At 32.4% G+C, this 141,070-nt stretch overlaps 21 protein-coding genes and 1 long non-coding RNA gene across 24 annotated transcripts in view; 10 read left to right on the forward strand and 12 right to left on the reverse strand.

Annotated features, from left to right (window-relative positions):
• The first annotated feature begins 2,871 nt into the window (after positions 1-2,871).
• Positions 2,872-4,654, forward strand: LOC123907355 (protein TIFY 10A-like). Its single transcript, XM_045957573.1, has 5 exons — positions 2,872-3,182; positions 3,402-3,495; positions 3,567-3,766; positions 3,861-3,918; positions 4,365-4,654. The coding sequence occupies exons 1-5, from the start codon at positions 3,014-3,016 to the stop codon at positions 4,417-4,419; spliced, it is 576 nt and encodes a 191-aa protein (XP_045813529.1). The 5' UTR covers positions 2,872-3,013; the 3' UTR covers positions 4,420-4,654.
• A 2,441-nt stretch (positions 4,655-7,095) lies between these two features.
• On the forward strand, positions 7,096-11,641 carry LOC123907354 (oligouridylate-binding protein 1-like). The gene is made up of 12 exons (XM_045957572.1): positions 7,096-7,493; positions 7,829-7,890; positions 8,160-8,262; positions 8,447-8,523; positions 8,596-8,657; positions 8,752-8,839; positions 9,021-9,096; positions 9,204-9,234; positions 9,798-9,917; positions 10,390-10,475; positions 10,739-10,912; positions 11,203-11,641. The coding sequence occupies exons 1-12, from the start codon at positions 7,413-7,415 to the stop codon at positions 11,482-11,484; spliced, it is 1,242 nt and encodes a 413-aa protein (XP_045813528.1). The 5' UTR covers positions 7,096-7,412; the 3' UTR covers positions 11,485-11,641.
• A 2,768-nt stretch (positions 11,642-14,409) lies between these two features.
• On the reverse strand, positions 14,410-15,868 carry LOC123907356 (FCS-Like Zinc finger 14). Its single transcript, XM_045957574.1, has 2 exons — positions 14,962-15,868; positions 14,410-14,805 (listed from the first exon to the last, which is right to left on the reverse strand). Exons 1-2 carry the CDS (start codon positions 15,549-15,551, stop codon positions 14,658-14,660), a joined length of 738 nt encoding a protein of 245 aa, XP_045813530.1. The 5' UTR covers positions 15,552-15,868; the 3' UTR covers positions 14,410-14,657.
• Positions 15,869-22,397: 6,529 nt separating this feature from the next.
• On the forward strand, positions 22,398-25,191 carry LOC123908776 (stress-response A/B barrel domain-containing protein HS1-like). Of its 2 annotated transcripts, none has more exons than XM_045959505.1 (3): positions 22,398-22,506; positions 23,595-23,772; positions 24,884-25,191. In XM_045959505.1, the coding sequence occupies exons 2-3, from the start codon at positions 23,639-23,641 to the stop codon at positions 25,071-25,073; spliced, it is 324 nt and encodes a 107-aa protein (XP_045815461.1). In that variant the 5' UTR covers positions 22,398-22,506; positions 23,595-23,638; the 3' UTR covers positions 25,074-25,191. The 2 variants fall into 2 exon arrangements, with proteins under 2 accessions (XP_045815461.1, XP_045815460.1); XM_045959504.1 differs by lacking the exon at positions 22,398-22,506 and adding an exon at positions 22,590-22,661 and having other exon boundaries at positions 23,573-23,772.
• Positions 25,192-26,517: 1,326 nt separating this feature from the next.
• On the forward strand, positions 26,518-27,724 carry LOC123909661 (stress-response A/B barrel domain-containing protein HS1-like). Its single transcript, XM_045960535.1, has 2 exons — positions 26,518-26,787; positions 27,431-27,724. The coding sequence occupies exons 1-2, from the start codon at positions 26,648-26,650 to the stop codon at positions 27,618-27,620; spliced, it is 330 nt and encodes a 109-aa protein (XP_045816491.1). The 5' UTR covers positions 26,518-26,647; the 3' UTR covers positions 27,621-27,724.
• A 143-nt stretch (positions 27,725-27,867) lies between these two features.
• LOC123909662 (stress-response A/B barrel domain-containing protein HS1-like) lies at positions 27,868-29,693 on the forward strand. The gene is made up of 2 exons (XM_045960536.1): positions 27,868-29,263; positions 29,352-29,693. Exons 1-2 carry the CDS (start codon positions 29,061-29,063, stop codon positions 29,539-29,541), a joined length of 393 nt encoding a protein of 130 aa, XP_045816492.1. The 5' UTR covers positions 27,868-29,060; the 3' UTR covers positions 29,542-29,693.
• A 1,486-nt stretch (positions 29,694-31,179) lies between these two features.
• On the forward strand, positions 31,180-33,868 carry LOC123910312 (20 kDa chaperonin, chloroplastic-like). The gene is made up of 6 exons (XM_045961410.1): positions 31,180-31,322; positions 31,492-31,690; positions 32,670-32,849; positions 32,933-33,088; positions 33,250-33,327; positions 33,561-33,868. Exons 2-6 carry the CDS (start codon positions 31,514-31,516, stop codon positions 33,732-33,734), a joined length of 765 nt encoding a protein of 254 aa, XP_045817366.1. The 5' UTR covers positions 31,180-31,322; positions 31,492-31,513; the 3' UTR covers positions 33,735-33,868.
• Positions 33,869-34,642: 774 nt separating this feature from the next.
• Positions 34,643-41,810, reverse strand: LOC123907923 (auxin response factor 19-like). The gene is made up of 14 exons (XM_045958383.1): positions 41,400-41,810; positions 40,883-41,307; positions 39,769-39,881; positions 39,568-39,663; positions 39,318-39,374; positions 39,031-39,186; positions 38,837-38,921; positions 38,606-38,696; positions 38,359-38,523; positions 38,064-38,259; positions 37,830-37,968; positions 35,615-37,527; positions 35,298-35,488; positions 34,643-35,204 (listed from the first exon to the last, which is right to left on the reverse strand). Exons 2-14 carry the CDS (start codon positions 40,923-40,925, stop codon positions 35,021-35,023), a joined length of 3,429 nt encoding a protein of 1,142 aa, XP_045814339.1. The 5' UTR covers positions 40,926-41,307; positions 41,400-41,810; the 3' UTR covers positions 34,643-35,020.
• A 14,598-nt stretch (positions 41,811-56,408) lies between these two features.
• Positions 56,409-59,882, reverse strand: LOC123910084. Of its 2 annotated transcripts, none has more exons than XR_006810124.1 (6): positions 59,557-59,882; positions 59,359-59,460; positions 59,210-59,282; positions 58,398-58,497; positions 58,119-58,256; positions 56,409-57,210 (listed from the first exon to the last, which is right to left on the reverse strand). It is a non-coding gene; the product is annotated as an uncharacterized LOC123910084 (long non-coding RNA). The 2 variants fall into 2 exon arrangements; XR_006810123.1 differs by having other exon boundaries at positions 58,352-58,497; positions 59,557-59,864.
• Positions 59,883-65,190: 5,308 nt separating this feature from the next.
• LOC123910302 lies at positions 65,191-66,632 on the reverse strand. The gene is made up of 4 exons (XM_045961400.1): positions 66,341-66,632; positions 66,031-66,105; positions 65,690-65,924; positions 65,191-65,424 (listed from the first exon to the last, which is right to left on the reverse strand). Exons 1-3 carry the CDS (start codon positions 66,392-66,394, stop codon positions 65,745-65,747), a joined length of 309 nt encoding a protein of 102 aa, XP_045817356.1. The 5' UTR covers positions 66,395-66,632; the 3' UTR covers positions 65,191-65,424; positions 65,690-65,744.
• A 9,738-nt stretch (positions 66,633-76,370) lies between these two features.
• LOC123905963 (3-oxoacyl-[acyl-carrier-protein] synthase II, chloroplastic-like) lies at positions 76,371-82,773 on the forward strand. The gene is made up of 14 exons (XM_045955769.1): positions 76,371-77,065; positions 78,259-78,464; positions 78,547-78,750; positions 78,885-78,995; positions 79,121-79,216; positions 79,395-79,440; positions 79,528-79,607; positions 79,951-80,019; positions 80,259-80,343; positions 81,538-81,692; positions 81,804-81,884; positions 81,971-82,030; positions 82,147-82,309; positions 82,395-82,773. Exons 1-13 carry the CDS (start codon positions 76,873-76,875, stop codon positions 82,261-82,263), a joined length of 1,503 nt encoding a protein of 500 aa, XP_045811725.1. The 5' UTR covers positions 76,371-76,872; the 3' UTR covers positions 82,264-82,309; positions 82,395-82,773.
• Positions 82,774-92,331: 9,558 nt separating this feature from the next.
• On the reverse strand, positions 92,332-93,361 carry LOC123908854 (pectinesterase inhibitor 3-like). The gene has a single exon (XM_045959580.1). The coding sequence runs from the start codon at positions 93,255-93,257 to the stop codon at positions 92,631-92,633; it is 627 nt and encodes a 208-aa protein (XP_045815536.1). The 5' UTR covers positions 93,258-93,361; the 3' UTR covers positions 92,332-92,630.
• Positions 93,362-96,962: 3,601 nt separating this feature from the next.
• LOC123911464 lies at positions 96,963-98,043 on the reverse strand. Its single transcript, XM_045962879.1, has 2 exons — positions 97,953-98,043; positions 96,963-97,851 (listed from the first exon to the last, which is right to left on the reverse strand). Exons 1-2 carry the CDS (start codon positions 97,977-97,979, stop codon positions 97,099-97,101), a joined length of 780 nt encoding a protein of 259 aa, XP_045818835.1. The 5' UTR covers positions 97,980-98,043; the 3' UTR covers positions 96,963-97,098.
• Positions 98,044-98,055: 12 nt separating this feature from the next.
• On the reverse strand, positions 98,056-99,257 carry LOC123904667. Its single transcript, XM_045954302.1, has 3 exons — positions 98,775-99,257; positions 98,169-98,669; positions 98,056-98,124 (listed from the first exon to the last, which is right to left on the reverse strand). Exons 1-3 carry the CDS (start codon positions 99,255-99,257, stop codon positions 98,056-98,058), a joined length of 1,053 nt encoding a protein of 350 aa, XP_045810258.1.
• Positions 99,258-101,012: 1,755 nt separating this feature from the next.
• On the reverse strand, positions 101,013-103,022 carry LOC123909893. Its single transcript, XM_045960822.1, has one exon. The coding sequence runs from the start codon at positions 102,541-102,543 to the stop codon at positions 102,049-102,051; it is 495 nt and encodes a 164-aa protein (XP_045816778.1). The 5' UTR covers positions 102,544-103,022; the 3' UTR covers positions 101,013-102,048.
• A 3,440-nt stretch (positions 103,023-106,462) lies between these two features.
• LOC123909894 (protein MNN4-like) lies at positions 106,463-107,105 on the reverse strand. Its single transcript, XM_045960823.1, has one exon. The coding sequence runs from the start codon at positions 107,075-107,077 to the stop codon at positions 106,466-106,468; it is 612 nt and encodes a 203-aa protein (XP_045816779.1). The 5' UTR covers positions 107,078-107,105; the 3' UTR covers positions 106,463-106,465.
• An 842-nt stretch (positions 107,106-107,947) lies between these two features.
• Positions 107,948-112,083, reverse strand: LOC123904668 (kinesin-like protein NACK2; the record flags this gene model as incomplete). The annotated part of the gene is made up of 8 exons (XM_045954303.1): positions 107,948-108,077; positions 108,233-108,537; positions 108,744-109,616; positions 109,687-109,776; positions 110,155-110,292; positions 111,290-111,390; positions 111,496-111,585; positions 111,846-112,083. Coding segments are annotated over 8 exons (1,953 nt in total), but the record flags the coding sequence as incomplete, so codon positions are not given.
• A 10,156-nt stretch (positions 112,084-122,239) lies between these two features.
• Positions 122,240-127,437, forward strand: LOC123909921 (probable flavin-containing monooxygenase 1). The gene is made up of 5 exons (XM_045960853.1): positions 122,240-122,783; positions 123,294-123,534; positions 126,118-126,296; positions 126,394-126,743; positions 126,843-127,437. The coding sequence occupies exons 1-5, from the start codon at positions 122,310-122,312 to the stop codon at positions 127,183-127,185; spliced, it is 1,587 nt and encodes a 528-aa protein (XP_045816809.1). The 5' UTR covers positions 122,240-122,309; the 3' UTR covers positions 127,186-127,437.
• Positions 127,438-127,523: 86 nt separating this feature from the next.
• Positions 127,524-129,780, reverse strand: LOC123909922 (peroxiredoxin Q, chloroplastic). The gene is made up of 4 exons (XM_045960854.1): positions 129,501-129,780; positions 129,249-129,386; positions 128,003-128,092; positions 127,524-127,926 (listed from the first exon to the last, which is right to left on the reverse strand). Exons 1-4 carry the CDS (start codon positions 129,732-129,734, stop codon positions 127,708-127,710), a joined length of 681 nt encoding a protein of 226 aa, XP_045816810.1. The 5' UTR covers positions 129,735-129,780; the 3' UTR covers positions 127,524-127,707.
• Positions 129,781-131,699: 1,919 nt separating this feature from the next.
• LOC123911446 lies at positions 131,700-132,486 on the forward strand. The gene is made up of 2 exons (XM_045962860.1): positions 131,700-131,867; positions 132,039-132,486. The coding sequence occupies exons 1-2, from the start codon at positions 131,740-131,742 to the stop codon at positions 132,166-132,168; spliced, it is 258 nt and encodes an 85-aa protein (XP_045818816.1). The 5' UTR covers positions 131,700-131,739; the 3' UTR covers positions 132,169-132,486.
• Positions 132,487-135,277: 2,791 nt separating this feature from the next.
• LOC123911447 lies at positions 135,278-137,732 on the forward strand. The gene is made up of 3 exons (XM_045962861.1): positions 135,278-135,455; positions 136,009-136,525; positions 137,379-137,732. Exons 2-3 carry the CDS (start codon positions 136,084-136,086, stop codon positions 137,414-137,416), a joined length of 480 nt encoding a protein of 159 aa, XP_045818817.1. The 5' UTR covers positions 135,278-135,455; positions 136,009-136,083; the 3' UTR covers positions 137,417-137,732.
• Positions 137,733-139,636: 1,904 nt separating this feature from the next.
• The window catches only part of LOC123909930 (putative pectinesterase 63), a 2,571-nt gene continuing 1,137 nt past the window's right edge, over positions 139,637-141,070 (reverse strand). The window contains exons 3-4 of the mRNA XM_045960868.1: positions 140,640-140,872; positions 139,637-139,787 (exon numbers count right to left, since the gene is read on the reverse strand). Of these exons, the coding sequence (XP_045816824.1) occupies positions 139,637-139,787; positions 140,640-140,872 (384 nt within the window). The remainder of the gene's footprint in view (positions 139,788-140,639; positions 140,873-141,070) is intronic.

Genomic DNA, 141,070 nt, shown 5'->3' on the forward strand with positions numbered 1-141,070 from the left:
TGTCACATTCAACTCTTTATTAAACACCCATTGCACTGTTTTTTTGGTGTTGAATATTGTTTCAACAGACCATTGTAAATGGTCTTACAAACTACGTACCAAATGAGTTATTTTGCCATGCTTATTGTATTTTCTTTCTATTTTAATAAGTTGAACGATCAAATCTCAACCCATAACAAAAACAAATAGAGAAAAATTAGAAAATAGATTTTTAAGGCTCATCTTAAAAATAAATGGATGAATGTAATTTAATATAAAAATTTATGTAAATATTATTTTGACAAGTTTTTAATTTGTATCTTTAAGAAAAAATTATTTTTATAAATTTCTTTAAACAATGTTTTAGAACACATGTTAGAACTTAGCATTTAGATCCTCGGCAGCGGTGATGCCTGCTGTCATTCCTGCTGCAGTTTGTGCACCGTTGGATTATGGCATGCTCCATCTTTCCTTCAATAGCGCATCTAACCATAGGTTGTGCTAGTGTGTATGTGTGTGTGTGTTTTTTTTTTTTTAAGTTATTTTAGGTAGTGTACAACATGTTCAATATTATATTTTTATATTAATTATAAATTCATTTTTAGTATCTCATTTGATAGTAATTTTTTGGACTAAATTAACAAAGTGTATTTTTGCACATTATCTTCCTAGTATACCTTAATTTTAATCCACCAATAAATTCTTATTTTTATGCACACACTTTATCTTTCAAATAAATTTAATATATTATGTACAGAAAAAAAATATGTTATGTACCAAAAAAAATTAAAAAAAAAACTTTAGTTTTCCAAATATATAACATTAACTAGTTTTATTGAAAAAAAAATAAGAGTAATTGACAATAGCTATAATCGACAAATCGTACCCTTAAAATATCAAAACGACAATTAAATAGAAACGATAAATTCGACATAAAATGACACTTAAAGAAAAACGGAGGGAATAAATTTTTAGGGACCAAAATGGTGGTTTATCTTTTGTTAGTCAATTATTATTTTTTTAAAAAATAAATAATAATATTAAACATGTTGTATAGAAGAAATAATTTTTTTGGGTCTTAGTATAGTAAAAATATTTAACTTATACGCATAGCATCACACACACTAGTACAATACATAAAGAATAAAAATAGCACACTAGCAGTAGCACAACCTATATTATGTGCGCTAGCTATTGATGGAGCATGCCACAATCCAACGTTCCACAAACTGCAGCAGAAATGGCAGCAGGCATCATCGCTGCAGAGGATCCAGATCGTAGAACTTAGGGTGTCATTCAAAAATAGATTTCACAAAACTCATTTTGTTTTTTTTTTCTCTCATATGAGTGGTGGAGTTATCCATTTATAGCTTGTTTGTTTGTTTGTTCCACTAAAGAGGCAAATGATGTAGTAGTAATCATAAACCCCACTTTTATTCATCAATTAAACGTGCAATTTACTAAAAACTCAGAGGCCAAATAACTACCATTCCCTAGTTTGACGACACTACCATATTCTCCCAATCCATTTTTCTATCCCGTTTTTTTAGAAAATAAGTTAGCAAAGGGATTATTAATAAGCATCAGTTTTCACTTGATGGTCTCACACTTGAAAAAAAAAAATAGAATAAAAGAAAAACTTTGAGAGAATGGAGAGAGATAGATGAGCTTAGAAGGGAAGAAGAGAAGTAAGAGCAATGTCAACAATAAACTCAACACTTAATTGTATCACAAGTAAGATTCATAAACTCTTTTATAACTTGTTTTCTCTTCGAGTAACCTATGTAACAATCGATCACATATTAAGAAAAATATATAAAAAAAAAAGAAAAACAAAGGGAGATAGTAATAATTTAACTAAATATTCTTACCGGGTAGTACTATCTTCTATGTTTTCTATATTTTATTTCACTCGATTATGACGGCCGTTAATTGTTGATCAAACGGTTTAAATTGATGAAGTAATAAAATCAATGAAAATAATCAAAGTCATACATGTCAAATCAAGCTTAAATTACTACTAAAAATGCTAACGAGTGTCTTGGACATTTTAGTTTTGTGCAAATCAATGCATGAACTTGGATCAACTTTAGTCCAAATTCATACATTGGTTTGATTAATTTTTCTTCCTCCCACTTTTTTCTCATCGTTCCAAACAGACCAATGTGCGAAGTGATGACAAAAGAAAAATTAAATAGATGCTGATTGTTCACGTGATCCCTTAGCCTGCGACTGCGAGGCGTCTGGTAGTAATGCCAGGAAACAAGCATTTATTTGTTTAATATTTAGTTTTTTTTTTGGGTAGTATATTTAATATTTATTTAATGGAGTCAATTTTAAAAAAGCAAACCGAGTGGTGCTGGGTTGGAATATAGTGACAAAACTTGCCGCTGCCGTTTACTACCAAACGCAAACAACACGTGTTTCAAATTACTCACCAAAACACCACACACAAATACAAATACTAGTATTAAATTAAATTAAATTAATTAAATAACCTACCAATTAAAGAAAGAAAATGTCATATTGGACTTTTTTTTTTTTTTTTTTTTGACATAATGTCATATTGGACTTTACAAGTGCAAAGTAGTAGGCACCCACAGCAACATGTAACGAAAGAAAATTAAATACTCCATCCATTTATTCCTCGTGCTTCAATTTCATTTTCCCTCTTTCAGTTACATCATAAAAAAAAGGAAAATGTTAACATGTGCACCAAGGGCACATGTTAAGGAAGCAAAAGTAGAAATAATATATTGAAATTTGTGCATTTAATTTTTTAAACATTAAATTTTTTTCAAACATTAAATGCAATTTGCTATATTTAGAAGCTTAACATGTGCCTTTTGTGCACATGTTAACATGACCCTAAAAAAAAAACCATATAAAAGATACCAAACCCCTCTCATTTCTCATCAAAGCGTTGCCGTTTCTCTCATTCATTCATTCATTACTTTGTGCAATTGCAATTCTCTGTTCTGATCTCTCTCAAACCACAATTCCTTTTTCCCCATTCTCTGGTTAGAAAATTTCAATGTCGACTTCATCAGAATATTCTGCGTTTTCCGCCAACAACAACAACAACAACAAATCATCAACGTTTTCTCAAACTTGTAATCTATTGAGCCAATTCATCAAAGACAAGGGTACTTTCGGAACTCTCTCCCTTCACAATCCATCCACCCTCACCCTCACACCAAATGGTAAATTCTAATTTCCAATTAATTAACTCCCATAATTTCATTAATTTCCCCTTTTTTCTCATCATCATCTTTTTTTATTTTATTAAAATGCGTTTAATACGGAAGTTAGTTCTATTAAACCTAATTTTTCTCCATATATCAGCATCATATAAAAAATCAACATGCAATGTAAATGAATTTTCTTCTTGATTTCTTACGAATTTGTTAATCAATCTACAGTGTCTCCTGATTCATCTTGTTCTGGAACAACAACCATGGACTTCTTTCCAACAAAAGAAGAAGAACTTAAAACTGTAGATTTTTTATCTACCAGGTACGTTTTTGTGCTTAACTGTGTTGAATTAAGAAAATGAATGAATCATAATCTTGTTGTTTTGTTTACAGTGGATTTAACTCTATTGTTGCTCAAGAGACTAAAACTGCACAATTGACTATGTTTTATAATGGACAAGTTATTGTGTTGGATGATTTTCCTGCTCAGAAAGTTGAGGAGCTTAAGTCATTTGCAAAAACTAAAACTCAGATTCAACCTTCAATTAATCCTAATATCATCACTCAACCATCTTCCACACTGATTATTGGAGGTAATTAATTGCTCTTTATTCATTACTAATAATGTTTATCATGGATGATTTTATTTTTTAATACTCGTTGATTATAACTTTGATTTCTGTACAGAACCAACAATTGCTAGAAAAGCTTCACTTCTTCGATTCATGGAAAAGAGGAAAGATAGGTACGCCTCTCAAATACAAAAATATTGTTCTGCATGTCTTTGGCCCCGTTTTAATTGACTTATTTTTAAACTTATAAAATATAATTTATACAAATAAGTAAATTTTTATGTTAATTTATAATTTGTTTTTTCATAAACATCCCGACAAACTTTGAATCGAATAATATATATAAAAGCTTATTTATTTCGTAAGCTGTCTTGCATAACTTAAAAAAAATAAGTCAATCCAAACATGTCCATTATGGGTGAAATATCGAAACAATCTCAGAATCAATTAGTTTGTGATGAATTTCTATTTTACCTTTTGGTGGTTTGAATTTGGCTTTAGTGCCACTGGAAATTGATGCATCATTTCTTTTTATCCTAGTCTGTTGTGCAAATTGCATGGTGGTGGTGTTATTTTGGCTTAATTTATTGATATTTATTATTTTTTGTTTTATTTGCAGAGTTACTTCCAAATCACCATACTCTAAACCAAGCAATCCATCTCTGATGCAGTAAAGCCTGCTAATCCATTACATGGCTTGTGTTAGGTGCTAAATAATTGTAAATACTAGGGCAATCACAGTTTTAAGTAGATTCAACTTCTTTTTTTGTTTATATTTTCTATGGGCCTCTCAGCTAATTCTCTCTTTCTGTCATTTTATATATATTGTAGATCTAACGTAGTCTATTAGCTGAGGGCTCTTTTTATGATTATAAATAAATAAATATTTCCTATAATTAGTTTTTTTCATTTTTGAATTCATTTTTCTCATTTCTTTTGTATGTTTTCTTTCTCCCATTTATTCTTTTTATGCACTCCTTTTTCTTCTTTCTTTTTATGCACTCTTTGGCTAGGATTATGGGTAATAGAATTTGGGTAGGAGTTGTTCCTCTTTCTTCTGGTTTTTCTGTTGCTGCAGCTATGTCTGCTGAACCTTGTATCATTAATAGCTGTGTTCCAGCTTATTCTTAATGAATTATGTTTAACCTCAAAAAAAAAAAAAAACATTAGCTTGTTTGGTATGATCAAACTGTATTCAACCTTTTGTTCAACTCAATGTTGGTCAGAATCAATTTTACATACAGTTACGTAACAAATCAGTATAAAAATGTAACAAACTAATAACAAAGTTATCCAATATACATGGGATTATATTTATAGATAAGTTTGTGAAGTATTTTGAGAATTAACGTGGCACATTGATATTATTATTTTTTGGGCCAATATTTAAGCTGCTTCTACAGTGTTTTTTTAAAAAAAGAGCAAATATTAGTAATACGCTGGAATTGAAAGTGTAGTTTGAATCTACGAACGTCTTATCATTTTGCTCCTTAACTTCTCATCTTAGTCACTAAACTATCGTTATAGTATGTAAGAGATATTTTGATCTCACTTGATGCACTTTGTAGACTAACAAACACTTTTTTTTTTCTTATTCCAATTCATCATTTTGAAAGTGGATAAAATAATGGCTTATACTTTATACATGTTCGGAGCACTGCATTTGGACAGGATGGGGGTTCTAGAAACTGTAGTAGCAGGGTGGGGATATGAGTAGCTTTCTCAAATTGGAGACAAGAGAAAGCCCAAATCGGAGCCTTTAGTTGGGCCCAATTTCATTTCTTTTCAAATCTCAAGTGGAGATAATTTATGTCCGACCGCTCACATTATTTCTCTACCCCACAGATTATTTGAAGCTTTCTAATTTTTTAACGTGTTCTGATAAACTTAAACTTTGCATTTGCTGAGACAAAAACGTGTTATGAATGACAAAAATTAAATACATGCTCTAACATTTACCAAAAAAAAAAGTTTTGACAAACTTAATTTTTACTTTGCTGAAAAATATCAGGAATAAATTTAAATTTTACCGCGTGAGAGTAAATTTTAAGAGTTTAATTGTTGTGCACTGTTGGTGTAAAAATTCTTTACACATACATTCAATAATGCGTTGCACATCATTTAATGAATGTGACACATCATGTATTTTTAAATACCATACATGATGTGTCAGTATATTATTGGATGTATGTGTAAAATAATTTTATACTGACAATGCATATAAATTAAATTCATATTTTAAGGGGCGCCAATTTGTTTTTTTGCTAATCAAAATATTCTATACATATAATTATAGAGACTAATCTTTCAAAATAACTTAAATCTATTTAAATGGTTGACTTATGATAACAAATGTAATCGATAAAGTCTTGCTTCATTGTGACTTTATAAGTTGGGCCATTGAAATTGGAAGCCCAATATCTAGTTAGAGCATCCACAATGGAGAAACTCAATTTTGAGTACTTAAGTGGGTCACATGGTACATATCACTTATCTATAATTTTTTAATAATATTACCTAATAAACACTCATTCCCTCTAACCCAACACCTCTTAGAGCATCTTCAATAAGAGTATCAAAGAGAGTATCTTAGGTTAATGATCCGTACCTTATTTTTTTTTATCATCGGAGTTCCATGACGTGACACATAGGGTATCGAAATTGATGATACAGTATCTTATTTAAGTTACCGTATCATCAATTTAATATCATTAATTTCAGTTAAAAAAATAAATATAAAAGGGACAACTGGATAATAATGTATCATACCCAAAGTGATACCACCATCGAAGCAAAATACATATGAGTTACATAAATATTACATGACATTGTATGATCATTTATTAGTAATCTATGATACCCAAAATGATATCATCGTTGGAGATGCTCTTATAATGTTCTAAATAGGTCCACTAATAAATCTACATTATTACAAAGAGTCCCACGTAAACAAATAGGTACTCAAATTTGTTTTTTCTCTAATGGTAATACATAATAGACTAATAGTTACTCCTTCTGTCTCAAAATAAATGACATATTCGACCTTCTTCACGTTTATAATGCACAATTTTAATCATTAATATTTTAAATTATCTATTAGTAAAAATTATATATTTTAAGAATATTCATCGAGATAAATCAAACAAAATCTCATATGTTAATATTTACATATGCATATTAATAAATAAATACAGTAAAAAAAATCATATGAATAGTAGGCAAAGTAAAAAATATCTCATTTATTTTGTTATCTGAGAGTAACATTTCACCAAAGCAATTATCAATTTGTGGTCCCCAAGTTAACATAACTTTCCATATTTATCTTCTTTTTTTTTATTAATTTTTAGAAGACCTTGAATGATACAGTAATTAAGTTTGGAGGGTAATATTAAAGGGAAAGTCTGACTCTGAAACAGTTCCCCCCTAACAACAACAAACAATCTAGTAGTATCATCTTCTTCCCCTTTCCATTGTCTGTCCTTTCTTCTTCACCCTCTCTTTCGAGGGTTTTTTTTTTTCTTTTTTTTCTTTCCTTTTTTCTTTTCCTTTTCATCTTATTTTCTTCTTTTCTGTTGTAATTTAGTTTTTTTTTTTTCCTTTCAATTCAGTTTCCATTTCCCATTTCTTTTACCTCTGCTGCTTCAAACCCTAACCCTAGAAACTGAAGATGCTTCCACAGAAATTGAGACAGAATCCAATGATGCAACACTCTCTCTACCATCATCCTGCTCTTATCACTCCTCCACAGGTTCGTTACTCTTTATTACTTCATATTCCTCTCAATCTAGCTCGTATTATATTTCTGATCACTGTTTTAGCTTCAATTACTTACTAATTGATCAATCATAGGTCTTCATCCCTTAAAAATTAGATATATAATATATGTAAATTATTACTCTGCAATTTTGATTTTAACTGCACGAATTCATCTTATCGTTTTGGTGTTTACTCGAGTTTAAACCTTAGGTATTGATGTTAATTCGAGTTTAGCTTTGTTCGATTAGATTAGTGGAGAGGTGAGTCTATAAATTTTGCTTTTAGGATTTTTGTTTGTTTTTGTTTTTTTACATTTTTATTTTGCAGATAGAGCCTATCTTGAGTGGAAATCTGCCTCCTGGCTTTGATTCGAGTACATGCCGCAGTGTGTGAGTGTTTAGTAGACACTTTATTTTTACTTTTTTTTTTTTTTTATCTAGTGATTTTTCCTAGTTTAGTAGCCTCAAACTTCATTACCTCTAAGATAATCTTTAGCATAAATTGTGTTCTAGCTGTTCTTTTTATTGGTTTCTGCTTTTCGTAGTCAATGGATTCAATTTTCATTTATCGGCAGACTTGTTAAGTTTTTTTTTTTTTGTTTTTGTATTATATTTTGCATTATTGTATATCTAATCTAATCACTTTTGAGGAAATGCAGTTATGTCGGCAACATTCATCCTCAGGTTACAGAACCACTTCTTCAAGAGCTTTTTTCAAGTGCTGGTGCACTTGAAGGATGCAAGCTTATTCGGAAAGAGAAGGTCAGCTTTGTTGATAGTTATCTCATCAAACGGAAAATAAAACGATGGATTAATAAAATTACAATATTTATAATATCTTTTTGCTGTTCTAATAACAAAAGTCATTTAGTGAGAAATTTCACGCAATCTTATTCTTCTTTTGTATTTTCAATCATGATGATCTGCTTTATATTGTCATCTGCAGTCATCTTATGGCTTCGTGGACTACTACGATCGCAGTTCAGCTACAATTGCTATTGTGACTCTCAATGGGAGGAATATGTATGTGTATGCTTGTTAATGTTAGTTATGGAACACTTTTGTAAGTTTATTATTTTAACACGTTGTCTGCAGTTTTGGACAGGCTATCAAAGTTAACTGGGCTTATGCTCGTGGCCAAAGAGAAGACACGTCAGGTTATATTTCTTTGGATCATGTACCTTTGTCGATAATTTTGCCTCCCTTTTTTTGTGAATCACAAATTTACTTTTATCGTTCATTTTGATTTAGGACATTTCCATATTTTTGTTGGTGACCTTAGTCCCGAGGTTACAGATGCAACTCTGTATGCTTGCTTCTCCGTGTATTCTAGTTGCTCGTAAGTTTTATACACCCTTTATCTTTATTTTTTTATATTCGTTATCCTGGTTTACTAAGGGGGATACTTTGTTTTTATGAGACGGGGAGATATTTTGTTAGAAGTACTTCAGACCTGAATGTGTATCCGAAATCAATTCATTTTCATTAATATCATCACACTTATTGGATGTTGGTTGCAGAGATGCAAGGGTAATGTGGGATCAGAAGACAGGCCGTTCCAGGGGATTTGGATTTGTATCTTTTCGAAATCAGCAGGCATGAAATCTTCACTTTTTACATTTGTTATCTTTTTATCTTTATTTATTTCTGTGTCTTTGACATGCTAATGGTAGGGTGACTTTGTTTTATATGTAATTTTTCAGGAAGCCCAAAGTGCCATAAACGACTTAACTGGTAAGATATATTATCATGTAAATTCTAGTTTTTCATTTTCAACATAGCTGAAGTGAAGCGTGTGTGTATGTGTGTGGTAATTGTTTGATACCATGTCATTTATATATTTTTAACTAACAAGATGTAAATTGTTTAAAACATTCAAATCAATATCTTGCTCCAAGCCCCGACCAGACTTCTTTTTTTAGTTGGAAATTATATCTGAAAATTAATATGCATATGTAGTAGTAGTACCTATTTCAATGGTTAAAACATATTTTAGGGGGATGTGATGGGGGGCACCTAATTGTACTGTTGTTTATGATGAAGGATCAAACAAATATTTTGATTGGTTATATGGTCCCTAAGCATTTGGTATTCAAGTCCTCACCGCACCAAGACCAGTAAATTAGTGATTAAATTAGTGATAATTCTAATTGGATGTTTGGTTCATTGAAGTACTGTCTTCATAATTTTAGTTAAATAGTTAATTACATTTAGTCCTTCAGTTTTGTTGGATTTTTTAATGTTTTCCCCGACACTTCAGGTTGTCTGATTTTTTAATGTTTTCCCCAACACTTCAGGTAAATGGCTCGGAAGTAGGCAGATTCGTTGTAATTGGGCCACAAAAGGAGCTACTATCAATGGTGAAAATCAGAGTTCAGATTCCAAAGGTGTTGTGGAGTTAACCAGCGGAACATCTGGTGAGATCATAAGTTTATTATACTATAATTCCTTACAGGGGGCTTCACATTTTTTTCTTTAATTTTTGTGGTGTACAGTTGGCATTAGAAGTCAGTGAATCCGTGTGTTCGTTACCTGTTTCTTGAAAACACTTATAAATATACTATGATTTCTGATGAAAACTGTTACCAAACATACAATTAAGCCCTTCTTTATTGTATTTAAAATAATTGAAAGTAAATTTTAAGCCCTTCTTTGTTACCAAACATGGAGGTTGACTTCAAATGATTTTTTAATGGGATCATCCAATTATTAGCTTTAAATCTGTTGAATGCTGCTTTATAATAGCTTTTTTTTTTCATGGTTGAAATTTTTGACAAAAATATTTTTTGTGCATCTATATACTTTTCCATCTATTTATCACAGTGGCCTGATTGTTTATTTTGCTTGCTGAATAATCTTCACATCTTGTTTGGCTTTTATTTTTTGTAGAAGAAGGGCAGGAAATAACCAGTGATGACGGTCCTGAGAAGAATCCTCATTATACCACTGTTTATGTTGGCAATCTTGCTCCTGAGGCAAGGATTCATATTGTTTTCCGACAGTTTTTACCTTACTAGTCTTTCACGTCTATCTGGGAGTACTTTTCTGTCTATTTAAATGGGTGTAATATACTATAGTATCAACTACTCTGGCAGTTGTGTGCATAGACGGAAAGTGCTTCAGTACTATATTTTGCAATTAGATTTGCAAACTATATAAAATATGAATAGTAGAGTACTGTAAATTCAAATTCAGTTTGTTCTAAAATTATGTTGTGTTCGTCGTTTGTTAATTGCAGGTTACTTCTGTTGATCTCCATCATCATTTTCATGCCCTCGGTGTTGGAACTATTGAAGATGTTAGGGTGCAACGAGACAAAGGTTTTGGGTTTGTGAGATACAGTACCCATGGTGAAGCAGCTCTTGCTATACAGATGGGAAATACTCGGTTTCTGTTTGGCAAACCCATCAAGGTAAATGGCTAACTGGCAGGATATATATCCGTTATATTCTTTTATTTAGAGGTGTATTACCAGAGCCCAGAGGAAATATCGTATCAAGGTTTCATTAGTATCTGGATTTTTTAAAACAAATTTCAAGTAGAATGCTAACTAGGTTGTCTATCTTTCTCAGAACCCACTTATTCACTAAGATCTTGCATCATATCCTCAACCATATACTGTATAATATAGATTCATAATACTCGAAAGCTCTAAGAAAATGTTGGATTGGTTTTCTAATCTTGTTAATTGATATTTTGCAGTGCTCATGGGGTAGCAAGCCAACTCCTCCAGGAACAGCTTCTACCCCTCTTCCACCACCAGTTTCTACGCATGTACCAGTGCCAGGACTTTCACATGCCGGTCTTGCAGCGTATGAACGCCAGCTAGCTTTGAGCAAAATGAATGGTGCACATGCCCTTCTGCAACAGCAGAATCAGCATGCCCTAAAGCAGGCAGCCATGGGAATGGGTGCTATTGGGGCTGGGTATGGTGCAGGATTCCCTAATGCTGCCACCACCCAGCACCTTATGTACTATCAGTAAAATATCCGACCCCCTATGAAAATTAAAGATGTTTATTTTAAGTCTTTTGAGCCGCCATAATGGTTTTACAATACTGCATGTTAATTACTTCCCTCTTCCCCCCTATGGTGTGCTCTTTTCTTCCTTTGTCTTTCTCATTCTTTTCCTTTTGTACCTACCTTTTCGGTGTGCTTTATGCTTTGTTTTTGCCCAACATATTTGTTTTGCTACAATAATTTATTACTACTTTCTTACTACAGAAAAATGTCAGTAGCACAATGAAAAATATAAAATTGCTAATATCCTCCCCATTGCACTGTTTCTTAATGATGAAAATGACCACAAAATTCAATGAGCTTTAAACACATTATTGAGCTTGGGTTTTGTTTTGGTAAATAAGGGATTCTGACTAATGAGAAAGAAAGACATACGAAATGGTTCGGATTTTACTTGGAATTTGCTTGCAGTTTACTGTATTTTGATTAGTTATATGTATATACAGTAACAACAGTGGGAAATATCAACAAATGCTAAATTTTTTATTTCATTATACTAAGCTCATCTTTTCTAAGCATATGATATTTTTATTTATTCAATATTTGGACTTGTATGAGTGGAAAAAATAGTTATCTCATTTCAAGATGGGAAAAGGTTTTTAGAAAAAAATCTTACGAATGAGTATGGCACAGTTCTTGCATTATACAATGCCCCTGAAGATAATTATCATTAGCTTTTTATTTTCTTCAACGAATGTTAATTCATTTTATACAAAGAGTATATGAAAACGACGTCCACATTTGACAGAATAGTCGTGAAGCTCATGAAAATACCTTCTTTTTCTATAAAAAATACTTTATTCACGAAAATGTTTATTAAAGTAGATTATTACTCGATTATAAAGTTATTCTTGTAAATCATGTATTTCATCTATGACCACGAGTTTAATGTGACAGCACATTAGCATAAATTTTCCTCTTTTTTTTTTTACAAACATACAACACAAATTGTATGTGCTTTTTACTAGTTTTCCTCATAAATTATTCACATGAATTATCATGTGATCGACCAAATGATCAAGAATGCGTTCATAGCTTATGAGGAAAGCTATAGAGCTTGTAAAAGTAACATGTCGTATCATATCAATGTTACACTTTCCTCTCTATAGTCTAGTCTATTGAGGAACAAAGGAGCACAATGATGTTCTTTAAGGAAAAAATTGAGAGCTGAAAAAAATGTAGTAGTAGTAGTAGTAAATTTAGTAGTGGGGGCATTAGGCATATACCATCGAATAATAAAAGAAGGGTTCCAAGTTCCGACACAAAGTAGCTAGGAACCATAGTTATGATTTTCTTTTCTTTCTTTTAGACCATAGCTTGGTTTCATGATTTTATTTCTTTTTCTTAGTGGGATGGGATGGCCACACTATAGTTGGATTCCCTTGTCATAATACTCATATTGGTGCTCCTTTCATTTTCAATGTGTTCCATCTTATGGTCCCCACTTAAATGGCATCAACTTAAACGACGAAATAACACATTTATGAGACAGCTTCTTCTTGTGTTCAAAATAAGGTCTTAATACAGCCTCTCCAATACCCCACTTCCACCTCCCTTAAGTCCTCTACCCCTTTTGTCATCTTACATGACATATGAACCATTTATGGGCTACAATGAAAGCAATGCACTACAAAACAAAACATGAAGAGAAGAAACTAGATAAAATACTAGTATTTTTAATTCATACACTAAGAATTACTCAACTTACTAACTAATTATAAACATTAGATTTTAATAATACAACCATTGAATTATAAATTTTTGTTGAATAGATCAACTATACAAACTTTTATAAGAATTGAGTTATAATCTTTTTTTGGACTATGTATATATATCACCCAATTGGGATTTTAAAATCAATTCTAACCCAAACATCAAGTTGCTAAATTATTTGGAGGTGTTTGTTGTCAAATGTTTTTCTAATAAAATCAATTGAGACATAAATTATTTTAAATTTTTTCAATAATAAATACTATCAAAATCTAAAATAATTAAATATTATAATTTTTAGCCGATAATTAGAGTCTTTGACCCTTAATAAACACCCAAGATATTCTCACTCTTAGGCCTTTTATTTTCAATATAAAACTTCTTTTTATTTATGAGATTTGGATGTATTCTAAATTGACGACCCCAATAATTAAATACAGAATGATTGTGAAATGTGAAAATTGAAGGACACGCCCAAAAAATAATAATGAATGTTTAGAATAGTGACTCATTTTTTTTAATTTTCAAAGACCAGTGACTCATTCTTTAAATTTCATACTATTGACTGAATTTAATATACTATAGATTGTTAGCTGATTGAGGTGTGTTTGAGGGAGTAGTTTTCTTATTTCTTTACACCTTTTCTTTTTTCATGTAAAAAGTTAGGAGAAATCTAACATGTGCCCTAATGGCACATGGGCACATGTTAAGAGACTCAATATAGAAATATTAGTATTCGCCTAAAAATTCATGTATTCAATTTGATAAAAGTCAAAATGCTACTTTTTTTCAATGTAAATTTTCTACTTTTGAGTTCTTTAAGATATGCCCTTAGGACACATGATAGCAAGATCCAAAAAGTTACTGTTATACACTTATAATCGACATGAGAGAGGGTAAGTATATTATAATGTAACAACCATTTTCCTTATTAAAAAAAACTATATTTTGTACCAAAAAGAAACTATATTGTAACAATCATGCACAATAACTAAATGAAAATATATAACAAAAAAAAAAATCAAACTAATTAAAAACGATGACCAGTAATATACTATATTTTTTTTCATCATAAGCGAGCAGTATGATATTCTAATATTGTGCAAACGATATAAGATGAAAATTTTAAGGAAAGAAAATTAGTATTTGAGACAGAATCCAGAAGCAGAACAAATCCATCTACACAATTGAGAATGATTTGTGATTTCATAATTCATGATTCCTTTTTGTGCTTGGCAAAAGGAAAAATACATCAAAATACATACATCTTCTCTCTCTTTATTTCTCATCGTCAAAAATTTCGTTTTGGTTGCGATCAAGTTATCTATATAAATATTCCATATAGTTAACAATAGTATAGTATTTATACTATGTACTTAGATTATTAATTAATTTCCACGGCCAGGGTATGATTCATCAAATCCTTGATTAAATTGCAAGAATTCCATTTGAAAATATTTGATCCCTTGTATAAGGTGAACTTGATAATTCCATTTCTGACCCACACCTCTCTTTGCGTTCATCCATCATTATTTGACTTGAACGACACTCTGTGCTACAAAATGCTTTCTCTCCTCTACACACCACAAAAAAAAATTAATTAATTTCATGTCCCATAAATGATAAATCTAAGAATAAAAAAATAAGGATTAGTCTCTGCAGTTACGCGCAGAGAATACCTAATTTATAAAAAAAAAACTAATAAAAATAAATTTGAGTAATCAATCAATACCTGTACATGTAGATATCTTTGCCATGCAAATTCTTTCCGCATAAGTTACATGAATTAAGAAAATTTGATGTAGGAAATAATGGTTCCGGCTCAATCAAAATTTGTGGTGGTGAAGATTTTCTTAGAACACCAACGTTGTTGTAGTAGTTGTTGTTACAACCTTGTTGTCTCCGAACATCACCTTCACCACCATCATAATAGACCTTAGTGAAGGTTTTATTAGGTACGTGGCATGTCACATAGGTGTATTCTTCTTCCAAGCTTTCCATGTCAATTTCATTCATATTTGAATAATCCATTTGAAACCCATTTGGACTTTTAACAGATTGAATTTGGATTGGTCTTGATCGGTTCAAATTTGATGTACAAACAGCATGTTTAGGTAAAACTTCACATGGTTTATTAGTATCAAGAGCTGCCACAATTTTGAGACCAACACCACCAAGGTCATAGTTTTTTAAACCTCTTGGTGATGATTGCATCTTTGTGTCTAATGGGCCTCTTGGGCTTCCGGTGTCCATCATACGGCCACCGGAGACCAGTAACTCTGACAACTTTCCGATCATTGGAGAGGGTCTTTTCCTCAACATGATTGGAGAGAAGATGAGAAGATGAAGAGAAGAGAGGTTGTTGTGTTGTGTGTTGAAGAATGGAATGGGAGAATAGAAAGGTGGAGAGTAGTGGGTGTCTTTATAAGACCAACCTATAAAGTCATGTTAGGGGTCTTAATATTAATTTCATGGAGTAGTTGGGCTAAACCCTTGGTTTGTTTGGAATTTTGTGGATGATCATTGCTTCAGAAATGCCCAACAATTAATATTTTTATGATATATTATTATTTAAGTGAAACTAGTAGTTTGATAATAATATTTTGATTTGATTTGCTTACATTAAAGTGATTCCTTTCTTGTGATAACCTTTGCTTAATTTAATAAATAATAATATATCTCAAGGTCGCTTGTCAGTGGGCCAGATTCTTGAAAGAAAAATTTGGCATTTCCAATTATTGAGATACCCCTACATACCCCTATATACATTATTATAAAACATTTAGAAATATTGTTAAAAAAAAAAATAATTGAAATATGTCCCGTGAATTTAGTTCAGTTGGTAGGACATTGTATTATATATGCAGAAAGTCAAGATTTGAACTCTGATCATTTCATTTATCCATTTTATGGCTGAAATTTCTAGCCTCTAGACTACTTTAAAAAATAAAAATATATAAACTATGTGATTTTGTGGTAAAAAAAAAAATACATGGAAAATGTCGACGTTCGGTATATTAATTATAATTAGATAAAGAAATGGTATATAAAAGCAGATTAATTAACGGTGCCGATAAATTTCTTTGTAATAAATATTAACTATTATTCTGAAAATACAGTAAATTTAATTAATAACTGTATCAATAACAAAATTTAAGATTTTTCATTTCTTCACGTTTAAGACAATAAACTGTCTGATAGAATTTTTAGTTATGAATTTCTATTTTCATTTCACAAATTGTTTGCGTGTTAAAAATGATTCATGTTGATTATTTCAAAAGTTATGCTAATATTTTTTTTATAGTAAAGTTATACTAATAATTTTATATCACTATTTTACTTTAATATATGCACAACGAAAGACAAATGGACAACAAGTTGCGTTGCTAATTTTCTTGGAAGATAAATCAATCATTTTGAAATTACATCTATAAAATTAGGATAGACAATATTGTTATGCATGTTCCTTTAAACTTTTTTCAAAAGATCAACAACATCCAGTGCTAGAAAGCCAGAGGTGTCAAACACAAACTGTATAAAAATATGTTAATTGTCAAAACACGTTTTCTCGTGTTTCGTCACTTTGCTTGAAGCAGCTTTGAGGGCCGCTTGTCGCACAATTAAATCCCGAGTCATCAATCCCACAAGTGGGAAAATTTCAATCAAGTTCACATAAACATGCTTCCCTGATAACTAACGATACACTAGAACATTTTTAGGCCTAAGCGTGTTGATCTCCCTTCTTGTGGTTCAGTCAAAAAGTTCACAAACGCCTCTTTCTTCGCATATACAACTATGTCACAAAGGACATCCATGACAAAGTCATGTCTATATCTGAAGCTTGAAAGCTCCCTACAATGAATAGTTTGCTCCTCAAATTGATCAATGCACGCTTTACAGCAAACAAGGCAAACTTCCTCAATAGTAAATAATGGAATCATTATGCGGTATATGAAAATAATGTGGTACTCTACCGTGACATATGTTGTCTCAACTCATCGATGAGAATAGCTAAAAGAAAATCTTGAGCATGAGTTGCTTAAAAAAAAAACTATATTTTGTCCGGTGATCATGTCAAAGTTGACTTCCATATCCTAAACATTTTTACTAAAAAGGGCACTCGCCAAAGCATGTGACTTTATGGGGACGGTGTTGGGCAAGTGAAACTAAAGTCAAAAGTCACAATGATATAACAAAGACCATCCAAACCAATGTCAAAATCAAAGCTCATACCGTATACTTCACTATATTTAATTTCAATATATGATCTTATAACACTCAAGCCGCAAACATATATGAGGCAGCCTCAACTGCTGAGTACAAACTAAATCCTCCAACCCTAACGAGTAAGAAAACGACCCTCCATCGAAAGTCTCCAAACTCCATCAACCACAATGTCCCGAAAGGAGATTACAAATAAATTAACACCACAATAGTCAGTTCATTATAAAATTAATAAAATTATTAATAAGCGTCTTAAAAGTATTGATTAAGCAACAAAAAAAAACTAATCTTGAATAAAAAATGTGTTGTATAATTATACTACTTATATTTTATTTATAATATGATCTTGACTTTACTTATTAAAATTTATGGATCCGTGCACCTGATCCTCGGATACTCCTCAACTAATTATTCAGGACATTTGATATAACTTTTGCAAACTAAAGAATGTTTAAGCTATTTTAATAAACTCAAAAGAAAAAATTGATTGATGATTGAAAATACAAAGAATAAGTTATTTATCTACTCGTTATAATACTAATTGTCGTTAACTTCCATTTTCTTTGTGAGACAGTGAAGTAAACAATCTCATTCCATTCAAAAGTAGAACCAGGCACAAGGATTTGAGTTAGATTAATTGATCTCTCAATACTATGATTTTCAATTGCAATTTATCTTTTTTATATATAATCAATTACATGATAATGCTACGGTGAACCAACAAATCATCTACCGAATACTAATTTTATAAAATTTACTTACCGTTGGATTGAAAGTTTTTATCAAATAGATCATCCATAAAAAAGAATTAGAAATTTTGAAAATAATTTGATAGGTTATTCAAAACCATCAAAATTATGGTATTTAATAAGTCGTTAATATTATCGAGATAAATGAAAAACTAAATTTTATTATATACATTATTCATATAATACTTATCGAGATAACAAACAACATTTTATACATCTTATATAATCTCTATAAGTATTTTTAAGATGATATACAATTTTTTAATTTTTTATCATAGATAATTAAAAATATCAATAATGAAAATTGTAGATTGAGAAACATAAATTAATCAATTATATCATTTATTTTGGAATAGAAGAAGTCTGGTCTCTTCCAGCACACTACTATATTTTACGTACTATTTAATTTAAAAATTATGCAATTATATGATTTAATATTTTATTTTTTTTTGATATTATGATTTAATATTTATTATAAGGAATATCGACATGACACTTGAGGTCGTTGTCTCTGATTGATAATAAATCTGGGCCGTTAGATGGAGAACCACGTGTATAGTGTATTGGGACATGATGACTCGAACCACATCACGGAGCCCACTGATTTTGAGAAGTGAAAGTGACTTGGTTGGGCCCACACGGAATATGATGCCTTTCACTACCAAGTTACATTTATACCCTTGAGATATTTCTATATTTCTATTGTTTTATTTAGGCTTAAGTACACATTTGGTCCCTTACGTTTATTTTAGGTTTCAATTTGGTCCCTTACGTTTAAAAAGTATCAATTTGGTCCTTACGTTTATTTTAGGTTTCAAGTTAGTCATTTCCGTTAGTTTTGTCACTAACACCGTTTGAACAGTACACGTGTCAGAGTGTAAAGTGTCACGTGTCAGTCCACGTATGCAAATTGATTGTCACATGTGACAAAATTGACGGAAAGGACTAACTTGAAACCTAAAATAAACGTAAAAGACCAAATTGATACTTTTTAAACGTAAGAGACCAAATTAAAACCTAAAATAAACGTAAAGGATCAAATGTATAATTAAGCTTTTTATTTACTCCTCTATTTCATACAAGAAAATGTTTTCTCATTTTAAAATTCATAAATGATCTATATATTTGATTGGCTTAATAAAATAGAGAATTTAACAAAAGTTATTATAATATAGTAAGCAAAAGTTATTATATTCGCCAAAAAAAGTAAAGACTAAGTAAAGGCTTGAGTGAGTCTATATTAAAAAGCCATAAGTATATAAATGTAGAATATGAAAAGTATAGAGATGATAATAATAATAATAATAATAATAATAATAATAATAATAATAATAATAATATAAGTAGAAATGATGTGGCATTGTAGAGTGATTTAATTGGATTTAAATGGATGATGTGGCTAAATGAAACAATTTGATTGGTCCAAGTGGATTAGGGTTAGGAGAACTATTTAGGAATTATATATATAAAAAAAAACTTTTGTGTTGCAGATCATACATTCAACTTTTGTGTTGCACATCATTTATAAGTTTAGTTAAGTGCTATAATAAAATAGATATATCAAATTTGTGTCAAAAAATAGATATATCAAATATGAATTTAATTACCGATTGTTAGTTGGTCCTATATAGGTACACTTATTAGGAAAAATAAAATATGATAATTTGAAGTATGATTTTTTGTGTTTTTCTTTAAATAAGTTTCATAGATAGATATAAAAAGAATTTTTATATATTGATTATGGAGAAAAGAAGTGAGAGAGTAAATTAATTGCAATTTACATTCAATTTTATATATCTTTTTTTTTCTTATAATTTGATACAAGAAAAAATAATTTTTTTTTCTTATAATATGGGACGAAAGAAGGTATATGAGAATAAAGTGGATGCATTTTATAGAAGTCTTGACTCTTAAATTCTCAATAAAAGGATATGGGACAATAGATTAACACAAAAGTTGCAAAATAGAGACGAAAAGATGTTTGAGAAACTTTTTTCTTAAAAAGTTTAACGGCTAGAAATTCACTCTGTATAAATGTAAATAAGTGGAGTTTTTGGAGTTGAAATTCCAATACCTGCATTGCATATGTGATCTCCCTAATCAATTGAGTTAAGCTAACAGACGTCTAAGAGATTTCACTTTATTTATGGGGAGAGATTTTTTTTTTCTTTCAACGTGTAAAAATGTATATTTTGAAAATATATCTTAATTCATAAAAATGTGTCAAAACATCATGTGTAATGTTTCCACTTTACTAGTCCCACACCCGTGCGATGCACAGGTGTTATGTGGTATTTTATATTATAATGTTGAAAAATTATTTGTATAAATTGTAACAATAAGTATTATAAAATGAAAATTATAATAATAATAATAATAATGATAATAATAATAATAATAATAATATAAAAGTGATGTACTTATCACTTCCTCCAACCAATATATATACCTATATGTATAGAGAATGAGTACGGACCATTAAAATTGAATGAAATATATTTATTTTTTTGGTGGGGTGTGCCAGCCAATGCAATAGTGCAACGCATAGGCGACACACTAAAATTGAATGAAATATGATAACGATAATGGTTATTATATATTTCAATCTCATAACCTAACTTTTTGCATAACCTTCACTCTTCTCTAAAATTATAATGTAATTAAGTCAATAATGTATATCTTCGTATTTTTTTTGTGTGACTAAATTATAAACTCTTTGTTGTTTCTATGAAAACGGTTGACATTTAAATGGGATAAATATTGAAAGAGAATCCAACCATGTTCATCTTCATTGTCACTAAGAAATGTTATAATAATGTAGAAAAATGTAACATCACAACATCAATTTTTGGATAATTGGAGAGGTATAATTCAATAATAATGTAGAAAATTGTAACATCTTGTGACATCAATTTTTGGATAATTGGAGAAGCATAATTCTTTATTATTTATTATGAGACTGATATAATATAAAAAAAAATAGAGATGAGAATGATATAATATTGATTATATTGAAAAAATATATAAGGAAGTGATGTGGAAACAAAAAAAATAGAGATGAAAATGATATAATATAAGGAAGTGATGTGGCATTATTGTGTGATTTAATTGGATGTAAATGAGTGATGTGGATTAGGGTTAAGATGGATAGTAGGAGAACTATCTAGGAATTATATATATAGATATCAAACCTAAGGCTCCGTTTGGTACAATGAAAAAAAAGTAAAAGGAAAGAAAATTACGCAAACCAATGCATGAATTTGGATTAACTTTTAGTCAAAGTTCATGCATTGATTTGCGTAATTTTATTTCCTTTCACTTTATTTCTATTATATCAAACAGACCATAAATATAGATATCTAGCAAGTATCTCAAACATATTCGTTAATATAAAAAATCATTTACTTCTAAGATACATGGAAGAACGTATTATAAAGATATAAAAATTTAGTGCGTATCACATGTATTTCTCCTTTTATTTTTTATAGTAAGAGACTTTGTATTTACTAATTATACGAGGAGTAGAATGACCCTTACAATTTATGAATGATGCTCCTTTTTTCTGTGTAATTTCCTTCATGCAAATGCAATGCTTTTGGTAGATTGTAGGGGTCATTCCACTCCTCGTATAATTAGTTAATACAAAGTCTCTTACTATAAAAAAATAAAAGGAGAAATACATGTGATACACACTAAATTTTGATATCTTTATAATACGTTCTTCCATGTATCTTAGAAGTAAATGATTTTTTATATTAACGAATATGTTTGAGATACTTGCTAGATATCTATATTTATGGTCTGTTTGATATAATAGAAAGACAAGCAGCAGCATCAAGCTGCGCTGCTACCTTTTTGGATGACAAAATCAATCCTTTTAAATACTATATATGATTCTAAGATCTAAAAGACACCACATTACTATTTAAAATATCCACAACCAAGTGCGGAGCTACATGCACTCCAAGGTGTGCAGTTATACCCTTTGAGATTTCAAATTTTGCACCAATATCATAATGTTTATTGCATTTGTACACCTTAAATTATTGATTTTGAACAGCATTTTTTTCCTGACGCAGTATAACAGATAGTAGGCCAGCTTTTCCTCTTCTGTCTTTTACTTTACTACTACTTTCTTTTTATTTTTTTTATTACATAGGAGGAGTATAACATATAGTTTATCCTCGAGTGTAGAAACTCCAATCAAATTCATACATGCATGTTTCCCTCCTATCCAATCTTACACCAAGTGTCTCTTTCTTCACTGCGCGCTTGAAAACATAAAAAAGAACATCTCAAACAAGGTAATATTTATATTTGAAATCTGAAAGCTCTAATCGACAATGAACTGCATGTTTTCCAAATCTATCCGAATACAACGACAAACAGGACACATCTCTTCAAGAGAAATAAGGGAATTATCCATCTATATTAAACTCATGCAATAAACATGTAATAATTTATTTTAGGCTAAATTGTACTTTTGGCCCCCTAAGTTTTAGAAACTTGCAATTTTGGCCCCTTATGTTTCAAAATAGCACTTATAGCCCCCTAAGTTTCAAAAAGTTGCGATTTTGGCCCCCTATGTTTCAAAATAGCAATTTTGGCCCCCTAAGTTTCAGTAGTTGCGATTTTGGCCACCTATGTTTCAAAATAGCACTTTTGGCCCCTATCTTTACCCCTTTTGCAAAAGGTCAATTTTGATCGAGTCAAAGTTGATGTGGCAAGTCACTTAAGTGACTCAGCTGCCACGTCAACATTTTTTTATCATCTTATAATTAAAAAAACTAAAAGAATAAAAAATAAAAGGAAGAAGTCACATGCTTTAAATTTATTCTTTCACTACGTTCAAAAAAAAAAAAAAATTATTCTTTCACTAACACACATATATAATCTCAAATCCTAAAGAATTAACCAAATACTTCGTGACGTTTATTCAAAAGGATTTTTCACTATACGTAAAAAAAAAAAAAAATTCCAAATCCAAAAATAGGAAACAATGGAAATTGAAAACTCTTCGTGCTTTTTGTTATGTCTTTTTAATTATGTAATGACTTCATATATGTAATGACTTGATTTGTTATGTCATTTTGATTTAGAAAAGTGTCTTGAACTTCCATTTAGAAAAGTGTCTTGAACTTTCATTTTGCAAAAGGGGTAAACATAGGGGGCCAAAATTGCTATTTTGAAACATAGGAGGCCAAAATAGCAACTTTTTGAAATTTAGGGGGCCAAAAGTGCTATTTTGAAACATAGGGGGTCAAAATTGCAACTTCCTGAAACTTAGGGGGCCAAAAGTGCTATTTTGAAATATAGGAGACCAAAATCGCAACTTTCTGAAACTTAAGGGGCCAAAAGTGCAATTTAGCCTTTATTTTATCTATAAAAATAGGGGTAGTTTACAAGAAGAAAAAGTGAAACAGAGGAAGAAAAGAAATGGCGGAAGGAATAGTGAAACATATAGTCCTGTCAAAGTTCAAGGATGAAACCTCTGAAGAACAAATTGATGAAATAATCAAGGGCTATGCCAATCTCGTCAATCTCATCCCACAGATCAAATCATTCCGCTGGTACGTTTCATTTTTATCTTACAAATTCAACAATGTACTTAGATCATCTCATTTACCATCAATTTCTTCACAAATAACAAATTCAGTCTGCAAAAAAATAATTACATTGTCAGTAAATTCATGTAAGTGAAGTCTGCGAGTGAAATGCAGGGTTCTAAGGTTTAGATCTATCAAATTTCTGCGTTCTATATTAGAGATATAGTTAGTTGCTCTAGTTACTAGTTAGTTAGTCTAGTTGGTTAGCCTATAAATAAGCTTTACACTAATCATTTGTACCTAACTTTCTCATTTGTAATATTTTTCATTCATCAATATTATACAATTTTGAGCTATTTTCTCTCTTTCTCCCATGGATGCCATGTTTCTTAACATTCTAGTCTCTTTTGTTTACATAATTGATTATGATAATTTTGATAAAAAAAATTGATTATCATAATTGACATTAATCTCAGAAAGACTAGTGATCTTAATGTAATTGATTAGTTTGGGTGATAAATAATATATTAGTTTTTTTTTTAGAAACAACTTATTTTTGAACTTATAGTATAAGTGCTTTATAATGTATAAGTTATTTTTATAATTATAATAAAATTGAAAATGAAGTTAAAAGTTAAAACTGTTTTCATATAAGTTATAAACCATTTTTATAAGCTATCATAGAGAGCTTATGTAAATTAGGAGAAAATAGCTTATAAATATGTCATAAGTTATTTATTTATAAGTTCTTCCAAATAGTCTCATAACTTATAAGTACTTTTGTTCTAGTAGATAAGCTCATACTATAAGGGTTTGTTTGGACTGACTTATTTTGAGTTTATGCAAAATAATTTATGCAAATAAATAAGTTTATATGTATTATTATAAGTTTTTCAAGATAATTTATGAAAAAACAATTTATAAAGATACAATTTTTGTTAGTAAAAACTTATAAATTAACATAAATAAAATTTTATTTATTTCCATAACTTATTTTCATAAGCTTAATAATAAGCCAAATCTAAACGGGCCCTCGGTCAATCCAAGATAGACACTATTATTGGCTTTATGTTTTTTTTTTGTTTGACACAATTATTGGCTTTATGTTATATCCTTTGATTTTTGTGTATTATAGGGGCAAAGATGTAAGTGCTGAAAACCTGAACCAAGGTTTTACTCATATATATGAATCAACCTTTGATAGTGTGGAAGCCATTGCCGAGTTTATAGCTCATCCTTCCCATGTTGAGTATGCAAATTTGTCCCTTCCCTACGTGGAGAATGTGCTTGCAGTTGACTATAAGCCCACAATCGTTAACCTTTGATTGCTTTGGTTTTGTAATGGATCGTTGATTTATTACTATTTCTGTTGAGTCAGTGTGTACTACAATTAAAATTGAGTTCCTCTTAGACCAAGTTGGACCAGGAGAATTACTGATCTGATTATTTTGTTTGTTGTTTTTTTTAAAAGATTTGAAGTCAATTTTTTTAAAAGATGTTGCTTCGGGGAATTTATTTATTATAATTACCAATCATGATTGTTGGGGGTTGTTATTGAGTGAAAACTTTTGTTTTGTTCTTCTAAACACGGTTTTCCTTGTTATTACGGCGTAAAGCAGCAAAAAATGTTGATTGACCAATTAGTTTTAGCGAGAAGCACTCGCCTGGACACAAGCATTCGGGCACAAGCTTTAGGCATACATACAAATAAATAAAAATAAAAATAAAATAAAATTGTCACATCAATTCATATTTCATACCACTTCGTGGCCATTATCTCGCCAATGAATTTTTGGGTCAGACAATGAATTTATGAATAATTATAGTAGATGTTCACTGGGCTTTGGCCAATATCATTGACTCAATATATTGTCCTATAAATAAGACATATGCTACAATGTAAAACACACTTATGAATAAGAAATACAAAGTTATATCTTCTTTCTTAGAAATTTAATCAAAGTTCACCAAGAACTTAGAAATTTAATCTATGAATTCTTGAAGAATTCAATAATCACAGTTCCCGAAGAACTTGGAAAACTCGATTTTTATCTATATAAACTACAGAGGAATTCACTAATATAGTTCTTGAAGAACTTAGGAAGTATCACCACCATTGATTATAAATTCTAGAAGAATTTCAATAATCATGCATCCCTGATGGATTGCACATAAAAATAATTTTATTTTGTTTAGATTTATTATATAATTCTTGAAGAACTTAATTTTTTTTCCTTCTCTTTTATGAATTCCAGATGAATTCAATATACATATGCATCCCTGAAAAATTGTATAAATGATTATTCGTACATTATAAAGATGTTATATAGTTTTTGAAGAAGCATAAATTCAATTTATTAGGTGGCCAACAAATGCAAAAGGGAGTGAACTTAGAGACCAAAATCACACAATTGAAATTTTAGAGGCCAAAATTGAACAATTTTAAAACGTAAGGGATTAAAATGGCATAATTGAAACTTCAAGAGCTAATTCGTTCGATCTGCAAAATATAAATACTGGACAGAATAGAACAGTCCAGTACAAGACAGAACAACACAAGACAAACGTTTAAGGTATTGAACAAACTTTGTGTTGTACGATGTTTGGTGGACAAAAATATTATTTTGGTATTTTAGACAACTTATGTTGAGGACAAAAAGTTGTCCCGTGATTCTGTGGGGGACAAGAATTTCAAATTTTGTCCCGTCCATTGGCCCACAGTTTCAAGAATAGTTTTAAATGAGTTGTCCTGTCCAGCAAACTCACCCAAAATCACACAATCATAAAACTCAGACGTTAAAATTGCAATTAAGCTTTTATTTTATCTAGACAAAATAGCAGTAGTTTACAAAGTGGGAAAACAGAGAAGGGCCAGCAACAACATTACAAGAAGAAAGAAATGGCGGAAGCAAAGGGAATAGTGAAACACATAGTCCTTGCAAAGTTCAAAGATGAATTCTCTGAACAACAAATCGAAGAACAAATCAAGGGCTATGCCAATCTCGTCAATCTCATCCCACAGATGAAATCATTACACTGGTATGCTCTACCCTTTTCTGTTTTTTTTTTGTTTTCTTTTTCATCCTTACAATTTAACAATTTACTTAGATCACCTCATTTATCATCAATTTCTTCACAAATTACAAACTGGGGCTGCAAAAAATGGACCCATTTCATTAAAAGATTGAATTTTCAGTAAATTCATGTAAGTGAAATCTGTGACTGAAATTGCAGGGTTCTAGGGTTTAGATCTATCAAATTTCTGCATTCTAGTCTCTTTTATTTACAGAATTGATTATGATAATTGACATTAATCTCAGAAAGACTAGGGAAGATGGAACTTAACCAGGTTATTGTGAAAAATCTGCACTTAAATCCCCTTTAATTGGATAAACAACTTACTTTTTAACTTATAGTATAAGTGCTTATTGTATACCGTATTAGTTATTTTTATAATAAAATAGAAAATGAAGCTAAAACTGTTATAAATTATAAACTGTTTTTACAAGCTATCATGGACAGCTTATGTAAATAAGATGAAAATAGCTTATAAATATGTCATAAGTTCTTCCAAACAGTCTCATAAGTACTTTTGTGCTAGTAGATAAACTCATACTATAAGTCAATCCAAGATAGATTCTTACTGGCTTTATGTTATCCTTTCATTATTGTGTATTAATAGGGGCAAGGATATAAGTGCTGAAAACCTGCACCAAGGTTTTACTCATGTATTTGAATCAACCTTTGAGAGTGTGGAAGCCATTGCAGAGTATGTAGCTCATCCTGCCCATGTTGAGTATGCAAATTTGTTCCTTTCTTCGTTGGAGAAAGTAATTGTAATCGACTATAAGCCCACAATCGTTAACCTTTGATTGCTTTGGTTTTGTAATGTCTCTTTGACTATTACTATTTCTGTTGAGAATAAACAATTGGAATTGAGTTCCTCTTATAATAAATGGCTTTTGGATTGTGTGTACTACAAGTCTACAATGCTCCTTGTATTGAGTGATTTTCTATGTTTATGACATAGTAATTACTTAGTTTGATGAGGGTAGAAATTTGATTGGTAGGACAATGCATTCCAAAACTTCTAAAATTAAAATTACCTCTACCATTATACTACTACTTAAAGTTTAATTTTGACTTGGGTCTCATGAAGAAGTTGGACTAGGGGAAATTACTGTTCTGATTATTTTGTTTGTTGTTTGTTGTTTTTTAAAAGATTTGAAGTCAAAGTTTTTTTTAAAAATGTTGGACCGGGGAATAATTTACTTATAATTACCAATCATGATTGTTGGGTTGTTATTGAGTGAAACCTTGTTTTGTTCTTTGTTGAGTTAGTTAGAAAACGGTTACAGTGTAAAGAAGAGAATTCATGAATGAGGGAAAATGATTCTCATTAACTTGCAAAGTAGCATTACAATTGCTTATATAGATGAAGCAAGGCTAAGAGGCCTTTAGCTCAAGCTCTAAGCTAACAGATGATATTTCATCTTTTACTACTTTTTTTTTTTTTGACAAATCATCTTTTACTACTTAGTTACACACAATTAACAACTATAGGGAATTAATACAACTCTTAACATTCTTCTTCTAAACATGGCTTTCCTTGTTATTATGGCGTAAAGGCAGCAAAAGTGTTGATGACCAACTAGTTTTAGCTTACTTTTGGCTTCACGTTTATAGGGGACAAAATTAAATTTTCAGATGTAAAATTGAGTTTTACATGTTTGGTTACTTTTAAATATAGTTAATTTTTCCCCCAGAACTATTAATGCAGAGAAAATTTTACAGCACAAAATGTTAAGCGTTGTGTTGTTGCTCATGTTGATGAGTGGGGTTATGAAGAGAGAATGATGGTGGAAGATTTGTTTAAAAAAGAATCTAGTGTTTGAGTGACTATAATAAAAGTGTGCTCCTTAGTTTCAAAAGTAACTTGTGTATGGTGGGAAAAGCTAGCATTGTCCCATACTAGCATTAGTTAATCAACCCAACCCTAACCTCATTGGTTTGGTTTGGTTTGGATGACTTTTTAAAAATCAACCGAACCAAACCAAACCAAACCAAACCGCATGTATTTTTATCTTGCGGTTAGGATGACTTTTATGCTCAAAACCGAACCAAACCGTACCGTGAACACCCCTGAATACCACCAGCTTTATCTGTCTTAATGGATAAATGGAGGCTCGGTCATACTATGCATAGAGGCCCCCCCTGCATAGAGTGTACCTTTATCTGTAAGCTGTTACAACAAGAATAGAGTATTATTTAATGGATGTCACGCTATACGCATGGATCAAATAATATTATAGATGCAACATTACAACTATATTATATATGAAGTGAAAGAAAGCAGTGAAAAAGGAAGAAAAGAAATGGCGGAAGTAAAAGGAATAGTGAAACACATAGTCCTCGCAAAGTTCAAGGATGAAATCTCTGAAGAACAAATTGATGAACTAATCAAGGGCTTTGCCAATCTGGTCAATCTCGTCCCACAAATGAAATCATTCCACTGGTATGCTCTACTCTTTTCCTCTCTTTTTTATCCCTTACAATTCAACCATTTACTTTATATGTTATCCTTTAATTATTGTGTATTACAGGGGCAAGGATGTAAGTGCTGAAAACCTGCACCAAGGTTTTACTCATGTATTTGAAACAACCTTTGAGAGTGTGGAAGCCATTGCAGAGTATACAGCTCATCCTAGCCATGTTGAGTATGCAAATTTGTTCGTTGCCTCCTTGGACAAACTGCTTGCAGTTGACTATAAGCCCACAATCGTTAACCTTTGATTTGATTTGATTTGGTTTTGTAATGGACCGTTGACTATTACTATTTCTGTTGAGAATAAACAATGGAATTGATTTCCTCTATAAATAAATGGCTTTTGTGTTGTCACTTGTGTGTACTACAGTCTACAACTCTACAATGCTCCTTGTTACATTGAGTGATTTTCTATGTTTATGACAAAATTACTTATTTTGATGAGGGTAGAAATTTGATTGGTAGGACATATCAAACTTAGATATGTGACACAATACAATAAGACCGCGATATATTATTTAAAAATTAAATTTAAAATTAAACATATAAATGCACAATATATAAAAATAACTAAAATTGATAATGATAGTACTAATAAATTAACATTCAAATTACTCAAAATAAGCAAACAAGTGACATACTTCCTCCTCCTCAATGATCGCGCGCGCTCAGAACCTCTCCTCCTCCGTAGTGATCGCAAGCGAGTTAGACTTTTGCATTGCTGTTTCACGCATAACCTCTCCTTCAATGGAGTTTTATAAAGTTGTTTTTGGGAAAGAAGAAGAATAAAGGTTTTGTGATATGAGTGTTTTCTGGGAACTGTTTTTGTTTAATTTTTATCTTGTTTAATTTTTAATTTGTAATGAGTCAACAAAATAATCCAACGTGAAACTTCCACATTACCACATATGACGGTTAATTTTGCTTACAAATTTAGTGAGAGACCAAAATCTACGGGTTTAAATTTTACAGGGACAAAATAGATGAAATTTATTTAGAGGGATTTAAAGTCAAATTCGCTTCAGCAAGGTAGTGCGACAGATAGAGTGTTTGCCTTGTGTCGGAATGAGGATTACGCTACTATAGGTAGAGTGACTACGCTGTTATGGAGTATATGGCATAACCGGAATGATAAAATTTGGAATGATAATGTTAAAAGTCCAAACCAAATTGGTCGGACGGCGTTTGATCATTGGAACGAGTGGTTTGCAGTCCATAAGTTGCGAGGTAACGATAATCATGATGCTCCGCTTGCCAGCACCAATCGGTGGGAAAGGCCTCGTATAGGATGGTTAAAGTGCAATGTAGATGCAGCATTTTTTGTCGGTGCAGGTAGGACCGCGATGGGTGCTTGTTTTCGTAATAATTCTGGTGAGTTTATGGCTGGAATTACGCAGTGGCAGCAACTGACTTTATCAACAGAGGAGGGTGAAGCATGGACATTATTGCAAGCTATGAATGAAGCTAAGAGTAGAGGTTTTGAAAGCGTCCAATTTGAAAGTGACTCTCAAGTGTTGGTTGATGCTATTCGTACCAAACGGCGAGGCAACTCAGAATTTCTTTCAATCGTTAATGAAATTATTCTTGTTATGTTATCATGTGTGAACTTTGAAGTTAAATTTATTATGAGACAAGTGAATTCGGTTGCTCACACGTTAGCTAGGGCGGCCAATTCTTGGACTAGTTTCCATAGATTTGAGATGATTCCTTCATGTATTGAACTTTTGATAAGTAATGAAATGCAGTAAGTTTGTTTGGTTAAAAAAAAAAAAAAGTCAAATTCGCTAGTTTCGGCTGATCAAATTTAGTGACTTTACTAATTTTGTTATTTTTATTATTCTCTCTTAAACTTAAATTAAACAAGGACAAGAATGTAAAATTACTTCATCAAGATGTGTTTGTCATATATGCCGAGTCGGAGAATTCTAGAAGCCTCCATCTATCTTCTATCCATCACCAAATAAAACCCAATCTTAGGGTTTATCCTTTCACAATTTCATTCCATTTCCCAAGCTACAATTTTGATAAGGTACACTACAACCCATTCTTCAAATTTCAATTTTTACTATTGTTGGAGCAACGAATATAATCAATCTTAGAACAAATTCGGAATTCGCACGCTTTACATTGTACAATTGCATAGCTCCAACTGATTCTACTAGTTTAATTTCGTTTTTATTTTTCATTTGTTGATTCAGTTAAGAAGAACACATTTCATCAATGGCGACTACTCAACTCACTGCATCATCGATTTCTACGAGGAACTTGTCATCCTTTGAAGGGTTTAGAACTTCTGCAATTCAATTTTCTCGTAACAATGCTAGAATTGGCATTTTCTCACAAAGATCGTTCCCGTCTATGGTTGTTAAAGCTGCTGCCACTGTTGTTACCCCCAAGGTACTTTCTTTCATTATTCATTTTTATTTTTTCGGTTATGGGTTGTTGATAGTATATACCATTACTCAATTAAGTGTTTTTGAATATAGGAACTTATTGTATAAGAACTTTTATATATAGGCGGTTTCTAAACCCGAATGGGGAGCATGGGTAAACTGTACATAAGCTGATGACTTATGACAATAAGCTATTTGAAAGAGTTTGTGAAAATAAATTTTGTTTTTGACATATCATAAGCTATATAAGTTTTTTCAAGCACTTATGCAAGTGCTTGTAATATAAGATGAGTTCAATATGTTCTTCTTAATGCCATGTTTGGATAAACAACTTAATTTGCGGTTTATAGCATAACTGTTTGCGTTTATATATAAGCTATTTCTATAATAAAAGATCAAATAAAGTTAAATTGTTTTTGTACAAGCTATGGGCCCGTTTGGATTGACTTATTTTTTAGTTTATGCGAAACAACTTATGCAAATAAATAAGTTTTTATGCCTTATTATAATTTTTTCAAGGTAGTTTATGAGAAAACAACTTATAAAGATACTATTTTTGTCGGTGAAAACTTATGAATTAACATAAAACTTTATTTATTTGCATAAGCTATTTTCATAAGCTAAAAAATAAGCCAAATCCAAACAGGCACTATAAGTTAAGTTGTTTTCATAAGTTATCTTGAAAAACTTTTGAAAATAAGCTGAAAACAACTTATAATGTCAAACTATTTTCATAAGTTCTCCCAAACAGTCTCGTAAAATGTATTCTAATAGATAAACTCAAATAAGTCAATCCAAATAAGCCCTTAGTATGATAAATTTGTACATATCTGTCTTCAATATTTTATGGATGGCCTCTAGTTGAATTTAACACGACTATTGATATGCATAAGTCATGACCCATGTGATTGTTTCTAGTATTTTTACCTATATATTTGACAATTCAATGCTACATGTGCCTGATTGTTAATTTCATAATGCAGCATACCACTTTAAAGCCACTAGGTGATAGAGTACTGGTAAGAATTAAGGACGCAGAAGAGAAAACTGTAGGTGGAATTATACTTCCATCAACTGCTCAGTCAAAGCCTCAGGGGGGTGAGGTTGTTGCTGTTGGAGAAGGGAAGACAATTGGGAAGAGCAAAGTGGAAATTAGTGTGAAGGTGATGCCACTAGCTTATGAAATCCTTTTAACTGTTTAATCCTTCTTCAATTTTGAATTTATGTGATGTATTTCTTTTTACAGGCAGGTGCACAAGTTGTGTATTCAAAGTATGCAGGAACTGAGGTAGAGTTCAATGGTTCAAAACATCTTATACTGAAGGATGATGACATTGTTGGTATCCTTGAAACAGAGGAGGTTAAGGATCTTAAACCCTTGAATGATAGAGTCTTGATAAAGGTACGGAACTTTTCAGAGATTTGATTATTTTGATGCTCAAGTTGTCTTGGTGATTTTCCTGTTTAATTATTTGTTTTAACCATATTTTGCATTAAGGGTGTTGCACTTATAGATAATACATTTTCTGCTTATCTCACATGCCTTTAATTTTGATGCTGCAGATTGCAGAAGCTGAGGAAAAAACTGCTGGTGGTTTGTTGCTCACAGAGGCAACCAAGGAGAAACCATCCATTGGCACCGTAAGCTTTCCTATTCTCTTTTTGCAAACAATTGTATAACTTCAAAGTAACACTACTTTTGTAAAAAATTATTTCAGTAGACAGTAGAATAAGTTGAGGACAGTTTAAATGATACTTGCTAGTTTTGTATTTACTTGTTTTATATGGATGCCTGTTGATGCTTTAACATTCTTTGCTTCGGTAGTTTTAGTGAGGTAGTTAATAATCTTTCTGCTCTATTTTGGATTTTACAGGTGATAGCAGTTGGTCCAGGGCCTGTGGATGATGAAGGCAACCGAAAACCATTATCCATTACACCCGGGAATACAGTTCTATACTCCAAATATGCAGGGAATGACTTCAAGGGCAAAGATGGTTCTGACTATATTGCTTTGAGAGCCTCAGATGTCATTGCTATCCTCTCTTAGTGATTAATTATTTGTTGTTTTAGAACCTAAATTTTTGTATGGTTGAGGGAAATTGTCATTTTTTGCAACGAGGTTTGAAGTGTACTAGTTGATTACTGCTATTCCTTGCACAATCTGATTAATATTTTGTTGTATCTGATGTTTTGCATTACTGTCAACACCTTCTCACCGTTTCAATGCACACACTTAGCAGCTGATTGGTGAGGACCATTTTTTCACATCACATACTCCCTCCGGTCATAAATATAAGAGAACATCTATTTTTTAGATACATTAAGAATTCAATATATCTAAAAAGTATATCTTCTTTTATATTTAGGTCCAGAGGAAGTATATATAAACGGATGATTGACTGAATTCTTGTGCTTGAAATTGTATCCTATGAACTAATGTTTGATTAGTGAAAATTATTTTGATACGATTGTGCACAAGAAAACATCAAATTGTTTATAAATTTAATTAGAACTATGTAAGAACAATACAAGAGTCTATGATACGTGTGAAGAGTAACTATAGTTTCAATGCAAACTTGAAAAGTTGATTTTAATTCTTAGGAAAAAGTATTTCTAATTAGTTTCTTAATTATACTCCTCAACTTATTCTACTGTCTACTGAAATAATTTCATAAAATTGTGCTCTTTAAATCCTTGATAAAAACTTACGTGTGATTAAAAATAATTTGCCTCTATCAATTGGTAGAGCTAACCAAAAATGTGCAGAGACCAAAGTCAAATTATGTAACCAAAGTTGAAAAGATTGAAATCACTGAATTGTTCTTCGTAGTGAACTTTTCTGTAACTGCTATACCATACAAGATCAATAAGTTGACATGCATGCAATTGTCCCAGTAATCATTAAATACCTCATTTCCGTATATAACTTTAATCATCACAAGCTTTACATAGAGATAAGTAAAATTTAATCACACACAATAACCATTATATTATACAGTAGCTCCCTATACTGTTGTTCCATGCAAAAATGAAATAGAAAATAAAAAAAACCTAACCAGCATTCAAAAGAAAGGCTGATTCCAGGCTAGGATCTGTAACATTAGCAATAGTTTAGATTCAAGGATCGAAACTCTTTGAGTCTAAATTAAGCTTCTCACTGTTAAAAGAAGTATAGTGACAGAGAACTAGGGTGGTTCAATGAATGTCTCCTTTACATTTAAGATGTATAGTAGAAGCACCAACCAAAGGTTTCAGAGGTTTAAGTTGGTTCTGCACCACTCAATGAATAAGTTGACTGATGCAAAATCAAAATGTCAGAATTTGACATCCTCGTCACCTATTGAACGAGGCTGCAGAGTTATCATCATACTGTCCCCTCCATGCATTGCCACTATCTGTCCCACTGGATGCTTGATTTGGGATTGGAACATTACCACCTAAATCTCCATCCAAGCTCATTTGCTGCACCTCAGCTGATGATAATATCTTTATACTCTGAACACAACTTACAAATTCCCTGCAAGAAATCATATGAAGTTGAAAGTTAAGAAAAACAAACTAAATTTGCATAAATTTTAGCCTACAAACTATCGAGGAAAAAACCACTTACTCCCAAGGGTCATCACCAACAAGAAGAATGTCATTCTCATGATCCACGTATACTAATTTCCAGTCAGTCCTTTGAGGATCTTCCAGTTGCCCTTCAATTCCAAACATTCGTGCCAAATCATACCGCAGTTCATCATATCCCTTGTAGCGGGTTACATCAATACATCTTCCGACAGAGCCACGCTTTTGAACCTACAAAATTTGAATAGCATTTTAATACATTACCTAAAGAATACATTAAAACATAACAGGTAATGCTAAATCATTAGAGGGTGGTAGATATCTAAATAAATCTGCAGTTGTCATATGATTACCGACCTTGGTATATGTTCGCATTCGTTGAGTTTGGTTTGCCCGCACGCCATTGTTCAAAACCCCAGAAGTATCATCAATGCCAACATCATTTGAGCAACCAGGCTTAAAAGCCAAGTCGGGTAATCCAAATGACTGTGAACTGATGTCAGCAGTGGACAGCTCGGTTTCAATGTCTCCTGGAGCACCACAATAATTAGCCAACAAATTTTGAAGATCTTTTTGAGAGTCATAACCCCTAGAAAGCATAGTATCAGACATTAGACCATCAAAATTAGTTTCAAATGGCAGAGTGTTTCGAGGGTTCGATTGGACATCACTTTCCATGCAGAAGTTGGATAATGGCAAACTCTGCTGGACATTACCGGGATCCAGACAGTAAGATGTTCCAGATGAAGCTTCGAGCTGATCAGTAGTAGCCCCTTTATACTTTAGTTGGTCAGGTCCTTTTACATTTGAGAACTCTTGTTTGATATGCATGTCAGACTTACTCTGAAGGTCCTGTGTCAGATTATTGGCAGGCTCCACTACCAAGATCCCGCCTATTGTAGTTTGTACTTGTTGATTTCTTTTCAGGAGATTTGGTTGAGATATCTGGCAGTTATTAGTAGATGGTGAAGTTGAGCATGATGGAGCCTCTCCATCAGTAAGTGTAGAGGGAACTCTAGTAATTGTGCGTGGCTTCTGCGTATTCGGGGTTTGATTCACAGAAAGCTGCTGTGATTGCATAAGAGACGAAGAAGAAAAATTGTTGCTGTTGAGACGCTTCTCCGTTGAAAATGCGTTATTGCCAAGCTGTTGATTATGATGTTGGGATATAGGCATCTGCGGTAATTGCTGGTTTTGTTGGTGAGTATTTTGTTTCTGTAAAAGCTGAGATTGCAAAAGTGGGCCAGATGATGAAAGAAATTGTTGTTGTTGTTGTTGCTGCTGCTGCTGCTGCTGCAATTTGTGCAAAAACTGTAGCTGCAGTTGTTGCTCCGAAGTGTTTTGTTGAGACGTTTGAGTCACTGGAAGATTTGGTGGCACCCACTGTGGCTGGCTTTGCTGTAATGCCTGCAGTGAAGATTGTTGTAATTGTGTTTGTTGTTGCTGCCTCTGTAAGAGACTCGGTTGCTGGTCTATATGTTGATGAAATTGTGAGTCTTGTGGTAGGGATGTCAGTGGGAATGTATTCTTACTGGCTGATTGGGTACTTTGTTGGAGTGGGATACTTCCTGGGAGCAATTGTTGTTTTTGCTGAAGCTGCGTGTAAGCCAGTGTTTGCTGCTGAGCAAACTGATTTGTATTCTGGTTAGAAGCAACTATACCATTATTCAGAATAGCCTGTTGAGATGACTGTGGTTGCTTCTGTGGCTGCTGTCCTAGCTGCTGAGACATTTGTTGTTGCAGCAGAGTCAGGTTTTGTGATTCAGGCAGCTGTTGTTGCCTCTGCTGCTGGAACTGGTTCATCGGTATTTGCGACAATGACTGCAACTGCTGCTGTTGTTGCTGCTGTAGCTGTTGTTGTTGCTGTTGTTGTAAGTTCTGTAACTGTTGTTGCTGTTGCTGTAAGTTCTGTAACTGTTGTTGTTGTTGCTGCTGAGGCCATGATGTTGGGGACTGATGCAATTGGTTGGTTTGATTTGGTAAATTAGGTTTGTTAAATTGAAGACTCGGTGCAGAGAGGCCTGGAGCTTGGAAACTTAGTAATTTGGATGGGTCGTCGGTGCTAAGATTACCATGCAGAGTATTAGATGAGAGCATGGATGGAAAACATCCTGATTGAGCAGCTGAAAACTGATTATTCTGCTGCATCTGCATCCACTGCACTAAACTCAAACCAGGGAAGCCTGAACTTGAGGCGTCCTTCATGCCAAAGTCATCTCCAAGCCAGGGCATAGCTCTCTTGAAAGCATTTTCGACATCAGAGTCGTCATCTGCAAAATCATTTGCAATGATCGTCAGTAGCCACTTATAATCTATATAACATGCTAGGATATGGATAAGATCGAAATGAGGGTTTTATGAATGATACTCTTAAAAAATTGATACTAAAACAAGACTAAACATTTAGCTAGGCAGCAACTTGATTTCATTTTCATAATTCAAGGTTGTTGATTCTAAGAACTGTGCAATTAATGAGAGAACGAAGAACATGATAGCAAGAAATTAATGGAGGGCAGCTAAAAAAATTCAGGTAAAGCTTAACTAATCAATTCAAGAGTGTAACTCTTATTACCTGGCATTCCAGGTTGCCTGGGGAACTTGGGCCTAAAAAATGGAGGTGGACAGATATAGAAAGGAGTCACTACTGGCTCAATGTCCCAAATCGAGACTCTGCTTGGGCGTTCACCAGCTGTTGATTCATCCCATCCAATCTGTAAATAGTTTGAAAATGACCACCTCAATAAGCTCAAAGAAGTTCGGTATAAGTACAGTAAGAAAAGTACTATATTAGACCTTTTAATGATACCTGAAGATTGCGCCATTGTGAATTTTTCCATCGGACAGGATCCAAGTCACTAATTCCAGTAACTGTACCCATATATCGACGTACACCAGACTCCTCCGTTTCAAACATCATTCTAAATCTCATTCCAAGAGAAACTTGAGTGTACATGGCTTTGTTATACTTGGCCAACGGAATAACAAATTCGGAAGGGCTGGCCCTGTTAAATTGACCGGTTTCTGTAAGAGACTGTCACAAATATTTCAATGGATTCCACTCCATGTCATGTATGATAATACGTATACATGCCAAATAGTACCTTGGATTGTAATATATAGTAAATGGACTGTTATTTGCAGCAGCATGAGCTGCAGCAGCTAAAATGCCAATATGCATACTGTCACTAGAGATTACTGATGAAGAAAGCGCTGGCTGCTGTCTATTAGCACGCCTCAAACCTAAAAGCAGTTGCTGTTTTTCATCTCTAAAAGTTATCAACAAAAAATTGCTCAGGAATTGTCGTTCGGAAAATTTATGAAATTCCAACACAAAGATATATATCTTACCTGATAAAAAGAACAGAATCTCCAGCAAAAAGTCTTTTTGTGCTGATAAATACACTCCAACCAGTAGTCAATAAATGCCTCTTTGGTTGTCCTGTAGCCAATGTACTATCAATTTTAGAATTCAAACTTCGTAAAATATAAATTATACAACTTTATATTCATAATTTCGTGAAATCTAATGACTATAAAGAAATATGGCAATGGAAGAAGAATATGTAAGAGTGCCAATACCCCGATAAATATGTCTAAATGCCCATGTATTGTCATGCAAATCTTTAGCAACAAGCTCCTGAGCGGGAGGTTGCATTGAAAAATCCTATAAAAAAACAGATGGTCAACATAGACAAGAAAAAAGATGGACCACATAAACCTCCACTAAATTTTGCTAAAATGACTCAAGGAAAATGAAAGTGTTGTATACACACCAAAGGCGGGAATATTTTCTCAGCTGCTCTACGAGGAACAGAAAATCCTCCATGAGTGCTTGTGTCACTAGCTGTTAGAGTTTTGCAAAAGAATTCCGTAGGTTGACGGTTTTGTTTGAGACCAAAATCTGATGCCAGTATTGCTTCCTTGTCATACTGCAGAAGAGGCAAACGAGACAATCTTTGGTATAATTACTCATCATTTGCTTGGGAGAGGATATCAAAGAAAATTACGGAACTAAAGCATGGATGCAATAACAAATTCTTAGATTGAACATATAACCTACTTTGTTTACAGGTTGAAGGGTCATCTGTGCATAGACCTCGTCAGTTTCAGGATCAGCCTGTTCCAAAGTAAACAAGAACATCAATATATGTGGATAATATTCTTTTTCACAAATTTTCATTATCGCATAACAGCCATGTCCCAAGCAGGGCCATTGAACCAAGAGAAACTGAAGCAGTAAAATGACCAGAAGGACAGTACTGCATAATATTTGTCTATCAAAAATATAAACAAGCGAAAAGTGCACCTACATGAAGAGCAACATTGTGAAGCATGCAAATCAACTTGGAAGGAAGGTTAGGGTAACTAGGTATGAAGTCGGTCTGCTTTTGCATAGAAGCTGCAACCTGAAAGTTACAGTAATCAAAGAAGACTTTCTATCAGCAAACAAATACAAAAACATAAGCCACACGACGGTGACGCTCATACAATTCATAGCTTAAGAAACATACTTGCTCACTGTGTCCTTGAGGGAAATAAACCACAAGGCTACCGACAGGAGGCAAAGAAACCAAAGGTCCGGCACAAGCATGCCATAACTCTGAATTGATGGTCTTCCTTTCCCCTGATGTCAAAACAAACATAATATTACTCCTTTGAACAGAAATACACAAACATGTTTTCTCTTTACTGTGTGATTGGATAGAAAGAAAAGAAGATAAAACTTAACTATAGAATCCATTTTTTATAAAACACAACAAAATATAATTTCAAGAGGTGAAACAAACACAAAACTTTATGTCACGAACAGTCTTATAAATTATAATATAAAGAATATATAGAAAAAAAAGTTCTTTAGTGCCAGATTTAAAGGAACAGATCTTGCATTTTCTTAGAATAGCATATTATCAGTAGATCCATAAAGAATATACTGAGAAGGTCATCAAATCTTCAGGTGAAAATCATTTTCTTTCTCAAATTCTGACTACATACAATCAGAATCAGATTCTCACAGAAAACTATCACTCAAACATATGAATACTTTTCCTTGTTCCAATGAAACTTCGCCACCAACAACCCCTTTTTCGCAATTTACGGTATTGTTACTACACTCTACTGCAAACCAAACTAATATGCTGGTTTTTCAAAATACGTAAACAAGTCACACACGGACATTAATCAAAAGCAAATTAGACTTTTACTTCAATTCAGAAGAGAATAAAAAGTGACATAAAGAAAAATATGAGAAAAAAATATACAACATTAAAGACCAAGGAAAATCAAATCATGGTGAAAATAAAATATCAGCAACAAGAGAGTTGAGATTAAAAAAAAACTTATCTTCATCATTTTTCAGAAGAAAAATTAGCCATTTATTTCATTCATGATATCAAAGAAAAACATTTAACAGACACCCATGTTTAGGACAGAAACATTGTCCTAGGCTAAAAAAAAAAAATTGACATATAGAAAAAAGCTATTAAATCAATTCAACAACATAAAAGTAGCATCTTCCTTAAAAACAATCTAAATCACTGAGCAGGACCATGTTTCATGGGATAAAAAAAAAAGAGGAAATAGAAAAATAGAAACACAAACACAAAGAAATAGAAGGAAAGAACTTACCATCTCCAGAATTAGGCAAGTAACCATTGGATGGAGCCTTCATTAGGACCTAAGAAAGCAAAGAAGACTCCAAATTCTAAACAAATTCAAAACTTGGCTTTTTATAGCAACAAGATTTGACCTTGTTGCTAAAGTTTTCCACACAAGAAAACAATACTGACTAACTGCAATTCATTCTCTTCTTCCAATAGAATCAACAAAAATATGACCCTTTTACCCTTTTCACTGAAATGCAACTAATTGATAACTTCAATTTCCTTCACACAGCACAAGTTTTCCAAATTGAATATCCAAAAAAATGTCACTGTATCAGGTGGCAAATCTCAAATAAAAGAGAATCCCAGAAAAAGAAATTTTGTATTTGGACAAACCCAAACGCCAAAAAGAGCAACACTTTCAGCTTAAAACATCCGCATCAGCAAAATCTGTGCAGAAGAAAAAGTATTTCAATAATAGTAACAGTAAGTAATAAAAGAAAGTAAAAAACCAAAACAAGTGCCACTTTGCAAAAACTCACCAATAAGATCATACAAATAAAAAAAAAATGAGCTTGTAGCTTGGAATGAAAAGAAAGAAAAGTGGGTAAAATGGAAGAGTGGAAAAAGGGTAGGTAGATAAATAGTGTTTTTTTTTTTTTTGGGATTGAGAAAGCAAAAGGATGATGAAGCTTGGGATCAAAGAAGAGAACTAACTGGTTTGTGACAGAGGCCAAAACAAAAACAAAGACAGCTTTTAATGTTTATGTTATGAACTTATGTGTGTAAACTGAGCAAAGCCGTCTTTTGAAGTGAAATGAATTACGGTTAAAAGGACAAGCAAAGAAAGAAGGATAATTTTGTAAAAAAATAGAAAGAAATAAAAGATAGTGAGTCGTTATTGAAGTTGAATTTGGTAGATAGATTACGGTTTGATTCCCTACGATTGCAATAGTCTGAAACCACTAACTGATTTTCGAACTAAATTAGACGGTTTAGTGGGTCGGATACATGTAATAAAAATAATAATACTTTCTTCGATCCTTAATATAAGAAACAAATTACTTTTAGATTTATTGAAAAATTAATGTATTTAGTCTATATTATAACCAAATACATTAGTTTTTTAATAAACTTAAAAAGTAGGTTTTTTCCTTGTATTAAGTATATGAAGGAATAATGGGTGGGATGAGTAGCTGAACTGTGCTTAATATAGTTGAGCTAGGATTTAAGGAGCAGGAGATCCAGGATTCAAGTCCTGACAAAGGAGAAAAAACTAACATAACATTGTAATAACAACTAACATTACTTATATACTAAGGAATAATAGAATTAACCTTACTTAATGTTATCTTATTCATTCACTAAAAAGTAGGTTCTTTATTCAGTCACTACTATTATTTATTTTTTAACTAATTTATTATCCTATTATGATTTTATTCAATTATGCGCATTAAAATTCTTTAAAATGTATTTTTTTTTGGACAAATTTTTTAACATGTATTTTTAGAACAAGTAACAGTAGTATTTGTATTTGCCATGATGCTAACTTTGCTTAATTCCTTTTATCAAAAATATAATTTACTTGCTTAACTAGTGACATTAACATAGTGGTGAGTTTTTATGTGGCTAACCTTTTACCCAATATTGGTGATTGATTGGGTTGACACAATATTCGTAGTGATTTATCTTTCTTGGGGCCTTTTTTCTTTTGTCAAAAAGAAATCTTGTGGTGTTTTTCTTTTTTGCTAGTGCACTACGAACGTGTCATGTCATGGTTCAATTCAAACTTCAAATGAAAAATGTCCATGCAAGTGAAACTTTCCTTCCGGTTCCTCGGTAAAAATTCTGATAATTCTTGTTCCCTATATGAGTGAGAGACGCAACCTCTTTTGTGCTAGTCCAGTAAGACGAGGTGAGGGTGTCTTGTTGGGCTGCTTCAGGTACTGGTTGAGTAATATCTCTTGGTATGCTCTCATTACTACTTGTTGAGTACTTCTGATACTCTTGATTTGTACTCTAACAACAAAGGGACGGAGGCACATAGGAGAGAGTGTGGGCACATGCATGCACAAATTTTTTAGGAATTTTTTTATATATAGCATATGGCTAGTGTTTCGGGGCACTAGTTAGCAATAACAAGACTTTAATTTTATTTAGCAATAAGCAAAGGAAATATTTTCCAAACGAAAGTCAGGTATAGAGCAATCATCACAACTCATAATACTCAAACATTTAATAAATGTAGAAGCATAAAATTGTTTCCATCTATGAAAAAAGATTTTTTGAAATGCTTTCTAGTGACCCTTAATTTAAGGCCTAGAATTTCATATTACCATCTAAGTGATAGTGACGAGATTAGGAGTTTTATTTACAAAGTGCTCTTGTCAACTAAAAGAGTTATGAAATCGTATGAGAGATCAATGTTTAAATGATTGTTTAATTACTTGTATAGAAATAGATGTTTAATGTTTTTATTGAGATTAAAATGATCAAATCATTCAATATTTTATTTTCAAAAGATATACACGGGCACATATACATTTAATGTTGCAAAGTTATGTATATGGTGCCCCCACTATTCAAATTTTTTGGCTCCGTCACTACTAACAATTATTATTTTTTATATATTCAAAACAAAAAATGAAAAATGTCTATGAGTATAAATAATTTTCCTTCATAGTAACAGGTTTCCTAAAAATAGCGTTTAAAAATCTAAAATACTATCTCCATCTCCGATCTTTCATGAATTACTCTTATCCACTGCTATTTTGTGAAGCTATAAAATAAGGGTGTATTAGATTGAAATTTTATGAGACAATTTTGACAAATTTTTTTTTGATGATTTTAAAAAAAATTGTTGGATTATATTGATTTTGTGAAATTTTAAAGATTTTTTTACAAGATTTTTTTTACCATCAAAACTTTTAACACATGATTTTGATGGATTTATAACATGGATTTTTAAGATTTTAACGTACTTTTTGATTGATTTACAAATTTCTATGGATTTTTGGTGCAATAAAAAATAGTGAATAAAAATGATAATAATAAATAAACAGAAGTGCTAAATGGTACGAGTAGTCAAACACAAGAATTGCAAGAAACATGACGTGTCATTTTTTAATTAGTGAAGAAGCTTTTGTTTTCTTATTTGGTGAAAATCATGGGGGGCATGTGTTCATGAAAATAAGCCTTCTTGTGTTTCTTGCTTTGACTAATTCGTGCCTTTTATCATTTTCCATAAACAGATTATAAGATCTGAATAAAACAAAATAATCAGTAATCTTCATAAAATAGCATAATCTACTTCCTTCTCTCGCGTTGATTGAATAGAGATGGAGAAAATAATAAATTAATACAAAAAACAACCGATGAATAAAAAAACGTTAAGAGTTAAAAATTGTATTGGGTTATCAACGTTAACAAATGGATTAATTTTATTTTATTTTTTATTTACAAAAGCAAAGTGAAATGGATGCTCAAGGCAATACAACAAGACAGAAACCAAGGAACCCTTTGCTATACATATATGATATATGCCTTTGTCAAAACACCACATTCCCCTCTATTTTCTAGGAATGCTGGCAACTGGATTAATAGGAATATGAACAATTGTCCACAGCCATTGATATTGATAGTATATATGAACAATATATAGCAAGGAGTGAAAGGTGAAAAGAAAAAAAAAATCCTGAAATTTAGTGACCCCAGCAGAAAAGTAGTTTTTGGGAGAGTATCAAAAGTCTTGAGGGTTTGTGTGAGATTGTTAAATAAGTCTAGTATTTATATTTTCAACTAAAAAGTCTCGTAAAATCCACTCCAAAAAAGAATCTATCAAAATCTATGTATTTTGAATATCAAAAGACATTTTATAAGGCTTGGGAAATTTTAATTAAATACCAATAAATTTTGTTGCCCTAAAAAAATAATCTTAATTACCTTAATTGAATATCACAATAAGGTTTGGCTTGAAGAAACACATCCCTAACTTGTACGGTTGTACCTATCTTGATCATGGATTTAATCCATTGATAATATTCAGTTTACATTAAAAAAAACCACAAAAATTTATTTATATTTTATAAAAATCTTAATTGAATACCGCTTCCTAACTTAGTAGCTTTGATCAAGATAAAAGTAATTCGTTGTAATTTTCTCAATATCACATCTCATGCATTCACTTATTTTCTTATTGTGGGGGGATGGTAAATTGTGCGAAAGAACTGAAAATTAATGTATCAAAACTGGACCAAATCATCATATAATGTTTAACCACTTGAATTAAAATCCGGTTAGTATTTGTTTAATTTCAAATTAAGAAAGTAGTAATTTTTAAAACATTGCTAAAGAAAACCCAAAAGAAAAGTGGCGTCCATGTGATGTGAATGTGAGTGATTGGTGTATTGTATTCATTTTTGGGTCATAATTTTATCATTTTATAGGTTTTATTTTATTATTGTATTATTATTTTGTTACAGGATTATTCATTATTGTTTGCTTCTTTCTGAGATCCTTCTTGGATGTATGTTTGGACCCACACGATTGTAAAGCCATTTGAAAATTTCTCAACGCACCTCAATATTTCTCCCCCACTTTCTAGCGCACCTAAAAAAATTCGGAAAATATGTTCCGAACTGTTTTTTAGTGTAAAATTTACACTATAAAAAATTCGGAAAACGTTTTCCGAATTTTTTGGGGAATGGGGGAGAAAGTGGGTGGGTGCGTTGAGAAATTTTCAAGCCATTTATCAATCGGAATATGATATTTGATGTTTCACTAGGCCCGAAAGTTATATGCATAATGCATGTTTTGGATTATATTATTGGTTTTATCTTATGATTCTATTTGATAACTTTTAAATAGTTAATGCATTTGTAAAAATATTAGGTTTCTGAACCAAAGTTTTTTAATTGAATTCTTGAATTTTTAAATAATTTATAATGGAGGTTTCAATAATTCAATTGATAATTTGCTACATTATTGCAGTCACAACATCTGTGATCGAAACAGGTGATTAGGACGGTGTATATCGTACATATATTAAAAAAATTATAAATAAAAAATATTAATTTTAAAATTTATATCGTTCGATCTCAATTTAACAATTATATATATGCTGCAAATACGTCAAAATAATATGTGTACGTGCATGCACATGGGAGTGTCCATATTTGCCTACAAAAATAATAACAAGTGGCGGAAAACTTAGATTTAGTTGATTCCTCTTTAAATTTTGTTGTCTTAAAAATTAAATTAATTATAACATATGTTTGATCAAACTCACTAATATGCTGGTCATTCACCCGTAAACAATTCAGATCATCAAGTATTTTTGTATTTTTTTGGTAACAACTATGAAACATTACATGATTTTTTTTTTTGAGTAAGCATTAAATGCATGATATATAGTTAGTATTTGTATAGACAATGACTGACATATGCAAATCTTTTGGATGAATGTACATATATTAAACCACCGTAACGCATGTACTACTCCGTCCCAAAATATAAGTAAAAGGAGGTTAACAAAAGAGAGATTTGATGTGAGGTTTTTTTTTTTTTGAAAAAATTAAATTAATCCATCCAAATTCATCCAAATTGGCACCAAAGAGAATCGAACCTGAGACTTTAAGGATGAGTACACTCTCAGGTCTCAGGTCAATACCACCGGACTAACCCATGTGGGTTAGATTTGGTGTGGGGTTAAAAGTCTTTAATGGTTTTTTGTAGTATTCCTTCGATGATTTGGGTGTGACAACACACAAAGATGCTTTCGTGTTGCACCTCTGGACGTGCACTAGCCACAAATATTAGTCATATAATAAGATAAGACTCACTTTTAAATATGTTTTTTTTATTTACTTATACTTATTTATTTATGTGAATACTATGGTTTTTTTTTTATTAAATGTGAATACTATAGTTAAATGCATGCATAATTTTTATGTATTTACTATTTAGCTATAGTATTAAAAAAAAGTTTTAAAGTGATTTCAATAGAACAAAAAATTCTTGATTTGTTTAAGTAAATTTTAAAATTATTTTAATTGTTTTTAAAGAAAGAATTAAAATTAAATAAACTCATTCTTTTGGGGCCGAAGCCGTAAAACTTGCTTCGTATATCTTAGGGAAAAAGAGCGATGTTACACTTAATGTCACACTTTTATATTTATATTTTTAAAACTATATAATAATGGAAGAAATGGAAAGAATAGGAAATGGAGAGGATCTTAACTCGTAAACGAGCTACATGCTCTAAGTTTATCTTTTGTTTACTATGTATCAATCTTTATTACAGTATTTTTTAATTCATGTGTAAAACTCTAAAATGATCAATATTTTGAGACGGGAGTACTAATAATTAAATAAATATTTTTGTCCCCTGTATTTGAAACACCCCACACTTGTTTTAAAATTCTCTGAACCACATACTCAATGTCTATGCATGCTTGTTTTTCATCTAAAATAAAGTTTGAAATAAATGAATAATAATGCAACATTAATTAAGAGAATTTTATCATGGGTCATGTTAACATTAGGACACAGTTAATAAATTTAAAATTAGAAATTTATATTTAATAACATAAGAGAATTTAATTTTTGAAAAATATAATACATGCACAAGTTTTAAATTAAAAAGTTATATTTTGTCTAAAAAAAAATAAAAATAAAAAAGTTATATGGAAAATGTTAACGAGTGTCTCCAGATACTCTTTAAGGATTTTTTTTTGTTTACTCTTTAAGAATTTTAAATAGTACTCCCTCCGGTCCTTATTATAAGGAACACTTTGGGAAAAAAATTTGGTCCTTTTTATAAGAAACTTTGACCAATTTTCAAATGTTCTAAATGTTCAATTTCACTTATGTCCTTATTTATTATGAAAGAGAATTTAAAAATAAGTAAGTTAGTTGAATAAATAGTAATTAAATAAGGGTAAACATGGAATAAATTTAAATTTATAAGAGTATTAAATGAAAATAACTATGTTAAATGTGTTTTCCTTGGTCTGTGTGATTTTTTCAAAGTGTTCCTTATAAAAAGGACCGGAAGTTTTTAAGAAAATTTTATCAAAATTTGTAAAGTCAACGCATTGAAAATTGAAATGTTTAATTTTTAAAATAAATAATTTCTTTAATTATAATCTTTAAAGAGTGTCCTAGATCACTCATTAGCAAGACCCTTATTATATTTGCATTTTTAATATGTGTTATGAATCAGACATATTAACATTTTCCTTTTATCATTTGTGAGAGATTGTGGCCATTTAAATAAGTGATCAAGTGTTTCATTTTTAACTTTTACGTATGAAAAAAATTTCTATTGAAATTGCTTAACAAATTCTCCGTCAGAAATATGTCACTCTTGGAAACTTCATAAGTATATATAAATATTATGGTAATTTTTTTACATTTTATCGGAACTTGGATTATGAATCTCGAAATTCTTTAACCATTAACTCAACTAGTTAGGAGTAAATCAGTTAAACTATCCACCCCAATTATTATCGGTCTTCACGTGGAAATGTGATGATTGATGTGTTTACTAAGGTCATGATCATCTCCTAATGTTGCGGAACATCATTAGATTAGGTGTTTTTCTTACTTTTAATAATTCCATATAATATTCAATATTCAATATTCGTAATAGTATTGAACTTCACACAATCAGTTTTAAATTATTGAGATGAGATGGGACTATTTGTTTAGATTGTTTTGCAATTAAGTATATAGAAAAAACCACAATAGCAAATTGAAATGAAATAACAATATATGTGGATTACTATAATGAATAAAACAATTTATTTAGTTCTTTTCTTAGCAACATTTATTAATCCGATTTACAATACTCCAAACTCGTTACAAACAAATAGTTTCAACACTTTGGATACACTAATTTGAAAAAACATGTTTGTTATTTCTCTCAACTCAATCGATAAACCATGATCATGATCATCTTTTTATAATGGGTATCTATCACCTCTAAAACGCTTGCTTCCCATTAAAAAAATATATTATTTTGTCTCGCAAGCTTAGCTCAGATGATAGTGCATTGCATTATATATGCAGGGTGGCCGAGATTCGAACTCTGGTCATCCCATTTATCTAAAGTGAAATTTCTAACCATTAAACTACTTAAGAAAAAATCATTTTGTTCGAACCAAATGGATCAAGGTTAGTTCGGTTTTTAAATAGATGTATTTGGAAAACTATATAGAAGAAATTAAAGATTACACAATTAGTTTGTAAATACTAAAATCCCCATTTACTATAGCCGGTTAATTTAATCATAAGGATATGAGTTGTAAGAGATATTTCCAAAATATATAAACTTGGAAATAAACATTGTTTTACTGGTTATATAATTATGGTTGAGAAATATATCAGAACTATTAAACTGGTCTAGTGGTTGTGCGTTGAAGGAATGAATTGGAGGAACATGGTTCAATTCTTGCCTCTTGCTGTTTTGCGTTTTTATTGTCAATTAATTTGAATTATCATGATTCAAATTTTTAGCAAAAACGGTTGAGGCAGGAGTTGAACATGGATCAGTTTGTTGAAGGTTACACACACACACCAATAGACTAAAGCAACGGTTACTGATATATTTTGAATTGTAACCGCTAATAACGGTTATTTGGGAGAAGTTATTCTCTTGATCAAATCATGGTTATCTCTTTATAAATAGAGAAAGTTGGAAACAGTAAACATAAGAAAACTGACATAATCAAACCAAATTCTCTCCCACTTACATTTTCTTCTAAATCATCCTTCACTTCATTAATGCATGAGTGAATTGTTGGAATCATATTTTTGTAAAATGTTATCAAAGATATGCTTGTTGTGTTAGTGCAAACCACTACAAGGTGATCAAAGTATCCTGCAGGGTATTCGCCGTACATCCCAATTGCATCCAATACACATTATTGGTGGGGGCGAATAGAACCTAAAGGTTAGTGTGAAAACACGCTTTGATTCTTTACGTGCATCCATCGGCGACATCTTCTTTGTTCAAGTGTTGTAGCATCTTCCCCAACAAAAATCTCCAACAATCTTTAGGTTCTATTTTTCTTAATCAATGGCTGCATCACTCAAAGAAATGACTTCTGATTTTGTGAAATTGGAGAGGTTTGATGGAGGCCATTTTAACCGATGGCAGAAAAAGATGAAATTCCTTCTCACAACCTTGAAAGTGGTGTATGTTCTGAATACCACAAGACCAACAGAGAGGGAAAATGAAAGAATTGCTGAAACAAGAGACAGACAGAAGTGGGAAAATGATGATTACATCTGCATGGGCCACATTCTCAATGGATTATCAGACTCACTCTTTGACATCTACCAAAGTAGCGGTTCTGCAAAGGAACTATGGGAGAAATTGGAAACAAGATATATGTTGGAAGACGCTACCAGTAAGAAATTTCTTGTCTCTCAATTTAATAATTATAACATGGTAGACTCTAGACCAGTGATGGAACAATTATATGAACTTGAACGAATTCTGAACAACTTTAAGCAACATAAAATGCATATGGATGAAACAATCATTGTTTCTTCCATAATAGATAAACTTCCTCCATCATGGAAAGATTTTAAAAAGTCCTTGAAACATAAGAAAGAAGATATTTCTCTTGAGCAGTTAGGAAATCACCTTCGTCTTGAAGAAGAGTATCGTAAACAGGATGATACTAAGAATCAAAACGCTCATGAGAAGGTATATGTTTTGGTGGATGGAAAGTCTAGTAAATCCAAGGATAATATGGATATAGATGGAGAAAATGTTCATGACAACAACAATGAACATGGACAAAAGAAAAGAAAGAGAGGAAGTTGCTTCCATTGTGGCAAACCGGGACATTTCAAGAGTGAATGTAAGTTCTTGAAAAAGTTGAACAAAGAGAAGAACTCTAGTGCACAAGAGGATCATCTTGTTGCATAGAAGTCACTTCTAGAAATTTCTCACCCTTAAGAATATATAATATGTACCCGATGATGGGAATGTTGTAATTTAAGTGTGTTTGCTTGTAACTAGTTATGAATTTGTAATTTGGTTTGTATAACTTATTGTGTGTAGTGCTTTATAACATGATACTGTGATTTATATTTATATTATTGTTCTTGTATGATTATTATAGAGAGTGATATCTAATTTTCATGAATTCTTATAAGCATAAATTGTTGTTTTTGCTTCTAATAAGACTGTTTGATTAATCTGTAAAAAGTTTTTAAAGTAACTTGAATCACCGTTTTCCAAATTTCTTTTTCAATTGCAGTACATGAATTTTAACTAATTACTTGGTTTAAAATGTCATTATAGTAGTATATTGATATGTGTCTATTAATAGCAATGTCCATAGTTTGATAATTTTGAAAAAGTGATATATAGCATGATATCGAAAACCACCAGGTTGTTGAATACAATGCCTTTTTCATGATGCCATACATGTTTCGTGTGTGGAGACTATAAAATTTAAGTTGTTGTGATTGTTAATGTTATAATAAATTTCATGTGTGTGTATGATAAGCAAGACATGCATTATTTTATAGAATTAAAATCTAATTCTTAAGTGTTTTTGAATTTGATTATATGTGTATGATTAACATGTATGTGACTCATAATTTGTTATTTTAAGATTATGGTTATTGTTGATCATTGGAAATTTGATGATCATTATTATACATGTTTTATATTTTGAATAAATGATATTCGGTGAATGTTGAAACGAAAGTGAAAACTTTAAATCGTAATGCTTGTTATTAAATGGTTTAGTTTAATAACAAAGGTGAAATGATTTAAAATGAGTTTGTATAAAATACAAAGTAATTGAATGACTCAAAGTCATGGATTTGTGATAGTTGGTTAAACTATCAAGAATATATAAAAGGCATAGCTATGAAAGTGAAAAAAACTTGCAATTATTTGACGAAATGATTGACAAGGATATGATGTTAAAATCATTGAAAACATCATTAGGGATGTGATACAAACCCGGATCTAATTGATCACCAATGGTGGAAACTCAACTCACACTTGAATAATATCAAGTCTTGAGTTCAATGGTGAAAGTACACTATTAGAGTGATTGAAGTACTTGATAATAGATACTACATCCCAAGGGGTAAAAGTACTTGGACCATAAGATTAAAAGTGGTAGGATGAGGTTTTCCTCTTAATAGACATATAGCATATATTTGCTTGAATGCATAATTATGGGTGCATTTATGATATAGTCTACCTATATGAGAATGAAGTTAGGCCGCTTCATAGAGTTCAAGGGTTTGACTCTTAAATTCTCATGAAAAGGATACATGACACAAGGCCCTGTTAAATGTGTCAAATTTAATAATTCTTTTGATAACACCGAGATTTCATGTGTAAGTTATGCACACTTGTTCAAATGAATAATTGGTTCAAAGCTTGTCTACCAATGTCTATTCGGGATAAGTGGAACACATTATCTTACTAAGTAATGGTTCAAATCGTGAGATACCATTATCTGAAACCATGATATTTCCAGAAATATGGATTTAGTTATATTTTGTAAATGGTGGGGGATTGTAAGAGATATTTCCAAAATATATAAACTTGGAAATAAACATTGTTTTACTGGTTATATAATTATGGTTGAGAAATATATCAGAACTATTAAACTGGTCTAGTGGTTGTGCGTTGAAGGAATGAATTGGAGGAACATGGTTCGATTCTTGCCTCTTGCTGTTTTGCGTTTTTATTGTCAATTAATTTGAATTATCATGATTCAAATTTTTAGCAAAAACGGTTGAGGCAGGAGTTGAACATGGATCAGTTTGTTGAAGGTTACACACACACACCAATAGACTAAAGCAACGGTTACTGATATATTTTGAATTGTAACCGCTAATAACGGTTATTTGGGAGAAGTTATTCTCTTGATCAAATCATGGTTATCTCTTTATAAATAGAGAAAGTTGGAAACAGTAAACATAAGAAAACTGACATAATCAAACCAAATTCTCTCCCACTTACATTTTCTTCTAAATCATCCTTCACTTCATTAATGCATGAGTGAATTGTTGGAATCATATTTTTGTAAAATGTTATCAAAGATATGCTTGTTGTGTTAGTGCAAACCACTACAAGGTGATCAAAGTATCCTGCAGGGTATTCGCCGTACATCCCAATTGCATCCAATACACATTATTGGTGGGGGCGAATAGAACCTAAAGGTTAGTGTGAAAACACGCTTTGATTCTTTACGTGCATCCATCGGCGACATCTTCTTTGTTCAAGTGTTGTAGCATCTTCCCCAACAAAAATCTCCAACATGAGTTTATAACGAATATAAAATCTAGGCTAAATTGTAGTTTTGGCCCCCCACGTTTCATAATTGTGCGATTTTGGCCCCCCACGTTTCAAATGTGCGATTTTGGCCCCCCACGTTTCATAATTGTGCGATTTTGGCCCCCCACGTTTCAAATGTGCGATTTTGGTCCCCCACGTTTGCCCCCTTTTGCATTTCTTGGTCCCCGTTGACTATTTTGACCAAAAAATTGATGACATGGAATATTTTTTACACGTGTCTTAATTGTATTGGTCAACCAAAATTTATTATTATTTTTTTTTTAAAAAAAAGGATAGGTCACATGACTTTTTCAAGAACATTATTCTCCACCACAAATATTATGTTGATGCACTTGCTTCTACCAAATTCTCATTAATTGGTTTCAAGAATTGATTATGCTATATTGAAAAACCAGAATCTAAAAACTTGGTCTCATTAATTGGTTTAACAAAAAAATCATAATTCAAAATATTTCAAATTCAAAATATTCATTCATTATACAAAAGGACATTGCCGAAAAAAAAAATTAACCCCCCAAAAAAAAAATCACGTGACCTTTCCTTGATTATTTTTTTTTTAAAAAATAATAATAAATTTTGGTTGGCCAATACAATTAAGACACGTGTAAAAAATATTTCATGTCATCAATTTTTTGGTCAAAATAGTCAACGGGGACCAAAAAATGCAAAATGGGGCAAACGTGGGGGACCAAAATCGCACATTTGAAACGTGGGGGGCCAAAATCGCACAATTATGAAACGTGGGGGCCAAAATCGCACATTTGAAACGTGGGGGGCCAAAATCGCACAATTATGAAACGTGGGGGGCCAAAACTGCAATTTAGCCTAAAATCTAATAGTTCCTCTCACAACATTTAAAACCCAACCATAAGTAATAATTATGCATCCTCAACATTATCCTATGCGTAACTTCCCTTTTCTAAAAGACTAACATTGGTCCCTACAGCATTTGTATTGAAACTGAAATGTGAACTACTCATTAAAGGTGGCTGCTGTTGAGAAATAACATATATTTCAGGGTTATTTATTATTATAAATAAAAATTCGTGATTTTTTATTATATAAATTAAATATATCAATTATTTAATAAATTTTAAAAAAAAATTCTACTTACAATAGAGACCGGAGGGTGTGTATTGAAATTTTGAAGGCCATTAATGAGACTGGAGGGAGTATTATTTCACGTACGTACGGTTGTTAAAATGTACTAGCTTTCAAAGTCTTTAGTGGTGAGTATTAAAAAAACCAGTGGCCAAGAATAGAGTGATAATGAAATATGCTTATCCATTGAGGACACTACGTTGTTCAATTCATTATGACAGTGATAACACCTCTTGGACAATTCTATGCAGTGGTGATGTTCATATTTTCCTGTAGTGTTATGAGAGGTGTATATCATGTATTAGACAATGAATTTCTGTACTATTATTTCTTTACCTTAGCATTCCTTATGCTTGGGTTTATTAATATATTAGCTTTTGCCTTTTCAAAAAAAAAAAAAACACCTCTTGGACTACATTATCACTTTCTTTCTTTTCTTTTTTGTTTAGAAAAACTAATTATCACTTTTTAGTTCTTAGTTCAAGTCACTATTTTGCTTAGTTTTCTTCCAAATATTATTTTCCTTTAGTACACTTTTTTGTCAACGGTAGACATTGAGACAGTTTATTTTTATTATTAATGTCCCGTTGTTAATGATGTTAAGTAGTAGTAGTATATCCTTGCTACTTCTAATTAAATGGTAAAGAATCTTAATCATTGGCAATTATGAGAAACATCATGAATGCAACATTAGTTAATTAGACCGTCCCGATTTGATTGACACAGTTGACTGTTGTGTACTATTTACACATGTTGCTTTGACCTTATTTTTCTACTAATAAACAAAAAAAAAATAATTAGCATATAAGATATTTGATTCGTTTCGATGAGTATTTTTAAAATATCAAATTTTTATAATTTTTACTATTATACAATTAAAAATATTAATCGTCAAAGTTATGCATCGACATACGTAAAACAGTCAACTGTGTCAATCAAATTGAGATGGAGGGAATATCTTACAAACTTTATTAATGGAACCACCAAAACATACTCCACTACGATGTTAATTACTGCGATATCTGTGATGCACTCTAAGTCTCAAATTATACGTAAATTGTTTGGACAATTTCACACACTTTAAAAAATGTAGTATCCAAAAAAGATGTACTGTAATTAATTTTTATTTGCAAAAAAAATTATGAGCTATTTTATAAATTATTCTTCATTAGTGATATGGAAAAGATAAATTAAAGAATTAAAAGAATATAAAGTAACAACTATTAAGGGTATAATAGGGAAATGGTAACTTATTTCAATGAATCTGAATGATCAATACTGGCTAGCTAGCCTAAGAAGAACATTGTAGTTTAATAAGGTAACCTTTATGGGATATGGATTGCTTGTATTCAAAATAAATTTGATCGTCCGATCATGATCTAACGTTTTAGATTGAAAAAAGACTTAATTGAACTTCCAAACTGCTTTTAAATTTGAATCATCCAACTTTAAGCAGACACTCAGATTTTATTCCGAAGGCATGCAATTCAAATCCAACTTAAAACTACAACAATGTTTAGCCGTTGTTTTTTCCAAAAAAAATATTATGCACTACTAGAAAAATTCTAATTAGCGAGGGAAGTATTCCGTCACTAAACACTAAATTTCCGTCACAAAGCAATTTAATGACGGAATTTGTTGGGCCCTAAATCCGTAAACAATTTCAACGTCGCAAACTATTAGCGAGGGAATTTCAATTCCGTCACAAACTGGTACGGAATATATCCGCTGCTAAAATTAAATTCCATCACTAAATTACAAACATGACCAATTTTATTTCCGTCACTGATTAATGAGGGAATCATGGACCAATTTTTCCGTCACTGATTAATGAGGGAATCTTAGACCAATTTTATTTCCGTCACTGCTTAATGAGGGAATCTTTTCTAATTGTGAGGAATTCATTATATCACAAATTTGTGACTGAATACATTTCCGTCACTGATATTGCATTTGTGAGGTTTATGTTTCCCTCACTAATTATTAAGGAAACTGCTATGTTAAATTTATGGTTAATATAGCAAACTTCTTGCCTAATTTCACTCATGATATAGCAATTGCATTTACTATATTAAATAAATAAAATTAAAATCATCAATACACAATATTTAATAAGAAATACTTTTTAAATTGTGTTCATAAGAATTTATACACAATCACCAAAATACATGGAAGCCATAACTAATATAACATTGTTCTTGAAACTAATACTACTAACATTGTTATTTTTTTATCAAAAAAGCATTGTTTTTGAAATTAAGTGTATACGACCAAACACTCAAAACAACCATAACTAAATATATGTATCAAGTAGTAGGTGGTGGAGGTGGAGGTGGATCCGAACGTGGAGGTAGATGACTCAAAGAAAACTTCTCCATAAATTGAAATAATTGCTCCCTAAGCAAACGCGAATCTTCCTGGGATTGGTGAATCAACTCCTCATGAGTCTTCAATTTCTCTTTAAGAGTCATATTTTCAGCGGACAATTCAGAAATTATAGTCCTCATGTGTTGATATTCAGATGATGAGATACCGTCATAAGTGGAAAATCTAGATCGCTTGTACCTCTCTACTTCTGGACCCAAACCATATATGCGTCCCTTCTTGTCCACTCCTCCAACAACATCCAAGAAGATGATGTTGTCAGCTTGTTGAACGGAAACATCATTCCCTAGTGGCTCCTGTGAGTCTCTCTCAACAATGACTGGTACTATTATTCAGTATTAAACTATTTGACAATGAAGAATACTTTACAAATGCAAGATCTTATCCTAAAGTTACTACACATATTTTCATACAATAAGCAACTGATGAGAAGAAGATATCAAACATGAAACACTTCAAACTCGGAAACAAATTGGTCACTTACTTCGCTTGTGAATTGCGTCCTGCAGATCTGCTACAATAGCCTGTGACAAAGAAACAAAACTTCACATTTTTTCTTCCACACGCAAAAAGAATACTAATTATCAGTGTCATACTACTAGCCTCTTAGCAAAGGTACCTTCTAATACTATACTGTTAACTTATATGTTACTTGAGCAATGAGTTGATTTTATAACATGAGTTGAGTATGTGAGTTAACATTTCCAGTGTGCTTTGATTGGCCTAATGATTTCAATTTATATACACGTGAGTGTGTATTGCACCATGGTGTCTAAAAACCAAAAAAAAATATTTGAACTTTATATGTCCCTGTTTGAACCTGGACTCTTTGCAGATTTACACGGTCAATGGATCTATAGAAAATAGAATATAATAATTTACATTTTGCCATTCTCTTGGATGTTACTTTGAAGTTAGCTGAACTTATGATCTTTGTTTTGAATATAATAATTATGTTGATGTTCACACATCTCCATTAGTGAACTCTTTAACTGTAAACTTGTGCATTCACACAGAACAAATGTTCTTGCATAAGATGCTAGACAGTTAAGCATTCACATAGAACAAAGGTTATCACTAGATCCTCCCTTTCTTCACTGTAACACACAGCCACTGTAGCATATCACTGGCCATATGCAGTAAGAAGCAGAACATGGAAACTCTCATTTCAAAGAATGTCCAGAAACCACATACTTTCCCAAAAAGCATGTTCTATTTATTATGGCTGCAGAAGCTGAAGACTGAAGCGCCATGCTCCAGAATTTCAGAACTTCCTTACGAAGTTCCACCCCAAACAAATTTTTATTAATTAATATATACTGTACATACATAAAATTAGGGTGCCTTAGATTGCAGGGCCAATTCAAGATTATGTGTGACCTAAACAAATTTTGATCTTTTTTACTTTAGGTGATCGGAGAGAATACTATACCTGGTGTTGTAAATTGGTGAGTTTCCATCATCAAACTAATGCAACCATTGTAAATTGTTTGGGTGCATCAATATTTTAGGAAAGCAACTTCTGTATTGTAAGTCTTCATTTCCATGATACTGGCAGCTTCTATTTTTACTACATCAAAGCTCAAATTTAGAGAGTACCAAGATCAGTTACACAAAAATGCAAAAATATAGATACAAAATTAGAAAGAACATCACAATACATACATAACACAATAAGATATTTGTAATAGGTGTGTGGCATCGTCTTTACCGATAAGTGAGTGGCCATGAATGCTTGCGCACACTGCAATAAACTTCTACAATAAACTTCTATTATCAACCAGACATCACTGAACCTTATCAATCAAATCCTACACAAGTGAACAAACAAACAAACAAACACGTCAAAACCTGGGTCTGATTCGCACACATCCACATAATAAGTACAATGCAGAGTGTGAAGAAAATTGGATAGCTTTAACCAGTGATACGAGGTCAAGAAAACTGTATAAAGAATTCATTTGGTCGAAAATTAGAATCACATAAGTAACTGAACAAATCAAAAAATTGGAGAACCAAATTTGAAAACGAAACTCCCATGCAATGTAAGAACAGATTCACATGACAAAATCAACGAAGATCATAAGAAAATAAATAAAAGTTTCAACCGAGTAAGTAGCCTTGATATATATTTCAACCGACTTCAGAGAATTTTAATTCTAATCCACTTTATTAATGCTCACAGGCTGCATTGAATATGATCTGAACCGAACCTTATATGATTAAAAAAACCAATTCATATCCTACGATTTCCGAACTGGTTTTCTCCACCTCTAAATCAATTTCACCTCATCGAAAAGTGAAACAAAACATACACTTATATAACTTAAAAGCTAATCCAAACACACACTTTTATTGCACTAAAATCAATTCAACAACTATATAGAATCAATTTTAACTCATCCAAAAGTGAAACCAAACATATACTTTTATAACTTAAAAGCTAATCTAAACAACACCACAATCAAAATCTAAATTCCATGTAAGTTTTTTGAGATGAAATAGAGCTAGAAAATTATCCACCTTATTGTCCTTAAAGTGCTGATGAGCTATCCCTTCCTGACTCAATTTCCATCATCTTCACAACTTCTTCAACCTATCATAACAACAATTTCATAAAAAGTTGTTCTAACACCAAAATTACCAACATAATTCATAAAAACTTCTTCAACCTATCAATGTTGATGGTTTCTATAAGAAGATTGCTCAGTATTAGACACCAAAATAATTCCACCACTCTTATGAGAAGAAATAATCCTTTCATTAGTCAAACCCTAAAAAAACAAAATCAAATCAATAGCATGAATAAAGAAGAAATTGACATAGGAATCAAATAGTAGAGATTAAAAAAGGGGAAGTTAATTGATTACTCTGAATTGGATTCCTTGTTTGAAACTTTTGTGAAATTGCGCATGTGATTTCTCGTCTCCTACATTTCCAGGTGTGAATTCAACACCGCAAGTAGAACACGAGCGAGCGTAACAGGAAATTGCAATCCAATCCAATCCAAATGTCACTGGCGAAGTTGAGATGCGAGAGAGAAGACAAGACGATGGCGGCGAGAGAATGAGAATTTGGAAAGCGAATTTGGAGAGCGAAAGCAAAAAAATCGTGTGAGGTTGAAACTAGGGATTTAGAGGGAAAGTGAAACTGGGAGGAGAAAAATTAGATTTGGCATTTTCTTCTTGTCTTTTATATTAAGAAAACACCTTTAAAATATTTGAAAATTAATAGTGGGATTTGTGATGGAATTTGTGACGGAGGATTTAAAGAGGGATTTTTTCCCTATCCAAATCCCTCACTAACGATTATTTGCTAGGTTTTGTGAGGGAATTTATGACGGATTATTAGCGAGGGATTTGTTCCATATCCAAATTCCTCACTAACAATTATTTGTTAGGTTTAGTTAGGGAATTTATGACGGATTTTTAGCGACAGATATATTCCATCACAAATGCCGTCGCTAAACTTTAACTAGTTGAATTTATTAAAAAATATAAGATTCCGTCACTATTTCCGTCACAAGTAGAGAGGGACATGTTTCCCTCACAAAAATTCCGTCACTAAATTGTGTTTTTCTAGTAGTGATGTCAACTTAAAACTACACATTCCGAAGTTGTTTTTAAAGGCAAAAAAAATTCGGAAAATGCGTTCCGAATTTTTTGACTAAGGGCAAAAATGAAATTTCCAGGGGGTGGGTGAGAAATTGATAGGTGGGATGAGAAATTTTCCTAAATTCGTTATTAAGCCCTTTAATTATGAGCATCTATTTGGATATTTTTGGGCCTAAGTAAGGGGCTCAAGGACCCAACTTTTTGGGAAATGATTATTTTTGAAAATAAAACTAACTTTTTGACGAAAATATTAAATATATGTTTCTATAAAATATATACTATTTTAAATTGTTTAAGATTATTTTATTTTTTTTACTGTAAAAAATAAAATAAAAATTATTTTCATTTTTTTTCCTCTTCAATTTGAATGAAAAAGTTGGGGCCCGAGGAATAAATTTAGTTTTGACTTTTTGGGTGATCTTTTATCTTTGACACTTACTTACTTAAACAGTGTTATTTAGCATTGAAATTTTTTTGGGCCTTAAATATGAGAATCAAATTAGCCGCATTTACAGCAGGATATTGTAATAGATTTGAGCTGTTGGATTTTTAATAAATGATTGAGATCATTTTATAGTGTAAAATTGAAATTTAAACAGTCTTGTTTCAGACTAGGCCATAGATCCATCAATGTGCTTAACCATGTCACCCGATCCACGAATAAATATAGCAGACCATATGATAGACACACTCTGATTATAGGTGATAATCACTTTGAAGGGACACATGAACCGTCTGGCACAACCATCGCGTCATTAGACAACTCTTGTCACAATTATAGGGGTCATAAGAATATTATATGTCTTTACAATCCTAATTTTTTTTCTTTATATAAAGTATGTCAAAAAGTTACAACATGTATGTAATATCTAACCATAAATACTTCTCACTCAAATCAACTGCAGATATTGATTATGGTGTGAATGTGTGGTTATTCAACCTTAATGAATTCATATCCCTATATGTGGATTGTGATCAAATTTTGGAGACCATAAAAATTGACGTTCAGGGATTTACTATACAAGTTAAAGAAATTATACTATATGAGAAAGTAAAGTCACCACCAAACAAAGAAAAAAAGAAAAAGAGAGAAGACATAAATGAAGGGATTTTTCCACGAGTTTGGCTGGGGACTTGAAGTTGGACCTTTGATGGGCTTAAAATTGGGTCCAAGAATGGGCCTACCTAAGAACACATACGGGAGATGACACCTGGCATGAATTTATGGTAGCATATCCTCTCCCATCAACATTTCTTCATGTACAATCTTGTCCATTTGTTAAAGAATAAAATAAAATAAAAATATAAGAAAATAAAGTATGAATGGTTAGGATGTGAACTGCAGTGGATATGAAAATTGAGAGGATCTGCTCTCCTCATCTTCAATATGTTTCTTTTACCGCCCTACATATTTCTCGCGTGTGCTATGCGTTTTCATTTTTACTTTTTCGCTACTTTAGTAGAGAGTAGCGGATGTTACAAAAATAAGAAATTTTTGAAAAATAGCATCCGCTATTTTCGTAGCGGACATTATAAAAAAACGAATCCGATAGGGTGTTTTTGGGATGTATCCGCTACCTAAATACTAGGTTGGAGTACTTTTGTAAATTCATATAGTTTGCGAGAAAATGAGTGGAGTGACAAAAGAAAATCTCATATGTTTAATTATTGTTATTTCTTTGACTCTTCCAAACACTTACAGCATTTTTAATGGTCATCTTTTAAGGAATCCATTTTGAGTTTTATACACCACTAACAAGTGGTTCATACAATATCAATTTATATTTATGAAACTCATACACATTTTGCTCCGATGGATATGAATTCTTTACATTCACAAATCTTACATTCACTTGTAAAAAACAAAATCCTAAATTCACCTATTTAAATTATTTTTAAGGTCAATTCTACCACACCATCTCTCTTTATTTTCGATCTCTTTTAACATATATTTGCATTAAACATGAGTATATGTATGCTTTTTTTAATATAGAGAATTCAAATGAAATAAAATTATACAATTTAATTTTAAGCAACTCATGCTTCTATTCTATACAAAATGCGATAGATTAAATAAGATAATCGAACTATTTCTTTGGTATCTGTCAAATAACCGATTATCCCAAAAACTTAAGCTGTTAGGATTGAGTCATATCAATGATTTTATATTATTTCTAACACGTCCCCTCACGCAAGAGCTCACTTGGGCTTGAAGCGTGGATAATGCATAGGTCCACCTACCATATGCTTAAATTCCACTTTTTAATTAGAAAGTGATGGAAGCGGGGATCGAACTCTAGACCACTTAGTCATAGAGGCTCTGATACCATGTCAAATAACCGATTATCCCAAAAGCTTAAGCTGTTAGGATAGAGTCATATCAATGATTTTATATTATTTCTAACAGTATCTACTGTGCACATCACAATTTATCCAATGAAAGAAAAAATAAAATATAAATCATTAGTATATGAAACTCAGTTAAATACCCAGAGAAACTCATACAAATATATTACTGTTTCGATAAGATTAGCTAACGCAAAAAAGTTGTGGTCTCAAACACTTGTATTGTCGAAACTGAAATTATGCATCATCCTTCCACAACATTCATCCTATGTTTCGACAACAAAAACATTGATCCTATGCTGAACTTCCCTCTTCTAAAGAGTAGGATTGGCCATTGGTCCCCTACTGCACTTGTATTGAAGTTGAAATGTAAATTACTCATTAATGAATGAATCAGGCACTACACAAATTCATTATAAAAAATAACGAAACAAACAAAACAAAGAAAAGAGGATTAGGCTAAAACCTCTAAAAATAAATGAAGATATAATTAGGTATTTCTAACTAGTTTTCTTCTGATAGTTTCACGAAATTCATTCCACCAAGTAAAAGAGGATAAGCTTATAAGATTAAGATTAGTTAAACTAAAGTGAGATAAATATTGTAACATGTATGTAGACTAGTTCTAGTGCCCGTGCTAACGCACGGGAAACACCGCCTTTTAGTAATTTCGTACACAATTATCAATTTGCAAATGCTATATAAATTTGTGATAAATTAAATGGCAAAATATTGTTTCTTAGCTTCACCTCTCAATTTAGGTAAAATATTTCTTGCTTACCATTAAGACTTACCGAAAGCATATAGTACAAATTACTAACTAAATCCGATCAAATGGTAAAATATTGTTTCTTAACAAAAACAATATATATATATATATATATATATATATATATATATATATATATATATATATATATATATATATATATATATATATATATATATATATATATGCATAAACATAACTCTTCTGGGATGCCCCGTGTTTTTTCTAAATATAAAACTTGAAACTTAATTATCATAAAATTAGATAATATCATCCCTCTATACTATTTAACAAAGTTGATATATGCACAAACATAATCCTTCCGGGACGCATCCCGTGTTTTTTCTAAATATAAAATTTGGAACTTAATTATACTAAAGTTACATAAACGATGTGTATTTTGAATTTTTATTCTATCAAGTGAAGTTAACAATAATATTATCTACGAAGACTATTATTTTGGCTTGGTGTTTCCATGCCAATTATATTCAATTGGCTTATAATAACAGCCAACAAACGAATTGCTAATATATGAAGTTAAAAATTTGGTATATCGTTTCTACTTTAGCACCATTGGCGATCTTACTATCTTAATAAACATTTTAAGCAAGGCCAGCAAAGACTACTTTAGCATTCCAGCAAAGACTAATTTTTTAAGCAAGGCCATTTGGTGTTGAGTCCAAATAGTTTATAAACATTTGAATAAACTATTGCATAAAAGAAAACATATACATACTTCAATCCACTATTGATAAATTCTCATTACATATCAATCAAGTCAAATATTAGACAAAAGAAATAAGGAAAATAATATTGCAAAGTACTTTGAGGGATCAATTCCATTAGCACCATGACCCCTTTTGATATTCCTTGCAAAGCTTAATATCTTGTGTTTCCATCACACAATTGCAAACAGCTCTCCTTCAGAACCCCTTCTCTCTCCCGGTTTTATGAACCATCTTGATAGTGTAATTCATATGCTATATGATGCTTTTTCTGCATAACATTAAAAAAGAATTATATATTAACTAAACTTTAAATATTCTCGGGTTATCAAAAACCATAAAGCCCAAATATTGATTCTCTAACACTACTATAGTCCATACTCTATAAGATTGAATAATATTTTACTTATAAAAACAGAAGACCTGATACTTGGTTTTATACTGTTGTGTAAAAAAAAAAATGCAATTATAGCAATTGATACAAATGGGAACCTACTATTACATAATCGAATCAATATGCAGAATTTAATCCCTAAACCCACAACACTACAAATGGAGAATAAAACCAAAAATTCATGGCACCAAAGGGTCAATGTTTTGTTCAATGTTCAAATGTAGATCTATAACACTACAAACTATATGTAAATTAACTTTTCAGAGGGTTGCATAAATTGGGGTTGGGTTTTTCTTGTTCGCGGCGGAGGGAGAGATGCTTGCCAGATTTGGCGTTCGTGTTTGACTATTGAGGGCAGCTGTACGCGTGTTTCCCTCCCTTCCTCAAATAAGTGTTTGTTTTTGTTTGGAAACAAAATGGGCCATTGCTTTCTTCCCTTTGTTACCAACACTAAGATCCAAGGATAACAAAATAAGAGGGAAATTCAAACATTTGAATTTTAATTCCAACTTAAGCAACCAAGTTGGACCACTAAGATTAAAATCGGTAAAAATTTAGTATTTCAATTGGCAAAGACAAAAGTCACTCTTTTATTTTCTTCAAAAGTTTGAATTTGCATCCAACTCATGCATCCAACTAATGCATCCAACATGGCAAGGAAACTAAAAATGGAATGGAAATAATATTATAAAACGATGATTTGGCACTTAAGATTTATTTGTACAACTTAGAATCACACAATGCATTAACAAAATTAAGGGAAAACAAAAACAATCGAAAACAACTAATGCATTAATAAATTTTCTCATCCATTGCATTGCTATAAGATCCTCCTCCCTCTTCTTTTATCAAATAACCTATGTTTAGCTCAACTTCATACATCATATAGTCTGCAAATACAATTGGTTGCCATAATTAGAAGATTATAATTTGACATGAGAATTGAGAAGAAAGTAAGAAATATGATTTGACTATAATACGATAAAAGACACTATTTCAACACATTTAGCACACATTGTGTTGCAATCCAAATTTGAAACTATAGTGTGATCAAGAACCAAGCATATAAAAATTGTCAGATATTTAGTACAGTTAATTTCAAATTGCCAAATACTTCTCTATTGAAAAACATTTTCTTATTGAAGTTTGCTATACCTTCCCAGGTTGCACTGATAGCTTATGCATCCCCATCATGTGCATATTGAATGAATTAGTTGGGCAAAATACATGTGTGAAATATTTCAATCTTAATACTTCTCTTGAGCAACTTAAATGGCAGATCCATATCTTCTTCATCTTGGTACGTGGGGGATGATCTCTTAGTAACACTTTCAGTTGGTGATTTCTCATCACCACTCAAAACAGCTTCACCAAACTTTGGCATCAAATACTAAAAAGTAAAACTCTTAATAATCAATATGAGTAGTAACACTAAACTGTAGAATTTGGTTTCAAGTAAGTAAATATTTATTTTGCATAAAAAACTGAAAATGTACCTCTTTAATAACTGCAGAATGCTCACCAACTTTGTCTTTCAGCTTTTGAATTGGGGAAGAGAGACAAACAATATCCTATACAAAAAAGAGAGAACAGATTTGTGAGATTAAAGATATTTAGAGAATAGTCATAGATAATGCAAAAAGTGATCATCTGACTTTAACAGAAAAAAGTGAGATTAAAGTTATTTAGAGAACAGTTTAAATGAATAAGATAAGTGTTCATGTGAGATTTTAGAAACCAGTTTTGTGAAAACATGTTCAATAATAGATAAGACAAAATTGAAAAAGGTAAAAACTTTGTTAGAACATGTGAAAGGACATCAGAAGATCCTGCCAGCATAGGTTGTTTGCCTTTGTCCATGAAGGAACTCAATGAAACATTTTCCTAATCTATTATACTTGCATTGCATCTCTAATAGTGTTTGTTGGTTTTGCTTAAGAAATGAGAGTTTGAAATTTGAAATTGAGAATTGGTTTTTGAAAGTGGCTGAATGTGTATTTCATATCCATTATATGCATAATTGTTTTTGTCCAACACAGATGATAATTTGTCCTATGGTTAAAATTTTGTTTCTGTTTGACTCCTTTTTTTGGTCTGACGTCACGGTCAGATTTTGGTTGTTTTGCACATGAGTGAAAGTGACGGGTCCTTATTAGCTTCAGCCCTCCAAAAGGGAAATTCAAACATTTGAATTTTACTTCCAATTCAAGCAATCAAATTGGCAAAGACAAAAGTAGCTCTTTTATTTTCTTCAAAAGTTGATGGCTTTGTGGTAATTAATGCATTCAAGTAAAAACCATATTTTAAAAAATGAGATTATTTTGAAAAGTCCTAAACTACATCAACAAAGCCTTTCTTTTATAGACTAATAATCATTTAGTTCTAATGAGATATACAACTATACAATGTAACACATTAAAAAACTCTAATTAAAACCTTAAATCAAAATAATGCATAGTAAATAAGCTTACCTAATATACTGATCATGAGGCATGTAAAGTTCATTGAGAGGATTGAAGTAGCCAAATGGTATACAAAAGCAAAAGAAAAATTGAAGTTAGAGTTTGGAAGAGAAAAAACAAAAAGAGAATGCTAAGAAAGCTAATAGACCTAGTTTATCCTCATTAACCATGTCATTATCTTTTTGTTTGCTACTTCATTGTCATTGCTAACTTATCAGAAGAATGTCATTATCTTTTTGTTTGCTATTTCCCTGTCATTGCTAACTTGTTAGAAGAAAGTATCGGAGAATGTTAAGTAAATTGTACAACAATAAGAAATAACACTTACATAGCTGAATAACACTTTTCCATTGGTATGAAGATGCCTCAGACATGGTAAGCAAAAGTCTGAAGCTATTCCCTTGTAAGAACCACTTGTAGCTTCTGCCGAAATAAGGATTAGAAAATTGAGGATTAAAAGAAAGAAACTCAAATTAATTTTTACCAGAAAAGAAGTCACAAACAAAAACACAGACTTGCAGCAACATAATATATACTACATATTGCTCAACTCATCTAAAAATATACATGTGCATAGATGACAATTTTTCATCAATGAAGAATTGAACAAAAGCCTTGAAATAGCAATTTGTCTTTAAAACTGAAAACGAAAAAGAATCAAAGAAAAATTTAATTGCAAAGAGAAACTACCTAGAAAAGAAATTTTCACCTAGCTTCCTTCCAATTTTTTCCTGTTGTGGATGAACAAAACAGAGAGAAAGAGAACAATAACTGAGAAAAAAAAAAATAGAAATCAAGCGAGAATAAAAGCAAGAAAGTGAATATTATTTTCTATCTCTCTCACCTGATTGTGTTGCGATTCCTCCGATAGGGTTTGAGGAATGAAAATTTTACCTCCTCGTTAGAGTATCTGCAAAACCACATAGAAAGAAAGATTAGAAAAATAGGGATTAAAAACAGGTTGAAGCAAATTAAGGATTTCGAAAAGAAATTGAAGAAAGAAGAAGGAACGGTGAGATTAGTATCTGAGTTTTTGTTTCAGGCGAGAGGATCGTTGTCGGCGGTTGTTTGCGGAGAGGAAGAAAGAAGAAGGAATGGTGAGATGATAACGGTGAGATGGTGAGGATGGGACGGTGGTGAGATGGCGATTTTTGTGTGAAATGGTGGTGGTGAAGGGAGGAGGAGATATGGAGAGGAAGGAGAAAGAACACGTTAATGTTGTTCTGCTGCATATAGTGGACTCTTTTGTGCTTGACTTGGGCTTGGGCCTAATTTATTTTTTGTTGGTGTGTGGAAAGAGGGGGAAATTTGAATTTTGAATTTTCTTCCATGTCAATCAATCAAGTTGGCACCAAAGCTAACTATGGCAAAGAAATAATATTTTTTAATGATGATTTGGCAACAATGTGGTTAGAGGTGGACAAATAAGCAAACTTGCCCAAACATGGGTTTGGGTTTGTATATTATTAAGATTTTTACATTTCAACCAATTAATACCATCAGGATTAACTGAAATGAAATATGATGGAATTCATTGATCTAATAGTTAAAAATATACTTGTGCATGGTGCAATACTATAGTTACCTGACTCGAGAAGTATTTTCTTAAGTCGGTTACAAATCCGACTTAACATATCAAAACTTATTAAATCGTCAATTCTTATGACGGTACGAAACTGATTCAAAAAGTCATTTTTAACCAACTTAAAAGATGTTTTTTGTACAAGTGCTTTCATTCGAGCATATTAAACAAAGTCTTAAGAACTAGTTTTTGAACTTTATAAAAGTATAGGACCAACCGCAGTAAAATTGTTAAAATCTTACATTTGATAATATGTGTCTGAATATATGTTATAAGTGCGGATATTCACTTTACCATATGAGTTTGTGAGTTGAATAATACTAAAAATCTGTTTAATTACTATCAGACTGCACGTAGGGATGATAAAAAAACCAAAACTCGAGAGACTCACTCGAACTCAAACTCAAGTCAACGGGAGAAACCCGATTTGACTGAGTTTGGGTTCCGGTGACACCCGATAATATGGATGTGAGTTTAATATCAGTCAAACCCACACCCGAAATCCATACACGCACCCGAAATATGTTATAATTACCTAATTACCCTCATAGTCTCCCTCAATTTCCTTTGAAGACCTTAATTTTAGTTATAATTTAATTTCTTGAAAGTTTATGTTGTAATTTCTTGAAAGTCTATGTTTGAATTTTCTTGGAAGACCTTAATTTTAGTTGTAATTTAATTCAAAGTCTATGTTGGAATTTAATTTCTTAAATTTGCAAATTTATTTTCAAATTTGCTGCGGTTTGGGCGGAAAAAACCCGAACCCAATGGGTGTGGGAGTGAGTATTGTTTTTCCACCCGAACAACTTTTAGGTTTGGGTTTTGATTTCGAATGTAAGTTTGATAAGTGTCAAACCCGCACCCATGAGCGTCCGTTATCATCCCTAACTGCACGAGTTACATGTTAATTAAACTATTATACTTTTATAGACGTAAAGAAACCTCCCTGAAATGATTATTTATATCCCCAACAAGAGTTACATTTTTTTTTTAACTACGCAGGAACTTAAATAATCGATGATCATATAATTTTTTTTATATTATAATATAAATTTATGTGTTTAGAAGTAGCTAAATTTTAATAAATTATTTTGTTTTTTGAAGAATAAAAAAATAAAATATTGTAAAGAAAGTACATATTAGTTTTACAATATATATTTTTTTTTTTTTATTTCAAAGAATCTCACTTATTTAATTTATTCGAGGCTTCAAAATATATTGGACTAACCCTCATTATAATTTATATACTCCAATAAAAGTATTTTACTACTTTACAAATTATAACTATTCATGTTTACGGCTCTAGTTTTATTTTATGAGAGAAGTTTTATTTGATCTCTAACCTTTTTTCTTCATTCATCTATTAAAGATAGGTGGTTATGGGCCATTTTTGATCCGCAATTAGGGGTGATCGCGGTGCGGTTTGGTTCGGTTTTGAGCATAAAAGTCATCCTAACCGCGAGATAAAAATGCATGTGGTTCGGTTTGGTTCGGTTGATTTTTAAAAAGTCATCCAAACCAAACCAAACCAAACCAATGCGGTTTGGATCGGTTCGGTTGGTGCGGTTTAAAACATAACGATTGTACCGAACAATTTTAAGCATAAAAAAAAATAAAAAATTGAAGTTCCAAAATAATATTGTAGTACCAACAAAAATTATTTATCCAAAATAACATTATAGTAACTTACAATTTTAAATATATAAAAAAATTGAATTTTCAAAATAACATTACGGTACCGATAAAATTTGTTTATTTAAAATAACATTACAACACCAAAATAAAATTTCAGTACAAAAAATAAAAACAACTTGAAGTTCGATTAATTTGGTCGACTGACTTGGTAATTGGGCATGTATATTGGAATATAAATATATTTTCTTTTACGATATTGGAATATAAATATATAATAGTAACTTAATGCGGTTTTTGCTGTTATCCGCGGTTTTTGCGGTTTGCGGTTTTGCGGTTTGCGGTTCAGTAAGAAAGCCATCCAAATACATCCAAACCAAATGCGGTTTTTGCGGTTTTCGGTTTGGTTTGGTTCGATTTGCGGTTTTACTTTTGGATTAGTTCGGATACGATCACCCCTATCCGCAATAACCCCTTTTCATCGATTTTCTCGTAATGTATCTAATTAAGTGTTACTCATATATTTGAGTTATTACTTTTCTGCTTTTGTCGCTAAATGGTATCGTTGTTTTGTTAATTCATCGTTGTTTGACTTTTTTTTATTGTCCCATCTTAATGTGGTGTTTGTTGCGTTCGAGGTAACAGATTTACTTCAACTCATTAGAAATTCAAACAATTTTAAGGCAAAGATACTATAGTTTGAATAAGGGGCTTATGACGGTTATCATTAAAGTCAAATTTTTCTCAATCTCACAAATATATTATCAATATATAACAAAATCGATCATCATAGAGACCACATGTCAGAGACGACCCAAACTATTTGGAGACCCTTTTTTGATTGTTAAAAATAAACCCTAATAAAAAAACTAAAGAGAATAATCCTCATTTAAATTATAAATAACATCAATAATATAAAAAATAATCTTTTTTATATCTAAGATAAATAAATACTCATATGCATGTTGACTGTTGAGAGAGTGAAACTGTGACAATAGAATTTTGGCCGCACATGTGTGTTATCAGTTATGTGTTAACTGTTGAGAGGAGGCAAATTTTTTATTCATTTTACTTTCTTTTTTTTTTTGAAAGTATTATTCATTTTACCTTTTGTTCTTGAAGCACTAATAATGAACCTTATACCTTGAATCGAGCGTTTTAATTTTTTTTGGACTGAACAGAGACAAATTAATTCATGCCAACAAAAGCATGTGGCATAGATGGAGAGACAATAGTTTGGTTGAGCTAAAATGTGGAACAATGTCTTTTGCTAAATATTAGAATTGCGTAGATTTCAATTAATGAGAGACACCAATGACAACATAGCATTATTATTCGTTAGTGCTGTACGTGAGGTTGAATTAATTCGAAGAAATCTTTGGGTCTTCATATATAAATAATATTTTTTTTTTATGTTTTTGATTTTTTTTATTATTTAAATAAGTGATTTTTACATAATTTTTAACTTTCGTTTAAAAAACAATCTCTAAACCATTGATTATAAAAATTGTTTATTTATTTATAAGAAAGGGACCCATAATCCACACTAAATAAATTTTGATGGACATTTTTTCCTAAATAAACATGAAAGAAATAAAATTTGAACAAAAATAAAATTTAATGCAAAGTAAATATTTCTTTTTAGTCGTTTTGATTTGGAATGCACTATAAGTATCACCTAAGATTAACACTTCTTCGGAGATACCAGTAAATAAAGTGAAAGTCTTATCTTAGTGATGGTTAAAGGTGCCAAAGAATGAAATTAATTATCTATTGCATTTGTGGTTTACTAATCCTTTTACTTGTCTATGGATTAACAATATGTAACTTGTTGTTTGAGGTGTATTGTAATGTTTTATTGTAATGTAAGTTTATTATTAGACACACTTTGCACTTAATTTTTATTATTTATTCTTTTAAAGAGACAAATAATAGAATACGTTTAAGGTCCCATTTGGATTAGCTTATGCAAACAGTTTATGCAATATAAATTAGGTTTTATACTCTTTTATAAGTTCACACTGGTGAAAATTGTATTTTTATAAGCTATTTTATCATAAACTACCTTGACAAACTTATAATAACATATAAAATTTGCATAAGCTGTTTGCATAAGCTCTAAAAAAAATGGGTCAAACGAGCCCTTCAAATAGATTATGAGCTTATAGCTTATAACTTATCATTTTTTTTCTTCCAATTTTACCCCTATCATCTTACATGAAAAAAAAATCAAATATTAATCAAACATATATTTTTTATGTCATTTCATATTTATAAGATAGTTTAACCGCTAATTTTATCAAAAACTATGTTTGGTAACATTTTTAAAATTGAGCTTATAGCTTCTTTTACTAACTTATAGCTTATTTTTCAAACGTTTCAAGTAGCTTATGTCATTTCATACATATAAGCTAATTCAACCGCTAATTTTACCAAACACTACAAATTCAATCAATTAGCTTATTCGCTATAAGCTAAAAGTTAGCTTAAAAATTGCATAAGCTGTTTGCATAAGCTCAAAAATAAGCTAATCCAAACAGGGCCTAAATCAAGAATTGTCAAAAATAATTATTTTTAAAATAATTTTTTTTTGTCAAGTAGCCTAGTGGCTAGAAAATCCACCTTAAAGGTGAATAAGTGAAGTGTCTCGGGATCAAACCCGAACTCCTGCACATATAGTGCAATGTCCCTACCAACTGAGCTAAACTTACGAGACATTTTTAAAATATCTTTTTATACTTGGATTTTGTAATTTTAATTACTCATCCACAAAACAAAATTTCCCCGTGAAAGGGTCAATATATTATCGGGCCCTAGTGACTTAAATTCCTAATGGGTCAATATGTTCAAGGCCCTGCTCACTTAAGTTCTACCATGGAAATCAAAATTATATTTCAAGATTTTTACTTTTGTCATTCTACCAATTACTCGCGCATTCTACATTTTTTTTTTCTTCTTTATTTCCGCTATTTAAGTAGCGGACATTATAAAAACGATAAATTTTAAAAAATGTCGTTCACTACTTAAGCAGTGAACATTAAAGGTATGCTATTTTTGGGAATGTCCACTATCTAAATAGTGGACGAAGATATTTTGATAATATTGTAGGACGCGCGATAAATGTAATAAAATGAGAAAAGTAAACATCATATTCCAAACCCGAAAATATACCTATAAGATTATAAAAAAATAAAAAAAAACTAAGCCTAATAGTTACTACTTTATACTAATTGTATGAACTTTTATACTTTAGTATTTTTATTTTTTATGTTGTCATCATCGCATATACTCTCAACTAATTAACTACTATGATCGTTGGCGTCCAATCCAACATCATTCAACTACCATCTACCACAGTCAATTGCTTGATGCACTTCACCACCCACTGCATGACACTCTTTATTGTACGTCATTGCATTTGCTGGGAGCACAACCTGCGCTCTAAACCCAATATTTATTACAACCTTTGGCTAAGGTCAAGATATATATATATAAGATGGCTAAGATGGTTTAGTCTAAATTAAGTTAATAGAAAATTCATAATTTCAAATAGATAGTGTAAAAAATTGTTGAGATATAAATATAAGATTTTTTGTGTAAAACACAATGTAATTTTTTATGAAACTTTTGTGAGTCAAATTAGTGATGTACTTTCTGTTGATGCTATGAGGTGTTGTATCTAGTGGTTGATTGATTTAATGATTTTGTTGTAGATATGGAGTATTAGCTATGGAGTATTGCGTTACAAGTTACAACATACTAGCTCTCAAAAAAAAAAAAAAGGTTACAACATACTACTTTAATTATTATTTTTTTGGTATAATACTTTAATTATTTTTTATATGTGACAAATGAAATACTCCCGTCCCAAAATATAAGTAAAAATGAGTAAAAAAAACTTGATGTATTTGGTTAAAAATTTGAACCAAATACATCCACTTTATTTGATCTCATTTTGCTTATATTTTGCAACAGAGAGAGTAATAAAATTTTATGTGTTTAATACATGATATGAATTAAATATATCAATTTTTTATCGATCCATTGGTTTTTTATTTATAAAAAAAGACCAAAATTAATGTTAGTTATTCAAGGACTGTGAGTGAAAATGAGTTTATAAGTTTTACTAAATTATAGGATGCTTTTAAGAATTTTTAAGTTTTACTGAATTAGAATACTTTTAAGACAAATATGTTAGTATACTAAAATTAATGTTAGTTATGCATGGACTATGAGTAAGGATGGCAATGGGTATATGTACCAAAAAAAAAAAAAAAAAAAAAAAAAAAAAAGGATGGCAATGGGTAGGGTATTATAGTACCCATTCTCATACCCGCGATTTAAAAAAATACTCGTACCCATCCCCATACTCGCGTGGGTAAGAACTTTTGTACTCATCCCCATATTCTGGGTACTTAAGTACTCATACCCGTACCTGTTACTCGCATTTTTGCTAAAAAGAAATCGATCAATTATGAAATATCATATCATTTTAATATAATTAATTTTTTTAAAAAAAATTTAATATTGACTCATGAAAATTATAAACAAAAATTTTACTAACCTCATGTTAAAGTTCATTTCTTTGTTGACATATTCACATTACATTTGTATTATATTATAAATAATATTTTTATTAAAAATGTGTAATAGTTTAATAGTGTTGTATTTTTTTAAATTCATATACATATGTTATTATATAATAATATATATATAAAATAAACAAATATATATTACGTGGGTATGGGGCGGGGTGGGTACTAAGGTACCCGTATCCGCACCCATACCCGTTAATTTTTGCGGGTAATTACTCATACCCATACCCAAAATGCGGCTTTTTACCCTACCCATTATGAGTATTTTTTGCGGGTACTCGTTGGGTATGAGTCAAATTGTCATCCCTAACTATGAGTGAAAATGAGTATGGTATGATGTTAGCATACACCCAACAATTTAATTACTATGATGATTTTTTTTTTCAAATAAGCTGATGGTAAGATTCACACTTTTTTTTTTTTTCTTTCAGCACCAGTTTAATCTAGTTCGACATCAAGTGGTTCCAATCCTCTCTCAATCGCAGTTGTGGGGAATCGAACCGCGATCCTCCATACCAAGTTCAGCGTCAATCACCACTGAACCAACTAACGATTAGTGGTAAGATTCACACATTTAATGTAGAGAAATGTAGAATTAAGATTTCGAACCTCAGTCACTCCAATAACGTCCATGATTGCAACCATTTGAACTACACTTCTAGGACTACTATGATGTTATTATGTAACAATTTAGTCATTTATATTCTCACATAGATTTTTTATCTTTTAAAAATGCATAATATTTTCTCTTTTGTTTTTAATTCAAAATACATTGATACGACTCTTGGAAACCAAAATATTAAATTGACTCACGTTATTGTATTTATATTTTTAAAATATTAATGATAGTAAAAAATAAAAATGATAAAAAAATGAAGAGGATCTTAACTCTCCGTAAGCACTAGTTAATATGACAAATAATGTACACATTTAAAAAATATTTTTTAATTATACCCATCCGATATTTTTATAAAAGAGAATTGAATAGGGGTCCGTTTGAATCAGTTTATTTTTGTCAAGGTAGTTTTTGTTAAAATTGCTTATAAATATACAATTTTCACTAGGTAAACTTATAAAATAACATAAAACTTAATTTATATTACATAAGTTAAAAAAAATATGCTAATCCAAATGGACACTACATGTACTAGTATTTTGTTAAGAATATAAAAAGCAAATATATTAACTTTTATTGACGGAATAGATTTTAAAAAATAAAATAAAAGTGATCAGAGGTAATATTTTACCGGTGATGCCTAATTTACCCTTTGATAATCAATGATATCAAATCACATAAATAGATTTACATGTGACACCCGCAACGCAACTGACTTGTAATCAATTTTTATTTCACATACATATGACTTGATTTTGTTAATGACTAGAAATTCGAAATAAATGAAATGTCCGCAATTCAAATATATGACTCATATATATACAATGTGATGATGTTCCTACCAATGAACTAGTCTCGTGACGCTATTATTATTTTTCCTTAACCCACTTGGGTTGATTTGGAGATATTGGCTTGGGACCTGAAAGTGTATTCCTCCTTAAAGTGTCATGTTCCATTCTCTATGGTATCAACTTGGATGCGCTAATTTAACTTCTTAAAAAAATTAATTATTTCTCCTTATTATTATATATATATATGACTCAATAGTATCTTTGTTTTGTTATTAGATGAAAAAAATAGAGAGGGCAGTATAGTAAGCAAGCAGGGGAGAGGACTTAAAGATTGCAGAGAGGAAATGACAAACTTGCAACTCAGTGATTGAAATGAATGAATGAATGAATCAAACTATTTTTCAGACTTATAATAATTATTACTAAACACTACTCACTCACTACTCTCTCTTCACTTCTCATTTTCATTTCACAAGAGAGAAGAAGAAGAAGAAACAGAAACAGAGATCCATTGTTATTGTATCCTTCTTCTTCTCTCTTTCTTAACTTCTTCTTCTTCAATTTCATCATCATCATAAACCCAACTTCATTCATTCATTCATTTCCTTCAAAATCTACATCTACACACAACACGACACAACCTCGATCTTTTCTCCATCAATGGCCGCCGCCGCCGCTACCACTACTTCTTCCATCTACACGTGTCTTGAACAACCATCTTGCATGTCACTCACGTGCGAACCCACTCACCACCGTATCAGAAGAACCTCTTTTCACTATTCCAAAACCCGTACCACTAACAATCTTTTTCGATCCAATTTCAATCGCACTACCAGACCCATTCATTCTTCTGGTAATCTCATTTCTCTTTACTTCACATTTTTTTATTTATTATCATTCATCGTTAAATCTGGGATTTGTTTATTTTCATTTTTTATATTTAAAAATTTAATCTTTTGTTTATTTAAAGCTTATTGTTTTGGGTTTGGATCTTTGTCTATGTTTGGTTTTGCTTTATGTGTGGTTGTTCGTTCGTTCGTTCGTTTGATTGATTGATTATTTTCACGGTTGTGTTTTACCTGCTCTGCTAACTCATTGCGTGAAGGAAAATACTAATAATGTTTGGTTGGTTGGTAGAATGTACCCATGTGACATTTAAATCTCCATAACTTTCATACCTCGTACATATCGTATGGACAACACTCTTAAGAGTTAGAACTATTTTAGACTCTATATGTAGTTATTGTTTTTATTCCAATGTCACTTTTAAATGCTATTCTTGCAATTTCTTCATCACATGCAATGGATGAAGAAATTGCTTTAAACAAGCTAAAAAATAACTGTTTTTTTTTTCCCTCAATTAATACTTCAATTCATGTATATAACTAAATATATTGACCTGCGTATGGGCATGGCAGACTCTACGTCTCTGCGAGTTCATCGTTATTATCGAGAAAAAATGGATGAGTTTAGGTAGGAGATGATGTATCACAAGTGGTATGCCTCCTTGTTCGTCGATGTTTTTCAAATCTATGAAGAGGTTCCCTGTAATCCTAGAGCTAAGCTAGCAATATCCTTAAATGTAACTAACTCCCCTATTCAGCACATTCGTTGGGCTTAGGTCCTAATCCGGTCCCTAATAGCTTCCTTACGATTTAGTTCTCTAAAGAGAGCAATTCAAGTTAGAGGGTAAAACAAATAATCTCAGCTGTTGATGAGAAAATATACGGTTATGATTTGTTATGCATGTGTCCGTTACATCAACCGCTGATGAGAAAATCAACTATGGAGATTACTTTACCCTCAATTCACTTTAGTTGAGCCAAATCTGCTTCCATATGACAAGATTTTATAGGAAGACAATTGTTTAAAATGAAATTTATACTTTCTTGAATGATTAGATTTTGCCTGTGTTTTGGAACTCCAAGGTTGTGCTGATGTAGAAGAAGCAAGATGATTTAAGAACATGTTTTATCTTCCATTATTCATATTTCATCATGTAATTGCTATGTGCTAACCTATGCCTTGGAATTGTCAAATTTCAAGGTAAAACAAGGGCAGTAGCTTTGGAACCTGTCCAAGAGGTCACAATAAAGAAAAAACTTCCTACAAAGCAAAGGCGAGTAGTTGTAACAGGCTTAGGTGTGGTTACTCCACTTGGTCATGATCCAGATGTCTTCTACAATAATTTACTCAATGGTGTTAGTGGTATAAGTGAGATTGAGAATTTTGACTGTGCAGAATTTCCAACGGTAAGTTATATTTAATTCAAATTGTATTTTCCAGCTGTTGTTGTTTGCTGCAGAATTTGTTCTCAATATTTTCTGTCTCCAGAGGATCGCTGGCGAAATCAAGTCTTTTTCAACTGACGGCTGGGTAGCACCAAAATTTACAAAGAGAATGGATAAATTTATGCTCTATCTGCTAACAGCCGGAAAGAAAGCATTGCTTAATGCTGGAATTACTGGAGATGTGATGGATGAGTTGGATAAAACCAAATGTGGAGTTTTAATTGGCTCAGCATTAGGTGGCTTCAAGGTAGTTTGATTTCATATCTAACGGCTTCACAACTTTTTTTAATAACTTGCAACACATGTTCATCTTGGATTCAATTTTCTGTGATCTTATGGCATTGATTTGTGTGACTATTTTGTTGTTTGTGAATTGAACAGGTTATTAGTGATTCCATTGAAGCTTTACGAATATCATATAGGAAGATGAATCCTTTCTGTATTCCTTTTGCAACAACAAATATGGGCTCTGCCATGCTTGCAATGGATCTGGTTCGTTTAAATAGATCTAGGGACTTATTTTAGATACCATAACCGGGTTTATTGGTTTTTGTCACAAGCTTTGCCTTTTTTTTGTCGGGCCATGTTCAATAAATGGTTTCTTTTTTGAATTGCAGGGATGGATGGGCCCAAATTATTCTATCTCTACAGCTTGTGCAACAAGTAACTATTGTATATTGAATGCAGCAAACCATATCATCAGAGGTGAAGCGGTAAGAGTATTTTACTTTGATGTATTTGCTCTAAGTGAAATAAATAGGATTTCTCATACCATTTCAATCTTCTCTTTATCTTAATTCTTGTGTGACTAGTAGTGTGGTATAATTTATATTTCCTTTTTATCAAAAGATGCTAACATTTTTTATAAATATAATATGAAAATTTCTGCAGGATGTGATGCTTTGTGGTGGCTCAGACTCTGCAATTATACCAATTGGTATTTTTGTTTTCCCCTTCATTTGTTTGGCTTGTGTGGATTTATCTTGCAATAACTCTGATATTAATCTACTAATATTTGGTGCAGGTTTGGGAGGCTTTGTCGCATGCAGGGCACTCTCACAAAGGAATACTGATCCTTCTAAAGCGTCACGCCCTTGGGATACTGTAATACTACCCTGTAACTTTATACTAGTATATTTTAATTATAAATCAGAAACACCAACAATTACATACACATAGGATACAAAGACACCACATGAAATTTGTAAGCAATAAAACAATAAGAAACCTGAGAGAACAGAAGACACACAGAAATTCTGCTCAATTCCTTAAGCTGACACGTAGCATTGGTTTTTTTATGTTTGTTAAAATTGATATATTTTGATAAATTAGTGGCTAACTGGTTATATGAATTGCCAAGTCCTAGAGACTAAAAGATTGCAATTCCTATACTTCTGATTTGTGCACTTGTGTTACTAACCAACAGCTTTTGGTTATGATATTACAGAATCGTGATGGATTTGTCATGGGGGAAGGTGCTGGTGTTTTGGTTTTAGAAGAATTGGAGCATGCTAAGGTAATTCTAAGATCTAATGATTTGACTATTTGAGAATAAAACACGACCAAACCTTGTATTTCGCCCCATTCTTCAGTTTGTTTCAATAGTATTAAAACACTTGATACATCTGTTGTACTTCGTGTTAGGTTATTACTTCCACTCTTTTTTAAACATTTATACGATCTCTAAATTAAAATAAATCTACCACTTTTGGTATATAAGTACTTTCTAGTGACATCCAATTTTTTACCTTGCAGAAAAGAGGTGCAAACATATATGCAGAATTTCTTGGTGGAAGTTTCACCTGTGATGCATACCACGTGACTGAGCCACACCCTGACGGTAAAATTTACACTTTCCTTTAAGGTCCTTTTTATGAATTTTAAAACATAAATCATCTGTAGCAATACCAATCACTATTGTATAGATATCTTCATGAGTACTATCTGGGTCTAAAAGTACCACCCTGTTTAGGATTTCAAGAGAGAACAGTGAACTCCATTTATATAAAGAAAAAAAATCTGGCATTTTCTTCTTTGTTAATATTTTTTTACTTGTTGAATCTCATATATGATTATGATAGTAGAAAATCTTAAAACTGTAGTATATCTGAAGGTAACTTTATAAACCACGCTATGTTTTGAAACTTCTCGTGGTTATGGATGTTTAAGCTGCTACTTTTGCTGCATCTGTCAGTTTGAATTTTGAAAAGTGAGGATTTTAATTTGAAGTAGTTGCATTGTCTGGAATTGCAAGTACATTTTCTATTGGTGCACATGATGTCCTACAAAACGAGGAAGGGGAAGCCGAAATGAGTTTAGCCTTGAACTTTTAAGCGCCTTATGGATGCAATTGCACCCTCCTTGTAAAGTTTTTTTTTGATGAATTAGCCTGTGAATTTGCATGATCAAAGCTCGTTGATAGCTGATTTTAAAATGGCCATAATTTACCGATTGGTCTGCAATTACTGTTGCAGTGACCATGACGTGACCATGAAGTCTATATGGCGGAATAACAAAATTAATGTTAGACATCGATACTGTCTAAGAATTTGGGTTTGTACTGTGAGAATTACCCAAACCTTATAAGCACCACCTAGACCATATCTATAGTAGATATAGGATATGCAACACCCCCACTCATACTTTAGGACAGAACATCTGAAGTGTGGACTAATGGGGTTTGTGGAATATCAGGAATCTTAACACACCCCCTTATGCCGAAGAGTAGGCACCTGGAGCGTGTATAAAATGTGGTGGAATAACAAAGATCTTTGCCTAAATAACAAATCTAGAATAGACTCTGATATTTCTTAGAATTGAGGTTTATAGCTTAATTCATTCTAGTCGACATGAGATTTTCAACACACCCCCTCGCACTCAAGACTAATCATTTTGACTAATGGCGGTGGAATATAAAGATCTCAGCAATATTGTAATTGCTTTTTAATTATTATGTGCTTTGTGAGAATTGATGCTTACATCCCAGGGTACTCCTTAAGCTCGAACTTGTATTTTTTTAACCAATGTAAAATAGGGGCTGGTGTAATACTTTGCATTGAAAAGGCATTGGTTCAGTCTGGAGTTTCAAAAGAGGATGTGAATTACATAAACGCTCATGCCACATCAACACCAGCCGGTGATCTTAAGGAGTACCAAGCTCTAATTCATTGTTTTGGCAAAAACCCCGAGGTAAATGTTCCTTTTCGTGTTACCATCCATTATTTTTGTTCTCTTTTTAATTGTTTTTATTGATGCTACTGCCTACACTGTTGTACTTACCAAGATATTTTGTTTATACAGCTTAGAGTGAATTCTACGAAATCTATGATCGGTCATCTACTAGGTGCATCCGGTGGTGTAGAAGCTGTAGCAACAGTACAGGTGAAAATTAATGAATCAATTATTCCTGTAATCTAAATAACGGAACAAAGTTTATAATGCAAATTTTCTGTTTTTCCTTGATATAGGCAATCAGGACAGGGTGGGTTCATCCTAATATCAACCTAGAAAATCCAGATAAAGATGTGGTATGTTAATTACCTGCTGCAACATTAAAATTTTGTCGCTTCATATATATCTCTACGTGCGCGCGGCGTATGCATGTACTATATCTAATTTGATTGTTTAAATTACATAAAATCAGGACACTAAAGTGCTTGTAGGCCCAACAAAAGAGAGACTGAATATCAAAGCTGCTTTGTCTAATTCATTTGGATTTGGGGGACACAATTCTTCAATTGTATTTGCCCCTTATAAGTGAAGCAGATTTCAGATAATACTAAATTCATGTTACTATTATAAAGAAGGTATGTTAATGTTTCATGTATATTTGAGCAGGTTTTAACTTTTTACTGCTCCATTCTAAGACACTTTATTTTTTTTACTTTACAGTTACCTAGTACCGATGCAATGTGTTGCTGCATAAGAAACTCTACTATTTGGATGGGTGAAAAATATATAAGGCTAGAAATATTGTTGAGATGGCTTAATGCCTTATAGAATGAGAAAATGCATAGATTATTATTATGTGGTGCTTATGGTGGGAGCAAGTGGGTCTATCCTCTCTCTATCTTTATCATGAATGGCTGAAGTAGGAATTGACCCCCCCTTTGATGTAACCTTTTAACAACCACTTGGTTGGATATCATATCAAACACTCTTATTTTTTGTTTTATTTCCATATATATTGTTAGTGCACATTGGGAAATAAACAATTTCAGTGATTTTTCACAGAAATTTTATACCCTTGAAATTCATTCATATTTGTTGATGGTTTTGACTCTTTCAAAAGTGGAGCTGTCAATTGATAGTGAGAGTACAGCAGTACTTGTTAAGCTTGCTTTCTTTAAATTGGTGTGGGATAAGATGGAATTGACTATTGAGTGGTAATTCCATTGTTTGAATTTCTAAAAAATGCTACTTGGATTGAGTCAATATATTGCATTAAAGTCCTGCTACTCCATTAATTATATAAGTCTATATATTGTATTGCATTAAAATATTAAATGCTACTCTGATATAGTCTTGCATGAGTGCATGACACTCTCACCTAACACCTTATTACTCCAAATTAAAACCTTTATATTCGTCCACAACTCCTAGCTTGATGAAGTGGTCCATATTAGAATTTACCCTTGTTTAAAAGTACAGATTTTTTACCATTTAGATCAATTTTGTAGTACACATGAGAAATAATATGGGACGCAAAAAGAAATTCTTTGAAGTTACTCATTTTAGCAATATTACAAGGGCCCAACTTTATCCAATTCATGCTTCTAAAAAATCTCAAATAATGGATTGGTTGCTCTTCTCCCTCTTGCATTGATCTGATAGGTAAAAATATACTATCGAAAGATAATTTTCGATAAAATTTTATACCATTAAAAAATACTATTTAGTGGAATTTACAATATCGGAGAAGAACAATTATCATGATTCGAAAGTATATTTTTGTATTGAATAAAACTTTTTTTTTATCCAAAATATACACTTCATAGTGACATAAAAACTGTTTTTTTTTTCTTTTCTTTTTACTTACAAAACGATATTGGGTGAAAAAAGTTGGGCCCATAACAAATAGGCATACGGGCCAAAATTCTTACATTTTTCTTTTCTTTATATGGTAATGAAATTGTTGACAATTAAAAAAAGTACAAACAAAATTCTAAAAAAATCCTGCTAGACACGAACATAGTATAAAATAAGGTGGCAGACATTGATGAGTGATGCCAGCTATAGTAGGAATTGAAGAATTGAATTTTAAAGTGTTGATGAAGTAAACTTTGGTGGTATTCTCATATCACGTGGATGTTTCTAATAAACTAATCCCTCACTCGCATTTAAGGATGACGGAAAAATCCAAACTCGATAGATTCACCCGAACCCAAACTCAAGTTAACGGGCAAAACCTAAGTTGATTGAGTTTGGGTTTGGGTTCGGGTGGCACCCGAAAATATGGGTGTGAGTTTGAGTAGTATCAAACCCACACCCGAAACCCATTCACCCGCCCGTTTATATATTAAATTACATATTTACCTCTATGTATTTTGCTCACTTTTAAGTTTTTGAATGATACTGGTGCATGTATTAGACTATGATTTTATTTGATTAGTCAATAATTGTATTTGATTAGCAATTATTGTATTTGATTAGTCATAATTGTATAGAAACATAGTATGAAAACTCTCTTTGTATATAACCCAACACAAAGCAATGAAAAGGCAAGGCCAATATTTCTTACATGGTATCAGTAAGCATCAGGTACTGATCCTAAACCCTAACCTTTGCCTACCACCACCGGCGGCATGTATCTGTAACCAATTTCTCACTCTCTTGATTTCATGGTTATCTAAGCTTCTTGTTTCATCACCGACTCATCATATAATTCATTCCCTACATCATGTTTAATAAAACTTGTGATTTGTCAAACTTCCTTTTGATCACCAAACAACACTTTTGACCACCGAAACAAATAATACAGTGCACTCTCATTGTACTTTTCTTTCTTCTTCTTCCCTAACCTGCGCTGCAAACCTCCCTCATATTATTCCCTAGCCGTCGATCTGTTTCTCGCCGCCGCCACCGCCTGCAGTATTTCCGATCGTGACTATTTCCGATCGTGCAAAACCAATTCCGCTGTGCCTCTCATCCGGTCAAGTGCTTCCCTTCCCTCCTCCGTTCGTGTGAAGATTTATCTGCGCTGCCACTGTATTTCCCACTATTTATGTAATTTCAAAACGCGTGTTTCTGAGTTGTGGTGAAATATACAGTATAAAAAATAAAAATAATAATTGCTTTCATGACAACTCAACGCTATAAGCGCAACAGTCGCGGTAGAGGCCGTTTCCAGCCTCAACATCAGTGGACTCAGTCTCCTTATCAGCAGCCTCTATGGACCACTCCTGCTTATCCCATGCCGCAACAACATTGGGCATATCCATGGACTCCACCGTGTCAATACTTGACATTCGGTGCTCCCTATCAACAATCAGGCATACTAGGTCCCAAGCCTCAGCAGGCTCACATGGCAACTCCTCCTTATATAAACAGTCAACAAAGCTCATCTTATTCCGCTCCGACTGACATTCAGGCTGCTAAGCATAGTTTCTCCACCTCTCCTCCTGATGATCAATGGTATATGGACAGCGGAGCGACTTCTCATATGACGGGCAATGGAGGTAATCTCACATCTTATTTTAATATGAGTAATAATATTACTGTTGGAAATGGTCATCATATTCCTGTTATTGGTTGTGGACATGCATCTTTACCGAACTCCTTAACTTTAAACAATGTTTTACATGCACCGAAACTTATAAAAAATCTTGTTTCTGTCAGAAAATTTACAATTGATAATGATGTATCTGTTGAATTCGATCCTTTCGGTTTTTCTGTGAAAGATTTTCAGACAGGAACACTTTTAATGAGATGTAATAGTTCTGGTGACCTTTACCCTGTTCCCACAAGACCAAACACAACAACATTACCACCATCTGCCTTTGCCGCTTCATCTACCGAGTTATGGCATAGTCGTTTAGGACATCCAGGAGCTCCCATTTTAAATTCTCTTCATCGAAATAAAATTTTGCTATGTAATAAGTTTCAAAATGATTTCTTTTGTCACTCTTGTCCACTTGGGAAACAAATAAAATTGCCTTTCTATAATTCGTTGTCCTTTACTTATATGCCTTTTGACATCGTTCATAGCGATCTTTGGACTTCTCCGGTATTAAGCTCCGGGGGACATCGCTACTATGTGTTATTTCTTGATGATTTTACTGATTTTTTATGGACTTTTCCAATCTCAAACAAATCACAAGTACATTCTATTTTTTTACAATTTCGTGCTCACATTAAAACACAATTTGAGCGTGACATAAAATGTTTTCAATGTGACAATGGCAAAGAATATGATAATGCTCTCTTTCATAAGTTTTGTGAACTAAATGGAATGTCTTTCAGATTCTCCTGTCCTCACACCTCCCCTCAAAATGGAAAAGCCGAAAGAAAAATTCGTACAATCAATAACATAATCCGAACCCTCCTTGCTCATGCTTCTGTTCCACCGGTTTTCTGGCACCATGCTCTTCAAATGGCCACTTACCTACACAACATACTTCCAAATAAGAAACTCACTCTCCAATCACCCACCAAAATTCTCTACCAAAAAGACCCATCTTATTCATACCTTAGAGTTTTTGGGTGTCTTTGTTATCCCTTAATTCCTTCCACCACTAGGAATAAACTCCAACCTCGGTCTACACCATGTGTCTTTCTAGGATATCCGTCTAATCATAGAGGTTATAAGTGTTATGAATTGTCAAGTCGCAAAATCATTATCTCTCGGCATGTTATTTTTGAGGAAAATACGTTTCCCTTTTCCACCATGAATGCTCCTACAACGACTAACTATAACTTCCTAGATGACGAAATAAACCCACTTCTTACCTCACAAATGTACACCACACCTACACCGGCCTCCTCTCCCAACATAAGAGTAACCCAACCATCATCACCAACAACTCAACAAACTCCTTACCCTCAAACCACGAACCAAACAACCTCCCCTCCCTCAACAACCCCCTCAGCCCAACAACCTACACCTACAGCTAAAACATCTTCTCACTCTCAAACAACGATCTCATCTACAAAAACAACACCTACCACCTCCTCTCCACCTACTCAGACACCTATTACCCCTCCTGCACCACTTTCACCTCAAATGACAACCCGAGCACAACATGGAATTGTCAAACCCCGTATACTTTTCAACCTACATACATCAACCCACAATTCTATCTCTCCTTTACCTACAAATCCCATTGATGCATTAAATGATCATAATTGGAAAATGGCCATGAAAGAGGAATATGATGCTCTTATTGAAAATAAGACGTGGGAATTAGTTCCTCGTCCCTCTAATGTTAATGTTATTCGAAGTTTGTGGATTTTCAGGCACAAAAAGAAATCTGATGGTTCTTTTGAGCGATACAAAGCTCGACTTGTAGGTAATGGTGCAAATCAACAATCCGGTGTTGATTGTGGTGAAACATTCAGTCCGGTCGTCAAACCAGCCACTATCCGCATGGTACTTAGCATTGCACTATCTAAGTCATGGTGCCTTCATCAACTAGATGTCAAGAATGCTTTTTTGCATGGAAATCTTGATGAAACCGTGTATATGCACCAGCCTCCTGGATTTCGTCATCCACAGTATCCTGAGCATGTTTGTCTCCTCAAGAAGTCTCTATATGGTCTCAAACAAGCACCTCGTGCCTGGTACCAGAGATTCACTGACTATGTTACCACACTAGGTTTCTCTCACAGCATCTCTGATCACTCTTTATTCATTTATCATCACGGTAATGATACTGCTTATATCCTTCTATATGTGGATGACATAATTCTCACTGCTTCCTCTGATGCTCTTCGTGACTCTATTATGTCTCAACTTAGCTCTGAATTTGCCATGAAGGATTTGGGTCCTCTGAGTTATTTTTTGGGAATATCTGTCACTAAACATTCAGGTGGTCTTTTTCTGTCTCAAAAGAAATATGCAGAGGAAATTATAGAACGAGCAGGCATGTCCTCTTGCAAGTCATCACCCACACCAGTCGACACCAAGGCAAAACTCAGTGGCTCTTCTGGAAATCCATATCATGACCCAACCGAGTATCGAAGTCTTGCCGGTGCATTACAATATTTAACTTTTACAAGACCCGATATCTCTTACGCTGTGCAATAAGTGTGCTTATTCATGCATGACCCTAAAACACAACATATGTCAGCTCTGAAGCGTATCATTCGGTATATTCATGGCACTCTTGATTTTGGCCTTCACTTATATCCCTCCTCTATCAGCCAATTGGTGTCTTACACTGATGCGGATTGGGCCGGTTGCCCAGACACCAGGCGATCTACCTCTGGCTATTGTGTCTATCTTGGTGAGAATTTGATTTCATGGTCTGCCAAACGCCAACACACTCTTTCTCGGTCCAGTGCAGAAGCCGAGTACCGCGGAGTAGCTAATGTCGTGTCTGAATCTTGTTGGATCAGAAACTTACTACTAGAACTACATTGCCCAATTACAAAAGCTACTCTAGTCTATTGTGATAATGTGAGTGCAGTTTATCTATCCGGCAATCCAGTTCAACATCAACGCACCAAACACATCGAGATGGATATACATTTTGTGCGTGAAAAAGTTGCTCGCGGCCAAGTACGAGTCTTACATGTTCCCTCTCGTTACCAGATTGCTGACATATTCACCAAAGGACTTCCGTTGCAACTCTTTGAAGATTTTCGTGATAGTCTCAACATTCGTCAACCTCCTGTCTTGACTACGGGGGTGTATTAGACTATGATTTTATTTGATTAGTCAATAATTGTATTTGATTAGCAATTATTGTATTTGATTAGTCATAATTGTATAGAAACATAGTATGAAAACTCTCTTTGTATATAACCCAACACAAAGCAATGAAAAGGCAAGGCCAATATTTCTTACAGCATGCTGTAGTGATGATAACATTTGATGAATTGTTTAGTAAAAAAAAAAAAACTATTGTGAAATTTACAAACTATATTACCAAATTATGCTACGTTTGCATTTTATCAAATATAGTTCGGGATAAGTTTGTGCATATAATCAATTATATGTGTTCTTGTTACGAGTTTCGGATTTGGGTGAAAAAACCCGAACCCAGCAGGTACGGGTGTGTGTTTCATTTTCACACCCAACAACATTTGAGTTTGGGTAACATCCAAATATATAAGTATGAATTTGGGTAATATCAAACCAGCACCCATGAACACTATTCTTCCATGCTAATCGCATTTAACCACAAAGCCTCCAATAAATCTTTGACGAGAAAATATTGATATAGGTGATACCGTGACAGCACTGACAGACATTAACTGATTGACTATTGAAAAGGATTTTATTAGTATTAAGGAAATAAAATAACCATTGCAAAAGAAGACAAAAAAAAAAAAGTAAATTATGAGATATAAAAAAAGTCAATCGATTTTTGTTGTTGTCCAGCAGCCTAACTCCAATAATCCTAGAAGATAAGAACAAAGAGCTAACGTAGCAATACCATTGTATGAATCATTTCATAGTTGATCCACCTATGGTAGAAAAAAAAGCTTTATTTGACTCTTTTATTTTGACTCATTTACGAATTTAATCATCCCATTTTTATATCACGTTTCTTGTTCTCATTTCTTAACGTGTACGTGTTGTTGGGATTGATTGCAATGTAAGTCCCACATTGCTAATGAAGAAAAAGAAGGAGGTTAAAAAATAGCTATTGAAAGTCCCACATCGCTTAGAATTGTGAAGCAAGGAGGAAATCAAAGCTATATAATGGACCTAAGTTCTTTGTTTATAATTGCACCAGTCAGTAGCACTTTAAGCTTATATCTGACTTTTTCTCTTGTACTCTTGTATTAGAGGGTTGAGAGATGTAGTTAGGTATTTGTTTTGGAGAGTGTGGGTGTATTGGGGGCCAAGGGAAGGTTGAGGGTAGTCTATGTGTTGTAACAATTTCACATAGTGTTTATTCTCTGGTTGTCGGTTTTGACAACGGCCGTGGTTTTTTCTCCGGTTTTGGAGTTTCCACGTTATATTCTTGTGTTGTTGATTGCGTTCTTTTATTTTCTCTATGCCGGTTTTTCCCAACAACTGGTATCAGAGCTCTTGGTTTGATTCAGGAGGAGGGAGTTCCGTTGTGAAGTTTAGGCTAGAGAAAATTGATGGAAGAATCTATGTGGTGATGCAATCTGGGTTACACAAGGTCAGCCTGGAGAGGCGGTGATAATAATACTCAACATCAGTCTGGAGAGGCGGTGCTAAGAATACTCGGGTTACGTCTGAAACAACAACTTATTATGAGGATGCGGAGGTGCTAGTGGAAGTTGGGAATCAATGGAGTGTTGAGTCATGGACTTTGGAAGCTCCTATCACATGTGTTTGAAGAAGAAATACTTTTGAATCCATAGAGCTAGTTGAAGGTGGAGTTGTTTGGAGACGGGAAAGCTTGTAAGGTTCAAGGTATGGGTGAGTTTCTTTTAACACAATGCGAGGTATTTTTCTTGAACTTTGATGCATAGATAGTAGGTAGATACTTGTTAGATAGTTCTACTATTATTGGTTATGCATATGTTACTAGTGGTGATTCTCATGTTTTGGTTAAGTTGTGGATCTTCGGGTGAGTACTTGTTAGTGACATGAGTTTAGTTGGACTAGTGAAACAAGGTTTACTAGGTGATGTAACTAAACTGGAATTGTTGGATCCTAACAATGGCCTGAGGTGGTTTCACAGATGTTTGAAGTTGTTCAAGTGACACATGGGCATCGTTTGACATGGATGCAAGGTGTGTGATGATAGCGTGCGGGCATTGGTTGGCATTGATGCAAGGTACGCGGTTATCTCGATGACTGATGAACTTCCAGAGAAAGCCAACATGGAAGTTGCACCATAAATTGTCAGTGAGGTTTCGAGATGAAATTCTTGGGATGGCTTGGTTCCAAGTGAAGCAAAATCTTGGGATGGTTTAGTTCCAAGTGAATGAAATTCTTGGGATGGTTTAGTTCCAAGTGGAGTGTACTTTTTATGGTGGAGTATGATAATTTAATTTGTCGGTATAGACAATGAGAATTATGATTGTCGGTGAAGACAATGATTGTCGGTATAGACAATAGAAGCATAAGATAATGATTGTCGGTGTAGACAATGAAGATTGAAGACCATTACAATCAAGGTGGAGATTGTTGGGATTGATTGCAATGTAAGTCCCACATTGCTAATGAAGAAAAAGAAGGAGGTTAAAAAATAGCTATTGAAAGTCCCACATCGCTTAGAATTGTGAAGCAAGGAGGAAATCAAAGCTATATAATGGACCTAAGTTCTTTGTTTATAATTGCACCAGTCAGTAGCACTTTAAGCTTATATCTGACTTTTTCTCTTGTACTCTTGTATTAGAGGGTTGAGAGATGTAGTTAGGTATTTGTTTTGGAGAGTGTGGGTGTATTGGGGGCCAAGGGAAGGTTGAGGGTAGTCTATGTGTTGTAACAATTTCACATAGTGTTTATTCTCTGGTTGTCGGTTTTGACAACGGCCGTGGTTTTTTCTCCGGTTTTGGAGTTTCCACGTTATATTCTTGTGTTGTTGATTGCGTTCTTTTATTTTCTCTATGCCGGTTTTTCCCAACACGTGTTTGATATTTTTCCAATTATATAATTGTGACTGAGTTTTGACGATAAAGCAAATGAAATACGTATACTTATGATGTGTTAGTTGAGCTGTTTATATGGAATGCGCTATCAAGTTTTTTTTTCCTTCTTTTCAATAACCATTATATATATAAACTCAAGTGCAGAGTTTATTCGAAGATAAACAAATGAAGTTTGCCCATAATTTTGCTAAGACGGTCCCATTTTCAACTAGTTTTTAGATTTTGGTAGATGTACCAAATTATATTAAATATATTTTAATTAATGAAATGCTTTTATTATCAAAAAGAAAATTAAGGAAATGCTTGCGCCTTTCTATTAAAAAAATAGTAAATAGAAAAAGTCGAAAGACCAATGGAACAAAAATACCGGAAGTACACTAAATAGTAAATAGATCAAATTGATGCACTATCAAATGAGAATCTACTAATTAGAGCGAGAGTATTTGGATTTTTTTTTTTTTGTCAAGTAACTTAATTGTAAGAAAATCTCCTCTTGAGGTTAATAAATGAGAGATCTCAAGTTCGAATTCAAGCTCTACATATAAAATGTGATATTCTTATCAATTGAACTATATTAACGGGGATAGAGAGTATAATCTTATTCTTTACGAGCATTTTAGAAGAATTTTTTTATAAGTGAGCATGCATTTCAGAACAATTTTATTATCTAAAGTAAAAGATATATTGAATGATTTAAAAGAAATCAAAATTATTACGGTACTAATTGAAGGTAAAAACTTAACATTATAAGCTTAAAATATAAAGTTCAAATTTCTTAAAATGTTAGTAAAATAGTCACTAATATATATAGTAAATATTTTATTAAAGTATTATTAGTAAATAAACAACATTTCTATTGAAAAAAGTATTTAAACAGGACTAAGTCATTAATATATTAAAAACGGAAGCAGATTTCCTGCTGTAACTGCGTTGACGCAGTTACAGTAGCAGCCGTTGGATGTCAATCAATGGTCAGGATTATTTTAATGTACATGTAATATAAACCGTCCGATGATAAATCAATGATCAAGATCGATTACAGCGTGTAACCGCGTGCATTTATTACTGCAGCATATCCGGATCCTATTAAAAACAGCATACAAAAACATTGATTTACATCTTGTCTTTTGCACACAGCAAAAACATAAACAAAACAAAAACTTACATTTCAGATCTACATCTAATAGTGCTTAATATAAAATATTTCCACATGCACTGAGTTATGTCAACATAGTCAACACTACAAGCAACACAATCTAAAACATATCGGCCTGTGTATAATATCACGGTGATCGAGTATATCAGAATCAGAGCGATCCATCGTAATTTGTAGAAGGCTTTTGACAAATCATGACGGACCACCGTAATTCTGACAATCTCACCATGATATCAAAGATACACTCTGTTCTTGGAATTTGAGTGAGGTTTTGGATTCCTACTTTCACCAAGTTTACTGATAAAGTAAAGAGCATTACTAGTAAACATAGAAACATCCTTAACCCTACGTTTCACTTCCATCTTCACCTTCTCTTCAGCACCTTTCCTATTCAAACCATTAACACATAAGTTACCATTTGTTATAGCAGTACTAGCCCATGTTTGAGCGTTACTTATTTGCCACTCAAAAGTTCCCATATGAAGATGCTTTAGCTCATTTAACGTCTGGTTTAACTCCGAAACTGAGTCAGTAATCTGAGCAACACAATCATTTAGGGCAACTCGTTTTCTGTTGCTGGCGGTGGACTCCACCGCCGGTTTCACCTGTGATTTTAGGGTGTTTTTGAGGTAAACGGAAAGAGTGAGTGTGCGAGTGAGACTGGCTTTTACGGCGGCTTGAGCTAGGTCTAATGGCTTTGTGGTGGAAGTTACTTGGTTTGTGAGTGTTTGGACGCAAAGAGTTGGATATCTTGCTTGTGCACATGATGAACGGAGGAGATCTTGCGGTGTTTTTGCCGCGGTTGAGAATGGAAGAAACAATGGTGAAATAAACAAGAGCATGAGTGTGAGTGTTTGCATTTTTTCTTGTTTTATAGAAAGAAAACAAAAGAGCACTAGTGTTTGTATTGTGTGTTGAAGTTAGAAGAAAACAAAGGAGTGTGTGTGTGTGGCATTAGAGTAAGGTGAGGTCCTTTATTTATAGGGATGGACATGGTTGGTGTCTTTGATTTGGAGGGAGTGTAGATCTCTTCTAGGTCAAATTAATAATATATTTTGGCCACCGTCATTATCAAATTGATTAGCAACATGTATTAATTAATTAGTAATTAATACTACTAAGCTAGCTAGTTGGTATCATAAACAAGAAAAGAAAACTATGAACTGTCTCCAAAAGTGAGATAGTCTTCTTATTTTAATATTAGGTTTAGCATGTTTGCCTTTACAGTTGTTATGTTATGTCGGTGAATGTTTATCATATTTGTTCAATTATAATTTTGTAAATGAAAATTAATTAGTGCAAAATGAGGATTTAAAGAACACATTTTATGATTGAGTTGATGTAACAAAGAATTGTAAGACGTGTTTTTTATATAACCGGCTTATAAAACCATGAATTTTCACAATTAAAATGAAATTTTGGGGCTAAAAATCAACAAGTCATATTTTTAAAATGAAATATATCCCTCAATATTATTTTCCCTTACTCAAATTCTACTCCTTTCATTACTATACCCTGACAAACATCCTCCTTTTGTTCCTAAAAATCTCTTATGAAAACTCTATTAGTGTATCTTTTTTGACTGCCCTCACTTTAGGCTCTCTCGACTCTCCATGCCGTTTTAATTACTTTTGACTTATAGTCATAACATATGACACTATAATATTGTTTGATTCATATAAAATTTGTATTCATTACATCGTTATTAACATGATGTTACTTAAATATTATATAATCGGTGTAATTTAATTTCTCCTTAATTATATAAAAATAGAGAGTGTATATTATTCGAGCCAACTTGATTTAGTCCTAATTTAATCGGTATAAAATCACGATTATTTAATTTAGTTTAAAGTGATTAAATAAATGATCTACTAATAAAATTGTAAGGTTGACTTAGGGATTGCTCGATGACTCCTTGATGATATACTTGCACTTTGTATAATCGTTGCAAAAGAAGACAAAAAAAACAGGTAAATTATGGGATGAGATCAGGGAAAGTCAATGGATTAGAAGCCAAGGAAGGACAAGTTGCATTTGAATTGAAGTTGAAAATAGTAAAATAGAACATATGTATATAGAGGGGAACAGGGACTTGAGCAGAAGATCAGAACGAAAAAGAACACGTACATTTGTGAAACATTTTTAGTGTATAATTAATTAGTTTTGCAAAAACAGAAATTATGTAAAATTAATTATGACCAGAAGTGAGTTAAACTATGTGAACTATTTATGTTTAAATACATATAAAAGTGGATTGAAAAATAATTCGAGTTTTTCTTTTTCATCGCTAGTCAGTTCTGACATCAAGTGATTTCAATTCCCTTTCGATCGCAATTGCGAAGGATTAAACTGTAGTCTTTTATACTAAATTTAACGTCAATCACCACTGAACCAACTAACAGTTAATAAAATAATTCGAGTTTAAAGACCATATATTTTAACTTCAAAGTTAATTTTACACTTTAAAACCATTCGGTTTAATTTTCTTAACCGAATTTCCTATATACGTGAGAGTTATAAGTATTTGCTTAAAGACTCAAAATCTTTTACCACTTAAAATTAATTCACCGTTGGTCAATTAACAATTCTATGATTTGAAGTGTTTGATTCCAACATTACTGAAAGGTTGTTCTTAAATTCAATGAATATATTTTTATTTTTATCTAGAGAGCATTACATTATGAATTGAATTGTTATATAAACATCTTAATTTATTACTATATTATTAAAATTCAGTCTCAAAATTATGTATATGTGAGAAAAATGTATATATTTTAAAAATTGAGAAACCAAAATTGTGGATGATATATGAAAGGAACACAAATGTGTTTAGGACAAAAATTTTATTTTATTTAAATCTAGTGATCACTTGAATTGAATATCTACACTTGGCTAGATATTTGATTTTAGGAAAGAACTTTCTACACCCTTAATATATCATTAGAAATGTGCAGAGAAGGTAAAGGTGCCTCACTTTATCTTCTATATATATGGGCTGTGTCTGTGTGTGTACTTGGTCCATTGGTCAGCTCATTTAGGTTGATATTTTCTCTCCCCACCCCCCACGTTTCTTTTATACCCCCCTTAAATCCCAGTTTGCCCTTCGAAAATGACCACTTTTTTGGTTAGCAAATTCGGGTTTTACGAATCGATCATATAAAAACTTCGGTTTTTAAAAACCACTCGCTCTGTCCTTCGGGTTTTACGAATCGAAGTATGTTTATATAGAAAGCAACCTCTCACATTCTTCATCACTTTCAATACTTCATCCCCACACTACCAAAAGAGATCCCAAAATCCAATCCGTTTTTCACTCAAATCGCTGCTTAAAATCAAGTTTGGAACGTTTGCTAAGGGTTGGAAGGCGATTTGAAGCACAATATTAAGGTAATCTTCCGTTTAATTTCTTTTATTTTCAACTGTCATATATGCTAGGTTGGTAGGTTTCTGACACAAAATCGTTCGATTTATAGAAATCGAAGGAATCCTTCGGTTAATACGAATCGAAATGACTGGAACTTTTGGTTTTGTGTTGGTTTAAACGTGTCTGCTTGCCAAGCCTAACCGAAGGATTCATTCGGTTGATACTAACCGAAATTACTGGAACTTTAATTTTTGCAATGTCTGTTTGTTTTGCTTGCATTGCCTTAGCTGTTATGGATTATAGAATGTGCTACCAATTTTATATGTATTAAGTATTATATGTGGCTAATTATGTGTTTATTCCTCTTATATTATGTAGTTATGGCGGGCAAACGAGAGCTTGTGCTAGGTATCTGTGCCCCGGGAATTGTTGAGGTTCCGCCTGATAAACCTCCATCTAGACCTGTTGCATATGAGATTGATACATCAGATCATTTTTACACTGAAATGGCAACCCCTGACCGAGATGAGTTGATTAGATGGGCTCGGGAGATTGCGTTAAAGCTAAAGTTTGCAATTGTAATTGGCAAATCCGACAACGGCAGCGATAAGAGGAAGCAATATTTCAGGTTGGATTGCGAGCGGGGAGGAATATTTTTGGTTGGATTGCGTCCGGAAGATCGAAATCATGTTTCCATTTGATGCGTTGTAACAATTTCATTCCGATGTAATTCCTAATTTCCGTTTATTGTGTTTGATTTGTCTAATTTCGTTTTAGTATTAAAGTTCGTTTCAATATTAGAGTTCAATCGAAACAATTTTAATATCGAGTTAAATCCTACCTTTCTTCAATCATACCATTCTTCAATCCCCCCCATCATGTCTTTTATACCCCCTATACACATGAATTTCGCAAAATATAACTTATTTCGACCCGCAGAAACCGAAACTTAAGTTTCGATTGATACAAACCGAAATTACTGGGAATTTAAACAATTTCGAGCCGTATAAACCGAAGTATATCAGGCCAAAAAACCAGTCAATGTGAGTCTCTGCCTTGCACCACCTCTACACATTTGAGGTCCAAACCTGTTTATAACACATTTTAGTATGTTATATATGACAGAGCATCAACATATTAACCATCCAATCTAAAAATATTTTAGCGATTAATAAAAAACGTAACAACCGGTAACAAATTACGAATTAAACGATACTAAAATACGTAGTGTACTACATCCGATTGTCATAATCAAAGTTACATCAAAAATAAAAACAAACATCAGAGTTTATAAACAACCACGTCAACATTAAAGTTACAAAAACAAACAAAGTCTACCCCCGAGTGTGGTAGCGTGTCCCCTTCCCCCGCTTAATTCGCCTATAAGCAAGTATCGGATTAAGCAAATTCAGAATCCGCTGCAAAGTACCATGAATTGGAGTTCCTTCAACCGCCTCACCATCGCGAACTGCCCTTTCGACCTCAACCTTGACACTCCGGCAAACTTGCATTAGATTAGGGTCATTTCTTGCTTCCGCCGCCTCTATTAACACCTCTAAATTAGGTGGCCTTGGTGGTGATTCAGGAGCTTCTACGGGTCGCATAACTGGATGCGACACTCTATAAAACCATGACATATATCCGGGTTCAGTGTCCCACGGGCTTGTAACAGGCCGACCCCTCATCTCTTCATCTATCATTCTCAGCTCCAATTCTTCCGTAAACACACGATCTATCTCACACAAGTTCATCCCCGGCGTTGCAGACATACTCGGGTTTCTTGGAATGCCTTGCACATGTTGAAATTGTCTTAGCACACGTTCCGGCAAATGCTTGGCTTTCAATTTACCACACCTTAACCATCCAGAAAACCAACATGCATTTATCAAAGGTCGCACTTGTCGGTGGGCATCATACGGGCTGAACACGCAATCGTAAGTTTGAATATTGTCCAAACTGCTTCTATATCCAGCTGCATCCTTATGTCCTTGCCCAGGAACAACCTTTGAATTTAGTGGCATGTTCGCTGTATATCTAGGAGCCTCCACCCACACACTAAGTCTCGGAAAGTGCGCAATAATCCATCCCTGAAAGTATGACGAACAAGATTCATTATAGCCAAACATAGTCTATGTGACAAATTAGACAAATACAAATAATATCTTATATAACGCTCATATATTTTTACCTGAAGAAATGACATGTAGCCAGCCATCTGAGTCGTGCTAACCGCAGACCCGTGATCCAAATAATGCTGCAGATGAACAAGAGCAGTAGCACCCCAATTCCATTCATGAACGCATGACAAATCTTGAAAGTACTGCAAATACACAACATCCGCGTAGTAACTGCTCTTGTTGCTGAATATGGTACAACAGACCAAATGTAGCATAAAAGCCCTTACGCTCCTCTCCCTGTAAAGCCTAACAACATGCGCCGGCTTATTTTCAGCAATCGCTCTTTCAGCAGACGTCTGGTTTGTTGTGTATAGAGTTTGCAGGGTAGTATGCTTCAAATGTACCCCGTTGGTTTCGGCAAATGCTTTATCAATATCCTCTCGCTCAACTCCTAGATATGAACTAACCATGTCAGCCCCTTCTCCCCTTGACATCTTCGTATGGTTCAAAAACTTTCCTTGGATTGGAAGATGTAACAGACATTGTACATCGTCCAAAGTGATGCCGAGCTCACCTAACGGAAGGTGGAAAGTACTTGTTTCCGGATGCCATCTTTCAACAAATGCCCATATAACCCCATAGTCAAGTACGCTAAAATTGACACGGGTAAGCGGCTCCAATCCCGATGCTTCTATTGGATCCCAAAACCACCTCTCACTACGAGGCGGTTTGACGATGTCCATAACCTTTTTCCCGCTAGCTTGGCAACGCAGAGTCCTCTTTAAAACCTGAAAAATTCCAACAACACAAAACATTGAAAACTTAATTAACATAATCACAGTATTTAAAACAATTAATACATTTAATAAAACAATTAATACACTTAACGGTACCTCGTGATCATCTGGTTCTGCATCCCATATCGGAACCGCCCTATGATTTCCGTATTGTGTTAATAATGACATATCACTTGGTCCTCCTCCATAACCCTCATTTGCTGCATCTCGTCGTGGTTGCCGTGGTCGCTGTTGCGGTCTCCGTCGTGGTGGTTGTTGCGGTTCTTCAATTTGCGGTTCATCAGGTTGCGGTTCATCAGGTTGCGGTTCTTCAGGTTCGCCATACTCGGCATCCTGATTTAGAAATTGATCCGCGTCAAAATCATCATCCTCAGCAGCATTTTGTGATTGGCCTAAACGTGACCGTGTACGCGTACGCGAACCACCCGCCTCAGCATCATGTGTCCCTCGCGCCGGAATTGGTCCTTGCTGCTTACTACGACCTCGTTTGGCAGGGCGATTTGCAGCAAGCTCTCTACGAGCGGAAGCATTTGCATTGCTTGGCTTGCCATGTCTACCTCTCCCAACATTTTCTTCCATATTTATCCTAACATGGAAAAATATCTTCACACTCAATACAATCTTATAAACTATGATAAATTCAAACTATAATTCAATCAACATTTAATCCTAACACCTATGGTTAACATTATTCATATGGAAGCATATTGAATTTTACTTACACATTTTGTCAAACACTTAGTGTACACCATAATACCATCTAATTGCATACACAAATTAAACCTAATATCACATGCATTCATGTTAACATCTAACTAAACTAACAACTAACCATTAATCAACAATTCAAACATAGAATTTTGAGATAGAAAATTACTCAGGGAGGGAAAAAAACGTAGAAAAGAGTGAATGTGATAAGAAAAACATGGAATGAGAAAAGAGTGAATGTAAATGCATGGAACTTACTTGATTAAGAATGGTTTGAGATAGGATGTTGAAGTTTTCCACAAAATCGCTCTCAAGAAGAAGAAGGAGTGGTGTTGTTGGTGTTTAGAAGAAAAAACGTAACTGAGAGGTTATGAAATGCTTCTGTTTCTATATCAGTTAACTTCGGTTAACAAAACTCGAAGTTAAACGCGATCGATTTCTATTAACCGAATTTTTTTAAAGTTCGATTCGTATAACTCGAAACACCGTGCAGGGGCAAAAACGTAAGTAAGGGGGGTATAAAAGAAACGTGGGGGGCCTAAAGAGAAAATATCATTTAGGTTTGCCTTGGGCCTTTATACTTGCCCCAATTGAGATTTACTTTTGTTACTGTATTCATTTTCTCGTGCGTCCTATGAATTCACCAAAATATCTCTTTCGATATTTAGGTAGCGGACACCATTCAAAAACACTCTATGTTTATAACATCCGATATTTAGGTAGCGGACACCGTTCAAAAACACCCTATGTTTATAACATCCGCTACTTAAGCAGCGAATGACATTTTCCAAAAATTTCATTTTTATAACGCCCGCTACTTAAATAGCTAAAGGGTAAAACAAAAAATACGTAGGGCGCTCGAGAAACTGATAGGATGACACGATTTATCTCATACAAGATTTCTTGAAATGTTTTTTTTTTTAACTAAAAAATTTCTTGAAAGTTTTTTTTTTCTTTTTCTTTTAGTGGGTACAATAATATAAGAATCACTTTTAATTTTTAACTACGTGAGTTATTTTTCTACTAACATACATAGTACTCTCAATTAATTCACATATTTTTACCAGTAAATACTTCATACTTTGGTACACGTCTTACTTAAAGATATATACGAGTTAATAAGCATTATTTATGAATAATTTGAAAAGATCATGAAGAGTTATAAATATTGTAAGGGAAATACTGCATGAGAAATAGTGACATGAGCACACTGCAAATATATACGTCATTTTCAACAAGCATAATATAGTAAATTAATTTAGCAAATGAATGTATGCTAAGTTGCTAACAGTTCCAAACTGATCATATCACAATCAGAGTAATCACTAATCACCGATCGAATTTATATATAGCTACGTACATGTGAAAGGCAATACGACAAATCTATTGGACCATTTTTAGGTTACATTTTTGGTTAATTGTTTATTATTTTGTACTTCGTTGATATATCAATGAATGAAGATTATAAAATAATGTGAAATTAATTGTGAAGAATTATTACAGTGTATATTGGCATATTCTGAATGGTCCAAGGAATATTACTCAAGTTTGTTTTCCTTCATCCGTCAGCTTATCTTATCAGTTTGTGATAAATTATTGCATGAGTCTAAAGTTAAAGCATATTGAAAAGATACTCATTGTTTAACTTCAATATTCACCACACATCAACAAAATTGCCCACAACAATTGTTTAACTTCAATTCATTACCTTTTCGCATCTTCTAAAGCTTAAATATATAGGACTTATTTACGATGCTAATATTCATATTATTAGACCAAGTATTTTGTTAAAATTTAAACTTGGAAACTCAAAGTTATGTATGAGTTTCAAATGATATTTGTCATCGGACAAAACTTTTGGGTCGGGGTTGGATGCATATATGCTACATGTGAAAGACATGTTGTGGCAAGTATGACGTGAGTTAAGTTTCACATTACTTACAAATTAAAGAGAAGGTTGAACACATGATCCATAAACATCATACTTCAAGATTTTGGATAAAAGTGTGAGGTTCAACTCACTTGTATCATTGCTCTGAGCTCAATGTAGATGATCTTCCACCGGACCCAACAAGGCAATCCACAAATCTATTGGACAATTATTGGACCCATAAACCTAACTAGTATATATTGGCATATTCTCAATGATCCTCCCGGAATATATTACTCAAATTTTGTTTTCATTTACTACCATTGATGCAGAGATGCGGTTATCCTATTGGTTATTTTCGAACAGCATAAGTTTGTGTTATTCGGGCAAAATTTAATTAGCAATGTCCACTTGATCATGGTACCATATATGTCTCATTATTTGTGACCACTAGGATATATACATATGGTTGATAATCAAAAGGATAATTTGCGCAGAACTAATGAGTTGTTGTGCTGTGCTCTACATTAACATTCTGAGTTACAAATTTGAGACCAAAAGCATAATGAATGAGGTTTTTCTTTTCATAAGGATTACTAGTAGTAGTATATATATATCAACCGATCATGATATAATACATCATCCAAATTAATTAACCCAGTACCAGTACCATGTATATACAATTTTCAATAACAACCCAATCAAATAATACACCACATAATAACGTGATTTATATTTCTGATCGAGTCTAGTATTATTCTATCTAATCCATCTAATTAGTGATTACTATTATTACCAGCTTTCTCGATCGGCATCATCCCAAAATCTAACAACGTTGCCATTAAACACTGTTAAATCTTGGCACTTGTACCAACCATTCTCGTTTTCTCCCGTTCTTGTCCTCAACAACTTTTCCCATCTCTCCCACCATCCCAATAATTCCTCCGGTAACGTCTCATCGATCTTCTTGCATTCATTTTCAATGTCATCATGATCATGATGATCATCCTCGTAATAATACGAGGTAAACTTCATCTTTCCCTTCGTGATTCCGACAACATCCTCAGAGACACTGTGAACACACGTGGTCGGACGACCACCATTATCATCATCATCATCATCATCATCATGACAAGGCTCCAACACCTCCTTAAGTAATTCGGGTTTGGGGGTTCGGATCCTCCAGAAGATGACGGCGAGCCATGCCCAAAAATTGTTGAAGAAATCCAAGCTGATGTTGTTGAAGGCTAGAGCTTGGGCATGGGGAGAATTCTGTAACACGTTCATCTTTGGTATTGTAATAGTTGGTGGAGTTGCGGGTGTGTGTGTGATGAATGAGAGTGGTAGTGAAAGAACAAGTTATTTATGTTGAAAGAAGAAACAAAGAACATCACAAGTGGGGACTGCCAATGGAATGGGATCTCACAGAAGATACCTAAGATGCTACGAGATTATGCTGCATCTCATTATTACTACTCATCCCCAAATTAATAATAATTTAAGGAGAAAACAATACTACTCCGTTCCAAAATACTCTCTCCGTCCTAAAATATAAGCAAAAATTGGTCAACAAAAGTGAATGTATTTGGTCCAAATCTTTAACCAAATACATCAAGTTTCTTTGACTCATTTTTGCTTATATTTTGGGACGGAGTAAGTTACTGGTCAAATTACACAAGTTAAGAAATGTAATTAATTAATGTTGTATGGAAAAGAGAAATTATAAGTTGGTTTACAAAATTATCCTTCATTAATGGTATGAGAAAGATAAATTGAATAATTGAAAGAAGAGAGAGTCATAAATAGTTAAGGAAAAAATAGGAAAAATAACATTAAATGTTTCATTGGTAATGTAAAGTGACCTATAATTTGGTACAAATTATTTTCCTCAAAGTAACTTACATTTTGGAACTGAGGGAGTATATTAATGAAGTAATTGTAGAATTTACTTTTTAGAATTTGTGCATTTTAGTCCTCTTAAGAGTTGGTAGGGATATTAGATATTATATGAATGATCAGCGTTTGAACCCGGTACTCCCACTTATTCACCTTATGTAAAATTCCAACCATTATAGTCTAATTGACAAAAAATAAAATAAAAATATACATTTTAAATTTTTAAGCATTAAATTTTTTACATTATTAATACATAATTTATATTATCTATAATATGTATCCTTAGGACACAGTTAATAGAACCATAATTTAAATAATAGCAAACCACTAAATTCCTCCCTTATTTAGCATAGTGTGTTTTGAAATAGCTTCATAAAATTATAAATATTTATTAAAAAATTCTGTTAAATTTTACTAATATTAATCATGATAGAGACTAAATTGATAATAATCTGATAATAATCAATTAAATATAAAGATTAAATTGATGATAGATTGTTAATTTAGTGACTTAGTGACTTAATAGTTAATACGTTATTAAATATATGGATCATTTTAGGTGGTGGGTTCAGTCATATTCCAGCTCAAAATGGACTTGTCTGATCGATTGATTCGGGTTAACACGTCAATTAAAAAAAAAAAACTGGTCTCATGCTATAAACATAAACATTAGGTTTCTCTTATTAACATTCATTCTACATATTCGATTTTGTTAAAGGTGTTGAAAAGGGTATGGAAGACATAAATTCCGTCTAAGACACAAGTTAATTATGGCTTTGACTCTTTGAGATCACTATAAGGTAAGGATAGCAACACAACTTCTGATATTTCTTGTATGTTTTGCTTAAATGACATTGAAATCATGCAACCATCTCTTCTTTTATTGTCTTATCTCATATAATATTTGGTCTACCATAAACATCTGAACGAATATACAAGGTGCTAATCCTTATGAAGGTGTTCCACACTTCCTTTTGCATAGTAACTTAGCATCGGGTAAGCGTTTGAAGAGAACTCGTTATTTTATTATATTGACCTATAATTTTAATTTATCAAAATTTGAATTTGAATACTTATATAAATTAGGGAGAATGTGTATGATCAATTGAGACGGGTTTGTCTTGTTAAACTAAACATCAGGGTGGTTTGGGGATGAAAAATAATGACTTCTTTGGTGGAGGGAAATTTTGTCTACAGTGGGGGTGGGATGGCTTGAGTTGTTTCCGTGATGAGAGCGGGTCGCCGCGTGCCGGTCGGGGGACGGATTGAGAATGTGCCATAAGAAAAAAAATAATAACAAATCTAACTGGTTTGTATTAGATTTTTAAGTTTTAATTTAGTTCTTAATTTTCTACTATCAATAAGAAAATGGAAAACATAAAGAAAGTAAGATAATATAAAGGCCCCGTGTCAAAATATATATAACTAGTGAAAATATAACAACTCTCACTATAAACTAACTGTGTCAAATATATATATTTACAATTTCAAAAGATTTGATATAAAGTTCCACCCTGCCCATGTTTTCCTATTATAACGGCTAGCAAAGTTCAAAGCAAACATGTCCTAGCTATTTTCAGTAGATACACAGAAATCAATGAGTTTTTCGACAATTTCTGCGCTTTCTGTTGTATATGTTGCATGTTCTAAGGGTCAGTCCAAAATTTATTTACTAGTTGCAGCCTCCTTTGTTTCCCTACCGGAGGAACTTCCCTCTCCTCTGCTGTAAGTTTACGGTTCGGGTCTGGTTATGGTGCATAAGCCAAACTTATGCACCGTGCATAAGCTTGCTTCCTATACCCCAGCTCATTTGCTTCCTACAACACAACATAACCAGACCCGCCCTAGCCCAACTCCCGTTTCTCCAAACTGATCGCATTAATTGCAACTGACAAACGGTTATTTATCAACAACAACACGAAACAACATTCATCACCATCAACAACACGAACGCAAATCATTCATCACCATCGCCGGAAACCAAACCACAACATCACGGGTATCACCATTCAAACGAAACAAACAGCAAAATGATGAAAACAAAACAGGTTCGAGCTTATTGTACTTAATTTCTTCCTCAAATTTCTTGTACTTTCAAGTAATTGCAATTAATTTTGAAAGTTTATCTGTTAGTTGGAAATAGTTTTGTTGTTAGTTTGGAAAGTAATTGCATATGTGTAACCCTAATTGACAGTTTAATTTTGAATTGGAGAAAATCAACTTAAAAAAATAGTTTAAAAATTGTATATGTTAGATGGAAATGGTTTCAGAGTGTTGATTTGGTTCACTGTATGTGTGTGATAAATTTTGCTGTTTCAGAGAGTTGTACTCCAAAACCATTAGATAGTTCAGTGATTCATCATGTTTTCCTTTATAATTAGTATTTCCTTTGAGACTAGTGACCCTTAGCCTGTGAAGCATTGAAACAAACACGGACAGTGACATGTAAGCACATGTAAGACACCAGACACTTGTTCAATATGAAGCATCAGTGTTAGCTCAGCATTGTTCAATATTTCTCTTATCCAAAACCATTAGATGTACTTAATAGTTTTCTTTGATCCAGGTGGAAAAATCTAAGGTAGAGCCATTGTCATTCTTCAGTATTGGACTGACACAATTGGAGGAGGAGAAAAGGAATGTCACTGCTTCATCATCTGGTGGTGATAAAAATCAGCAGCGGATAATGGGAGAAGCAAAAGGAAAGGAAAAGAAGCAGCAAAGAAACAGTGGTAAAAAGAAGCATGAAAAAAAGAAGCATAAGAAAAATGGTGACGAAAGAATTGTTTTACATCTCGTGGTCGTAAAAAGAAACAACAAACTGAGACACAAGATTCTGACGAAGGAATGATGAAAATGAAGGAAGTGGTAAGAAAGATTGTCGTGGTGGTGAAAATGCGAAGCAAAATAAGGCGAAGAAAGATTCTGATGCTGATCAAAGACTGAGGCACAAGATGAGCATACCTAAGGTTTATGAGCTTATGCATTCAGTACATGGCAAAAGAAGAAAAAACGAGATAATTGAGCAACTGAATGACTGTGGCTTAGGAGGAATGTTGCATATATGCAACTGGACAAAAATACACACTTTCTTTGTGGATTGGGTTGTTAGAAACTTTGAGAAAAAACATATGAGGATTAGATTAAGCAAGACAGAGGTACTTCCATTGACAGAGGATGATGTCCACAGGGTGTATGAGCTTCCAATGGCGGGGAAGCAGATTAACATACGATAGAGCATCGGAGCAGAGATTGATGTTAATCTGCTTCCCCGCCATTGGAAGCTCATACACCCTGTGGACATCATCCTCTGTCAATGAAAGTACATTGTCTTGCTTAATCTAATCCACATATGCTCTTTCTCAAAGTTTCTAACAACCAAATCCACAAAGAAAATGTGTATTTTTGTACAGTTGCAGATATGCAACATTCCTCCAAAGCCACAGTCATTCAGTTGCTCAACTATCTCGTTTTTTCTTCTTTTGCCATGTACTGAAGGCATAAGCTCATAGACCTTAGGTATGCTCATCTTGTGCCTCAGTCTTTGATCGGCATCAGAATCTTTCTTCGCCTTATTTTGCTTCGCATTTTCACCACCACGACAATCTTTCTTACCACTTTCTTCATTTTCATCATCCGAACTTCCTTCGTCAGAATCTTGTGTCTTAGTCTGTTGTTTCTTTTTACGACCAAGAGATGTAGAAGCAATTCTTTTGTCACCATTTTTCTTATGCTTCTTTTTTTCATGCTTCTTTTTACCACTGTTTCTTTGCTGCTTCTTTTTCTTTCCTTTTGCCTCTCCCGTTTTCTGCTGCTGATTTTTATCACCACCGGATGATGAAGCAGTGACATTCCTTTTCTCCTCCTCTAATTGTGTCAATCCAATACTGAAGGATGACAATGGCTCTACCTTAGATTTTTCCATCAAGATCAAAGACAATTATTAAGTACATCTGATGGTTTTTTTTTTGGATAAGAGAAATATTGAACAATGCTGAGCCAACATTGATGCTTCATATTGAACAAGTGTCCGGTGTCTTACATGTGCTGCTGTTAGACACCGACTCGTGGTTACATTCAACTTTTCTATGTTTTTAAAATTATTATCGGTGCGTACATGTCACTGTCCGTGTTTGTTTCAATGCTTCACAGGCTAAGGGTCACTAGTCTTAAAAGGAAATACTAATTATCAAGGAAAACATGAATCAGTGAATTATCTCACATAATTAGGACATCTAATGGTTACTACAGCATGAATCACTAGCTATTAAGGAAAACTATTAAGTACATCTAATGGTTTTGGAGTACAACTCTCTGAAACAGCAAAATTTATCACACACATACAGTGAACCAAATCAACACTCTGAAACGATTTCCAACTAACATATACAATTTTTAAACTATTTTTTTGAGTTGATTTTCTCCAATTCAAAATTAAACTGTCAATTAGGGTTACACATATACAATTACTTTCCAAACTAACAACAAAACTATTTCCAACTAACAGATAAACTTTCAAAATTAATTGCAATTACTTGAAAGCACAAGAAATTTGAGGAAGAAATTAAGTACAATAAGCTCGAACCTGTTTTGTTTTCATCATTTTGCTGTTTGTTTCGTTTGAATGGTGATGATGGTGATACCCGTGATGTTGTGGTTTGGTTTCCGACGATGGTGATGAATGATTTGCGTTCGTGTTGTTGATGGTGATGATGATTTACGTTCGTGTTGTTGATGGTGATGAATGTTGTTTCGTGTTGTTGTTGATGAATGATGAATAACCGTTTGCCAGTTGCAATTAATGCGATCAGTTTTGAGAAACGGGAGTTGGGCTTGGGCGGGTCTGGTTATGTTGTGGTGTAGGAAGCAAGCTTATGCACGGTGCATAAGTTTGGCTTATGCACCATAACGAGACCCACCTTTGCCTATTTGACAGATCAATCACAACAAAATATTAATACTATTTGAGTATTTTCTGAAATAAACCTTTTCAAAGACTATATTTTCTGAAATAAACCTTTTCAAAGACACTAATTATAAACATATGCATCTAATGGAATCATCAAAGACACTTGCATACCTTCCCGAAACTAAGTCTGCAGGTTCATTACTTAGAAGAGCAGGACTAGCATTCCCAAGCTCTGCCAGATGTTGTTCCAACCATGTCAATCTTCTAAGTTCAACTTCCATATATACCTGATCAGAAGGATCTCCTCTTAACAAAAGATAAAACTGTGTTCGGTGCACCAGAGAAATGTGACATAAATGCCACAACATAATAATTTGCTTTCTCTGCTGTTCAAATAGTATGCACCATGATAAAGGAGATCGATCAATTGTGTCCATTTCTTCAGGTACAGACTTGTTAGCTTCAAGCTCCAAAACCTATACCCGTGGCAAAAGAGAAAAGTATCAACATCGGTATATTATATATATGATGACACATTATAAACAATGAATTTCATTAATTCAACCGTAAAATACATAAAGAAATTATTGAGTAGATCAACTCCACAAATTTTTATAAACTTTTAAAAAAATTTGACACTTCATTAATTAAGTCAAATGAACATATAAGTAAAACATCTTGCCTGGCAAACCAAAAGTTGCTTCTGGTAATGCAGTTTAGCCACTAGCTCTTTCAACTCAGTAATATAAACTCCAAAACTCCGAATGTTCTCCTCAAAAGCATTCTTGAACATTTTCTGAACCTTCTTCACATTCACTGATTTTGATTGCCGCGAAGCAGGGCTACTTTCATCATCCTTTTGTGAGGTATCTTTATGCAACCTTGCAGAAGAATCACCACCAGGGGATGAAATGTTGGGAACTCTGTTCTCAATTTCATGTTCCATTGCTTTACAAGAAGAAGAGAGAGGTGAGCAAGGAGCTCGCATTATGTGTTGCATACCGGGGCTGTTGTTTAAGCTAAGAATTTTCTTCCTTCTAGGCTGTGTCTTACAGTCTGGAGTCTCCTTGGTGCCACCAAAAGCAGATACCAACTTGTCTATAGATTTCTGAACATTCGCCAGCTTCCTCTCTAAAGATGAAATAGTGTTCCCTTGATTTTTCAACTGAGTAATCTTTTCCATCAGGTTGGTCTTGTCTGCTTTCACGATTTCATCCGCTGTAGAACTAGCAGCTACCAAGTCTTTTATTTCAGACAGTACTTTCGACATGGTATCAGCCGTTTGTTGATTAAGATTATGGGTTGCAAAATCCTTATGCAGCACTTCAAGTGCTCGGTTGGCATCCTCAACGACTTGTAGCTGCCGATGTTCAAGCTTTTGGATTTCATCAACAAGTATTGATGGATCAGGAGAAGCCAATAAATTCTTCAGCATTGCCTGCCTGCTTACTGTCACCCTTCTCTCTGGAGTATGTTTAACAATATCTAATTCATTTTCGTCAGCAAAAGAAAGACATCTGACAACTTGACTAGAAGACCCGCAATCAATTGATCCCTGCATATAGTTTGAGTCAGAAAAATAAAAATTAGGAGTTAAACTAATGTGTTACGATTATTCCAAATACCTTCTGAACTTTATTTGCTCTTCTTTCAAGATCAAGTTGACATTGTGCAAGGTCTCTCTGTCGCTTCAGATCTTCCATATCTTTTTCCATCTGCAATTTTCCACAAAAAGTGAGAATGTTTGCATAAAACTCAAGAAAAGTACATTTTCTCATACTTTAAAATAAAAAATAAGCCTTTCACAGTTTATACTTGTCTTTTAGACTAGAAGAGCAAACCAATCGGAAGCTACTTTGCAGGATTTGATAATCACATTATGGCATCGGAAAGTCAAATGCTATTGCTACAGATTTCAAGACTTCCGTAAACATTAAAAAATATGGTTTCATAGTTTCATATAAACCATTGACCATATTTTGAGAGATAATGTAAGAACTTCGAGAAATACCATTATAATATTAATATCCATCCCGATCTGGTAAAGCTCATATATTTTGCATGAAACTTAAGACCAAGAAAAAACTATGTACCTGCTGAATTTTTAACTCCTTTTCATCTAGCAAAGACCTTAGACATTCATCTGCAGACAGTTCAGGTTTTCTTAACTCTCCTTCGAGCCTAGCAACTTCATTTTGCAATTCTCCAACTCGTGTCTTTTCCGAAACAACCTGTTGAGAAACACCACCCACCTATTAGACAGGCTTCTCATAATATGATTGTTTTCTGTTTTTTGAAAAATATGAAATCAGTTGATAAATGAAGTGGTATTTTGAAATAGAAGATACATTACACGTTACACTGAGTGATATATTATAAAGAAAAACATGTTGGGATTTCATTTTGAGTGTCACGGACTACTGTAAGCAGCCCTTTGATCTACCAATATAAAAATGACAGACAGCATGCCATTAATGAAAATTAGTATCCGTTACTCTTCACTTATTTCAAACCATTCTATTAAAACATATACCCTTTGCACTAGTCAATTTGAGGATGGCTACTAACTGTCTCAATTCAATGGGAGCTACCATCTCCAGAACTTAAATTTAGTATCATGCTTGTCAAGAAAATTAGAATGTCAACTATCAAACTTCTGCATACTTCTATTTTTTTTTTTTGGAATCTGCAAACTTTATTAAAACCACACCCCATGGCATAAGACATGCCAAGGGAGGGAAAGCAAGATACAAACAGACAGAAGCTATGAGGGAAGAAACACAACAAAAATCCCAGAATAAACAACAGCAAGACCAAAACATAAAGGCCTGCTCAACCAAAAAGCTACTGCCAACACATGGCCTAGAACAGAACACGACCAAAACAGCCCCAAACCAACCAAGAAGACAGCACAGCCAGGCAACACAGCAACAACAGAAAAACTCCAAAAAGAACGCCAAAAGAGGGGGAAACACTAGCGACTGAAGCAAATTCCGGGATCCCACGACCATTCATAATAAATACACGGTGCAATTTTCAACCTATCCACACTCCATCTCCAAGAGAGAACTTCTGCATACTTCTATTTAAAACACGTTTTCGGGAAAAATAACTATATACAGTAATATAGGAGAAAGTGTAGACAAGATTTTTCATATATGTCTTGTTTAGGTGTTAGTCATACCATATTTACATAAAGTTTAGTATCTATATTCAACGCTCACTTACATTCTTAATGTAATCATAGATGTCCCTAATAGCATTTTCAGTGATGCCTCTCATCGTGAATGTCTTGCCACTGCTCGTCTGCCCATAAGCAAATATGGTTGCTGCAAGAAAATTGAAATTGTTGGATAGATCCAAAAGAGAAGTAATCGGAGAGAGACAGGGAGATAACATATTCCGATGTAGTCTTTTAGCAAGGAATAAGTTACCATTGATTCCAGAAAGTTCTGATAATGCAACATCTTTTGCCCCTTCATCATAAACCTTCTGAGTTGAGCATGCAGGAGCAAAAACTCTATCTGTATCACATTAATCATATCACAATAACAGCTATTAAAAAATATTAAATAATTAAATACCACGAAAATAGAAACATAACGATTAATTAATTACCATTTATAAACAACATATATGCATTAATTTCCCTTAATGACTATTTCTGTTCACAATTTTGAACTAATAATTCATTAATTTTACCTATTCAGAAAGAGCAAAGTTGAACTAAGATTAAACAACAAACAACAGTCACATGCAATGCAAAGCAAGATGCAAAGCATACCGAAGGTGTACGGTGTTGCAGGCCTCCCTTCATTTGGATTCTCGAATACTATGGTTTGCTCATCCAAACAATCCCAAGCAATTAGATCGTACATGGACTGTTCCTTCCTGTTCAGTGGCCTCATCCAAACAGTGACCCTAATTTTCTCTTCCCAAATTTTGGAACCACCGGGAGTACTGGCCAGATTCCTATGTACCTTAGACGAAGGAGTTGCCACTGCCGGTGTTCCCACCCAAGTTCACCCTAAATTTCTGCAAAAAATGCCAAAATTGTTAGATCGGACGTCGTGACCCGGGATCTCACAATTATGTGAGTTTATTTTCGGTGGATTTACCACTTCATCTAATACAAAAAAAAAAAAAAAACTTAACATTATGCTGAAACATAGTATGATCTTAAGCTTCTAAAATTGTTGAATCTAAACAAATCAATTTATGAGAAACTTGTAAGTTTAGAAATCTACTACTTCACTAAGGCGATTTGAAATCTACGTTACATTTGATATTTTCCTGAATCTTTACTTTCCGTTTACAATTTCACATGAACAGTTCTATATATAGAAAGTGATCCTTATAAAGAAAGTTACTCTGTGAAATGAAAGCGCGAAAATGCCGGTGAATTTCGTCGGTTCTTGAAAGCGGTTGGAAACGGAGAAATGCCGGCGAACGACGTAAGTAGTTTGGAGTATGGCGAACGACGTAACGATTAATTTAAGACTAACGGCTTGCTTCAAAAACAAAAAAAAAGTTAAGAATAACGGCTACTTCAATGGTAGCTCTTTCCGGAATCAATAGAAAAACGGACGTTTAAAATTATCGGGCCCCACTTTTATGGGCCTGATATCAGTACAACCTTCGTGGACTTCATATGGAATGTTTACAGCCCATTTCTATTGAGAAATTAAAAACTTATATTTTTAATTTTTTTGTAAAATATCATTTTGTATGAATAAAAGCTCATTTAGATCTCGACTGGTAGGATCAAGGTTATCAAAACCGGACCGGACGATCGGACCGTGAACCGGTCATGAAACGGTTCGATTTTGAGCAAAAAAGGATAGGAAACCGACCAGCAAAAAAACGCGTGAACCGGGGTCGAACCGGGTTGAACCGGCGAACCGACCGGGCGGTTCAAGCGGTTTTGCAAATTTTTATTTTATTTTTTAAAAAAAGGGCAAAACGTCGTCGTTTTAATTTTTTTTTTGAAAAAAAAAAGTCTGAAACAAAACAACGACGTCGTAGGAATAGGAAAAGTTTTTGTTTTTCATCTATTTTTCATTTGGTTTGAATTATAAATTTTATTTTATTTTGACTTGTGATGTTTTATCTTTTTAATGTGTGAAATTATGAAATATTGAGCAATTATTCATATATATATTTATTTATATATTAATTAAAATATATATTTATTTAAAAACGGTTCGACCCCGATTGAACCCGGTCCGATCAATTGAACCTTGAACCGGTGATCTCGCCGGTTCGATGACCGATCCGGTTCTGACAACCTTGGCTAGGATACTATACCTTATAATATAATATATGTATTGTTTAGTTCTCACTTGGGTTTTAGTCTTTTGCCACCAAATTTTGTAATTTTATTTTTAAAAAATATTTAGCTCAGTTTTTAAGATAAATAAAAGTATTAAGACAATTGGGATTTCTTTTTTAGCTTATTCGAATCATCAATTTTGCTTAAAAAAATTGTTCAATTTAATTTGTTGTGTTATTTTTATTTTTTTATTTTTTGAAGGATTGTTATGTTATTGTTGATGGTTGAAAAAACTGGCTTGTTCAAAACTTGGTAGATTTTTCTTATGTAGTTCGAAACTTGTATCCATCAATTTAATTTAAATGTTCAAAAATCTATCAATTTAATTTTTCTTCAACCATTATGGTAGAAACTGGCTTAAATTGAACACAAGAAAAATTGAACTGGCTTGTTCAATTTAGTTCGAAACTGGCTTCTTCAACCATAATAGTAGAAATTGGCTTAAATCGAACACAAGAAAAATCTTCATAATCCACCAATTTAATTTTTCTTCAACTATTATGGTTGAAGAAAAATCTTCAAATCAAGAAGCTGTGTAGAAACTGGCTTGTTCAATTTAATGTAATACACAAATTGAACTGGCTTGTTCAATTTAGTTCGAAACTGCCTCTTCAATCATAATGGTAGAAATTGGCTTAAATCGAACACAAGAAAAATCTTCATAATCCACCAATTTAATTTTTCTTCAACTATTATGGTTGAAGAAAAATCTTCAAACCAAGAAGCTGTGTAGAAATTGGCTTGTTCAATTTAATGTAATACACTAGTAAACATATTTTATAATGATTATCACAAAAAAAATAAAAAAAATAAATTATAATGCCACTTTATAAAAATTAGAAGTTTACATTAGATACATTAATATTTGGTTGGCATAAATATCACAGTAGTCCCTGTATATTCCCGGTTTTTTAGTTTTAGTCCCTATATGTTTTTTTTTTTAATAAAAACAGTCCTTGCATGTCCAATTCTTTTTGGTTTTCGTCTCTCCCCTCTTAAAAATGCTGATGTGGTTAACACCATGACATGTGACATGCTGACGTGGCAAATGAAGGACTAAAACAAAAAAAAAGTTATTATTGAAGGACCAAAACCAAAAAATAAAGTTTAAAATCCCTAAAATTAAAAAAAATTGTTTTTACTTTAACGTTTTTTAATTTTAAAAATAAATAAAAAAAACAATTTTTTTATGTAAGACAAGTTATATTATTAATAACTTTTTAGTGCCTTAATGGTCACTTGTTATTAGTTTGTGCAATATTAAGGCTCTGTTTGGTTTACCTTAGTTTTGAGCTTATTCAAACAACTTATACAATATAAATTAGGTTTTATGCTATTTTATAAGTTCACACTAGTTAAAATTGTATTTTATAAACTATTTTATCATAAACTACCTTGACAAACTTATAATACTCCCTATTGGTGAATTAAAATAAAGGTATAATAGGAAAATAAGGTGCAATAATACACTTTCTTAATATTATGTTTTTTTCTAAAATGTCAAGTAATTTGAAACAGGGGGAGTAATACATAAACATTGCATAAGATGTTTGCATAAACTAAAAAATAAGCTAATTCAAACGGGGCCTAAGTTGACGTGCAATTTTAAGCACACTGTCATTATAGCCAGATTTTTTAGCATGCCCTAAACCAATTTTAGCAAACTGTGAACAAGTTTTTACACTATAGGCTTATGGATTTTAAATTTTAGCACTCTTATATATATTTTAATTTTTTTTTTCTATTTGAAAAAAAAAATTGGTTTTTTTAAAAGTAAAAAATGTTTAAAAATTGTTTATTTTTAAATTTTTTTTTTAGGGATTTTGTTTTGTTTTGGTCATTCATTAAATATTTTTTTTTGGTTTTGGTGCTTCATTTGCCACGTCAGCATGCCACATGTTGTAACAGCCCTCGGGCCCCATCATGGCGATCCCGGAGCTGCCACCTCACGATCTTCTCTACCCCCCTCACTATTAGAGTTTTTGCCTTCCGTGGGAATCGAACCATGTACCCTGGGGTTCAAGTACTTGTTCAATCAATTCCCACTACCAATTGGGCTACGTAGCTCAATTGGTAGTGGGAATGGATTGAACAAGTACTTGAACCCCAGGGTACATGGTTCGATTCCCACGGAAGGCAAAAACTCTACTAGAGAGGGGGTGGAGAAGATCGTGAGGTAAAACACCGGGATCGCCATGATGGGGCCCGGGGGCTGTTACACATGTCATGTCATTAGCCACATCAGCATTTTTGAGAGGGTAGGGACGAAAATCAAAAGGAATTGGACATGCAGGGTCTGTTTTAAAAAAAAAACATACAGGGACTAAAAACAAAAAAATGGGAACATACAGGGACCAATATGATATTTAAGCCTATTTGGTTTTATCTTAAGTATCTTATCATTGATATAAGTTATCTTCTTTTTTTTTTTTTTTTCAAATAATTTAGTAGTTAAAAATTTCATCTTTAAGTATATAAGTGAATGTCAGTAAGACTATGGTTCTCTTAGCCACCGTTCAAGAAAAAAAATCTAATTTTTCTTGTTTCTTTTTCCTATTCATCCATTAGTGAGTGGTGATTTAGGATCAACTTTAATTTGATCCAAAATCACCACTCTTGTTCCTTTTTTAATTATGTTTTTATTTAAATAAGTGATTTTTACATATTCTTGAGTTTGTTTGAGTTTTTCGTCTTTGTGATTTATTTGTCTGGTTTGTTTGACATTCCGTCTTGGTACGGTGTTTGTTTTGAGTCTCGTCTTAGTATGGTGTTTGTTTTGTTCAAATTTGCTGATTTGTCTCGATCTAGGTCCAATACACATTCAATAATTCTAGCGTCTTTAACGTTACATATTCGGGAAAATGACTATTCAGGACATTTGTAACGGTGTTTGTTTTGTTGTACTCTACAAATTTAAATGAATAAATATTATTGTTTTTGTTTGTCAAAAAAAAGTAGATAAGTGAATATCCAGAATTCAAACACCGACTCATACATACATATAAAATGTGTTATTCATACCAACTAAGCTAAACATATCATCATTAGAATAAAATGTATATAAATTGTATAAATATGACGCAAATGACTGCTTATTATAATGAAATTTAAAATAAGTTCCTTAAAAGAAAAAAACTATCAGATATGCTCTTCCAACAAAAAGGAAAACTGAGATTTAATTAAAAACTATGATTCTCTTAATATAATTGAATCTGACTTGTATAGTATATATGATATTGGCACGTGTGGATTCAAACAAATTGCTTGTCAATGCACCACAAGGATACTCCACTGTGTTGTGTTGGACTATAGATGGTGCTGAGAAAGTTCGAAGGTAGAAGAAGTACGTGAAATAGTCTAGATTCCTTTAAGTGTTTATATTTGTTTTCTCCTTCGTCCCCTACCTCAACAAATAAGAAAACCCATGTATAACCACTAATTTTATTTTCCATTCAAAAATTTAAAAACCATAATAAATATATTAAGATTTAAGATTACAAAAAAAATAGAAAAATATTTTTAGCAATGTAAATGGTTCCCTTATATATATAGAGCCAATATATTATAACTAATTCCTAGTAGAATGAATAGCACATATGAAAAGAGTTAATGCTCTGTCTTAAAATGAATATAGCCTATTTAAGTGATAAGATTTAGTCTAATGGTCAGGAGTTTGAGTAGTATACATGATATATCTTAAATTTAATCTTCATTGGTAACATTGTAAAAATAAAATAAAATGAATAGCCCATTTAATATGTTCATATTATAAATGAAAGAGAGAAATAATAGTATTTTTTTAATTAAAATAACTTGATCAAATATTGATGTATTTGGAAGACAGTTTGATCCCCACAACTATGATTGGTAGGAGACTAAAACTACTTAATAACAGAACTGACCCCGAATTAAATTAGATGGTTCAGTGTGCCGAATACTAATGGTGAAAACAAATAAAAAATACTGATGTAATTTTTTTTTTGTTTTTACCACAGTTTAATCTGGTTCGGGGGTCAACTCTGGCATCAAGTAGTTCCAGCTCTCTCCCGATCGCAGTTGCGGGGATCGAACTGTGGTCCTTCCTACCAAGTTCAGCGTCAATCACCACCGAACCAACAATTATCAAAATACTGATCTATTTATCATTACTAAGTGGAAGATGATATAATTGGAAGCAAATTATATAGTTAATGACTTAACAAATTGGAAAAATCAATTATTTTAGGACAAATTTTTTATAAATAGATCAAAGTTTTAATACGAAAGGGATATATATTTTAAGGGGAAACCACCAAAGTGAACCCGATAAATAATAGAATTCTTATTACAAATTGACTATGATTAATTGGGATTGACAAGCATGTACATATGTACTAATACAGAAAGAGCCATTCAAAACAAGACAATTATAATCTTCCATAGTATTAAAATACCACCCTTAATATAATGATAGTATGATACAATCTATGTGCTATGTATGTACCATCAACATGTATACTAGCTACCTGCTAATCATTTATTTAATTCCAATAAAAAGCCATAAACTATATTCTCGTCCACGCTAGTTAGTTTAATTTTTTGCTTAATCATACTATATATGCTTATGAAGTCTCCGGGTGATTTTAAGAATTATGGGTCAATCATAAGATTGTCAACACACATACATATATATAAATCAGTCAATCCGACCGTATATGGGTTTACATCTAATGTTTAGCAATTAATTAGCACTATCAATAATTTTGACTTATAATTAGATTATATACTAAGCAAATAGTTTACGATGTAGCTATAATAGTAGTACGAAGGGAAATTAAAAACTCAGTGTTGACCACATATAAAAGAAGATTTTATCTACTTTTTAGTTAGTATAAGGGGAAAATTTAACATATACTCCATCCATCTTTAATTATAAACAAAAATCAACTTTTTAGATTTATTGAATAACTAATTTATCTAATTTATATTATTGATCAATTACATCAGTTATTTAATAAATCTGAAAAGTTAGCTTTTGCTTAATGAGAAAATAATATCCATGAAGTTATATGGTACTAATTCATTGCATGTAATATGCAGAAATCAAGATTTGAATTTTGGTAATCTCACTTATTCACCTTAAAAAGTATAATTTTAGTCATTAAACTAGTTGACATTGTTGAATTGATAGTACTTGTTAATAAGAATTTTCAATTTATTGATTACTGAAATTCATAAAGATTAGTTATGTCTGCAAATTCTAGTTTAATTGGTGAAAAAACTCATTATTATTATTAAGCCGAAGACCGTAATTATGGTTTAAACTCCTATTCCTCCATTTGTGTACGTACGGTTGCCTATCTAAAAAAACAAAAGAAAGATTAGTGAGCTATTAAGTGGGATAACTATGGAAAGGGTTTCTTAGGGAGAAATCACTCAAACTTATCGCATGGGTACTTATATATCAAGAGAAAGAATATTACGTAATATTCTTTTATTTTCAAATTTCCTTTCATAATGCAAAAATTGAATAAGAATCAAATTTCTAAGTGTTTGATTCCTTTCTTTGGAACTTCCTTTTAGGTTCCTTGTTGTTTCTCTCCGATCCCCCCCATGAGGCCAAGAGACATATTTTTCTAAATATAATGCCAAACCCAATCCACCTTTGATAGTTACTATCAACTGTCAAAATTGAGTTGATGCCAAAATCCGATCAACATGCACGCATCTCTCACATATTCAAGCATAGAGATGGCTTGAATAAATCTAACATCGTCGGAGAGCGTGGAAAAAACAATGCGCTAATGCTAGAGAACCACAATTAGAGAGGGAGACGTCACACTCAACCCAAAATTTTAGGGCATATTAGGTATATATGTGTCATATTTCTTATAAATCAAACATTCATCTTATTCGTAGTCAAAATGAGACTTAATCACTCACACTTTAAATCCAAAGGACTTATATCCCATATATTTCCCCCACCAAGCCGAACTACGACTCTGATACCACTTGTTGGAGAGTTCGGAAAAAATAGAAGGTCAATGCTCAAAAACCACAAGAGATGAAGACGTCACATCTCAACCCAAAACCTTAAGTCATTAGGTATATGTTTCACCCCTATTATAAATTCAACATTTTTTCTATTCATAGTCGATGCTTGAATAAACTCAAAACATGCATATTTTTATGCATAAAATAACGATATCCATGGATCCGCAAATATCCTCAGATAAGTGCCCAATACCCGTTTAGTGAATATCCACACGAATATTGTGTAGGCACGGGTAAAAATTGTCAAACGCGAGCTAGTAGCAGATCACTATCTATGCCTGTAGATACCCATTGCCGGCCATAATTTTAATAAAATCTATCCAACTTTTTTTTATTTTTTATTTTTTTCACTATCAGTTTAATCTGGTTCGGGGTAAGTTCTAGCATCAAGTGGTTTTAGTCTCATTCCGATCGCAATTGTGAGAGATCGAACTGCGGTCCTCCCTACCAAGTTCAGCGTCAATCACACCACTGAACCAACTAACGATTGTTATCCAATTTTAAATATGAACAAAAGTAAAAAAATTAGATACATATTTTGTAAAAAAAATAAAAAATTAAGCACACATATTTAGATCAAATATATTTTGACTTTTAATTATATTTAAGATTGAACTCGTATATATACTAATTAATGATTGTAAAAAAAAAAAAAAAACAATTATTAACGACTTAATTAAATCCAACTATATATACTTGGTTTTTGTGATAAAATTTGTGACTAAATCATCGGCTTTTTGGTTGACTCCATAAACTAATTGAATTGTTTTGGGCTGGTAGCTAGAAGTCCCAAAACTTGAACTCAAGTTGATGTTTATTTTTGGGTCAAAAAAAAGTTGATATTTATTTTTGAACGGTCAACACAAAATGAAAACTACACCATATTTTTTTGAATAAAATTTTAATGCATGTATAGTTCTCGTAAGTATAGCTCACTTAATAGCTATTAAGAATATTATTAAAGAAGTCGAAATTTAAACTTTAAATTTTCTACTTCTTCACACTTAAATAGTGAGTTTATCTATTTAACAAAAAATATTCTATATTTTATTGCATAGATAACCAGCTAACAAATTTATATTGCTATTCAAATATATTTGTGTTCTCTCTAGCTAAGTTCTCTCTTTCATTAAAAAGAGTATGATTTTAATTTATTTTAGATCGGTAGATCAACTTCAGTCAATAATTAGACTATCAAAAAAAAATTGTAATTTAAAATATATTAAGTAAAACATAAATTTATTTAATATAGTTTTTTTTATATTTAATTATATACATAGTATACATAGTATACAAGTAAAAAAAACTTTAATGCACTATAAAATGTGAATAAAGTGTTTTTAATTTATTTGGTCATTGATACAAGGGAGTCAAGTTGTTCAGACTCATGCATTTATAATCATATGTACGGATCATGATCTATTTGCGCCCTATCTTTTCTCAACATTTTCAATTTATGAGAGGTCTACAAGGGAGTCAAGTCACATTGTTCAGACTCATGCATTTATTAATAGATATACTGACTATATCTCTGAAACTCGCATATAATTATAAGATCTTTAGTTCAAATATAGATGAAGACATTCAATCTAACAATATCGACATTTATCAATTGAGCAGATGAAATTATATTTTTCATTTTTAGGTAAATGTTCGCTATTCCAACACTAAGACTAATATATAAATGTGAATGGTTGAGTTTATAAATGAAAACTTAACTTAATTACAAGTGGGTCAGAATAGACATGTTTGATAAGAGATGATTCTCTCATGTAATATTATGATAAAAAAAAAAGTTAGATAAGTAAATGATCTCTATAATTTTTCAGAATTTTGTTTTTTGTCTCTAAAGATTTTTTTTTGCATTTTTTTGTCTTGAAGTATTTTCTGTCATTTGGTTCCTACTTTTCATTAAACTTATTCGAAATTTTAATTTATTTTTTTTTGCAGTCATATTTAATTTTTTTTGGTTCCTAAATCAAAACCTGGGCCTTTTATCTAAAAGACACTCTTTAGTCAATGTCTTTCCTTGGATCATTCATTTTCTTCCAATTTATTTAGTCAACAACAAACCAAATTAAAAACTTGGCTGGCATCTTTACCAAACAATTCAAAACCAAGCTCATTTTTAAGTGGAACAATTCTTAAACCGAATTTTATTTACTTCACGGTCGAACTCTGAATTACTAATTTTTTTTCTTTAAGAACCATATAATGTTAACGAAAAAATTGACGTCTATAATTATCTTTTATATTTCTAAGATTCTGTCATGAATTTAATTATATGCATTATCAGTGTAAAGTTATTTTACACATGCGTCCAATAATATACCAATACATCATGTATGGTATTTAAAAACACATGATGTGTCACGTTCATTAAATGATGTGACAACACATCATTGGATGCATGTGTAAAGAATCTTTACACTGACATTGCACAACAATTAAACTCTGCTGTCATTATCTTTTTCTTTCTATTATTGAGAAATTTAAATTGGGGCATACATTATGCATATTATTGAACCAATACCATGAATAAAAGACTACCCGTAGATAGCACGAAAGTTCTCAAACATAACCAATGAATTTCCATTATACTTATTATTATATCATCAATATTATAATAATGCAATTAAATTAAGCTAGCAAAAAAATAATCAGTAGACATATGTAAACACTAATATTGATATAATTTTCTTGTTGATTCACTTCAAATAAGTAAAAGTCTACGCCACGTGATCTCATTGTGACGAGTGCATGCAGCCAAACCTATCTATAAATATAATCTCACATAATCCTCTCATTTCATCACTCACACAATATTAATTATTCACAAGTATCTACAACTTCTCATTTAAATTACAATACTAAAAAATAATCATGTCTATGATTAATGAAAATAACCATCCAAAAATAGTATCTAAAATAGCCATAATAGGAGGTGGAGTTAGTGGTATAGCAATTGCAAAACAACTATCACACCACAATCCTATTGTTTTTGAAGCCACCAATTCCATTGGTGGGGTGTGGAAGCATTGCACTTACAATTCAACAAAACTTCAATCTCATCGTAGAGATTATGAATTCACTGATTTTCCTTGGCCTAATAGAGATAATCCTGATTTTCCTACCCATGTTGAAGTGTTGGATTATTTACGTTCATATGCCAAACACTTTGATGTGATCAAGAATATTAGGTTTAACTCTAAGGTGGTGGAACTCAGGTTTAATGGTAGTAATCCCCACAAGTTTGGAGGAGTAGGACTACCTCATGATCTTGACTATGGAAATTTACTTTCCGGAGAGTCTATGTGGGATGTCGCAGTGCAAACTAATGACTCCGATAATATTCAGGTCTTCATTCGCCTCTAAATTAACTATATAGTTTTTTTTAATATATATATAGCTTACTAGAGTTTTAAAACTCATTTGGAGATTGACTTGACCTAGTTCAATTTATTATCTACTGACATAAACGTCAATAAAAATGCTTGAGAACTTATAAAAATAGATTGTGACATATTCATAAGTTATTTTCAAGACATAATTTACGGAAACAATTTATAGCTTATATGATAACAAATGAACTTTATCAACTTTTGAATTGGCATAATAATTTTTTGTTTATATAATTTTATCATTGATCACATTTTTATAATCTATGTGTGTGGGCAAAAAGCAAAATTAATTCTTAAAGTTCTAAATTAAAGAAGCACTCTAATTTATTTTTTTACTAAAAGAAGCACTATATTATTATATTATGTGGAGCATTCACATGTACGTACCCTTTTTTTTTACAAAAATTATGTACATACTTTTGAGAATATTAATTGTACTGATAATTATTTCCTTTGATTTATTCAGTGGTACAGCTTCGAGTTTGTGGTTCTTTGCTTAGGCAAAAATGGGGACATACCAAAGATTCCAATGTTTCCACGCAAAAAAGGCCTTGAGGTATTCAAAGGGAAGGTCATGCATTCACTTGATTACTCTAAACTTGATCAAGATGATGCTAATCAACTTCTCAAGAATAAAAAGGTTGTGGTAGTTGGTTTCAAAAAATCTGGTATTGATTTAGCATTGGAGTGTGCACAGGCAAACCAAGGTAATTAAAATCTACTCGATTATAAATATTCGCTATGTTTCAAAATATATAAGTAAAAATCGGTCAACAAAAACGAATGTATTTAGTCCAAATTTTGTATCAAATATATCAAATTTTTTAACTCATTTTTACCTATATTTTGGGACATATATACATCTTGAATATCATATACAAAATAAAATTAGATGAGATAATTTTAGTTATTTTATTCTTCTCAAATTATGATTGATTAATTCGTGATATATTTCCAGTGCCAAATAGTATTATTGCCAGTTTTAAAATGTACGTGTGTGTGGACATAGATACATATACGCAGTCATAGTCAACTTTCACAATCATTTTCTTGCAGAAAATATAGTTTTGTTTGTTTGTCTTGGAAAAACCTAACTTTTGATGTGGAGGATAACTTTTTTTTTTCTTTTTCCAAATCCATCACAATTAGAATTTTTATTTCAATAGTCGCTTCGATATATACCCACGATATAATTAAGCTTCGTGTTTGCTATGAGACTAATCTTTAAATCGACACCGGAAAATATATAATAACTTGGGTCGTCATCAATTCTTGGCGGCCTATATACATATGTTCCTTTTGGTTATTGTTTTGCTTTGTTTTGTTGTTTTGACAAAATACCTAAAAGCATGTTTTTTATGAAATAATTCTTGCGAAAGCAACTACAGTTAGGCATGTTTGTAGAACATTTTTTCATTCAACTTCCTTTGTTCATTTTCATAGTAATTTGGTTTCGATTTTTCTAGATTCCTTAAATAAAAATTGACGATAATTTGTCAAATTAAGTACAATAAATAAAAATTAGTTACATAAGCAAATTTATAAGTGATTCCACATAAAAAAATATTTATATAACTAATTTTTATTAATCGTTGAATAAATAACCTACAACTTTTTAAGAGTAGTCTATGTCTAACCTTAGTTTTCCAATTTTAGCTTTCTTTAGTTTTCCAATTTGGGGTTGTGACAAGTTTCGATGGCCACAGATTAAACATGTTGTATTATTAGATAATTGACAATTGTTTTGAATTCCTTTGATTTGATATTATGTTGGTTGGTATTATGTTTTTTTTGTTGAAAGTTCATTTAACGTTATGTTAGTAATTAATTTGAGGGATATTCTCGTGTGGTGGTGATAAGAGTTTAGACCAATTTTTTAGTCACACTCACAAAAAAATTATATCATTTAATAATTTAAAATATAAATATTATTTAATTATTTTTTCATATATTTATTTCTTTTTTTATGAGTATAACTAAAAAATTGATCTAAACTCGACGAATTATTTTTAATTTGACTAATATGTTGGAGAATTCTTTACTACTATACTAGTCTACTACATTATTTGTTCAACACTTTCCCTATCTTAACATGTTGCCTTTTATTTTTCATTTGTCGTGTTGTGGGACACGAAGAAAAAAAAAATTCTCCAACCAATTTTTCAATTATTGGGACGAAAGTATATTCTCTTTATTTATTGCTGTTATCATTTTCAGTTCTTTATTTATGAATTTTATTTATTATCATTGGCTTTTTTTTAAAATATTTATATTAAGTATTATTTTCTAATTTTGCTCCAACATGGCTTGATTTCACACTTGTTAAATAATTTTTGACTTATGGACCATTGTTTTTTTTCATTTATACTTTAATAAAAAAATATCGTTAAAATAGTATTAAGAGTTTCACGATGATTGTGAGATGATCTGAATATATGTTTATAATCGAGAATAATCATCATTTTACAAGTGAGTTTTGTAATGTTAAGTTAAACTCAATTTCTAATTCTAAGATGATATCAGAATCTTTTTCACAATCCGTTGGACCACCAAAAAGTTTTTGATCGGGTCACTCACCCACCATTTATATCCTCGCATCAAGTCCAATATAAGCGCGAGATGGTGTGTTATGAGTCTCACGTCGATTGCAATATAGTCTGAATATATATTTATAAATGAGAACAATTCTCACTTTACAAGTGAATTTTGTGAGATTGAAAACATAGAAACCAAGTGTGTCTAATATGAATCCAGTCCAAGAATTACCTTACTACATTTATTTTTTATCTTTTTATTATTATAAAATTCATTTTATGAAAACCGGTAAGACTCCACCAACCACCATTGAACCATTTCTTAGAGGACATATTTAGGTTGGATTATCAAACCAATACTTTTAATTCATTTTGAAAAACAAAAACACACATGTCAATCCTTAGACTCTTCAATGTATAGGCTTTTGAATGGAGAAAATGAATTTCAATGACTGATTATGACTTTCATCTTCTTTTCCCACATAAATTAGAGCCACGTGTGGATGTATTCACTCAAATTTAAATTTCAACAACTCATGTCTTTGATAGTATACTATACATCAACACTTCAACTTTACAACTTGTATGTGTGAAAAGATATGTTAATACATGTCAACGCATAATTAAGTCAACATTCTTTCTTTTGTTTCTTAAATTTCAACATGTATGTATAAGTATAAAAACCAAGCTTGGTCAACCAGATATTTTTTACTATTAAGTATAACAAAACTACTGGTTAATTACTTGTCTATGAAGGAATTGAAGGAAAAGCATGTACCATGGTGATAAGGACTTTGCATTGGACAGTTCCACATTACTGGATATGGGGGTTGCCATTTTTCTTGTTCTACTCAACAAGATTTGCTCAGTTATTCCATGAAAGACCAAATCAAGGACTACTAAGAGCTCTTCTCTGCTACATATTTTCTCCGATGGTATAAATATAATTAACATTTTTCACTAACTGAATCATATAATAATGTATAATTAAAATGTATAGCTAATTGTTTCTTGATGTGCAATCCATAATAGAGACTTGGCATTTCAAAGTTCATTGAATCCTATCTTCTATGGAAACTTCCTTTGGAGAAGTATGGTTTAAAACCGGAACACCCTTTTGTGGAAGATTATGCAGCATGTCAAATGGCTATCATGCCAGAAAATTTCTTCAATGAGGTGGAAAAAGGCAAGATTCTCTTTAAAAAAACATCAAAGTGGTGGTTCTGCAATGAAGGAATCGAATTTGAAGATAACACTAAGGTGGAAGCTGATCTAGTGATCCTTGCAACTGGTTTTGAAGGAAAGAAAAAGGTCAAAACCATTTTACCAGAACCTTTTTGTAGCTTGTTGGAGTGCCCTTCAGGTCTTATGCCTTTATACAGGTAAGAAGTACAAATAGTACCTGTTTATGATTAATTTTGCTTTCTTTCATAGAAATATACACGAGAAACTAATAGCTTGATTTATGCTAATCATGACAGGGGAACTATCCATCCATTGATTCCAAACATGGCTTTTGTGGGATACGTTGAGAGTGTTTCAAATCTTCACTCCTCGGAGATACGCTCGATATGGCTTGCAGGACTTGTTGATGAGAAATTCAAGCTTCCTACCATTGAGAGCATGCTTTCACAAACCCTTAAGGAGATAGAAGTAATGAAAAGGTCTACAAGGTTCTATAAGAGGCATTGCATTTCAACATATAGCATCAACCATAGTGATGAAATATGTAATGATCTTGGATGGAGTTCATGGAGGAAGAAGAACTGGATATCCGAAGCTTTCGGACCCTACAGTAGTCAAGACTATGAGAAGAAAGATTGAATACATATTTTATAACCATTCTAGTAACCACAACATATATATAATAGTAAAATTATAAGAAAAATAATTGCATTTTCTCCCCTTAAAAATGAGAGGGGAAACACTAGTGATAGGTTTTATTTTCAAAATGGTTATAGCTAAATTCCTTCCATACACGTAAGAGTGATGTTTCTGAAATGTACTCGTGACTCTTTCAAAGTTTATTTATTGCAATGTTGCTCAAATAAATCATACAAATTCCAGAACCTTGTTAGCTCACATAGAAAACTCAAAACACTAAACAAAACATAATGGATGGCCCATTGAAGTTAACTTACCATAAGCAAAAGATACTGATATTTGACAGTTGAAGGTATTATTTCCATTGTAAAACATTACAATTGTTTGTTTCTCTATAGGAGAAGAAATATTATTTTTATCACTTACATGTGACCAAAGTGTTCAAAATCAGCTACTTAATTACAATGGTTACATACATTCATAGTTACATACTTGAATTAAGGCAAAAAGGATACAAAAGCTTTAAAGGCTTTGAAGTAGTTTCAAGGTCTCATCAATATGCTTTTCTGGTTGGAACTGGTTGTTGTATACAAGCTGAACCACACCATTTTTGTCAATAACATAAGTCTCTCTCCCAGGCAATGATCCAAAGAAATCGCCAGGCACTCCCCACTCTTTCCTTACCTTGTTACCCTGATCACTCAACAAGGTAAATGGAAGTCTGTACTTCGTGGCAAATGCCTACATTTCATGCAATGCATTGGTTAATTAATAGGCACACCCAAAAAAAAAATGCAGTGCAAATTCCGAGTTTTACCTTGTGAGATGCAGAATCGTCGCCACTAATCCCAACAACCTGTGCTCCTGCTTTCTTGAACTTCTCATATGAATCCCTAAAAGCGCAGGCCTGCAATAATAATAAATAAAAAATGGGCACCATTACTATATCAGTAGAACAATGGCAATTATTTAGTGTATTTGCTCTACTCTGCGTAATCTAATTCCATGTCTTTACCATGTTGGAATTATATCATAATCCTTCATGTACCATAAACAACCACTGTTAGGAATCACGAGACAAGGGAAATATTAAACACTATTGTCACACCAGGGTTGCTGATCACACTTACATAACTATTATGCAGTGTTCACATAGGTTCAACGCCCCTCACTAACAATATAACAACTAGCATTTACTATATCAAACAAATAATGTAGCACTCTCGTAGCAGGTCAACTCGAAGAGCTTGGAAGCTACAATATGATCTATATAAAAGCAACTAACTACCGATCCAAATACTAACTAACTCTAACAATCTAAAAGAAATTGTTTACTTCTAATAACTGTTACCATTCTATCCTTCCCTTTTCATGAGAACAAACAATGCATATCCACTGTTGAATTAAAACTTCAGAAATTAGAATTACAAAATTTGCAGAAGCGTTCATTTTCATTTGATGTTCAATCAAACCCACTCACTTTTGTGGGGTTGAGTTAGGCCCAACCCAAAATCTAAGATGGTACAAAGCTTGGAGGATGGCCACACACCATTTATATCCACACACCAAAACCAATAATGTTGGGCGTGATAGTGTGTGTTAAAGAGTCCCACGTTGGATGAAAGATGCCTTAATCATGGATTTATAAGTGAATGCAAACCTCACCTTACAAGCCGGTTTCATAGGGTTGAGTTAGGCCTAGCCCAAAATCTAAGACTCATACTCAAAAAATTGAATAAGTGGAAACAAATGCAGCATTTGTTGGAATCAGAGGACAAGGAAAATACTATAGTCACATCAGAATCACTAATAACACTTACATAACTATTATGGAGCGTCCTCATAGCAGATAAATCCGAGAAGCTTGGAAGTTACAGGGTGTGTGGTCTATATATAAAGCAACTAACTGCTGCCCATCCGAATACTAACCAACTCTAACAGAAATTGTTTACTCCTAATAACTTATACACCCTTCTCCCCTTCCCTTTTCATAAGATACAAACAAATGCCTATCCACTGTTGAATTATAAACTCTATAAAGAAGTGATTATTTTTGTTTTTACCTGTTTAGTACAGCCAGGGGTCTCGTCAGCAGGGTAGAAATAGAGAACAAGAGGTTTTCCTTTGAACTTGTCAAGACTCACAGTCTTACCATCCTGGTCTTTCAGTGTGAAAGGCGGTGGCTTTGTACCTTTAGTCACCTGCCCATTTAGCAATGAATTCAAGATATGCAAATTACAAACAAACAAACAGTAATGCAGGTAGATTGTAACAACTTGTAAAGCAGAGAAGAACTATATTGTGAATTAAAGTACCTTGGCAAAAATGGAGACTCGTTTGAATGAAGAAGTTGAAGGTAAAGAAGAAGGTGTTTTGGAAATGGAAGAATGAGATAACTTGAGACCAAGAAATTGAGAATTGAATGGGGTTGAAGGAAGTGGTGAAGTGTTTTGGAAAGATGGAAGGTGAGGAAGGGTGGACAAAGAATTGGTTGGGAGAGTGAGGGAAGGCTTAGCCATGGATGTTGAGGAAGAACAAAGTGGTAACATGTTGTGTTTTGAGTGGGAGAGAGAGATATGAGATAGATAAAATATATGATGAAATATGAGGAAGTTAGAAAGAGAGGATATTGCCTCTCTGGCGTGGCCCAATTCTCACCCCAATCCAACCTAGTAGTACCCTAACTACCCTTTAGCTTTAGGTTCAAAGTTCAAACTTCACAAAGCAATATTTCAAACATATCAAGTTTCATGTTCATTATGTTAATTATGAAAGTAAATTTTGTGAGAAGAACAACTTCAAAAGAGAGAAACCAATTCCCATTTTTCTCGGATCAGTCCTCAGTTCCTGATTTGTTAACTGTTAGATTTCGCTCAAATTTTGAGGGCAGGTTCGCAACATCTGAGGCCAACTTTTCACCGTTAGGATCGCCGAAACAAGGTTTGGGTAGGGAGAAATCGCACTCGCACTACATTAGGTTTTTGGGGAATTTTCAACTTCATGTTCTTGTTTTGCAAGCTTTTGTGATTTGCTTTTTGGTTGGTTGTTAGCACTTGTTTGTGCATCACTTGGAGACTATCTTGTACCCATATTTGATTATAGTTGAGGTATTTCTTTAGTATGGACAATCCGTGGTTTTTTACTCTCACATTCGAAGGTTTTCCACGTAAAAATTTTAGTGTGTCTTTACTTTGTTCTATTGACTATCTTTTATTAGTTGTTGATCCTTATATGTTCATACAAAATTGAAGAATTTTACTTTCGCTACGTATTGCTCTATAATTGTTATTGTGTGTTAATTCCCCGTCCGCCAATTTACATCGTGAATTACATGTTTTAGCGGTATACAAGTTTTTACCGCTGTTTAATTTACATCAGAAAATCTACTAGGCACATAAGGATAAGATGCATTATCTCTTCTAATCTAATTATTATCAAGATTAGCAGATAGTAATTGGCTATTAAGCAAGGTTATCAAAACCGGACTGGCCGGTCGGACCGGTCGAACCGTGAACCGGTCATGAAAACGGTTCGGTTTTGAGCAAAAAATGGATAGGAAACCGACCGGCAAAAAAACGCGTGAACCGGGGTCGAACCAGCGAACCGGACGTGCGGTACAAACGGTTTTGCAGATTTTTTTTTTAAAAAAAAAAGGGCAAAACGACGTCGTTTTAATTTTTTTTTTTAAAAAAAAATCTGAAACAAAACAACGACGTTGTAGGAATAGGAAATGTTTTTGTTTTTCATCTATTTTTCATTTGGTTTGAATTATAAATTTTATTTTATTTTGACTTGTGACATTTTATCTTTTTAATGTGTGAAATTATGAAATATTCAACAATTATTCATATATATTTATTTATATATTAATTAAAATATATATTTAATTAAAAACGGTTCGACCCCGATTGAACCCGGTCCGACCAACTGAACCTTGAACCGATGAGCTCACCGGTTCGATGACCGGTCCGGTTCTGACAACCTTGCTATTAAGTGTTTTTTTTCCCAATTTTTTTTGGAAAATATATACACTAAGACATTGTTTGGTAAGTCTAATAAGCTATCTAACTAGCTTACGGTGTTTTTTGAAATGATATTTCAAGTAGCGTATGAGTTTATAGTTTATAGTTTTTTACATTTTTCTCATTTTTACCCTTAATATTTTTATTTATTATTTCTTTATTTTTTTAAAAAAAATATAATAACTACTCATTAATCATACCCACTAACCATCTACTTTTGTGTCATTTTTAAATTTGTCAAACATTTTAATTTTATTCTACTAGCTTTTCAGTTATAAGCTATCGGTCATTAGCTATCATCGATAAACTAGCTTATCAGCTATAAGCTAACTTTTCAACTATTATCTAGTTTATAGTTTTTTTATTTATTTACAATGAAGTGAGAATCAAGAACCTATAAGATACTCAAACCCCTCACCACTAAACCGAAATTAATGACTTGTTTATAGCTTATTTTTAACAAAAGCATAGCCTAAAATAAGAAAAGTAAAGAAGAGGGTGTGAAAGCAGCGTTGTTTTGTTACAACTTACAATGAACGGAGCTGTTAGAACTGTGGTTAAGGTTTCCGGCGACAACAAAACATCGCCGTCTCTTAATGTCGGCGGCCAAGTAACACCTTCTTACGATTCATCCTATGTTCTGGCTACCAGACATTCCAGGCATGTCACTTTCCCTTTCTTCTTTTCCTTAGCTTATCTTACTTAAAATTCGACATATCAATCTTAATTTTTCCAATTATTATATTTCTAGGAACTTTAATATCACTATTGTTTGTGTGATTAGGGTTTGACTTAAAAAATAATTGATTGTGTGTTTTTTCTTTGTTGCAGACAAGTTGTGTCTTACTGGACATGCTCCAAGCTTTGTGCAATTTGCTTTGTTGGTGGAGTTGTTTTTGGTTACACTCTCAGAGGTCGTGTTAAGCGTTGGGCTTCCAAAATTCTCAAGAAGCTTACCTAAAAGGCTAAAACTAAGTTTGTATTTCACTTTTTGATTATGGTTCTGATTACAGTTACTGATTTGGTTAGGGTTTAGTTTCATACGAATTTTAACTAGAGAAAAAAATATCAATTTTGCTTAATTCTTAGATGCTTATCGATTATGATTGTTGCTTGATAGTTAATATTGAATTCGAAATGTGTAGTTAAACAACCAGTTATGATTTGCAAATTGCAACCACTTCATTTTTTTGGCAGCAGATGGCACAAGTTTTATCATAGGACATGAATGTTGATTGTGTGAATTGTTACTTATATGTGATCATGGTGTTCTTAGTCATTCTCTGTCAATAAAACATTTTCTTTTGCTGTTAACTTCCTATGTGAGGACTTTTAGAAGATGAATTAACGATCCCTCCCGAGTAATCAAAGTTAACACAGATTGCTTCAACCCGACCCCACTGTACAGAAATCAGATGATCATAATCAGACAGCTCACATTTTATCTGTTTAGCTTGTCTCAAATCATAGTTGAAATCTGAGTTGTTTGATTTTGATCGAACCAATCTGTGATTGCCACAAATATAGTAAAATGGGACTGCAGAACTGTATTTCATAGGTAAACCAGATGTCCAACTTTGATGTAGCGGTTTTAATTTTCACCCTCCTTTATATTTTCATCGTTTGAATGTTCAGTGGAATAAATAGTAGTAAACGACTCAACGTGTTCTGGAGACTGCAGAAACTGGTCCAATATAGTACTTGCATTTTCTCCTTAAGTTTAGCTGGCCAAAGGAAAACTATGATTTGTTTGGTAGGATATCTTCGACAGTTTGTTTGTGACTCAACCTACCTCGAAGTAGGCCATTGAGTCCAACCGATAAAGAACAAGTTTTACTTTCTTCTACCAATGTAGCTGCTATACTCTCTGATAACCCATGAAGAAATGAGATCTCTTAACTACCAATCAGCAAGGGAAACTAATCGCGCGGGTTTCAACAATTTGGGAAAGATATTTCCTGTTTTTAGTGAGTTCTGTATGTTCCCTTAGGAAGCAAAGAAAATATTAGAAGCTGATAATCAGGTGTCTCTATTCTCCTAGCTTTATTAATATGTCACATAAAGACTTTTAGAAATCAAGTAAAATAAACTCTGATGATTAGCATACAGCAAACATAAAAAAATGCAAACCAACTTGTAGTGGCCTGGTGTGACCAATTTGAACTTCAAACCAGGTTGCAACTTAACAAGCATAATAATATAAAACTATCACTTTGTTAAGAGTTAGAATGGTCTGTCATACAGAGGAGCTCGGTGATCATGACTAAACTCAACCAAAAAAATTGTCTATGATCAGTGATCTTCATTTGTCTAACTTGTCAACTTGATGTGAAGCTGCAAAAGAATTGCTTTTATTATTTGTAGAAATGGATTGTCCTTAGCTAGCATTTTATCTTTTTTCATCACAATAGTTCAGTTTAATAGTCTCACATCTTATTATTATAGCAAATGTCATCTTATTAGCCATGCCTTCAATTTCAGTGTTGTTTTCAAGAGCAGCTTCTAGCAAAGACATTACTCCACTAAGGACTTTTATAAGTTTTTCCTCACCATTCTTATCGACAAAACCACATATCTTACATACATAAAGTTGTCATGACCTATGAAGTACGGACACCGGACATGAAATGGATACTGACACTCGACACCAATAATAATTTGAAAAAATGACATAATTAAGTGTAATCATAACACTAACACGACTAATCTGATGAGTGTCCGTGTTTTATTGATCATGATGAATAAGGAGCATATCCTTAGTTAGATATGGTGCCCAAATGCAGTTAACCAAAGATGTTAGTAATGTCACTACTCCATTCTATACATTTAACTAGCTATTCAATAAGTGACACTCACATGATGCAACTGTCATCTAATAATATATGGGCAAGGGTAAAGCAATAATTGCATAATCTATCCTAAGGCAGTTTGAAATTAACTTAACACAAATGAGTGAAAAGCCGGTTGAGCGTTTCATAATTACTACAGGCATGGGTATGTTAAACAATTTTGCATTTGACTTTTTGTTTTCTTGTTTCTTGCAATTTTTCTAAGCAGCCTAGTTTCTAATATAGGAATAAAAAGACGCGTAGAACTCAATTCATATGAACACCTTTAACCATATACATCATAGTATATCATTTGCTAAAGTCATCAGAACACCGACAATGTTTATTTTTATTTTAAGAGGATAACATTACTAAGTTAAAGGAATGTCATAACTTTGTAGATTGTAATCATCATTTACAGATAATCACATGTAGCTATACTTTAAAAAACAAAACAAAAGTTTTCTTTTTATAAATTATGAGAGACCGTAACATGGTTTTCTTAGAATTAGGAATTGCGCCTAAATTTAACCTTACAAAACCGGCGTCCAACACTATTGGGCTTGAACTTCTTAACACACCCCCTCATGCCTAGCACTATTGGGTTTGATGCTTGAATTTAAACGGTAGGTGGCCCGATAGCGAAAACCTGATAACAGGTTGCTCAACGAATCATGGGCCTAACTCATCCTTACAAAACCGACTTGTAAGGTGATGATTGTCCTACTTTATAAACACTTAGTCAGACCATCTCTCAACCGATGCGGGACTTCTTAACAAGGATATCGGCTACTTTATGGAGGGATGGCATACCTGCAAACACTCTATCAATTAAGTCAATAATTGACGGTGAGATTTTAGGGTTTAGAGAATTTATACCTTAACCTCATTCATGATGTGATTGTCATCACACGGTTCTAATTGCGTTTCTAGATGTGACTTGTTTTCTTTGTGGACTAGTTGGCTGATCAGAACAAATAAATACTTTCATGTAAAAATGTAGTATAAATTTTTTATCTATTTATTTATATTTTAATGAAGTATAAAAAGTGACATTTGATTATAATTAAGGCCGAAGGGAATACACAACTGTGAAGTTCCATGTTTAAACCTTGATATAAAGCGTCCGATCTAATAATATCAGCATTATCAGATGAGAGTTAGGAATTATGAACAATATAGTATAAAAATATTAATGTATGTATCATATATAGTAGTATTTAATTTTGAAGAATTTTGACAATGATATAGGTCTATGTACAAAGTGTTAGATTTATTGGAGGGAGGAAACTGAAAAGAACAGAGTCTCTTGAAGTCCCCGTATTAGGAAGACAAAACAAAATTCAGAAACATAAATAGTCAAAAGCCTTAGTTTTCGATTTCTGCTTCACATCTAATGTCCTCTTCTATTCTATATCAGGTATTTCAATCTCTCCATTCATTTTCCTTTCATTTTTCTGTTAACATTGCAATGCTGATTCAAACTTCAACATCAAATATTTTTGCCTTTGCTAAAAGATATCATCATTTCTCCAACTTCATGTAATATTCGATTGTATATTTTTTTGCGCTATTGTTCATGCCTGTTATTCTTCACTGCCTAATGGTTATGGATCTATATGATGATCAGAGCTTATTCAAACAGAACAATAGATCTTACCTTAGTAAATGTAATTTACATATTAGAAGCACCGACATAGACATGAATACGGTATTTGATATTGATACTGATATGTAACCACATGTGTTGGTGTCGTGTAACAGGTAACTTTTTTCTATTTAAATTATTGAGATCACCAATCAATGATTTTCTTACGGTTTAGGTGATTGATCTTAATCTTAGTATATATTTAGTTTTATGCTTAATTTTACTTCAAATTTGTTGTTTTAGTGTAGCTGTAGCCAGTTAATGAAAAAAGTGATTACAAAAATTCAAACATTGACTTTTTCTTTTATGACATTTCTGCATTTAGTGTAACAGAAGGAATCAAATCTGGTAAATTTTAATCCTGGGATACTCTTAACTCTTGTGGCTAATTTTATCATCAATGGACGACGCCGGAGTCTCCAAATTAACTGCTAAGTTGAAGGAAATATTTCAAAAGTGGCAATTAGGTTCTAAAGAGTGCAATGATGAACAACATTCTGGTGTGAATCATGGTGGTATATCACCAATGATTACCAAAAGGTTAAACAGTTTAGTATACTGTGATTCTGATGAAGATAGTTGCAATAGTCCTAAACCACCACATGATGTTCCTAAAGGGTACTTAGCTGTTTATGTTGGACCAGAACTTAGGAGATTCATCATTCCAACAAGCTACCTTAGTCACTCTCTTTTCAAAATGTTGTTGGAAAAAGCTGCTGATGAATTTGGTTTTGATCAGAGTGGTGGACTTACAATTCCATGTGAAATTGAGACTTTTAAATATCTTCTCAGCTGCATGGAGAGTACTCAGCTTCATCATGTTGATGATGATGACACCTCTGGTAAGTTAATAACTTCACTTCATATCAATTTATATAGGTTTAGCCTATCACAATCACAGTGACCCACCATGATTTTTCAAAAGCTACATTCAATAGCTTCTGCAAAACCACAATGGATTGTCGTGAATCTGACATATTTACTCTGATACCAAACATACACTTAGTGGTTACTGATCGCCAATAAATTCTGATTAGCTAAACCTCACCGTCATAGTTCTAAATTGTGCCGCTGCAATTGCAGTTGCAATATAAAGGTTTTAAAGGATTACATTACAGAATTGCAACCGCAGTTGCAGGCAGGTTTGGGAAACAATGATGCTCACCATCATCATCAAAAATATATAATTAGCCAACAAACCTTAAGAAGAATGCTTCTACGAAAATTATGCGTAAGTTTTGGACGAAATTTTATCATCTAGTATTTTTCTTTTTTTGGTATCAAATAGTCTAGCAGCAAAACTCACACATGCTATGTGCACAAAAGATAGATATGGCGAATTCAGACTCGTGTCTCAACATATCAAATGTTCTTGCAATAAGTCATTTAATTACTATATCTTTTATTCAACATAAACTTATGATTAGTTTAGATTTGATTTGTTAAGATTGATGTAAGGATCTGATTCGATTTGGTATAAAATTTAAATCCGGAATAAATTCAATTTAATTATTTGATTAGGTAAAGAACGATAAAATTGTAAATAAAATAGCTTAAACGAAGAGTAAAATCGAAACGAAAAACACTATATTATAGGTATAAGAGTAAAAAAGTAGGTGTAGCTGTATGGTACTATGCATTAATAGCCTTTCCTTTTTTTATCTAATTATTATTGGACTATTGGTGGAATTGCAGCTGGAAACAAAGGAACTTTGGAAGAGAGAATAAACTAATCTGATCTTTATAGATGTGGAAATTATAGTGCTGCTGGTTTCAAGTGTGAAGAAAGTTTCCCTTGCTTCCATCTTTTTTTGTTTTAATTTCATATTCATGTGAGAAATGATAGAATAATCTTGTTAGAAAAAATTTAAGCTGCTTTTAAAACAATTCATTGGTACAATTATTGTATTCTTTTTATGATTTGGTATTTAAGAACTATATCTAATATTGTCCTAATCCTTGTACTTTTCTTTCTAAATTCTGTTTACATATTCAAATGGATGTAACAGAACAGCATTAGTATATAGAAAATGATATTCAATTGTGACCTCAAACATCATTAATATTGATTAAGGCTTTGGTTAAAACCAAAGACTTTGCATTATTCTATACACTTTTCATATAGCTTAAAATAATTGTTACTATATAAAATATGACATGTGCTTTTGTAACATAATCTTGGATCAAATCTGGTTTTGAGCTGTCTCTGTTCCATTTGGATCATATGCCTATTCATGCATGATTTAAGTAGATAATAATTAAAGTGTTCTTCATGTTCTGATAATAAAGCATCCTTTATTCTCTGCATCGAATCTATGCACATGGAGAAGTAACACCATGAACTTGTATATTGTCACGCTTTAAAATTTTAGAGTAATAAAAAACCAGAGATACCAACATCAATATAGAGAGATGCTAAAAAAAATTTACTATAAAAATGGAATGTGAAGAAGTGTAATTTTGGAGTTAATATATATATATATATTGTCAATTAGTCTAATGGTTAAAATTTCACCTTTTAAGGTGAATAAGTGAGAGTATCAGGGTTCGAACTCTGGTTCCTGCATATTATTACATGCAATGTCCTACCAACTGAGTTATGCTCATAGGGACATACATATAATAATAAGCAGGGCCAACAGTAGGGATATTGCTTTATATGTAATGTTAGGGTTTGAACTCGAGATCTCCCACTTATTCAGTTCAAAAGGTGAATTTCTAGTCATTACGCTTGACAAAAAAAATATACATATATTACTATGGACTTTTATATTTGCTAAACAATTATATTTTCACTAAAACGATTCTTGTCTAATTTTACATACAACTTGAAAGTAGTTTTTCATGACAATTTTGCAAAAGTTTTCTTATTTAATTTTTTAAAATTATTCCACAAAATCAAAGATAATTCATATTGTATGTATGTGAGCCATTTCTTCCGGCCCAAATTTCTTTACTATTCTTTGCAATGGGCCGAACAACCCACCAAGATATGTAATGGGACAGTATTGTCTAATAATTTACAAACGTGTTTCTAAAATTTAAATAAAATAATAAATTTAGATTAATTAAAAATTATAAGAAATATATACAAACTAACGTACAGTTCAGAAAAGATAATATTTTTTTTAAAAGAAAAAAATCCTTTAAAATTCAAATAAAATGGTTAAAATATAAGTGATATTTCAATAGATTAAAAATATGTGTTAATAATTATTTGAGAAAAAAGAATATGTTCTAACAGAGTAAAATAAGGGTACTCCACCCTAGTGCTTAGTTTTCTTTTTGTCTTTTTTCTTTTTAGCCAATGTACCAAAAAAAGAGTAAAATAATTTTACATTGTCAAACAATACCAATATGTTTTCATTAAATTCTCTTTACTTGTGATAGCTCAGCCAAATAGAGTAAATTTGATTGGTGAGAGTGAAGGATGTACTTATGTGAAAATTACTCTGAGATAATATTAGTGAGAGAACTAGAGAAGAATTTAATATACAATCCGTAGTTAAATTTTCATCGCCAATTAACTTTTTTTATAGTAGTGTGCTGGATGATTCAAATATGATATTTGGTACTTGTATGATCGATAAATTAATGGATATGATTGCTTATAACTAGGTTAATATGTGTGGTATTGTGAGTGATTCAACATGCCAAATGATGGTTTATTTAGATGTCTCCATATCTTGGTACTATCTTTCTTTATATAGTAAATATGGCCATACTTCATCATACCAAAAGAAATTCATATGCACAATCTTTCAACAATCAATCAAGTACTAATGTACTACACAAAGCAAAGTTTTCATATAGCTTTACTTAGCACTTTGTCACACAAGCAGATACTTTGGGAACTATAGCTAGCACAATATACTCCATAATTTATGATGTAACTTGTAAATGTTGATTTTTTTTTCTTCTCATATTTAATTAGTGGCACATGCGTAGTTGTTTTACAGTTTGGGAGGTGGGCGAACCCATTGTTCTCCATGAATATAAGCCATGCTCAAGAAGGGTTTAGCTTCTTCATCAGATAGTATCCTACTTGAAGAGGAAGAAGCAGCACCTGGTCCAATGCACTTATATTCTCCAAAATAGATTGTCCTATACAAATATATAAGTCAAAAATATTAATTAGCATAGTTGAAATGGGTTGTGCTCGAATGTTAAAAATTTGATAAACACCCTGCTGCACATCTTATTTGGACCTGTACAGGTACATTGCTGAGGTGTATTGTTATAAATAATTTGATATGGTATCAGAGTCTCTATGACTAAAGTGGTCTAGAGTTTGATCCCTACACCCCTAACTTTCTAATTGAAAGGTGGAATTTAAGCATATGGTAGGCGAACCTATGCACTATCCACAATTCAAAGCACAAGTGAGCCCTTGCGCGAGGGAGCGTGTTATAAATAATATAAAATCATTGATGTGACTCTATCCTAACAACTTAAGTTTTTGGGATAATCGATTATCTGACAATTCTAATAGGTTCTCAAATGGTATTTAATATAGAAAAATTCATAAACACTATTTGTGAATCTGTTTGGCTATCACAATTGTTCACATCAGCAAATATACAGGTACACATTAAATAAAATGTGTACTGAAGAATTATAAAACTGTTTAAAATTAAAAAAATAAAATTCATATATAAGGCTAGCTAATTAAAATTGATTTGTTATATCTTTTTCAAAATAATAATATATAAAAGAAAAAATTTGTCAAAAAATTAAATAATAGAAACTAAAATAAAACTATTGTATGTATTTTTTTTTAATTTATAATATTTTAAACGAGAAGAGATATAATATTTTATTTAAAATTACTAAAAATAGTAAAATTTCACCTTTAGACCCTATTTTAGATATTCATATTAGAGGGTATGTCGGACCTTTTAGATGTGTTCCTTACCCCATACTAGATGACCTAAAAAAAGAAATTTGATAACTTACTCATTGGATTCATGGTGGTACCATCCTCTAGAATTGACACCAGAGTCCATAAAAGTATAGGCAAACACTACCCTAGGGCTCCTCCTCCAACCACGGCCGAGGTAAGTGTTCCTGTGACCAGATCCGATTATTTTGCAATGCACAAAAGTGAATCCAGTATCTTCTGATATGCTTTCCCTACCTTGTGCTGTTATAACTTTCAAACCCTTTCCAACCGATTTTATGGTAGTTTTCTACACACAAACACACTCATAAGTGATCTATATATATTCATATACATGTTCATAAAATATTTTTGAAGTTTTTATTTTAATGGCAAAGATATATATTAAACACAAAGATGAGCAGTATTCTTTTATCGGAACAAGCCCAAATAATATTTGTTACTAGGCACACTCACATGAAAAGAAGGAAAAAAAAATTGGTTAAAG

This window comes from Trifolium pratense, linkage group LG2 (assembly GCF_020283565.1).
Source record: "Trifolium pratense cultivar HEN17-A07 linkage group LG2, ARS_RC_1.1, whole genome shotgun sequence".
Lineage (NCBI taxonomy): Eukaryota > Viridiplantae > Streptophyta > Magnoliopsida > Fabales > Fabaceae > Trifolium > Trifolium pratense.

Excerpts from the sequence above, each read along its gene's own strand:
- LOC123907923 (XM_045958383.1), bottom strand. The coding sequence starts at position 40,925 with ATGAAGGCTCCATCCAATGGTTACTTGCCTAATTCTGGAGATG. Across the intron at positions 39,882-40,882 it reads CTTGCCTAATTCTGGAGATG|GGGAAAGGAAGACCATCAAT; the intron begins GTAAGTTCTTTC and ends TTTTGACATCAG. Across the intron at positions 39,187-39,317 it reads CCCTTCAACCTGTAAACAAA|TATGACAAGGAAGCAATACT; the intron begins GTAGGTTATATG and ends CCTCTTCTGCAG.
- LOC123907356 (XM_045957574.1), bottom strand. The coding sequence starts at position 15,551 with ATGTTGAGGAAAAGACCCTCTCCAATGATCGGAAAGTTGTCAGAGTTA. Across the intron at positions 14,806-14,961 it reads AAAGATATCTACATGTACAG|AGGAGAGAAAGCATTTTGTA; the intron begins GTATTGATTGAT and ends TGTGGTGTGTAG.
- LOC123909922 (XM_045960854.1), bottom strand. The coding sequence starts at position 129,734 with ATGTTACCACTTTGTTCTTCCTCAACATCCATGGCTAAGCCTTCCCTC. Across the intron at positions 129,387-129,500 it reads GAGTCTCCATTTTTGCCAAG|GTGACTAAAGGTACAAAGCC; the intron begins GTACTTTAATTC and ends CTAAATGGGCAG. Across the intron at positions 127,927-128,002 it reads ACGATTCTGCATCTCACAAG|GCATTTGCCACGAAGTACAG; the intron begins GTAAAACTCGGA and ends CATGAAATGTAG.
- LOC123911464 (XM_045962879.1), bottom strand. The coding sequence starts at position 97,979 with ATGGCTGGCTACATGTCATTTCTTCAG. Across the intron at positions 97,852-97,952 it reads GCTACATGTCATTTCTTCAG|GGATGGATTATTGCGCACTT; the intron begins GTAAAAATATAT and ends TCATACTTTCAG.
- LOC123910312 (XM_045961410.1), top strand. The coding sequence starts at position 31,514 with ATGGCGACTACTCAACTCACTGCATCATCGATTTCTACGAGGAACTTG. Across the intron at positions 32,850-32,932 it reads AAGTGGAAATTAGTGTGAAG|GCAGGTGCACAAGTTGTGTA; the intron begins GTGATGCCACTA and ends TTCTTTTTACAG. Across the intron at positions 33,089-33,249 it reads ATGATAGAGTCTTGATAAAG|ATTGCAGAAGCTGAGGAAAA; the intron begins GTACGGAACTTT and ends TTGATGCTGCAG.
- LOC123909662 (XM_045960536.1), top strand. The coding sequence starts at position 29,061 with ATGCAACATTACAACTATATTATATATGAAGTGAAAGAAAGCAGTGAA. Across the intron at positions 29,264-29,351 it reads CAAATGAAATCATTCCACTG|GGGCAAGGATGTAAGTGCTG; the intron begins GTATGCTCTACT and ends TGTGTATTACAG.
- LOC123910302 (XM_045961400.1), bottom strand. The coding sequence starts at position 66,394 with ATGGACAAAGGCAAACAACCTATGCTGGCAGGATCTTCTGATGTCCTT. Across the intron at positions 66,106-66,340 it reads CTTCTGATGTCCTTTCACAT|GATATTGTTTGTCTCTCTTC; the intron begins GTTCTAACAAAG and ends TTTTTTGTATAG. Across the intron at positions 65,925-66,030 it reads ATTCTGCAGTTATTAAAGAG|TATTTGATGCCAAAGTTTGG; the intron begins GTACATTTTCAG and ends TTTACTTTTTAG.
- LOC123909921 (XM_045960853.1), top strand. The coding sequence starts at position 122,310 with ATGTCTATGATTAATGAAAATAACCATCCAAAAATAGTATCTAAAATA. Across the intron at positions 122,784-123,293 it reads ATGACTCCGATAATATTCAG|TGGTACAGCTTCGAGTTTGT; the intron begins GTCTTCATTCGC and ends TGATTTATTCAG. Across the intron at positions 123,535-126,117 it reads GTGTGCACAGGCAAACCAAG|GAATTGAAGGAAAAGCATGT; the intron begins GTAATTAAAATC and ends TTGTCTATGAAG.
- LOC123911447 (XM_045962861.1), top strand. The coding sequence starts at position 136,084 with ATGGACGACGCCGGAGTCTCCAAATTAACTGCTAAGTTGAAGGAAATA. Across the intron at positions 136,526-137,378 it reads TGATGATGATGACACCTCTG|CTGGAAACAAAGGAACTTTG; the intron begins GTAAGTTAATAA and ends GTGGAATTGCAG.
- LOC123911446 (XM_045962860.1), top strand. The coding sequence starts at position 131,740 with ATGAACGGAGCTGTTAGAACTGTGGTTAAGGTTTCCGGCGACAACAAA. Across the intron at positions 131,868-132,038 it reads CTGGCTACCAGACATTCCAG|ACAAGTTGTGTCTTACTGGA; the intron begins GCATGTCACTTT and ends TCTTTGTTGCAG.
- LOC123904667 (XM_045954302.1), bottom strand. The coding sequence starts at position 99,257 with ATGGAAGAAAATGTTGGGAGAGGTAGACATGGCAAGCCAAGCAATGCA. Across the intron at positions 98,670-98,774 it reads CAGAACCAGATGATCACGAG|GTTTTAAAGAGGACTCTGCG; the intron begins GTACCGTTAAGT and ends GGAATTTTTCAG. Across the intron at positions 98,125-98,168 it reads GGCTTTACAGGGAGAGGAGC|CAACAAGAGCAGTTACTACG; the intron begins GTAAGGGCTTTT and ends TACCATATTCAG.
- LOC123909661 (XM_045960535.1), top strand. The coding sequence starts at position 26,648 with ATGGCGGAAGCAAAGGGAATAGTGAAACACATAGTCCTTGCAAAGTTC. Across the intron at positions 26,788-27,430 it reads CAGATGAAATCATTACACTG|GGGCAAGGATATAAGTGCTG; the intron begins GTATGCTCTACC and ends GTGTATTAATAG.
- LOC123909893 (XM_045960822.1), bottom strand. The coding sequence starts at position 102,543 with ATGAACGTGTTACAGAATTCTCCCCATGCCCAAGCTCTAGCCTTCAAC.
- LOC123905963 (XM_045955769.1), top strand. The coding sequence starts at position 76,873 with ATGGCCGCCGCCGCCGCTACCACTACTTCTTCCATCTACACGTGTCTT. Across the intron at positions 79,441-79,527 it reads CTCTGCAATTATACCAATTG|GTTTGGGAGGCTTTGTCGCA; the intron begins GTATTTTTGTTT and ends TATTTGGTGCAG. Across the intron at positions 80,020-80,258 it reads AAGAATTGGAGCATGCTAAG|AAAAGAGGTGCAAACATATA; the intron begins GTAATTCTAAGA and ends TTTACCTTGCAG.
- LOC123907355 (XM_045957573.1), top strand. The coding sequence starts at position 3,014 with ATGTCGACTTCATCAGAATATTCTGCGTTTTCCGCCAACAACAACAAC. Across the intron at positions 3,183-3,401 it reads CCTCACCCTCACACCAAATG|TGTCTCCTGATTCATCTTGT; the intron begins GTAAATTCTAAT and ends ATCAATCTACAG. Across the intron at positions 3,767-3,860 it reads TTCCACACTGATTATTGGAG|AACCAACAATTGCTAGAAAA; the intron begins GTAATTAATTGC and ends ATTTCTGTACAG.
- LOC123908776 (XM_045959505.1), top strand. The coding sequence starts at position 23,639 with ATGGCGGAAGGAATAGTGAAACATATAGTCCTGTCAAAGTTCAAGGAT. Across the intron at positions 23,773-24,883 it reads CAGATCAAATCATTCCGCTG|GGGCAAAGATGTAAGTGCTG; the intron begins GTACGTTTCATT and ends TGTGTATTATAG.
- LOC123908854 (XM_045959580.1), bottom strand. The coding sequence starts at position 93,257 with ATGCAAACACTCACACTCATGCTCTTGTTTATTTCACCATTGTTTCTT.
- LOC123907354 (XM_045957572.1), top strand. The coding sequence starts at position 7,413 with ATGCTTCCACAGAAATTGAGACAGAATCCAATGATGCAACACTCTCTC. Across the intron at positions 9,097-9,203 it reads TATCTTTTCGAAATCAGCAG|GAAGCCCAAAGTGCCATAAA; the intron begins GCATGAAATCTT and ends GTAATTTTTCAG. Across the intron at positions 9,235-9,797 it reads TGCCATAAACGACTTAACTG|GTAAATGGCTCGGAAGTAGG; the intron begins GTAAGATATATT and ends CCAACACTTCAG.
- LOC123909894 (XM_045960823.1), bottom strand. The coding sequence starts at position 107,077 with ATGGAAAAATCTAAGGTAGAGCCATTGTCATCCTTCAGTATTGGATTG.